The sequence below is a fragment of the Schistocerca piceifrons genome, chromosome 5, assembly GCF_021461385.2.
Source record: "Schistocerca piceifrons isolate TAMUIC-IGC-003096 chromosome 5, iqSchPice1.1, whole genome shotgun sequence".
In the NCBI taxonomy this organism is placed as follows: Eukaryota; Metazoa; Arthropoda; class Insecta; order Orthoptera; family Acrididae; genus Schistocerca; species Schistocerca piceifrons.
In genome coordinates this window covers 446,831,663-446,975,841 of record NC_060142.1, presented here as the reverse complement: position 1 = coordinate 446,975,841, position 144,179 = coordinate 446,831,663, and positions in this window count along the sequence as shown.

Sequence of the window (144,179 nt, the reverse complement as noted above, 5' to 3'; positions counted from 1 at the left end):
GACTTCCTGGACAGCGGTGGGGTACCGGTACCAAACTGAATGTTGTCCGAAAGAAGGCCCGACAGTTAAGAGTGAAGGTATAGGTTGGCATTTCATTAGATGGGTAGACCCGTTTGGTTGTCATCCGCGGCGTCCTTATAGCACAGCTGTAAGATATTCTGCCTCCCGTTTTGTTGCCCTGCATGGTAAGCGATCCTGGGCTTGCATTTCAGCAAGATAATGCCCGCCCGCATACGGCGAGGGTTCCTACTTTGCTTTCCAAATCCTGCTTTGAATCATTGGGGCAGGATCTTCCAACCAGCCCGGGATTCTGACGATCTAAGGCGTCAGTTAGACAGAATTTGACACGATATCGCTATATCAATCCCGTCGAATAACTGCTTGCATATGGGCCAGAGGTGGACCAAAGCGATATTGACTTCCTCATTTTGTGAAGCTCTTTCTGTTGAATAAATGAACCAATTTTTCTGAAATTTTAATAATTCAGATAATTCCTTCGTGATGCGCTGTTTCTTTGTTTCTTTCTTTTCTTTACAGTGCATTTGCTGATAAAATAATTTTGTGTTTAAAACAACCGTAGTTTGATATTACCTATAAAGCACTGAACTTGAACTTAACACTTGGATTTAGTCCTATAACTGTTACGGTTCAAAATCTTTAAGAAAGTGAATCCCATTTAATCTAGGTTTTCGCTCATCTTTACATATGATCGTTCATTGCTCAGTGAGTGTAATTATTTAACTTACGAAATCTTGTAATATTCTACAACCATGGAGCAGTCATCCAGTATGGTCGCCGTATGAGCAGACATTCTGCAGTACTGCTCCTGCACAGCTCTGGCCGGGGACATTATAGCACACGTCCTCACGGGCAGACTGTGGAGCACACTCCCCAACAGAGCTCCTGGAGTAGATGCTCTGGAAATGGAGCGATGTCGTGGTAACTTATGCCGTTATTTAGATACAAAATACTCATATACAGGGTGTAACAGAATGACGTTTCAAAAATTTAGGTGTCTGTAGACGATGAAAATTCGAATGTTTTGACATAAGGAACCCACAGCCGGAAATGTGAAAGAAGACTCTGCAGCACTATGCACTTTCTGCGCATCCGATAGACTAAATTAATCACCAGAACACTGTCCGCCCCTGGTAGCTGAGTGGTCAGCGCTACGGATTGTCATACATAACGACCTGGGTTCGATTCCCGGCTGGGTCGGAGGTTTTCTTGGCTCAGGGACTGGGTATTGTGTTATCCTTATCATCATCATTTCATCCCCATCGACACGCAAGTCGCGGAAGTGGCGTCAACTCGAAAGACTTGCACCAGGCGAATGGTCTACCCGACGGGAGGCCCAACCCACACGGCATTTCCACTACCAGAACACTGAATTTGGGAAACGTTTATTACAGTAAACTGCAATCAAATGCTGTTACATGAATCTGTAGCTTCACTACTGTAGAGTAAAATGTTCAGTCTGACAGCTATCAACTTCGTTTAACGTGCAACGACGAAAATAATTTTGCCTAATTCTCTGTAAGATGCCGCACCCTCGTCGCATACTGTCACACGCTGTAAAAATGGGCTCAGTACGCTGAAGTAGTGTTTCTACTGGTATTGAGTACACGAGGGACTTCACATAAACCCAGACGAAAAAAACCAAGAGGAGTGTGGTCGGTAGAGTGCACAGGACAAGAGTCTGGGCACCCCCTTCCAATCACTTTCTGCCTGGTCTATGAGATATGCCCTGGCTCGACGGTCAAAGTACACTGGAGCACAATTGTTTTGAAACCACAAACTAGAGTGCCGTTGTTCGAGAACGTCCTCCAGAAGTTCAGGTCAGGCATTATCCAGGAAGTTCAAATACAGATTCAAACGATCTGCTAGGATATGTGGTCTCCAAAAATTTCAGACCGAATGTTCACTGAGAAGACAATCTTATAACTTCTTGTACAGATAGTGCGTGAATTTTCAAAGCCAGTTGGTGGCTGTAGAAACTTTATTTCACATGTCCGGCTATGAGTTCTTCATATCAAAACGTTCAAAATTTAATCCTCTACAATTTCCCAAATTCTGAAAAAGGCAATCTGTCGCACCCTGTAGATATATGGTTGTGGAATGTAGTGTCAAAGCTACTTTTGCGTAGAATTTATGATTTTTACGTTTCTTAAATTTATTATTTGTATTTTTTGTAAAATTTGTGATCTGTTATTTTTGTATGTACGTGAACTGTAAATTATAGATCTTGGTATGCCATACGACAGATAAATAATGATTCAAAAGCCAATAATTTGGCAAACTTGCCACACATGATGAATTCACATATGAACACTGGAATACTGTCAATAAGTTTGATACATAACGGGCGAAATATACTTGTCTCTCCCGTGCCATATAGTGGTGTCACTAGGGAAGTTAGTTCCCTGTCTGTCTCCTTCATGGCGATGTCTGCTGTAGGTAAGCCTTCGCCTAGGTTACAACGCTTTCTGTCTCTCTGATCTCAATCAGTTCTCGCTACAGTACCGAAAAGGGCAAAGCCTTTCCGTCGAATGGAGGACAGTTTCTCACGTCTTTGAGAACAGATAAATTTTTTCGTAATCTCAAAGATGACTATCACATTGATCACATAATTATAGTTATTGACAAACCAATCATTTATTTTACAAATCTTTTGCAATATTACTTATCTTTTGTTACAACAATTAAAGTGTCCTCTAACTTTTAAAATAACACACTTTTTCCGCTTATACCTTCACCATTTAGAAGCTGTTTATACTTCTGGACTTAGGCCTCGTTTTGCTTGTGTATCTGGCTGTGTCTTGACAACGCTATTTTTCCATCCTTCGAATGAGAGAGATAGAAAATCAACTACCACGCCATCGAACTTTCTCAATGTCTGGGTATCAACATCCTGAAAACATTACAAACTTCTTCCATCTTTTTTTTTCTTTTATCACTGTTCATCTCATAATTATTTTTTAATATACCATCTTTTCTGTTGAGTTGTTCTCACAACTCCTTTGCTATCTCTGACGGAACTGCTATGCCATCGGCAAACTTTATATCCTTCCTGATTTTTTCTTTACTTTTCCAAATTTTTCATTAGTTTCCTTTACTCGTTGCAGTACACATAGACTGAATGACGTCGGTGATAGGCTATAACCATGTCTCGCCCCTCTCTTAACTACTTCCTCCCTCTCATGTCATTTGACTCTTGGAGCTGCAGCCTGGTGCCTGTATAAATTACAGGCAACTCAGATAGCAAGACAATACATTTAAGGCCTATACGTCACTGGTTCGAACTACTGTTTTCCCTCGAACCTGGGTCATCTTTTTCTAGCTACCAGTGGGAGTATAAGTGAAATGTATCAAGTTACAACAACGACGAGGAGAGATGTTTGCTGAGAATTTACATTTACTTCACACAATGGATTTAAACAGGCCTGTTTTCGTCTTATGTACGAGTAATATTTTGGGAGCGTCTGTGTTTGTCTTCCATATTGCTTCCTGATAAATTTAAAAAAAAATATTTGTGTTGATATACTGGCCTGGCAGTGTTATACACTTTCTAACATTGCATGTTGACCTATTGTTTCCTGTATTGCTGACAGGGAGAGCTGGTACAAATACAGGCGGAGGAAAGATTGTCATATAGCCGCCAATAGAAACAAAGCAATGTGGTGATCAAATATCAGCTGCCTGTGTGCCGTGGTAATTACCTTACGTCATCAAACAATTTCGTCTTCCCATCGTGCGCCAAGACCTTCGTCCATTGGCTTCTATAGCAGCTGATTTTGCTCTTGCCACCATGTTTATTCAGTGTCCATAATGTTGACAAATGAACTAATCTCAGATGCGATACGTGTTTTTCAACCTTTTGTAAGAATCACCATTTTCTTCTGCTGACATACTTTGCCTCTTGCATTATTCATTCCGACAAAAACCATTTCCTTTCGTACCTCATTACCCTAGTTAGTAACTAAGACTATATCACTTGATTAAGATCTTATGTGTTCCGAAGTTTCACTTCAATAGAGAACTGCGTTCAGACTGTGACATGCTGGCAATTTTCTCTCGTGCTGAATGAACCTAAATGACTGTCACTTCAAAAAGTAAATCTAAAAGAATAGAACTAATTTGCATCATTCATTACACGTTTCTCATGTTTAGTTTTAAATTACAAATTATTTTCTTGTCCTGCTGTTAAAAATTACGCTTCCAATTTCGGACACAAATTTTCTTAGTTAAAGGACACACAAAATGTAACTTGAAAGGCTGACAGTTCTATGACAGATTTTATAGTGTCCAATTAGCAATAACTCGCTTTTTACACGAACTCTCTAACCAACTTCAGAAACAGTTATAAGTGCATGAATAAGCCCGAGAAAGTCTTTTGAAAAAAAAAAAAAAAAAAAAAAAATAGTACTTGTCCCATGGACGCTGCATAGTGTGTCAACGGGATGAAGAAGAAACAGAAGACCTCAAACTGACACGCATGTCATTTCTCTGTCACTCGACATCTGTACAACCGAATTTTATCCATTTCACTCTCAGTTCCTATTCTTTTCTTTCCCACCGTTGTGAAGGTACCAGAAACCATCAGAACATCAGAGGCTATTTCTCTGAAACATACGTATAAAATATAAGCGGTTTGCGAACTTTTATTACTGCAAATCTTTTCGCAGAAATTACAAATTATCTCTAGAATATGAATTCACTGTGTCTTGAGGTAATAAGTACTTGCCGTTTCAGTTCAAGGAAGACACAAACTTCCACGTGAAATCTTTAACATATGATGACATAACGAGCATGTATAGTCATCAGCATACGTTATCAGTTCCGGGAAACACGGCAGCAACTTGAGCTCTGAAGCATAAACGTCCCAAGTAACCTTTGCAAGAAATAAATGTAAATAAAAACAAGGAAAATAAAAGAAAACCACGTGTGCTCGCCTCAATCTTTCTGCGAGGAATTCGAGGTATCTTTTTTTTTTTTTTTTTTTTTTTTTTTTTTTTTTTTTTTTTTTTTTTTTTTTTTTTTTTTGGAAGGGATTACGGTCATTATTCTAAGAGTCGAAGTTACGGCCGCTAGCGTGGATGACAAAGATGAAACTGTATCGTGGTGTTTGTAACACTCTCTTCTCTTATTGAAATACACCTTCTGGAATCTAACATCGGAGGTAGGATTGTAAACAGCGAGTATACACATCTGTCTGTGTTGCCGCACACCGTGTGCATCGATAAACGTTATAAATACAGTCATCATCAGGAAATGACCTGTAATAAGAATTTCCGCATTTCTGTGGACATTGCGTATTATTTTACAGTTAAAAAGTATTCAAAATTGTCTGTGAGAATACAAGAAAGAACGAATTTAAATCACCAAACGCGTTTCGTTTTAAGTATATAAAACATCTCAGCGGTTTATAATGAAACATGTTTATTATATCTTTTGTTTCGTAAATCTAAAAACGGTACGTTACAAAAGACAATGATATATGGTCTTAAGTACAGTGTTTTATATCGCTTACATTAGGAAATAGCGTCTGCTGACAGATTTTTTAGATATTCCTTCGTTTAGCATTGCTATTTTTGATCTATCTGATGTTGGTTTCCGGCACTACACTCACTCTCCATTTAGATATTCAACTCGTGTATTACTTCTTCATTTCACTTATACACCTTAAATAAGTACATCTTAACATAATTAAAACTGCGTAATATACATATGACAAAGTGAAGACAAAGTTTTAGACACGTGAAAACTAAAACCAGCAGTTACTTTCGCAAAGAATAATCACACAAAAACACACAACCGGTTTTACCCCGATGCACGCATACCAACACAAGTGGCGCTAAACCGTGCAGTATTTCAGATCAAGAAATGTGTAGCGCTGCAAAACAACATGAGAGTGTGTAAAAACAGCAGTGCAGAACGAAGGAATACTGCAAAACTGTGCAAGCTGATGTAAACGAAAAGTAAGCAAAATCACACCTCAATATCTTTTGTAAGGAACCGTTTCTAGATCTAGAAAGCGAACCATATGTTAAATGATTCATTTCAAGCCATTGACGGTACTAGATAACAATAAAACGAACGAGTATGATAATACAAATACTTACTTCCTTGGAGTGCATAGGCGTGTTTTAAATAACTTTAATAAAATTAACAACAAGAGTTGGACATCGTGAGTCTTAGTGAAATGCGGAGTATGAAGAACGGGGCCTCTGGTCATGTGAGTACAGGCTATAAATACAAAATCTAATGAAAGTAATGTAGGAGTACGTCTAATAATTAATCAATAATAGGAATGCGCCTAAGCTACTAAGAACAGCATAGTGAACGCATTATAGTAGCCAAGACAGATGCTAAGACAACACACAACATTGTAATACAACATGATTTTCCTATTAGCTCCGCCTATAATGGAGAGACTGAAACAACGAGTTAAAAAGTTATTCAGGGTGTTAAGGGAGATGAAAATTGTGATGAGAGCCTGGAATTCGATGTACGAAAAGGAAGAGACAGAGAAATAGTAGGAAAACGTGGACTGGGGCAAAGGAATGAAAGGGGAAGCCGCTTTATACATAATTTAGTCTTTGCTAAAATTTGGCTCAAAACTCGTGAAATACGGTTGTGCACGTGGAAGATACCTACACACACAGAAGGTTTCATATACACTATACAACGACAATACATACATTTCAAAACTATATTTTAGACTTTAAGACAGTTCTAGAAGCAGATGTGGACTGCGGCCTTAATTTATTAGGTTATGAACTGCAGATTAAAACTGAAGAAACTGCAGAAAGGTAGGAAATTAAGGAGACTGGATCAGGATAAAGTGAAAAAATAGCCAACGTTGAATGAAAAGGGAGAAATGAAGAAGATAACACGGAATATATAAGTAAAAAATTGAAGTTCACAAAAAACACAAAACTGCAAAGGAGGAATGGATGAAGGACAAATACAGGGCTGTGGAACCATGTACAGGAGAAAAATAGATGCTGCCTGCAGGAAAAATAAAGGTAACTTTGGAATAAAGAGAAGTTGCTTTATGACTCATAGACGGCAAGGTGGTACTAAGTGAAGAAGGTAAAACTAAAAAGGAAGCACACTGGCTAATCAAAAGTGCCCTGACACCCACCAGTGGAAACCCTATGGATTTTTGTTACGCAGGTGATATTAAACAACTAATATGTTACGGGAATGCAGCCGGGTGACTTCGTCGACAACCCACGATATTTCGACAGGAGCACACCCTGGCATTTTCAGTGCATAACAGCAGCAAGTAAGAACTGTAAAAAGGAATTTAGAATCCCAGTTTTCAGAGAAACTCATGAAGAATAGCACTCACACACACTGCTGACACTAGCACCATCAGAAATCAAAGACGACTGTCGTCAGGAGTTATCGATAGCGAAATTAATAACCAACGGATGAGGTAGCATTAACTCTGACCCTCTGTTTTCTGGAACAGAGAGAGCAGGATTCCATGTAGAATTTAAATAAAAAACACAATCTCTCTTGATAAGATTACTTGCAAATTAAATTTCAACAGCTTTCCTAATAATAGCATCCAACCGCTGTAAGTGCCAGAATCTCCGTGTTACTATGTTTTTATTTCAGTTCTGCATAAAATCCTGCCCTCTCCCCTTTGGGAATGTTACCTTGTCCTTTGATTATTAACTTCACTGTCGATCTTTAATTTGTGGTGACAATAGTGTTTACAGTGTGTGTGAGTGTTATCTTTCAAGAGTTTCTCTGAAAACCGCGGTTTTAAATTCTTTTCACTCGTATACTTGCTGCAGTTACACCTTGAAAATAGCAGGATGTGCCGCAGTCGAAATATCAGCTTTTGTCGACGAAGTTACCCGGCTGCTTTCCCGTACTTTATTTGTACACTGTACACGTCGGGAGAAACTCAGGTCTCATCCAGCAACTAGTCTACGTTCGAATTCACTGATCTTTATTGTCTAACCTATGCTGCAGTTGCTGCTTCTTTGCTGACAACACAACACTCCCCATCTCCTTTCATACTGGCTGTCTTCCTCTCAAGACACACAGTGATCAATTCTGCATTAGGTAGCGATGTTCGGATTCTTTGGATCAGATAGTGTATAGAAGCGTTGTACAAGGGACATGACAATATTATAGATAGGAAAGATGGCGTAGATGATGATGAGATGGGAGATACGATTCGGCGAGAAGAATCTGACAGAGCACTGAAGAACATTAAGGGGTTCTACTGTCGCTAGTGGTATGACGTACCGAATCGTACCCCTTCGCATCGCTGGTTCTCTGGAAATTTAGCCCCAGTTGGGGCTCTGTCTTACTGTTTGCATTCGACAAAGCTCCAAGCTCTACTGGTCACGCGACGCAAAGCGGGTGGGACATCGACGTTCGGATTTCCCGCGGAAGGGTCACGTGCAGTAGAGTCGAACCAAAGGTATTTGAACATTTTGTTGATATGATGAAATATGGGTTCAAAATTTGCGGTCGATTGGTAAAGCTACATAAAATAAGTATTCTGTTCATACGGGGAGAGTGCGAGTAATTACACACAAAATCAATGGACAAAACAGTATCGTGATTCATAATCAGTAGGCTCCGTTGACAAGACATGTTATGTACACTCCTGGAAATTGAAATAAGAACACCGTGAATTCATTGTCCCAGGAAGGGGAAACTTTATTGACACATTCCTGGGGTCAGATACATCACATGATCACACTGACAGAACCACAGACACATAGACACAGGCAACAGAGCATGCACAATGTCGGCACTAGTACAGTGTATATCCACCTTTCGCAGCAATGCAGGCTGCTATTCTCCCATGGAGACGATCGTAGAGATGCTGGATGTAGTCCTGTGGAACGGCTTGCCATGCCATTTCCACCTGGCGCCTCAGTTGGACCAGCGTTCGTGCTGGACGTGCAGAAAGCGTGAGACGACGCTTCATCCAGTCCCAAACATGCTCAATGGGGGACAGATCCGGAGATCTTGCTGGCCAGGGTAGTTGACTTACACCTTCTAGAGCACGTTGGGTGGCACGGGATACATGCGGACGTGCATTGTCCTGTTGGAACAGCAAGTTCCCTTGCCGGTCTAGGAATGGTAGAACGATGGGTTCGATGACGGTTTGGATGTACCGTGCACTATTCAGTGTCCCCTCGACGATCACCAGTGGTGTACGGCCGGTGTAGGAGATCGCTCCCCACACCATGATGCCGGGTGTTGGCCCTGTGTGCCTCGGTCGTATGCAGTCCTGATTGTGGCGCTCACCTGCACGGCGCCAAACACGCATACGACCATCATTGGCACCAAGGCAGAAGCGACTCTCATCGCTGAAGACGACACGTCTCCATTCGTCCCTCCATTCACGCCTGTCGCGACACCACTGGAGGCGGGCTGCACGATGTTGGGGCGTGAGCGGAAGACGGCCTAACGGTGTGCGGGACCGTAGCCCAGCTTCATGGAGACGGTTGCGAATGGTCCTCGCCGATACCCCAGGAGCAACAGTGTCCCTAATTTGCTGGGAAGTGGCGGTGCGGTCCCCTGCGGAACTGCGTAGGATCCTACGGTCTTGGCGTGCATCCGTGCGTCGCTGCGGTCCGGTCCCAGGTCGACGGGCACGTGCACCTTCCGCCGACCACTGGCGACAACATCGATGTACTGTGGAGACCTCACGCCCCACGTGTTGAGCAATTCGGCGGTACGTCCAGCCGGCCTCCCGCATGCCCACTATACGCCCTCGCTCAAAGTCCGTCAGCTGCACATACGGTTCACGTCCACGCTGTCGCGGCATGCTACCAGTGTTAAAGACTGCGATGGAGCTCCGTATGCCACGGCAAACTGGCTGACACTGACGGCGGCGGTGCACAAATGCTGCGCAGCTAGCGCCATTCGACGGCCAACACTGCGGTTCCTGGTGTGTCCGCTGTGCCGTGCGTGTGATCATTGCTTGTACAGCCCTCTCGCAGTGTCCGGAGCAAGTATGGTGGGTCTGACACACCGGTGTCAATGTGTTCTTTTTTCCATTTCCAGGAGTGTATTTGCCCGATAATAAGTCGGCACCGTCTGTAAGTCATCCCCTTAAATTTCTAGGAAGAAATAAAAAAAGACGCGAAAATAAGCCGCATATTGAATGAGAGGGAAAAATTATCAGAAACTTACTTTATATAGATGTAAGATGTAGGTATACACCGTAAACATTTGTTCAAACATATGATATACAACAGCACTTAGCATGCCATATTTTGTCTTATTCAGTTCCATCACTAACATTACCGTCATTCACCACTCTCACTCACTCCCCCGTCATTTTCTTCACTCTCTCCCCACAGTATGCCATCATCGCTACCATCCAGCGCATTCGGAATCGCTTGATGATGGACTCCGCTAATGTCAAGGAACATGCAGCAAGAATCATCTCGCACGAAGGGTGATTGATGGCTACTTAATCTTGCCAGTCCGCAGCTCGTGGTCTTGCGGTAGCGTTCCCAATTCCCGGCGGGGTCAGGAATTTTCACCTGCCTCGAAATGACTGAGTGTTGTGTCGTCTTCAACATCATCATTCATCCCCATTACGGTCAGAGGAAGGCAATGGTAAACCACCTCCACTAGGACCTTGCCTAGTACGGCGGTGCGGGTCTTCCGCGTCGTTCCCCTACGCTCTGTCTAGGAGTATGGGACTTCATCATCAATCTTGCGAGGCGGTGTAAGGGCACGGTCTTTTTCACGAGCCAATCTGAGTGCATCTTTGGAAGGTTGTCCCTGAACAGTTTGTTTATGGACAAATCTAGCAGCTGCATTTTTGAAGTCATTCCTGTGCGTCTTACGACAAGGTCGGTTTTTTGTACAACAAGTGCAACAAGTTTTACTACAGCAGTTAGATGTCCCTTAAAGGCATCCAAAACTAGCATGGCTCTCTTAGCAAGCAGACCTCTGGCATGCGATTCAATAGAGTAGACGGCCTGTCAAGATTTCATTGCTGCGTAATAAAATGCCTTGCTGCCAATTTCGATTACAGACGTCAGTTGCATTGTTGCATATGAGCATAAATGTTTTATGTAAGGATGTCTAAAAAAAACAACGTTGCGGACAGAAGCCGCACCTTAACATTTCGAGGGTGAAATTTGGATAAACAGTGGGGCATGTTTTTGGGCCAATACGGTATTTCAACAGCTATAAAGGACTGTCGTTCAGTAATAGGATAATCTAAAAAAGTAATACAGCAACGGCAAGCTTCAGTGTGTAAGTGTAATAAGTTCAAATGGTTCAAATGGCTCTGAGCAATATGGGACTTAACTGCTGTGGTCATCAGTCCCCTAGAACTTAGAACTACTTAAACCTAACTAACCTAAGGACATCACACACATCCATGCCCGAAGCAGGATTCGAACCTGCGACGTAGCGCCTAGAACCGATCGTCCACCCCGGCCGGCGTGAAATGAGTGAACTTTTAATACAGGAATGGTTGAGTCTGGCCATTTTCCGGAAATGTGTTACTGAATCAACGAATTAAAATGTTATATGCCGTTTCCTCTCAAAGCAACAATTTTCTACGTGAATTCGAGGACTTTTATATTTTCAATGTAAAGAGGCACATTTTCGTTTTAGGCAACACGGTCAGATTTCTCAGCTAGGCGTATTCTCTCCAGCAGCCGCAAACTAAACTATTAACATGAGGAATGCATGGGCGTCAGCATTAATTTGGGCTTGTGATTAATACTTCACCTTTTTACTATTAAATCTGACATATAAAAATGGACAATAAGTTAGAAAATAAGGCATTAAACTTCGTAGAAAAAATATTTTTATTTATGCACCCTAAGCTTAAATTGATGCTCAATGTCAAAAGTCTGAGGCAGTGAAAAGTAAGAAAGGAGAATACTGTTGCTAAAAAAAAAAAAAAAAAAATGATCAGTTGTGAATGATCTTTGAATAATCTTCCTCGAAAGTGAAACTGCGGAGAACAAATTTTAAAAGTGCTTATGCACTGTTATCGATAACTCCGCCTACAAAAAAACAGATGTATTGACATTCACAAAAATTGTGCTTTCGATCATATCAAATGAAAGCTTACGAATCACCGTTCGAAATAATAAAGTAACTGCTTTTTTAACAAGAGCCGCTGAAAAAAAGAACAGTCATGAAGAACCACATGTAATATGGAACTACGCAAAATGTAATATTGCACCTGATCCCCTCTGAAGGCGAAAAAATCGCTGCAGCTGTTCCCATATTTGTTAGTGACTATGTCAGTAAAATCAGATTTTTCAGAAACTGTTCCTCTGCGAATATTTAACATGAACATCCTTCATAAACCTGTCTTCACTCATCTTATTCGTAAAACATTTTACTCTTCGTAGAGTACTGAAGAGTCGTACAATTGTGCATGTAGCTGCACCTAAAGCAAGAGCAATTATAGTTGCTGTCACAAACGATGGTGGTCGAATTTACGCTTGTACTGCGCATCTACTTCACGTATTCTCCGTCAGAAGTGTTCTGAGCACTCTGCTGTGAATGCTGTGACTAATAAGAGCATTAAACACGATCGTAGCGAGTTGTTTAGTGAATTTGTTGCGAGTAGTCCTCGCCGATGTTGGTGGTAAGCGATAAATTCTGCATAAGCATGCAAGAGACATAATTCTTAGGATATACACTTTCTTCAAGCGGAACGGAAGCGCATGCGCGTACCGTAACTGTCGCTTCGAATCACCAACAATGCAATACCCGTTCGTGACTCAACATTCGCGAAACACCATCGCCCATGAATCGAATTATAATAGAGCTTTTGTGGGGATATCGATAGCATCATTCATCGCCGGCGAGCGAAGGGAAGTTTATTTTTGGACAGAGCGAGGACCTCAGCGCGTTATTTGTTATGATTGATTGCAGATGTGCCTTTGTATTGTACTTTAAATAAATCTTTCGTACAACTAATTGTTTCAGTTACGTTACTGGGGCATTCCCTGTACCTGATAATGAATATACCTTCAGTATCAGTGACTGATTGATTTATGGGTATTTTTGCTTTCATTGGCCAAAAATCATACTAAAGTGTTGCCTGAGACCAGACGTTATCAGTACTATAACGTTTTTGAACCGCTTTGGCGCAAGTAACACTTTTGTTAAGTTGTAAATTACAAGTACTGGGTACATAATATGTCACAACATACTACATTTCTTGTGGGTAGTGTCGATAAAAGAAGTACTAGTAACCATGCAGTGCACTTCCAGATGTGAGATTAAAGTTAATATATATAAGGAAATTGTATTTTGAAGATAATAAAAACCGTAATTATTTATGTAATAATACTACAAAGTATTTAATTGAAAGAACACTATCACATTTAAAACAAATGAACATCTCTCACAGATTTTCATGCATTGAACAAACCTCATGTAGTCATTCATGTTTGCTTATTTGCATATTTTGCACTGGAATAAATATTTCCACAAATCTTTCTGAGACTCAACAGTCTGTCATACATTTCCTAAAATTGCATTGTAACAATAAAGAATCTGCTATCGTAGATTAAAAAATATTGGTCTTTTCTCATTACTAGTACTTATTTATTTTTTAAAAAACAAGTTCTATGTGTGTATTTGAGCCCGGAAGGCAAAAAATAAATTCTATAACCTTAGGAAGAATTGTTATTGAAATGTTTTTCTCTCTGAACACTCCGAAAATTTCCACTCACCTATCCTGTACTGCTATCCTGTTAGCATTTGGTTCACATAATTTTTCTTCTGTAATTGTTTTAACCACATAAAATTCATCAAACAAGAGTGAACAGCCAAGGGTTATATTACCAACATCTTGTTGAAATACAGACCTACACGTATGAGCATTTTGGTTTTGATTTCGAAGTAGACCAACGGAAGTCGGTATCATGTGGAAATTTCTAACTCCGTGAAAGTAGATAGTCATGTGGTATACAGTGGAACATATTTACAGATGAACAAAATAAATCTTGAGCTGTCGGTCCCATTCATACAATTTCAGTAACATAGATTTAACTTGGAGATTCAAAAAATTATTATCTCTGCTATTTTTTTACCTTTGTTTTTGGTGGCTAATAACCTAATTCTTCTGCAACACAAATGTTCTACCTTTCAGTTTCTAGAATGCTTGAAAGATATTTTGATGCCTGTGCACAAACCATAACCATAATTCTGATTCATCGTTATTGAAAAATGAATGCATGATTTTCAATTTTATAGTCCCTTTCAAGAGCAGACAATAATGCTAACAATTTGTGCTACTATAACCCAGTACTCCAATATTCATAAACTCACAGAATTATTTTAGTCGTTCCACCCTAACACTGTATATATCGAAATACATACAAATTTTACACACCACGTTTTCTACATCGATTGGTAACTTGCCTGCTGCTGTTTCTACTTTGTTTTGAATTAAATGCGCCATGCAACCAATTCCTACAAGAGACTTTCTCAGACTTACTTCAGATTTACTGAAAAAGTTTTCCTTACCTCCTCTCTTAACGCCACCACACATACTATTCGTATCATCAGCTGACAGACACAAAATTTTGACTCCAAATTATGGGCCTGGAGAACATATTGTATACGCTGATTAGAACAGCTGATTTTTCGACAGTACAGAAACCTAACAATTTAACATGTACCCCACTTTCAGATTTGAGATATATGACAATGAGAGGAACTAATTTAGTATATTCCTGATTCTGGTATCGACAGAAATGCTTGTAAAATTCACTTCATTAAGGTCTTCAGTAAGAAGCTCTTTGCACCATGGAGCCGATACATTATTAAAAGTACGTTCTGTTTTTCTCCTTGCACAACTAAACGCGATATCGTTCGATGTGCAGTCCATGGAACTATAGCTGTGCTTGTGACAGTGTGGTAGGCGAATGTTCCCTCTGCCACAGCCAATTGTAATTCTTCATAGCCTGAGACAGAAGGAACTTGTAAAAGTTACTAACAAAGTACAAAAATATTGCAGTAGTTAATAACAAAAGTATAAGATTTCAATATTACAATATTCTCATTTTCTATGGCGTTGCAGCAGCTGTTGAAACCATTGTTTCTTAGTTGCTCGTGCTCTAAAGCTTCTGAACCTCCACCAGAAAATGTGCTGTGGTAAGCTATGCAATAAACCTCACATTTTATGTCAGTACTTTGGAGAAAGGATACTTTTCCTTGAATTTAGATGAAAACATGCACTTGTATTTAGGCATAATTTGAAAAAATGTTGTATAGCAGTAGAGAAGACGAAGATTCTCTGAATACTCAATGTGAATACAGCGTTGAAATGATTATTCACAAAACTGAACAAGAGCACACGCACTTCTAAAAGCATTCAACACCTGTCACCATTGAGCTGAGGTCGCTACACTAATGCACAGTAAATGGAAGGAGGGGAGGCGATTGTTGACCATTGTAGTGTTGTGTGGAAGCATACAGGTACTTCAACAGAAACATAACAAAAAAATAAAGAAAGCGATAACCTAAAAAACAAGGTAATTTTACGACTTTTTTCAAAATTACAGATCCAAGTATTTTCAAGCAATTACACTTAAATATTAATCAGCATTATTAATTTATGGGATGAAATGTATTTGCCAAATTTTAATATACGGGACATTTATGCGGCCCGGCAAAAATTACGGGGACGGCTGATAGCTGAAACAGAAAAGAGGACTGTCTGGTTTTTTTTTTTTTTTTTTTTTTTTTTTTTTTTTTTTTTTTTTTTTTTTTTACGGTACGTATGGTAGGCTTATGTCAAATACTTACAGAAAATTGCAGAGCGACCCTAATCAGTACTGTGATTTGACAATATCCGTAAAACACGACTTAGAATATTGGGAGCTATCTATACAGCCATCGTGAGCCGAAACCAAATAGAGAATATCTGAAGTTTATGTGTTTAAGAAAGAGAAAGGACCACTGGAGAACTATCCAGAGAGTGTAAGGTTGACTGACCTTCCGCCTTCTCATGATAGACGCAGGAGTAGTCAACTTTCTTTACCTACCGCCCATTTTTCTGTATGTGTTAATAGTAAAACTATCTAGGCGCCCAACGGTTCCTCAGCAACGATGATTTATGAAGTAGAGAAGTCACTTTACTGTACAAAATTTGTAAAGCAGAGTTACAGCAACAAAACATGCAATAAGAATTACTTACAAAATACTTAATGGGAAAATTTTATGAAAACCTAACGAAAATGTTTTTTAAACCCATACCGCCTGCCGCCCAACTTCAAAGGTGGAACGCCCACTGTTGTGTGGTGGGGATCAGGTTGACTACCACTGTGCAAGAGGCATACAACCTCCTTCTCCAAAATCCGAATGACTTAGAAATGTGGTCAGCTGACGATCTGCGACGGACGGTTTACTATTCAACACATCAGTCGCTGACTCCCGCCGAGCCATACAAGCCCACAAGAATATGAATGATTGTTGTTTCCATCTCTAGCTAACTGAAGTCCTCAGTATAAACTCATTTCGATGGTGAATGTCTGGGCCTGGCAGAATAGTTCCCTTGTTGTTATATAAACATAATAAGCTAAACTAGCTCTCCAAGCTCCCTCGCGAATGCTACCTCCCAGCGCTATAAAATGGCGGAATATCCTCGCCACAGTGATAGCGAGCTCCTGATGAAGACAATGAAACTGCTTTGCAAGAAGTCATTAAGCCGTATCGTAGTGCACACGGTACCACACGTGGCGTTCCTTGAAACCCAACTCTTGATTGAGTTACGAAGACAGCAACGAAGAATTTGATTCCACTGCAGTTTGGATACGCCCCGTAGCCAGTTTGACAACAGTACTTGGAAGAAGGCAATAAAGTCAGTCAGCACGCACACAAGAGCGGCTATTTTTCACCTTCGTTTGATCCACTGTAAAGTACAGCGCTCTTTATTGTGGAACTGGAAACGACTCACAAACAGTGAAGACCGCGCATCATGATCGAGTATCTGGTGTTGCACTTTCTAAAGAGAAGTTGGTAACCGCCACATTATTGTCTCACTGCGATCAGCCATACATCGCTAGTATTGGCTAACCGATATGCTTTATGGAATCACGGGAAATCATTTCCAGAAATGTAGAAGAATAAGATCTCTGTAGTCCAGATTCCAAGGAGTGGCCTTGGGGGAAACTCCCATTGCGGGCACTTATGGAAGCACAAACAAAAAATAAAAATAAAAATAAAAAAATATTAGGGGAGAGGAAATATATGATGGGAATGGAGGTCACAAACTAAAAAGAAACAAGGCCCCTGGATAGACCATATTCTCTCACAATTATTTAGATCCTTGACAGAACCAACCATAAAAACACTGTTCCACCTGGTGTATAAGGCATATGAGACGGACTAAGTACTCCGAGACTTCAAGAAAAATGAGATGGATTCCAGAGTAAGCGCGAGGCGAGTTATCCTAGACGATAGACTAAAGAAAGTTAAAACTGCATTCCTAGTAACTCATAAGAAGGAGCGCCGGCCGAAGTGGCCGTGCGGTTAAAGGCGCTGCAGTCTGGAACCGCAAGACCGCTACGGTCGCAGGTTCGAATCCTGCCTCGGGCATGGATGTTTGTGATGGCCTTAGGTTAGTTAGGTTTAACTAGTTCTAAGTTCTAGGGGACTAATGACCTCAGCAGTTGAGTCCCATAGTGCTCAGACCCATTTGAACCATAAGAAGGAGCAAGAAAACACGTTTAAAAATCTTATCTGCGCCAATTAATGGGTGCCAAACTTTAATCACATCCATGTAGATCTCGAAAGGTTGCAAAAAGGGGTAAATGCTACTTAACATTTTGAGGGCTGTGAATATCTAGAAAATTTCCTAATGATTACAGAAACATTCTTAATCATCTTCGTAACATGAGCAAATATTTTGCACCAGCCACTGATTCACTACGTAAAACTTTTACCACAGAAAGCGATAGTGGTTATAGCCATTTATAAATTATCCTAATGTCGCGAGTCGCGCGCGATGCGCGAATCGGCAGTAATACTTACTTTGAGAATAAATACTTGCTTGTATTCGGACATCCGCGAATATATCAGCAGATGTCCGCAGATACGATTACTTTTTAGTTAAAACACAAAGGGCAGTTCTGATATTTCTATATGATTTTCATCAAATTGTATTAGTCGTTGTCAGTGAACACGATTGCAGGAAACGGCATCTTATATGTACTAAAATGTGATCGTGATCAACTTTTACGTTTTTATTTTACCTTGATTAAATTACTAAAGTTCGTCTGCAAAAATATTAAAACGGATACGGCAATACGCAAAAGGCATTAAATATGAATAACAAATAAAAATGCTTTACGGCACTCTTCGATGTAGATGGAAATGAGCTCAAATTGATATGACTGACACTGAAATATGCCAAGCGGTTACTTCACAGCAAAGCTTTCATAGCCGTTTGGAGACGTCAAATTCTGGCCAGGTGCAAGCTATCTCCATAGCTGTGGTGTACCGAACTGGTAAACGCGATTCAATAAAAAAGTTCTGGGTTTGTGTCCGCAATGTCAAATATATAAAACTACCGACGTTACGGTTACTGTTGCTAGGGACCTTCTTCAGGGTGTTTTTGTTTATTGAAGAAGGTCGCTTGCAACAAGGACCGAAACGTCCTTAGCTTTACATACATTGACAATTCGGTCACAAACCCAGAAAAATTTTATTGAATGTGGCAATGGCCGCGGAAGCCTACGTTTATACGGGAAACGCGGGTTACAACAGCTTTATACCCGTCTGTGCAGATGCAGATCCAGTGACTTGCGGCTGCAGATGGCGATAACGCACATGTACGTGCGGCGAGGATGAGGACTGGGTTTATTGTATATGCGCAGGGCTCCAGAAGTAGGGCTTTTGCGAAGCAGTCCGATTTTGCTAATGTAGTGACTGTATCAGCAGAATTGATGTACCTATTTCCATCATGTAAAGGAAAAAGATAGGCTCCACGCCATTTGAATAACGGAGCTTAATAACTTTCTGGTCAGTCCATTAATTTTCCTTCACTCTATACAAAATCACTTCGTCCACATTGCTGCTGTTGTGCTGCTCAGTCCGAAGACTGCTTTCATGCAACTCTCTATGCTCCTCTACCCTGTGCACACTTCTCCTTCGAGTAACTACTGCAACCTGCAACCTACATCCTTCTGAATCTGCTTACTGTATTAATCTTTTGGTCTTCCTGTACGATTAACCCCCCCCCCCCTGCTGCCCACCCCTCCGCTCGCCACCCACCCACACATTTCCCTCCATACCAAATTGGTGATCCCTAGATGTGTCAAAATGTGTCCTGTCAACCGATCCCTTCTTCTAGTCAGATTGTGCCACAAATTTTTCTCCCCAGTTCTATTCAGTACATCCTCATTAATTATGTCGTCGGTCCATCTAATCTTCAGCATTACTTTGCAGCATCACATTAATCGACAATTTGAAAAGAAAAGAGCAGCCTGACAACCTAGTCCCAGCTCAAATGTAGTCCTGTAACCCCACTCTTTTTTGCTCAAGATGTATATTTATATTGCGTATGTCTTTTCTTTCTTTTCAGGTGGCGGGCGTAAGTACCCTATGGCGTAGAAAAACGTGTTCTGGCAAGTGTATGTGCTCGTGGTCGTGCACACACCAAGAAAACCGTAAGAGATGTGCAACGGGATTTTGCGGTGCGGTTCCATAAAGAAGCTCCACCAAAGAGGACAATACTGCGGTGGCAACAGAAACTCTTCAGATCAGGTCCATTTTGCATGGAAAGAAGCCAAGTTGGCCATCAATACGACAACAAACATGTGCAACAGTGGCGGACTCTGTGACCAGATCTGCTGTAATATTATTTCGGAAAAGATCTGCTGAACTTGAAATTCCAAAAACGATTATGCTGATACACATGAAAAAAGATTAATTAAAGATTATCTAAAATCTTTTCGCTGAACATTCGTAAATGAGTTGAGTAATGAGGACATGCGACAAAGACTTGAAGCTTGCTCAAGTACATTCGATGTGTTTGTGATGCTCTCACTGCGGGGGAAAGTTTTCTTCTCAGATCATTGTGCAGTTTATCGATCTTTCCGGTATAGGAAAACCCATACTATTACGAAGAGTCAGAGAATATTCTCTCACATGTTCAGTGTCCAGTAGGCACCTCAGAGGGCTCCTTTGACAGTGCAGTGAATCAACATTCTCAGTTGCAAACGTTGACCGGCCGCTGTGGTCGAGTGGTTCTAGGCGTTTCAGTCCAGAACCGCGCTGCTGCTGTGGTCGCAGGTTCGAACCCTGCCTCCGACATGGATATGTGTGAAGTCCTTAGGTTAGTCAGGTTTAAGTAGTTCCAAGTCTAGGGGACTGATGACCTCAGATGTTAAGTCCCATAGTGCTCAGAGCCATTTTGCAAACGATGAGCTCCAGACACTGAACATTCTTTGTGACAATTGACTTCAACAAGACTGAACTCCTGCCCACCTCGTTCTCTGTCCTCGAGGATTCTTGGGTGAACTGTTGCTCCAGAGGTGCATAGGCAGAGGATCAGTGCATATGCCAGGGCCGATCGAGACGCCTCCGAGGAGTTCAGATCTGATATCATGCGACACTTGCCTGTGGGGAATAATTAAGCAGCATGTTGTGAAACAACGATACCAGATGACCGACAAATTGTAGCAATAAGGGAGGCTTTCAAGGAATCATGTTGCCTATGCTTCGGAAAATTTCACTTGGGATCTGGCACCGCATATTTTTTTCCTCGACAGTGATGCTGTCCTTACTGATATTGTGGATCACTAAACAAGCTAGAATGTAAAACAATAAACTGTTAGCCAAGATCGCAGGAATTCTTTTTTTCCATGATTACCGGTTTCGGCGAAACTAAAGCCGCCATCATCGGATCTAGGGAGGACAGAAAACACTATAAAAGTGAGCTTAGATTCCTCTTATGTAACATGTATACAAATAAATTTGGTTTCATACCTTAGAACACATACAAGATACAACATCAAGGCAAACAACGGTGATATTAATAGTTGCCTATAACACGTAGAGGCAACGGCCTTGCCGCAGTGGATACTCCGATTCACGTGAGATCACCGAAGTTAAGCGCTGTCGGGCGTGGTAGCACTTGGATGGGTGACCATCCAGGCCGCCATACACTTCCGCCATTTTTCGGGGTGCACTCAGCCTCATGATGCCAATTGAGGAGCTACTCGACCGAATAGTAGCGGCTTCGGTCAAGAATACCATCATAATGACCGGGAGAGCGGTGTGCTGACCCCACGCCCCTTCTATCCGCATCCTCCACTGAGGATGACATGGCAGTCAGATGGTCCCGGTAGGCCACTCGTGGCCTGACGACGGAGTGCTATAACACGCAGGACTTACAAAATTGTCGTAAGTAGCACATATGCGTCCAAGACAGATGACATTATGAATGTAGAGTGTCTCCATCACATTGGACGCATATGTGCTACTCACGACAATTTTGTAAGCCTGCGTGTTATAGGCAACTATTAATATCACCGTTGTTTGCCTTGATGTTGTAACCTGTACGTGTCCTAAGGTATATAACTAAATTTATATGTATACATGGTATATAAGTGGAATCTAAGCCCACTTTTATAGTGTTTTCTGTCCTCCCCAGTACTGATGATCGCGGCTTTAGTTTCGTCGAAACCGGTAATCATGGAATAAAAAGAATTCCTCCGATCTTGGCTACCAGTTTATTGTTTTACAAGCTTCTAAAGCGCTCCCGCATGAGCACAATGTGCTCCCTTCAAAGCTAGAATGTCAAGTATCAACGTTTGTCACACATTTGCAAAAAATAAATAAATGCACATCACGACCAGAAAAGGGGGAGGGAGGAGGGGGAGGGATGACAGACCAGACTGTATAATCTTTCCACGAAGGCGAAATCCGACTGAGGAAGCTGAACTCCGGTAGCCAGGGCCGCAGACGACCAGTCAGAGGTCGATTTACGGAAGACTGGGTTTGGAAGGCCCTGGTTGCTCATCCCACACACGAATTTTCTTACCTCACCTGGCATTTCGAAAACTGTATGGAGTATGTATTACCGGAGAGAGACGAGCTCTTACTTTTCTCCTCGCGTTCGTCCACTGTGCACGTAGCGCCACCCGAATCAGACGACTTCCTCGTCGGCAGCCAGGTGCGGGTGGTTTACAGCGGACACGCGCTGGCGTCCTTCCGCGCTGTGGACTGGACGGGCCCTCTTTGGCGCCGTTGCCTTGCATGCCACGTCGCAGGGCCGGGTAATGGCATGCGGGCCACGCGCCCACGAATCAGCTCGGGGCGCGTGCGACGGGCGGCCGGCGCCGCGCAGCGGCAGCCAGCCACGTGTGTGCAGCCTGCAGGCGCCTCCGCACACGCGGGCCGCACGTGGCCACAGCCTGCACTCCACCGTGCCCTGCAGCTCAGCGGGGCGGCTCCGCGATTGTTGTCAGCACGTCCGTCTGTTGCAGAGCCTGCAGCAGTGGTCTCAGCCTTCGTGAGGCCATTACTCCCGAGCGCTATCAGGTTTAGCTCGGCCCGCCCCATCTCTCCCACTCACACTGTCAACATTAGCAGCTAACTATACATTAGAATGAAAACATTTTCGTTGATCACTTTTAATTTTAAAAACACTTGAGATAAATTTGTATGGAGTGTAGCCATGTATGGAAGTGAAGCGTGGACGATAAATAGTTTAAACAAGAAAAGAATAGAAGCTTTCGAAATGTGGTGCTACAGAATAATGCTGAAGATTAGATGGGTAGATCACATAACTAATGAGGAGGTATTGAATAGAATTGGGGAGAAGAGGAGCTTGTAAGAGGTATGTGCTGCCTGCGATATGTAAGCTATAAGGGAATCTGAGACCAAAGAGCAGTGTTGACTGCAGTACGAACTGTGTAGTAGTAGCAGTAAGTTGTTGCTAGCGAGCAGTCGCCTGTCTGCGCCTATCTGCTCTAGTCTGGTGTATCATGTTGGCTGGGCCGGTAGCGGTGCAGCGATGCCGGAGCCTGAGTATTATTGTATAAGGTAAAAAGCAGCCTCGCGCATATCTAGTAATGTTATGTAAAGTGCCATGTAAATCTTTTAAAAATGTCCTAAGAATAATCTTCGTGATATAAAGTAATTTAAAAAAAACATTCATTTCAATTTAAAGAATTTCTTCAATCCATGATCATTCCTATTGTTGCAAAAGAAAAATCAGTTGCTTCCTTTCATAAAATGACAAATCTTTCGGCCAGCATTGCACAGAGCTGTCCCGGAAAAATTTTATATAAGAGCAGATATATTTGCCGTTTTTATTGAGGTAAGAATTTTTCCATTTTTTATTCAGAATGATCTTACAGGGCCATGACGCAGCAGTGCTGTCGTCCAAATTCTACCAGGTTACTGAATTTATTTTTTATTACGAGGTTTAGGAATTTTTCTGTTTTGAGCTTACATTAAATGGGAAACAAATTTTGTGTGGAGGTTAAATGTGAATGAATTTCTGTAGGGAGGTTACAAATGTGAAAGGAATGAATTTTGTGGGGACGTTACACTTAAATTAGAATCATTAACCCAATAATATTTATTTATTTATTTGTGGGGAGGTTACAAGCTTGTGGCACAACTTGACTAGAAGAAGGGATCGGTTCGTAGGACATGTTCTGAGACATCGAGGGATCACCAATTTGGTATTGGAGGGCAGCGTGGAGGGTAAAAATCGTAGAGGGAGTCCAAGAGATGAATACTCTAAGCAGATTCAGAAGGATGTCGGCTGCAGTAGGTACTGGGAGATGAAGAAGCTTGCACAGGATAGAGTAGCATGGAGAGCTGCACCAAACCAGTCTCAGGACTGAAGACCACAACAACAACATAAGATAAATGATAATCAGTATTCGTTGGTATTATCAGGAACTAATGAGTCAGTGAGACAATTTGTACCAAACGTGTCCGCAGAAATTTATCCGAGTGGGGGCAAGAGTCTAAAGTTCCCATTTTTAGTGTTCCATACTTCAGTCGACGAAGACAGAACCCTAGAAGAATCACTTCGACGTCCGTCTCCCTATCAGTCTCTTAAGACCCCTTTTCTCAGGAAGCTGTACTCGTATCAAGTTGAAATTTAAATCACATACAAACGTCTAAGGTCCCTTGGCAGGCGATTCAATCAAAAGATATGGCCTTTTACTTCACACTTTGATACTCGAAAACTCGCTCATCAAAACCTATAGGCCTCTTCCCAATGGCCTAGAATCATGAAGTTTGGCAATAAGCAAGGTTTCATAGTACACCTAAAGAAAAAAATCCGAAATTAATTAATTTGTTAATATCACACGAAAAAAGTATTTTTGTCGTCTTTTATCCGTTTGTCTGCCTGTCTGTTTCTTAAGACCCCTTTTTCTCAGGAACGGGTAGAACTAGTTAGTCGAAATTTGTGTCACATACTGAGGTCTATGGTCATTTGGTGGTATAAAGAAGTTAAGCTTCTAAGATAATACAATCAAAAGCTACGGCCATTTTTGTCATATATTTTGAAATACGCAAGCTCACTCGTCGAAACCTACGGCGCACTTCCCTTTAGCCTGGAATCATGAAATTTCACAGGAAGCGAGGTTTCACGGGCAAGTAAAGGAAAAAAATCTGGAAACTGTTTATTTATTTAATCGTATGGCGATTTTATTCAATATACAATGGATATAAGGCAAATGACTTTACACAATATACATATGGTATTAGACAAGATTGAACCTTAAAGTCCGTGTTTTCCAATCAGTTAATTAAGCTGGGTGTGAGAGTGAATAAGTCATCGGGAATTCCAGGGAATGAGTGAAGTGGACAGCGTTGGACTAAACGTTCAATTGTCTGCTCTTCTTGATTACATTCAAACACTGGTGAACTGATCCAGTCCCATTTGTACCTGAAGTACCGACAACAACCATGTCCAGTCCTTAACCTGTTGAGGCGGTTAATTTGTAATAATATCACACAAAACTATTTCTTCCATCATTTGCTATCCCACTTCAAAAATAAAATTAAATATTCTCGAAGTCTTGGAATTCCCGGGACCTTTCTCTTGCCAGTATCAAATAGGCCAATTTTTTATACTACTGCTTCGGTGAGATTGAGACTGCATAGTCACCTAAAAGCTAAATTTATACGAAAGTTATTGTATCTCAATCAATAGACAGGTATGCATTCAACGTTGTTTTCTCTCTCCTTTCTCTATTTCTCATCTCTCTCTCTCTCTCTCTCTCTCTCTCTCTCTCTCCCTGTCTAAATCACTTTGATACCTAAATAGTAAGAATATTTCGTTAATGTATGTATGTGAAGACCATATTTTTATGTTATTAGCATACACTGATCAACCAGAACATTATGACCGCCGACTTACTATCGGTATACCCCGTCCAGGCGATAGCAGCATCACCTAGCGAGGAATGACTGCTAATGAGACGTAAGCACGGTTCTTGTCGGATCAGTGGGGGTACTGTCCGTGTGTAGAACTGGGAAGGCGAGCGATCTACCTGAGTTTGACCGAGGGCAGTTGTGATGGCCCAGAGGTTCGGGCTCAGTATTGCCGAAACTGCACAACTTGTCGGCTGTTCGAGGAGTACTGTGGTTGAGTGTCTTCAGCACGTGACGAAACCAGGGTGAAACCACATCCAGACGTCGCGGAGTTGGGTTGCCACTCCTCATTACATATGCCGGAGCTCGTAGGCTGGGCAGACTGATAAAACAGGATAGACGGCGAATTGTGGCCGAACTGACATCACACTTTAATACGAGGCGGAGTACAAATGTACTTGAACACATAGTGCGCCGAACACTCCTAATGATGGGCCTCCGCAAGAGACACCCTACGCATGTGCCAATGTTAGCCCACGACATAGGCAACTATGACTGGAATGGACACGTGACCATCGACACTGGACGTTGGCGCAGTGGCAGAGCATTGTATGTGCTGACGAATCCCGATGCCTTCTTCTTCATACTGATGGAAGAGGCAAATACATCGTCTTCCAGTGGAGCAGCTCCTTGAAACCTGTACTGCGAGACGGAGACAAGATGGCGGCGGATCCATTATGCTCTGGGGAACATTCATATGGGCATCCATTGATTTAGTGAAGCTCGTACAAGGCAACATCATGGCCCAAGAGTATCGTATTCTGGTTGCAGACCACGTACACCTCTTCATGACGATCATGTTTAACGATAGCAGTGGAATTTTTCAACAGGATAATGCACCATATCACAAGGCCAGGAGCGTGATGGAGCAGTTCGAGGAACACAGTGGCGAGTTCCAGTTGATATGTTGGCCATCCAATTCGCCAAATCTGAACCCGATCGAACACATCTGGGATGTGACTAAACGTCTCGTCAGAGCCCATCACCCCCCTCCCAGGAATTTATGGGATTTAGGTGACTGGTGTGTGCAGATGTAGTGCAAACTCCCTCCAGCGACCTACTAAGACCTCACTGCTTCCATGCTTAGCCGCTGTTATCCGTGCCAAAGGTGGACACACGGCTATTAGGTAGGTGATCTTAATGGTTTTGCTGATCAGCCTAAATATGATTGCCACCGTGGTCGTAATGTCGTTGCTCATCATTGTAAATATGAATAACACCATTTTGATTCAACGATGTAAAATTAAATGCTTATGATTAAATCCGTAGTGTTCGAACGAATTAATGACAAAAAAGTTTTCGCTCATATACCAAAATGGTAGATTTTCAGTGAAAATAAAAATGTGGAAAAGAAAAAAATTATTACCACTGAGAAAATGCTCCCGGATAGCAACAAAAATAACCAGGAAAAATGTGGAATTATTATCCGTCAAAGTAAAGAATTGAATTATAAAACTAGTTTCACAAGCTGCGAAATTATCGCGAATATAGATTAAATTTCCTTTACTTTACGTCTATGGTCACAAACGTTTTGTCAACAGATTACCGGTTTCGGTCTATAATGACCATCTTCAGATCTGTTTTATAAAAACAATGTCCTAATGTACTGCAACCGTAGTGCATCGTCAAATGTTAAACGCAAAATCAGGACATTAGGACATTGTTCAGACTTCCATTCATACAAGTCACTCTTACTTTCTAAAAAGATCTTCAGATACTTACAATCCTGAAAACAATTGTCGCCTGAAATCTTCAGGTCATTTTTTAGTTAGGTATATAAGAGTGTTTTCAATCATAACCTAATCTGGGGTTTCACATAGCATCAGCCAACCGGATACTTGACATTTATTAAAATAAATATCCCAGTTCTCTTGGTAATGAAATACTATGGTGGAGAAAGCCATTATGTCGTCCTCAAAATATCGAAATCAAATTAATTATTTCTTGGTTAGGGTTCTCATTTTTTAATTTGTTCAAATCCACCTTGGTTTGCATGACAATAAAACTGGCAGTCTTCCTTCCATTCAGACATCTTTGAGAGTCAATCAATATACTTCTTATTTCAGTTATTGAGACTATTCATTCAATTTTTTTTTCAAACAGATCCAAGTTTGACTCGAGAACTGTGAAAAAAATTTCACTGATCGGATACTGGAAAAAACTGAAATTATTGCAGGTGGTTTGACTTCGGCGTCAAAAAATTGTTTTAATGGAATCCAAAACGTAAGATTTCTCTCAACTGCGGACGTTAACGACAGCCATCTTGTTTTTGAGTGAGATAGAAGAGCCTGATGATTGACATCAACGTATAAGCAGAATCCTTTCAGCTTCTGCGCCATTGCCGTTAGATTGAAAAGAAAGTACGGTTATTTCAACGTCGACAGTTAAAACTCTAGAAGCGCTTGACATGGTATTATGAAGAATATGAGCAGAACAACTCATACCTTCTACTTTTTCTTGGTTCTTCTTTAATTTGGTGAAACACATGCCGCTGGCCGCATCGAAGAAGCGTTCTGAAGCTGGTATTGGTATTGTTTCCACAAGAAGCGATTAATTTGTCTAATGGAATTTGCAGTTGTCTTAAAGTGTCTCGACAAACTTTTAGGAATAGACTTTGAGAAAAAAGTTTGTTTGACGATTGCTTTCCGATGTAAGCTCAATTGTATAATCCTCAGAGGATGGCAAATTAATTTGCCGAGACTCCTCAAGAAGTGAATTTAATAAAAATCTGTGCAGCTGACGACTGATCATTTCTATTCTTAAAACGTGCTTTACGCTGCTGGTAGACAACCATGAATAAAATGTCTAGACAAAACTTCGCAATTGTTGCCAATGTTTGATTATTCAGCGAATCAAACTTCAGCAGCTTCTGTTGAATTCCATCTTTTTCAATTAGTATGGAACAACTAAACGAAACATCTCTTCAGCCTTGCGATTCGATGTTTCGGTACCTACGCCGTAAAATGAAACTTCTTGCACCTGTTTTATGCTTTCGGACACGGAGTGTGGTGCGAAATATTTTTAACAATCGCTGTAGCTTTGATCCTGGCTGTACGCTGCCTTGCGGCGACTTTGGCACCAGGATAATTGCGGCATTCAGTTTTACGGTACAGTCAAGAGAATTGAATGATTGATGACGCTTGACAACTTTATAAGCTGTTTTCAGTTCTGAATTAGCAACGGGTAATTCTTCCTGGGTATCGTGTTTAATAATGAATGTAGAAATAGGCTTTGACGTCGTGCTACCGTGAATCCGCTTGTATGATTCTACGTAGAAATGTGATGCCTCACATGTGCCTTACCTCCGTGAATTACTGAGATGAAACAGCTACAACTCTCACACAACGCTCCCTGATCCGTACGTCCTTCCTTGACAAACGACCACTCTTTTGTGTAGCAATTCGAAAAGTGACACTTTCTCTTTCCATCATTGAGCATGTTCGTAAACTATGATGAGATAAGTTTATTAGACGGTAAACAGTCGATAATAACATTTTAGTCTTGGAAGTACACATCACTATACTCTTCACGTCCTATAGACCCGCAGTAAACACTTCAGACATTACTGTCATGCATTCGTTGTTCGTAATACGTTTAGAAAAAGTCGTATTGTCAGATTCAAATGGGAGCTGCCCGATTCTTACGCGTGGCGCTGGTTAAATAGTTCCAGGCCCGCACTACTGGAGAAGTGGCTCTGAGCACTATGGGACTCAACTGCTGTGGTCATCAGTCCCCTAGAACTTAGAACTAATTAAACCTAACTAACCTAAGTGCATCACACACATCCATGCCCGAGGCAGGATTCGAACCTGCGACCGTAGCAGCAGCGCGGCTCCGGACTGGAGCGCCTAGAACCGCACGACCACTGCGGCCGGCTACTTGAGAAGTCAGGCGTTTTCTCGAACAATGGCGGTAGTTCCAGAAGATGCTTGCATCGTCGATACAGGATACGCAACATGCAACGCCATCTGTGAGACGATCTTTTAAAGATAATTTTGTTGACACAAATAAAACTGAGGCTCTATTTACTGTTGCGCTTACATATGGTGTTACTTCAAGTAAAAAAGGTTCAAATGGCTCTGAGCACTATGGGACTTAACACCTGAGGTCATCAGTCCCCTAGAACTTAGAACTACTTAAACCTAACTAACCTAAGGACATCACACACATCGATGCCCGAAGCAGGATTCGAACCTGCGACAGTAGCGGTCGCGCGGTTCCAGACTGAAGCGCCTAGAAACGCTCGGTCACAGCGGCCGGCTTGTTACTTCAGTACTTGAGCCAAGCTTGTAACATTATTTTGCAAAATTGGATCTAGTCTGGATATCGGGCCAAAAGGTCCATAACGGGACCAACCCGATATATCGGGATGGATGACAACCCTAATTTCACATGCTGTAATGTCCACAATATTGTCACGTAATGAACAAAATTAAGTGTTACTTACGTAATCAGTATTACAGTCTTACGAAATGGTGATAATAGCAATGATCTTTTAAAAATAATTTAGTTTCGTGATCGAAACACCATTGAACCCTTTTATTTTTACCCCTCAGAAAATTTCTTCTTAGACCTCAGGGTGTTATTAACTCCAAGGTCGGGAACCACTGATCTAAAACGTATTCGAAGCCCTGATCTTGTGCCGTAGCTGGAGGAAAACATGCTTCTCTCAAACCATCAGCCTGGATTCCCGAAAAACCGCTCGCGTGACGCACAGCTTTCTTTACTCACACACGACATCTTGCAAATGGATGAGACAAGTGAACTGGTTGATTCTGTCTACCTAGATTTCCGATGGACTTTCGACGTTGTACCATATGTGGAAAACACTGACAAGGAGAAGGTACAGGATGACATGACATCTGTTAAGACATGATGGAATGACTTCAGTGGTACTAGAGGGAGCTGTAGATTGCGAAAACTGTAGAGGAAGGCAGAGATTGGAATACATCCAGCAAATAATCGAGGACGTGGATTGCAAGTGCTACTCTGAGATTAAGAGGTTGGCACAGGAAAGGAATTCGTGGTGGGCCGCATCAAGTCAGACAGAAGACTGGCGAAAAAAAAATACGTCGAATAACAACCGAAGCATTGCCACACGAAGTACAGGGCGTCCGTAAAGAAGTTAATGTGCATTTATGAACGTCTGTTGCGGCTAACAGAAACGAAGCGAAAGACTGAAACTAGCTCTACATTGGAGAGTACCGAAAAAAGTTTCTGTAGTGTGATGTTCAATGGCGTGCGGTCGCAGAAGATACAAGCTGATAAAATCACGTCAGTCGAGACGTGGGCGGTACAGGGGAAAGTTCAGTGTGTTCTGTGACTTGCTAAATTCGAATCCGTGACCAGTGTTCAACGCGAATACCGTCGCGTGTACAATGGTGAGGCACCATATACTCATAGAAATAACGTTAATAGGTAGGATGAGCAGTTAAAGGATAGCGGCAGTTTGTTGGACAATCACCTTCTTCTGGTAGGCATTCGGTGAGAGACGAGTCTATAGATGTTGTACGGGATAGCTACCTAAGGGGCCCCAAAAACCCGGCGCGTGCATGTACTCGAGAATTAGGCCTAAAAAAATACCACAGTTCAAGAGGTTTTAAAGAAAAGTCTCCTTTTTTGGGTTCACAAATTGCAGTTGTTGCACTCTATCAAACCGGCCGATGTGGCAAAGAGGTTCTAGGCGGTTCAGTCTGGAACCGCGCGACCGCTACGGTCACAGGTTCGAATGCTGCCTCGGGCATGGATGTGTGTGATGTCCTTAGGTTAGTTAGGTTTAAGTAGTTTTAAGTTCTAGTGGACTGCTGACCTCAGATGTTAAGTCCCATAGTGCTCAGAGCCATTTGAACCATTAATTAACGTAAGACCTTTATGGCTGAAGATTCAAAACACGTATTATGTCGGTTGTATTAGTTTAGGATTATTCACCCATAGACCACTGAAAAGGCTTAGAAAATGTTTGAAGTTATTTACAAAGATCATTGACAAACACTAGATGAGTGTAATATGGGCAATTTGCGCTCTGTTTTAAGAGACGCTAGTTTCTCAGGCTTCTCAATGCTCATTACTGTGTGTCCAATAATGACATAATGTTTCAAGTACATTCAGTCGTCTGTGTGGATACCGCGTGCAAGATATATTGCGCATAGAAAACCTTTCTTCCTTGCTCTATTTTGTGGAGAACATCTGCGAAAAAAAGTTTCGAAAATATTTCAAATTATGCTTAAAGCTTGTTGGAAGTCGCTACGTGCTCTCTTCCTCAAATCACCATGTTTTCATTTGTTAAGCGCTGGATAAATATCGAATGGGTAATTTGCACACAATCTGTAACTTTTATATTTGTCATATCGTGTTAAACCTTTAAAGTAAATTTATACCTATTAATGAGTAGATTGTGGCAGCATGTTAAATGTTTAAAATCGGTCAGTGATCAAATGAAATGTTGAAAATCAGCTTTTTTTATTGCCATTGGAACCCGTTGGACAGACAAACTCGAATGGAAATCGTGCACTTTTTAAAGCGTTTAGTGACATTCGTAGATTTTTAGAGAGTATGCTATTTCGTTTCGTTGGGTTTCTTCATTTGTTGTCGTAAAACATTAGATCAGTAAACGAATCAAAGATACCACTCTTTTTTCTCCAAAACTGTTCCCCCTCGCTGGAGGTTCAAATGGTTCAAATAGCTCTGAGCACTATGGGACTTAACATCTATGGTCATCAGTCCCCTAGAACTTAGAACTACTTAAACCTAATTAACCTAAGAATATCACACAACACCCAGTCATCACGAGGCAGAGAATATCCCTGACCCCGCCGGGAATCTCGCTGGAGGAGCGAGGCGTTCTCATCGACTGGAAAAAGCGCGGATCGCTCTCGTTTTCAAAACGTAGGCGTATATCGTCGACGTCTGTCCGTTGTATAATTTGTAACACGTTTTACACTCTCGTCTGTGACATTTCTAAGAACGTAAAATCTCCTCTGTAGGAATGAAAATGGATTCAGCAAAAAACGATCGTGTGAAAACCAGATCGCCCTGTTCGTTAGCGAGACCCTTAAAGCAGCAAATATCGGCACCCAGATAGATGCCGAGCCCATTGGCTTCCAGGAAGCGTTCGACACAGTTTCGCACTGCTGCCTGACGAACAAAATAAGAAAGTGAGGAATATCAGAGCTGCTGTGTGACTGGATGGAAACGTTCTAGAAAACGTAATTCTTAACGGTGAGAAAGCTTCAGAAAGAAAACTAGCCCTAATGGTACCTCGAGGGTGTTACAGGATTATTAATTATCACAGTATATAAATAAACTAGTGGCTAACTCCGGAAGTTTCAAGAGGGTTTTCATGAATGATGGTTTTGTATATAGAGAAGTGGAAGTGCTAGAAATTGTAGCGTAATACAAGAAGAGGATCGACTCTTAGAGAGAGAATTTGAAGTTGACTCTCAACATATATAAACAAATGCTTCAAGTATGATTATACTGATACAGGATAATCACTGAAAGCAACCATATCATTAAATATCTAGAAGTATGTGCACGGAACGATTTGGAGTGGAATGACCACATAAAACTAACTGCAGGAGGGGTAGATACCACACTGACATTCACTAGAAGAGTGATGAGAAAGTGTAGCCCACACACACAAGAGGTAGCATACAAAACCCTCTTCAGATCAGTACTTGAATATTGCTCCTCAGGGTGAGATGTATACCATATACACTTGCTAAAGGAAACGGAGAAACTACAAAGAAGGGCAGCACGTCTTGTTACAGGTTCTTTTAATAAGCACGAAAGTGTGACGGAAACACTCAGCCAACTCGTGACAGATGCTACAATAGAAGAGTTCTGTATCACGGTGTGATTTACAATTAAAATTCCTAGAGCATACATTCCTCGCAGGTTCACCCAACATATCGCTCCCTCCTGCTTGCATTTCGCGAAAACCCCTTGAAGATAAAATTACAGAGATTCGAGGGTACACGGAGACAAGCTTTCTTAGCGCAGACCATTCGCGACTGGAACAGGAACCGGAAAGTTGGGACATGACTATGGTACACAACGTACTCCCCGTCACACAGCATAAAGTGTCTTTCGGAGTGTAGTTGTACATGGTCCAGTCACATTAAGGAGACCACCGCCTATGTTCGACTTCAGCATGCAATACCCACTAACAGCCGGTAGGTGGCAGCCCGAGCAGTGGAGGGTATAAAAAGCGTGTCATGGGGAGGGGGGGGGGGGGAGAAGGAGGGGAAGGGGGTAAACTGTTCGCGTGCCACAGAGGTTGAGGTAAACCGTGCATGGCAAAACGGCCATACCCAAATCGGTTCCGAGGTAACTGTGCTGCACCACGAGCCATAGACGACAGGGCTGATCTGCGGCAGCGTAGATGTGTTAGGGAGAATAGAAGAGCAACTCTTAAGCAACTCACCGCCGAGATGGACGAAGGGATACCAACAGCGTCTCCTCAACGAGCATTCAGCGAACGCCTCCACAGCAGTCGCCTGATTTAACCACCCATATTGACCTCTGTTCATCGGCGATGAAGGCTGAAATTTGCACGCCAATACCACAATTGGACATCCACTGAGTAGCTACAGGTCACCTTTTCATATAAGTCACGTTTTATGCTCCATCGTACAGATGGCCGTTATCGTGTAAGACGTGAAACGTCTGAAAGCAAACAAGGAGGGAGCGATATAGTCTGGGAAATGGGATCCCCTGCATGATCTCGTCATTCTGGAAGGCACAGTGTATCAACACAGATACGCATCTATCCTTGGGGACCGTGTACACCCCTACATGCAGTTTATTTTTCCTTCACACGATAGCATTTACCAGCAGGACAATGCAACTTGTCACAAAGTTCTCAGTGCGTGATTCGAGAGCATATCAGTGTACCGTACACCTCTGGCCACCAAACACCCCGGATTTAAACCCAGCCGAAAATCTACAAGACCACCTCGATTGGGCTGTACCTGCCACGGATCCTCAACCGACAAACCTAGAGCAGTTGGACACGACTCTGGAGATGGTTGGCTCCACATCCACCTCGTCGATTCTCTTCAAGCACGTCTTGCAGTGGTTCACGCTGCAGATGGTGATTATTCAGGATTCTGAACGGTTGTCACGTTAACGTGGCTGGACAGTGTAGATGTAGATAAATGCCGTGAATCGATGTAGAAATTGTGCATGATTCGTGTCTCTGAACTGCATTCCTTCATTTACTAGTTCGAGGCGTCCTCCACCGGTAATGCTGGAATTCAATATGGTGTTGGCCCACCCTTAGCCTTTATGACAGCTTCCACGCTCGCAGGCATACGTTCAGTCAGGTGCTGGAAGGTTTCTTGGGGAATGGCAGCCCATTCTTCACGGAGTGCTGCACTGATGAGAGGTATCGATGTCGGTCGGTGAGGCCTGGCACGAAGTTGGCGTTCCAAAACATCCCAAAGGTGGGGAATGGCAGCCCATTCTTCACGGAGTGCTGCACTGATGAGAGGTATCGATGACGGTCGGTGAGGCCTGGCACGAAGTTGGCGTCCAAAACATCCCAAAGGTGGGGAATGGCAGCCAATTCTTCACGGAATGCTGCACTGATGAGAGGTATCGATCTCGGTCGGTGAGGCCTGGTACGAACTTGGCGTTCTAAAAGATCCCAGAGGTCTTCTATAGGATTCAAGTCAGGACTCTGTGCAGGCCAGTCCATCACAGGCATGTCATCGCCGTGTAAACAGTTCGCCACAGGCCGTGCATTGTGAACAGGTGCTCGATCTTGTTGAAAGATGCAGTCGCCATCCCCGAATTGCTCTTCAACAGTGGGAAGCAACAAGGTGCTTAAAACATCAATATAGGACAGTGATGTAATAGTTCCACGCAAAACAATAAGGAATGCAAACCCCCTCTATGAAAAACACAACCACACTAGAACACCACCGCCTCCGAATTTTACTGTTGGCACGCTAGCAGATGACGTTCACCGGGCATTCGCATACCCACACCCTGCTATCGGATCACCAAGTTGTGTACCGTGATTCTTCACTCCACACAACGGTTTTCCAGTGTTCAATCGTCCTTACACCAAGCAAGGCGTCGTTTGGCATTTACCGGCGTGATGTGTGGCTTAGGGGCAGCCGCTCGACCATGAAATCCAAGATTTCTCACCTCCCGCCTAACTGTTATAGTACTGATGCATTTTGGAATTCCTGAGTGATGGTCTGGATAGATGTCTGCCTATTACACATTACGACCCTCTTTAACTGTCTCCGGTCTCTGTCAGTCAAAGGACGAGGTCGGCCTGTACACTTTTATGCTGTACGTATCCCTTCACGTTTCCACTTCACTACCACATCGAAAACTGTGGACCTAGGATGTTTAGAAGGGTGTAAATCTCGCGTACAGATGTACGACACAAGTGACACCCAATCACCTGACCACGTCTGTCAGTTCCGCGGAGCGCCCCATTCTGCTCTTTCACGATGTCTAAATGACTACTGAGGTCGCTGATATGGAGTACCTGGCAGTAGGTGGCAGCACAATGCACCTAATATGAAAAACATATGTTCTTGGAGGTGTCCGGATACTTTTGATCACATTGTGTATAAGCAGGGCCTGTGACAATTAAATACACTGCTACGGACGTCACACCAAGAAAAGCAAGCGCCATGATGCATTATTTGCTGCGTGGATGCAGCTGCGAGGTTCGACATGTTGTCAAATATGGAAACGCACATAAGAGCCACGTATTTCAGGGATAATATCTTTGAACTTGACCGTTAAATAATAAATAACACTGGGAACTTAACTCCTTCCACACAAAGGCTCAAGCACAACACGATAAAGATCTCACACTTACCAACAGATGTCCAGCCATAAAAATCAAAACATGGTTAGGGGGAGATGATATCGCCGCGATCGATCACTATCTTAATTTCTTAGGTGCCGCAGAAGAAGTAATTGGAAGAGAAAGCAAACCAAGAAAAAATACAAATACAACATAAATACTTATAGGCAGGAGGCCCAGGCACAGGGCCGAGATTATAGTAATTAGGAGCGCGATATAAGGTGAATTCGAAAGCTTACCAACTAGTTGTAGCAACGTAACTTTCTCGACAGCAAAATAACCGCTGAACTACAATCAATCGGTACGACAGTAGCGTGTCATAACCGACGAAATACACACAAATAAAAAGGAAAAGACAGAAGGGATCAGAATATTCCCGAACAACGACCTGGCAAAAGAACGAGATAGACGTATTAACAGTTGTATAAGTATCAGAAAAATTCGCAGCGAAAACAATGAAAAAATATTGAAACAGTGGAAGTAATTTTCAAAACGAAAGTAGGAGCAATGGTAGAATGAAATTAACTAAATCAACTGCAGTATGCCTAAAACGAAAGAAGAAGCCAATGGAAGATGACGATGATGAACATGATGACGACGATGAGGAAGATGAAGATTCACTGTGTCAGGTGTCTCAAGCCTTTTTCAAACAGTCAACATGGAGCACAATGGATTCAGTGCACAAACTACAAGCATTGGGCTCATCAGACATGCGTGAAAAATGAAATTCGTGGACTATTTTATGAGTGTTATAACTGTGCTGATCCTTTGGATGTGGACTGTGATTAAAGTAGATTGGTTTGTATTAAGACACTATAATTTCTAATAATTTTAAGCTTTCCTGTTGTCATAATAAAATGTTAAGCATTTAACTCAATATTCCACTTGATTTGATGTACATTAAAGTATGTTTCTTGATAACTATTCGTTTTATTTTGATATCCTAAAGTTATACCAGTTTAACTCATCAAAATATTACGTGGGTCAACGTGCCCCAGCCTCTGGGCCAACTTACCCCGAGGCAGGGGCAGATTGGCCCACTTGACATATGTCCAGTAATTAATTTCTTAAACTTTTTAACTCATATTTTCAAGGTTAATAATCGTGATCCAGATTCAGTAAGACTGCTCTAAACATTTAGCAATAATTTCATAAATTTAAATATGTAAAAAAAATTAATATAATTTTTTTTAAATATGGCCAATGTGCCCCCGTCCCCCCTACACTTTCCAGCGAGACAGGTGCATAGTACTCGGCAGCAGAGTACACAAGACTGATGCCAGTTAAACGCAGACAGTCAGCAGAGGTTCCCCACGTGGTATCACTCAGCTTATGTTGTATGTTGTTCCTTGCAGCACCAAGAAAATCTCTGCATCACCCTCTCGACCACTGCACCAGGAATTCTGCCATCTGCCACAGCAACGATTGCTATCAAGAAGAACAGCAAGTGTTACTGCAGGACAACTCATCGCGGATGGTTTTGATCTAAATGAAAGCTGGAAGCATGAATGGTCAACAAAAGCATTGGGAACAATAGCCCATCACCTTGATCCCACAAAGAAGCCAAAAGGTTTTGACCTACCGAGGAACCCCTGGTGCCGCCTCAACAGCTTAAGGACTGGACATGGTTGTTGTAGCTACTTCAGGTACAAATGGGGCTGGATCAGTTCACCAATGTGCGAATGTAATCAAAAAGAGCGGACAACTGAACATCTAGTCCAACGCTGTCCACTTCATTCATACCCTGGAATTCCCGACGACTTGTTAACTCTGACGCCCAGCTTAATTAATTGGTTGAAAAACACAGATTTTAAGGTTTAATTTTGTCTTATACCATATGTATATTGTATAAAATCAACATACGATTACATAAAATACCTGCAGTTGCCACAGGTAATGGACTCACTGCAACATACTGTCATCTCCCACCACTGCTAGGAGATTAGCAACAACCGGACTAGGGATTTACCGTCTCACGTGTAGGCTACCGATCACATGACGAACGGCTGCATTTGAAATGGTGGGAAGCAAGGACTGCTGATGAATTCCCTCGCATTATATTCTATACCTCATAGTTATGACAGTATCGTGGTTCCATTTTTCCGTACGACAATGCTAGTCCACACAAAGTGCATTTCTCTATGATGTTGAGGTACTTTCGTGGCCAGCAAGATCTCCAGACTTGTACCGAGTAGAATGTGTCTGGAACCGATTCGGATGTCAACTCTCTCCCAGTGCCGAGCCACTAGAGTCGCATTCGGGAGGACGATGGTTCAAATCCGCGTCCGGTCATCAAGATTCAGGTTTTTTTCTGTTTTCCCCAAATCGCTCATCCGAGCTTGCGCTCCGTCGCTAATGACCTCGACGTCGACGGGACGTTAAACTCCAATCTCCGTTCTTCCCTCCCACTGCCACTATACAGAATATGAAGATCCAGCTACAACAGTTGTGCTGCAGCTTGCGTCTGGAGAGAATACAGCGACTTTAAGACACCCTTTCCAAACAAAACAGCGCGTGCATCCGGGCCAAAGGGGATGCACAGTCATAAACAGTGATAAGCGGACTCATACTGTCAGGTTCTTAAATTATGCTGTATACCCCCTCAACCAGTATAGTTTCTTTTCATTGCCCCCTCCCCCTCGCCCTTTCTCAGAACTTCAATTTTTTTTGTCAGGCAATCTATATGAAACGAGTTACCACACATGACTCTCACTTCAGAAATCTACCCAGAAACTGGCCACGATTTCAATGTAAATGAGTGTTGCTTGTTCGTAGATTAAAAACACGTTAATATGAAAGTAGTACTTCTCCACAATGAAAAACATCTTCCTCTTGTTCTCATTGTCTGATCTAAAGGAGACATGCGAGAACTAATCCAATATAAGAATAATGACACACACACACACACACACACACACACACACACACACACATATATATATATATATATATATATATATATATATATATATATATAGGTAATTGCATTCTTCTCGGTTTGCTGCTCACGTACACAAAGCACTCTGTTTTCTATGTGAATGGGACGGCAGAGACTGAAAGATCCACTATTAACGGAAAAAATGGCCTGCTCACAATCAACTACCGACAGAAGAATGTGGTGAAGACTCCTGTTGTTGACCTCAAAAATATGTGTTTACCTCGACTGCTCATTAAATTGGGTCTCGTCATAAGCTTTGAGAAAGACGAAGACAAAACTTCTCTTGGCTTCATGTACTTGCTACCGTTTCGAAGGATCAGTGAAGCAAAAATAAAGGAAAGAGTGTTAGTAGGATTGCTAATTAGGGAATTAATCCCTAGAGAACATTTCCTTTCTTTGTCTGATGGTCTCTGCAAAACTCGTTTAGGGAACCATTGACAGGATAGAGCATTATTGTACAGAAACTAGACCGGCCGGAGTAGCCGAGCGGTTCTAGACGTTACAGTCTGGAACCGCGCGACCGCTACGGTCGCAGGTTCGAATTCTGCCTGGGGCATGGATGTGTGTGATGTTCTTAGGTTAGTTAGGTTTAAGTAGTTCTAAGTTCTAGGGCACTGATGACCTCAGAAGTTAAGTCCCATAGTGTTTAGAGCCATTTTTTTACATAAACTACTGACGTCATACCTCCAAGTGAGATGTAAAATATAACTTAAACCACATTTCTTGGACGATCATTTGGACTTCGTTTCGCATAAGCTTGGCACTGATAATTACGAACATGGAGAACGGTTCCTTCAGAACATTTCTCAAATAAAAAATGGAGAAATGTAGTGTTGTCCGACGACTGTGTAGGTCAAATATCACGGGAAATCGAGAAGAGATTGTTTTTAGGTAGAATTCTTTATTTTTCTTTATTATTATGTTACTCACTTCTTTGGTACTTCTATGTGCTGCTAATTTTTTTTTTTTTTCGTTTAGAAGTTTTATGCATTTGGCACATACACACGATTGGGTTGGCTGCCAGGTGTTGTAAACCCCAAAAACTGAAAAATAGGCTGAATGGGCTGACATCACTTATCATTACTAGACGTGCAGATCTTTGTATCCAACAAGTAGTGTGGGTCCTAATTCAATAGTTCACTCAAACTGAACAACACTGCCGAGCGCCTTAGCAATCGAACGGTGTACGTCCATGCGCTCATGGCCGTCGGGTCTGCTACACCGCCTGATAACGAATAAGTTTGTGCTTTACGAAATCCAATGTTCAGCTTTTCTGACGAAGACCTTCAAGAGTATGTCAGAAAGAGGAAAAACGAAAATATTTCAGGGAATGGAAGCAACTAGCTGAAAATGAATCGTGTCAAGTACGACAAAACGCATGGAACATCTGCTTTTTAGTATAAATAAACCGTGAATGACAAGACTGAATTCCAGCAGCTTGATTTGAGGAAGGAGGGCTAGAAGCCTGTTAATCAACTTTGCTCGGCTTCAATTCCATACAGATTACTTTCAAAGAAGATTCGTCACAGAAGTAAAGGAAAAATGTGGCCGACTTACTTAACTTCATACCCCGCTTTCCAGCATAATTTTTCGAAGGTGTGCAATGTGGTCATGACAACTTTTCAAACAGTGAGGAACAACTTGTTGAAGTCGTAACACCATAAATACTGTCATTATCTGAATTTCCATTTTGTGCTTTTCAGTTTTCCTTTTGTTAGTATCTCTTGAAAACGCGTAACACTGTGCTTTTTGAATGGATTTTCAACTTTCATTTAAATTCATTTCCCCTCCAAAATCTTTTTTGAGATAGTGATTTCGAAAGTTTTTATTTTGATATAGGTACTACCTTCCAACAAGAGATTCATTTTATAATGTAGTACTGTGATGAAGGTGAATAAGTCACATCAAAAAGTCATACAGCCAGTAGAAAATGACATTATTACTCAAAGTGGTCACTCGATGCATTTCAGTTTTATTTCCATCAACAGATGTCCAAGTGCACGAAGGGTCACAGGGTACGAGCGTTACCAGACATGTGTGTGTAAAGCTGGGAGAATAGTCAAGTGAGCAATTTGTGCAGTTAAGTCATTTTTCGCCGGATGTATGATTTTTTTGAAGCGACCCATTCAACTTCAATATGGTATTACATTATATCATAACCAGGTTCGCCTGAATCCCAAGAGATTTGAGGTCTCAGCTATATAAGAGAGTTATACACTATGATGGAAAGTTTACATTTACAAGTTATTGCAGTGCCCTAATTCATTTAATAAATATATAATTATGAGCTGAAATCCTTAAAACTTCTCTCCTGAGAAAGCTGAATTTTTGACATAAATCATTTGACAGCCAAGACGTCCAAATAATGCACAGGCTGGAGTAAACACTTACAGAATCCACTGTTGTATGAAAACCGAGGCCGGTACAGGACTTGTTGAAATTATGTCTAGATTCAAGGACTAATTGTCTTAGCGGTAAAAGTCTATACTGATTTTTCATCTTAAAAATATTGGTTTGTTGGCCAGTGTTAATAATCATGATGACACTTATTTCCATCGTAAAATACAACAGTCAGATGACGTACGTTTGGTTATGAACAAAAGTAAAATTTAGCTGAAAAAGAAGAGCAGTTGAAAGCTTACAAGCCGTCTGGCTTGCCTCCATCCATTTATATGCAAAATTCATCTGCCAGACCGGACACTTTAGTTTCATCATGCTAAAAGTCTCGTGACGTTATTTAATGCTGGGGAATTCATTTTATAAAATTGCAGTGGTTGTCGGTCGAGACTTGTAGTGCCATTCTAAGAATGGGTGAGAATCGCTCAGTTCACATAGAACTTTGAAAACGACAGGGGAGACTACACGACATTCAGAGGATTTGTTCCGGCTTCATGCTCTGAGTCACCTCAGAGGACTCACCGAACCCCGCTGTCAGCCAAGCTAAGACAGGGTTCACGGTATTTGGCACAATTCGGCTCTGTAGAAGGTTGAGGGTGTAGTCCCCAAGCGCTGGTTGCCATCTAACAATTTATCTTGGCGTAAAAAAAATTTTAAAAATTTGTAAGTTGATGTAAATGAGTAGGAGAAACAAGTCTTGGAATGTCTGGGTCTGCGCAGTGGGAGGAGGAGCCTCGCGGAGTTTCCCTCGTATTGGTCAGGCTTCTGGAAATCCACAAGTGTAGAAACAACGCTCTGATTCGCGCATTACCAGCTGTAATTTCTAGAGAAAACTGGCGAAGAAGATGTATTCTGATTGGCCCATTTATTAAATGTGGCAGCTATCACGTTATTGACGGAAAACAGTAACATTTTTCCTGATTGGCGGGTTTGGCCGGAACGGCGAAAATAGTACGGTGGGGAGCAGGGACACATGAAGAAGTACGCTCTTGTGCAAGTTGCAAGGTCGCTGGACGTCGAGGATTCTGAGTTCATACGGTGAATGGGCTGTAACCTCCCAACAGTAAAAAATGATTATATATATTCATATTCAGTGTAACCTTCCAACAGAAAAAATATCTATAATATTCCGTAACCTCACAATAATAACGTGACTAACCTCTCAATAAAATTGTGGCTCACTTATAACCTTTCAATAATTAACTGACTGTGAATCTAAACTGGTCAATTTGGACGTCAGCAGTGCTGCGTCGTGGCCCTGAAAGATCATTCTGAATGAACTGAAAATTCAGACCTCGATGAAGTCGCCGAATAACGCGTATATATCGGCTCCTATAATAAATTTTTCTGGCACAGCCCAATGCACTGCTGGTCGCTAGATTTGTCATGTATAAAAGGTTCAAATGGCTCTGAGCATTATGGGACTTAACTTCTGGGGTCATCAGTCCCCTAGAACTTAGAACTACTTAAACCTAATTAACCTAAGGACATCGCACACATACATGCCCGAGGCAGGATTCGAACCTGTAACCGTAGCGGTAGCGCGGTTCCAGACTGTAGCGCCTAGAACCGCTCGGCCACCCCGGCCGCCTGCCATGTATAAAAGGAAACGACTGATTTTTCTTTACGATAATCGGGATGACCATGGATTGGAGAAATTAATAAATTCTTTAAATTGAATGATCGTCAAAAGTTAATTTTTATAAGAAAGATTATTATTAAGAGATTTTTTAAAAAATTTACGTGGGACTCGATATAACAATAGTACATATGCGCGAGGCTGCTTTTACCTCACTCAGGCACCGCCATCGCTCCCCAGGACTGGCCCAGCCAACTCGATACACCAGACTGCTCGCTGCTACTTACTCCTACTGACACAGCTCTTAATGCAGCCAACACTGCTCTCTGGTCTGAGATTCTCTTATAGCTTACATATCGCAGGCAGCGCGTGGGCAATCCATCGAAATTACATCTGCGAGAGTGCGCTAGCAATAAATTCCTTAGTCATGGACCTCTTACAGGGCCTTCACGGTGTCCGAGCTCTGACGAGCGAGATTGTGGTTCTTCGCATGGTACCAGGCCTGGCCGACTTACCGCTACAGCAGATTGGTGAGAATAAGCATCAGCTCCAGCGATAGGTGGACGCTAATCTTTGCAAAGGGAATGTACCGTTGCCACAGTACCGTTAATCCCAGTCCCAGTGAAATTATCTTTTCTCATCTATTATTCAGTCAACCACTCTGCAGTAATGAAAACATTTGGTGTATTACATTCGTATTAGTGATTGAATGTGCAGCTAATATACGGTAGTGCTTCCAGTTATTTCATACCTATTTTGCAATTACTTTTTATAATGATCATTTTATTGAGTCTTATGCTATGTCATTGCTTTTAATAAAATAAAATATCAATTTAATTTTATTTGTTTTTCATTTGAAGCAACTTGTAGTTTCCTTCAATTCATTATTACTATTATTATTATTTGTCGACTGAGTAAAAATAGTCATTCAGCAGGATTTTATTGCAATTACCCATTTTAGGGCCGGCCGCTGTGGCCGAGCGGTTCTAGACGCTTCAATCTGGAACCGCGCGACCGCTACGGTCGCAGATTCGAATCCTGCCTCAGGCATGAATTTGTGTGATGTCCTTAGGTTAGTTAGGTTTAATTAGTTCTAGGTTCTAGGGGACTGTTGACCTCCGTTGTTAAGTCCCATAGTGCTCAGAGCCATTTAAATCATTTGAACCCATCTTAGGGTTCTGATTTGCAATTGAAATTTAACATCGGATCTTAAGATGTTTTCGACGGAGTCCAGGCGGTTCCATTATTGTGATTTCACATCCACACACCTCGGGGTTTTACACAGTAGCTATTCGTATTTATTAGCTACAGTCAATTCTCTTTCATAACTCGAACTTACAGTAGCAGATCGACGCGTCGTTTGCTCCTTGCGAGTATGAAAGTGTAAGGACATACTATTAGGAGATATTACAGTTTTTGGATGTATTGCAATATGGATATGAGACATCCCGTCATATCGACTGTAGACCGCATATCAGACCGAATCAGGACCAAGGGGAGCACCGCGTACTTCTGGACAGGCGTTGCGATCGCGTCGGCTTCGTCAGGTTCTGCGAAGCTCCGACCAGCTCTGGGATCGATAGTATAATATCGCCTCCGTGAAAATAAGATTCCTCCCCAGTCGGCTGCGGCGGCCGGCGGTCCCTATGAACGGGCACAAGTTTCCGCATGTAGATGCGCGGCGCTGCGCTGCACTGCGCACAGTATTGGGTCGGTCTCCCCAGCCCTGGATGAATCTCAAGCCGAGTTCGCCAGTTCCCGGTCGTCGCGTGGCCCGCTTTTAATATCGCCTCCCTTCTTTTTTTCTTTTTTTGCCCTTCGTTTTCTTCTGGCTCCTCCTCTGTACTGGCAATCGTCTTTAATGGCTCAGCTCGTAATTTGCTCCAGTCGTGAAAACTGCGTTGCACGTCCTCCGCCGCTAATAAATACGCGAAAACAGGAAAAGGCTATGAATGTTAATAAAAAGCGCCACATCTGGCAGCGGAAGAGACGAGTACTAAAAACAGAAGCGCCGGGACTTCTCTTTCCTTTTTTTAAAGTCTGTTCCCTTCGTTAGCAGCTATTTTCTCCCTGCATCTTGCGATCTTGCGCTGTTTTAAATGCGTCTTTCCAGCATTAACACAGACGTTTTATGCTACGGGGAACAACTGCGCACTGTGTAACGCACGAACTTGCAGCGGGGAAATTTTTTCACAACCGACGTAGTGCTTCAAGAGCATACCGCTAAACTTTCTTTAAAGTCAGTACCGCCATTAGACTGCTGTTTATTTAAAGTGTTACATTTACACTTACACAATCATGACTTCGGCCTTAAAGTGCCATCAATTGCCTGAGACGGCATACTGTCATATTAAAATACGACATTAGGTCATCTTAGGCAATTTATAACACTTAAAATACGACAGTATGCCTTCTTAGGCAATTTATAACATTTAGAACACTTGATAATGGCACTTTGAAGCCGAAATCATGATTGTGTAAGTGTAAATGTAATACTGTAAATAAACAACAGTCTAATGGCGGTACTGACTTAAAGAAATATGTTATGACTGTGGCCCCGCATTATGAAAAAATTATTTCTCAGAGTCATTTCATGGGAGCTGTTATGTGTCGTACTGCTACAGTCTCTTTGATAACAAGGTAGATGTTAAACATGCGTAGTAGGGTCATGGCTGCCCTGAATGATTCCTTCCTTTATGACGTTTGCCCTATCCGAGAGTGTGCTCAACCTCTGTAGATGGCTGAGGATCGCTAAACTCTACGCTCATTTATCCGTTTCATAATCTTGGAATGACGGATTAAAAATTCAAACTCTTCCTCTGTGTATGATCTATTATCCTTCAAGATGTTCGGCCATTTGCTGACGTATTTCTGTTACAGAAGAAAAAATAAAAAAAGAGATAATTAATAGTAAATGCCTATAATCTTCTTAGATTATATATGAAGGAAAGAAAGTTGTAACATCACGAATGGGGGAAGCGTACTGAAACAGTCAAGGAGAACGTGGAAAGTTAAGATGCAGGGCGAAGACATTATTTAATAGGTGTAGGAAACCAGTGAGCATTCAAAACAGTTTCCAGTCCTCTCTAAATGTATAAATAAAGATCCTGTTTGGTTTTCAAGGGATCTTATACCATTCTTCCCGCAAAATAATTGTAAGTTCAGGTAACGATAACAGAGTTGGGCAGCGATAACGCAAAATTCCCTTCAAAGTAGACTACAAAAGCTCAGCAATGATGAGATATGGTGACAGTAGCGACCATGGCAGCTGTCGATTAGTCATCCTCGGGCTTACACAATCAGTCCAGGACGACGCGAGCTGTGTGAACAGGGGCCAAACACTGCAGCATAGGTCGAAATTAATACGCTTAATGCAAGTTCCTTGACACTAGCTGTATTGGATGTAGGTCTTCTACCCACTAGCGATGTACGAAAATCTGTGCTGGACCAGGAGGAGTCGCCTTAATAACTTCGGCTGTTGGCGGAGTCACACAAACTTCCATATGTCATACTGTCTAATCCACGTATCGTAGTTCACTGAATTCATCACCTAATGGATTCCCGCATTAGGGAGACTGAGACAACAAGAAATCGAAGACAATATTGTTATACGCTGCCACATAATGCATTGTGTTGGCTTCCACTGACCAGAAAGTAAAACGCCACAGATTGCAATGCGCACTTGAACACCCTCACTGGGTCTTCAATGGCAAAGTGTACTTTTCTCGGACGAGTCCCGCTTCAATTTGTTCTACAGTGATAGCTGCACCCGTGTTAGAAGCTGGCCTTGTGAACGCCATCGATGAGACTGTGTTATTGAGTGGCATAGCGGACGACCGCCAAGTGTGATGGTTTGGGGCTACATTGGTTATCACATGCGATTTCGTCTTCTACATGTTCAGTGCAATATGTGCACCAGCCTCGACATCAGGGAGATTTTAGACCCTTCTACAGGTTGCTCCGTATACCATATTTCAGCAGGACAATGCATGTCACGTGTGCGAAGGAATGTGCAAACCTTTTCGAAGAACGACGGGTACCCCTGCCTTCCTAGGTCCGCATGGTCGCACGACACGTCGTCCATCGAATGGCTGGTCGCCCGACTGTTCGTTCTGGTCCTCCTGCAATCACTGTAGCTGCTTCGTGCACGCACCTACAATCCGGCTGGCAGTGTGTCCCCAAGACTGTCTTTAATTTCAAGCCATGAAGTCAAGAGGCTCTGACTGCGCCACATGGCGGCTTCACATCGTACTGAATTCTCACGGTCAAAGCGTATGTATTGTCCTGTAATTCTAATCATTTGTGTATTCTGATGTCCTAATCGATGGAATAAATTTCATCATAATCATATGTCTCCTTCATGTTGCACTTTTCTCTAACAGTAGTGTATGTCTCTACTGTGAACTGGTACATATGATGATGTTGACGAGAGACACCTCAAAATCGATTTAAAATTGAGAATGGCAATGTCAAATCAACACCAGCGAGAACTACTATTATGCGGAATTTCGATGGAAACCCTACATTGGATAAACGATTCGTACGGTCCAGGTTCGATGCATGGAACAGCGGCTCCACACGGGTTTATTTCAGCCAAAAAAATATGCGGCTGCGAAACACTGTATTACTGAAGGCCATAAAATTTTGTACGATGAGACGCAACTGGTTGTCCCTGCGTCGTGTTATTGGGACTAAGTAGTGAAAGAAGCCATTGAAATCCGTATATCTGACAGTATTATAAACAGCGATAAATGGTATCGTATAAGTAAGAGTTGGAACCCTGTTTTGTTTGAGATTAAAAAACAGCGGTCTTCGTTCCGGCCATCAAAAAATTCCAACGGTGTTTGATATCGATTTATCGTTTCCGCGAGTTCTCACAAGCGGTGCGCTGTCGTGCTTTGCGCTGGAGAGCAGTTATGTTCGCGCACGCCCGGTTCACCTACAAAAGGTGTAAAAGGAGCCACCAGTGCGTGTTCGATTTTAATTCCTGTTAGTTAGTGCGACGGCTTACGGCGGTCACCTGAAGATGGAGACCAGGTGGGCCGCCGAAATATTGTGCCAAGATGACTCGTTCCGGCTGGAGACCCAATATGAATGTTAAGAGCTGTGTTTTTTAAGTAAGATCCGTTTTGTTGTAGACACTAGTAGTTCGCGCGCATACCGCAACGAACGTGTGCATCGTGTACCGGCCTGCCTCGGGAACAACTGTGCTCAGTTTCAGCTCAATAGCTAACCTGTGCGGTTCAAAATGTTTAAGACAATCAACTGGGCCGCCGCGTGTGAGGTTCGTTCAGTGAAACGGTTTTTGTCAGCAAAGTACCTGTCTGCTGCAGAAATTCATCGACAGATGTGCCAAGTGTACGGTGATACTGTTATGGGTGAAAGCCAAGTGCGTAAGTGGGTACGAGAATTCAAAGATGGCGGTGACAACTTCCATGACGAGGACCGCTCCGTTCGCCCTTCTTTGATTACAGACGATTTGGTGGCTTCAGTTCAAGCGAGGATTCGTGAGAACGAGCGCTTCACAATAACGAGTCTCTGAAACTAATTTCCTGTCGTGTCGAGATCAGTGCTTTTTAACATTTTTTCTGAACACCTAAAACTTAGGAAACTGTACTCCCGTTGTGTCCCGAAACTCCTAACAGAGGACCACAAAAAACAAAGATTTGAGCGGGCGATCATGAAGAAGGCGATGGCTTCTTGAGTCAGATCGTAACTGGAGACGAAACATGGGTTTCGCATATCACGCCCTAATCGAAGAAACAGAGCATGGAATGGAGACACACACACATTCACCTGTAAAGGTGAAAGCCAAATAGACTCTGTCCCAGTGCAAAATCATGGCGTCGGTGTTTTGGGATAGGCATGATGTTTTCTTGGTCGACGTCATCCAACGAGGAACCACTACCAATACAGAAGCATACTGCCAAACCCCGAGAAAGCTATGCAGAGGCGTTGGCATGCTGACAAAGGGAATTGTTCTCCTCCGTGACAATGCAAGACCTCACACTGCAGGTCTGACCCGCGATTTATTGGACAGTTTTGGATGGGAAGTTTTAGACCACCCACCCTACAGTCCTGATCTTCAAATATGGTTCAAATGGCTCTAAGCGCCGGCCGCGGTGGTCTAGCGGTTCTAGGCGCTCAGTCCAGAACCGCGCGATTGCTACGGTCGCCGGTTCGAATCCTGCCTCGGGCATGGATGTGTGTGATGTCCTTAGGTTAGTTAGGTTTAAGTAGTTCTAAGTTATAGGGGACTGATGACCACAGATGTTAAGTCCCATAGTGCTCAGAGCCATTTTGGCTCTAAGCACTAAGAGACTTAACATCTGAGGTCATCAGTCCCCTAGACTTAGAACTACTTAAACCTAACCTAACAACATCACACACATCCTTGCCCGAGGCAGATTTCGAAATTGCAACCGTAGCAGCAGCGCGATTCTGGATTGAAGCGCCTAGAACCGCTCGGCCACAGCGGCTGGCAGTCCTGAACTTGCGCCGAGCGATTACCATCTGTTTCTCCACCTCAAATAACACCTCAGCGACAACCGTTACAATGATGACGACGACGTGAAAACGCCAGTGAACTCTTGGTTATCGGAGCAGTGGCAAGTTTTTATGAAGAGGGTATTTTAAAATTTGTTGAGAAGTATGATATGTGTTTCAACAAACTTGGCAACTATATCGAGAAACAGAGTGAAGTATGTACTTTCTGTAAATAAATTTACTTTTTTGAAATAACTTTCGTCGTGTACTTACGTTCCAACGGACCTTACTTAAAAAACATACCTCGTATTAATATCATTGTTTAATAACTTGTTTGTCCATTTTTGTAATGAAATACATCACTGGCTCTGCGTATCAGGGATCTAACAGTTAGTTGGTAGATTTGTGGAGGTATGTGGAAATAGACGTCTACGGACAGGTCACGTAATGTGCATAAATAATGGGCCGCATATTTGCGTACGCGGTGATGGCGCTCAGTAGCGACCTAGGTGGGTTCCGTAGGACTTACATCAGCCGTATTCGGTCGACGAGACATCAGTGTGAGTTCACTGTAATGGTCCTCAAACCCCTGTAGCACGGTTCTGGCTAACAGACATGGACAGTTATACTGGTGAAAGATGACACCGCTGTCGGGGAAGACATCAAGGGATGTAGGTCATTCGCAGCTGTCAGCGTTTCATCGGGTACTACCACATGTCACATGCAAGAGTGGGAGAATGTATCCCATAGCATAATACTGCTCTCACCAGTCTCTGTCTGTGGCGCGCTGCCCGTTTCCAGCCGCCGTTCACCTTGGTGACGGTGTTTGTGGAGACGACCATCGACCTAGTGAAGCAAAAATGTGATTCACCAGAAGAGCCGACGCGTTTCCATTGATCGATGGTCGAATCCCGATGGTTTCGTGTCAAAAATGGTTCAAATGGCTCTGAGCACTATGGGACTAAGGTCATCAGTCCCCTAGAACTTAGAACCACGTAAACCTAAGTAACCTAAGGACATCACACACATCCATGCCCGAGGCAGGTTTCGTGTCCACAGCAACCGTAACTGACGATGCCTTTGGGTCAAGATTTGAACATGTAGGGGTGGTCTGCTACGGGGTTTCTTGTTCAACGATGAACAGTGTACGCCGAACATTTGTGCGTGCACCAGCGTTGAGTTATTTTGGCAGAGATGCCCCAGATCACCTTCTATCCTACTTTACACAGCAGTCAAGCCTGCTAACCCTACGGTTGTCCGCCCCAGTAGCTGAGTGGTCAGCGTGACGGATTGCCGTCCTCTGGGCCCGGGTTCGATTCCCGGCTGGGTCGGAGATTTTCTCCGCTCAGGGACTGGGTGTTGTGTTGTGTTCATCATCATTTCATCCCCATCCGGCGTGCAGGTCGCCCAATGTGGCGCCGAATGTAATAAGACCTGCGATATGGCGGCCGGACCTGCCCCGCGAGGGGCCTCCCGGCCAATGACGCCAAACGCTCATTTCCATTTCCCTACGGTTTATGAAGAGTCGTGGACGTCCAACCATTTAGCACCTAGTGGCAGCTTCATTGTCCACCTGATTCGTTCTGTAGAAGCTCAGGACCAAGTTCGCTGTTTTCGAGATACTCGTTCACAGGCCCTGCGAAATAATAATCTGCCCTTTGTCACAGTCGCTTATCGTAAACGATTTCCCCATTTGCAGCCCATATATTCGCCAGGATGATCTCCCGTTCGTGTCTGCTTCGCTTACCTATTTTTGCCACCGCGTCACGTGCCCGCAACGTCACCAGGCGCTATCCAGCGACGCGGAGGGCAATGGTCATAATATTTTGGCTTATCAGTGCACGTACCAGATTGAATCGACAGAGGAAATAGACAAGATCCAGAGAAGAGCAGTGTGTTTCGTTACAGGTTCGTTTAGCCATCAAGGAGGCCTTACAGAGACACTCAACTCCAGTGGCAGACGTTGGAAGAGAGGCGTTCTGTTCGTTGTGGTTTACAGTAAATGTGCCGAGAGCGTAGTTTCCTGGAAGAGTCAACCAACATATTGCTTACCACGTATATCTCGCGAACAGACCATGAAGACAAAAACTGGAGAGGCTTACGAGCAATCGCTCTTTCCACAAACCCTTCGCTACTGGAGCAGGAAAGGGGGAGAGCGATTGTGGTGCACAAGTACCATCCGCCACACACCGTAAGGCGGCTTGTATAATCGTGGATGTAGATGTTGACCAGTCTGGTGAGGCAACAGTAAAAGGAAAGCTGATCGTAAATCTTGCGTTTGAAAAATTAGTCACGCAGGAGGTTCGTGTGCACATCATGGTTCGACCGTTGCGCAGGAACCCGTATGTAGGAGATACACTACTGTCTGTGGAAAGTGCAGCAGCGAGAATTAACTGTGTGAATCACATTCCAGAACAGTGGAATCATAGGCTCTGAGCACTATGGGACTCAACTGCTGAGGTCATTAGTCCCCTAGAACTTAGAACTAGTTATACCTAACTACCCTAAGGACATCCATGCCCGAGGCAGGATTCGAACCTGCGACCGTAGCGGTCTTGCGGTTCCACACTGCAGCGCCTTTAACCGCACGGCCACTTCGGCCGGCAGTGGAATCATAATAAGCGATTAAGATTTCAGAGAGATGGCATGACGTAGGCCCAACAGGGCCCCTTTTGTACGTCCAGACATATAAGTGTTTTGCCAGGCCCGGTTGGTACAATGCTGTTAAACAAAGCAGAAACGTGTAAGCAAGTTCCAATTAGCCTCATCAATGTCAGATGGTGCCGTATATGGAGGTTAGAGAGTTCAAAGAGGCCAGAATGAGTAGTCTCTGGGAATCGAGTTTGTAGTACCGTGACATTGCAGCTCATACAGTGCACGCTCCTATGACAGTAACGTGTGTGTGGAACTAGTTGACAGAGAAGGGTCTTACATTGCGACGAGCGTGTACTGGACGACATATTGTGACCACAGGGTGGGGTGGATGAGATATCGAAGTGGCCATAACTGACAAAACAGCTTACAATATTAACTCGACGTTGGAGTACTGCAAGGGGTATAGACACACCTGCATTGTCAGTTCGATGCCTTCTACTGATGACCGGACTAGTGGCATCCCACTGCAATGGCTTTCATCGCCCGGGAACCAACAAAGACGCAGACTGCTATGGGCACGTAAATGCCATCACTAGCGAGCTGAGTAGCAAACTTTAGTGTTCTACTTCAACCTGTCCTAAAGTGAGGGCAGCATATGTGTTAGACGCTACTTTGGTGACAGCTATCTGGCAGAGTCCATTGGTAACCGGCATAACGGAAAAAAGCCGAGGTCGGTGGTTTGGGGCGCCTTCGGCTATAATGTGCGATCTCGGCTCCTACTTACTGAGGACATTCTGAATAGGAACTGCAGCAGCAGAGACGTCTTACAACCCGAGGCACTGCCCCTGCCACAGGTAGCTCCACATGTGATATTTCAACAGGACAAAGCCTGGTCACATGTGGTGAGGAGTGTCCAAGCCTGCTTCAAAGACTGATCTGTGTGACTGATTTCCTGTTCTGCGCGTACACTAGAACTGTTGATAGTTTTTTTTTTAAATATCGGGAATCTGATCCATCGATATTAAATGGAAAATAAAATGGGTTGTCGAGACATCGAAAAAAGATATCAACATATCGACGAAAAAATATCGACGTACTTGCTTATAAAAGTATCGGCTGCACATTGTAAATGTACTGCCGGTTTCAGAGTTGTATACTTAAGTATTGATTTATTATTTGACGTTCAGTCCCCCTTAGAGCAAGAACTGAAAGGAAAACGTTGCACGTTCACGCTTCGCGATAATCATATTGCTAAGAATGGTAATTGCTTGTAAGTGGCACAGTAAAAGGCGTCCAATGGGCCGATCGTTCGGTGTCATCACATATCTGATTTGTCCGGAACACTTTATGTAGTCTTCTCTGTTATCGTTTCTGGAAACGCCAGCGGCCTAGCAGTTTTAGTGTCAAAATTGCGTGGTGAAGCTAAACGTTTTAGTTTCTGTTGCTAGCGCCGAGCGCCGATTACGTCAGCATTTTCCCTCACACTCTACGCCCACCGCAAAGACCACTCTTGTCATTTATATTTTTGTTCATCATTTTCAGCAATTGTTTTTTAAGACTGTCAATGTGAAGAAATAACACAATGAATGTGTTAAAATTTTTTTTTTACGCAACTGGTGTGCTGTTTCTTCACATCGGAAATCTTGTTATTCCATTCACGCCGCCATCTCCCCAGTGCAATCTGAGTTCTTCTTTTGTGCCACATATGCTTGCTTCACACTGTCAAAGGGAAAGATTGGACGTGACGAAAGCTCAAGAAGTAGTAAGTCTCCTTCACACAGTGAAAATAAAATAACGCTCTACTTCAGTTTCAAAAGAACAAATATTTACCGAAAACTATGGAAAAAATATAATGTAAAATAAAAGTATCGTCACTCCATATTTCCGTCTTGATATCAACTACGATACAACATTGGAAAATATACCGCCGTTATATATTGATATATTTTGGAATAACTAAATATTATTGGAATATCGATAATTTTTTGACAGTCCTGATGTCCACATGACAAGCCATCCATCTAACATGTCTGTGAAATTGTCATTTAGCAACTTGTTCCTTCTGGTCCTCATGCAAACACTATTGATGCTAGGAGCCATGTAGCAATGTGTCCCCAAACAGCGTATTCAAGGCTCTCTTTCATTCTATGCCATGGTGTCTAGAGCCACTAATTGCAGCATGTGGTAGCTTTACACCATACTAAATTCTGACAGTCAAAGTGCTTGTAAAATTCTGTAATTCTAATCACTTGTGTGCTGTCAAGTCCCTAATATGTTGAATAAATTTCATTGTAATCACGTGTTTCTTTCTTGGTGGCGCAATTTAGAAATAGACATTCCGGCGGAGAGAGGCAACTGACAGTGTTGAAACCAAATAAGTCACCTCATCTGGATAGAATCCCAGTTGGGTTTTGCAGAGAGTACTCTTCGAGACTGTGTCCTTATTTCGCTTGCATTTCTCGCCAATCTCTCGCCCAGTGCGAAGCCCTTTCGAAAAGGTGCAGGTAACTGCCATGTGTAAGAAGGATGAAAGAACGGAATCACCTCCATGCAGACCATTAACAGAAGTCCGATCATAAGGAATGCGTAGTCTGTTATGTAAGTGACTCCAAGACTACTTAAGTAATAGAATACAGCTCGTTGTCCCGGTCGAACAGTGTTCACTCAAAGGCAAGGGTATTGTCATACCCCAGCGAAGGACCACTCTTAGTTTAATGGATAGAGAATAGGAGACCGCAATCTGTGGCTCGTTGCTGATGACACTGTAGCCTACCGGAAATTTTTAACCTTGTGTGACCATAGGAGGATACAGGATGACTTAGAATTTCCATTTGGTGTGATGAATGGCTGTTGGGAAGAGAAGATTAGTGTTTCACGTCTCATCGACGATGAAGTCATTAGAGACAGAACACGAGCTCGGATTAGGGAAGGATGGAGAAGGAAAGCGGGCGTGCCCTTTCGAAGCAACAATCTAAACATTTGCCTGAGGCGTTTAAGGGAAATCATGGGAATTTAAATCAGTATGGGCGGTCGCCGGTTTGAACTATCGTCCTCCCGAATGCGACTCAAGTGTGCTAACATTGCGCTACCGCTCTCGGTATTGGCAGCTAGAGCTAAATATTGAAAAATGTACGCCCATTCACACGAGTAATACTGCGTTAGTAGAGTGCTGGTTAACACAATCATGATTATTAAATATATAGACGTAATGTTTCAAAGCGATTTGAAATGGAAGGATGTCGTGAGGTCAGTAGTAGAGTAGGCAAATGATTGACTTTGGTTTATTGAGAGAATTTGAGGAAAGTGTAGCCCATGTATGAAGGAGATCGCGTAAGAACACTAACGTGACCCATTCTTGAGTATTGCTCGAGTATTTGGGATCCCCACCAGTCCGTAATAGAGGAACACATCGTAGCATTTCGAAGGCGTCCTGCTAGATTTGTTACTGGTAGTTTCGATCAATACCGAGTATTACGGGGATGCTTCGTGAACTCAAATGGGTGTCCATGGATGGGAGACGACTGTGAAAACGAAACATTTCGCTTAGGGACTGCGAAGACAATATAAGAGAAATTGAGGCTCATACGGATACCTATACATAGTCTTTTCCTCACGCTCCATTTGCGAGTAGAACAATTGGCGCGTTATGTGGTCAAAATCCCGAAACGGTAGGGAGGGCCCTGTCCGTAACTCTCCGAACGTTCTTATTGGGGAGCGATGCGACAACCATTTTGACGGAGGAGTGGTTTGGCAAGCATGAAGACAAGCGTCAGGAACTCTCACCGTGTGCGGGCGGGCATTATCTTGCTGAAATGTAAGATCACGATGGCTTGCCATGAAGGACAACAAAACGAGGCGTAGAATATCGTCGACGCACCTAAGACCATCGCTCCTGGTTGTTGGGCCGTATGGTGGGTGACAGCCCGGCTGGTAATCTCACCGCTGTCGCGGGCGTCTCCAGAAACGTCTTCGGCCCGGAATCTCATTGGAATAGAATGAGACCCACTTCAAACTGAGCCCCGATGACAAATCCTGATGACCAGGTGGTCTTCATGCTTGTGAAACTCTGCCTTGGCCACAACATTGCAGAATCTCTTCCCAATTGAAGATGTTCGGAGCATTATGGACATGGCCCTCCAACTAACTCGAGATTTTGACGATCTAACGTGCCTATTGGACAGAATTTTCCACGATGTCCGTCAGGATGATATCCAGCAACCCCGCTAACCAATTTCAAGCCGAATGACTGCTTGCACAAGGGCCAAAGGTGGACCAAAGCGTTATTGAAAAAATGATTCCAATGGCTCTGAGCACTATGGGACTTAACATCTGAGGTCATCAGTCCACTAGAACTTAACTACTTAAACCTAACTAACCTAAGGACATCACACACATCCATGCCCGAAGCAGGTTTCGAACCTGCGACTGTAGCGGTCGCGCGGTTCCAGACTGAAGCGCCTAGAACAGCTCGGCCACACCGGCCGGCCGCGTTATTGATATGCCCAGTTTGCGAAGATCTTTCTCTTGAATAAACCATCCATTTTTTCCTGGAATTGTAATCAATTACTTGCCTGTACATGTACATCACATCTACCGATTTCCGTCTCGTTCGTATATTTGCTTCGTGATGCGTTGTTCTCTTTGAGGGTATATAGTACACAGGCCAACGAATGCTTGATCAAATACACACAAACACACACACACACACACACACACACACACACACACATACTCACGTACACATCTTAGCTTAAACACATTGTGGCGTCGATGGTTCCGATGCCACAGCGTTAGTGCACGCCTTCGACCATAGGTACTAGTAGACTGGCCTTGCTGTGCAGAAGCTATAGGGCTGGTGTGGCTCCAACATAAACTACGTGACTGTTGGCAAAACGTGGCGGGATTTCAAATCAGCGGTCTGCCGTACTATGTTTGTATCGTATTTTACCCACATTTCTCAATTGACTGCCAAACGCTTCCAACAAAAATTACTTTTTTATTTGCGAAAAGTTATGTCAGAACTACATTTGACCTGGATTTGTTCACAATACCATTTATAAAATCTAACAAATACATCTAACGCCCCTCTGGTGTACAGCGGGACGAAATTACTATAAACTATCAATTAAAGTAAAATGTCGTTAAAATTATTTTAAACAGTAAGAGTGGGCTCGTGTCTAAACTTTAAATATTGGATTCGCCGCGTTTTGAGCTCTAGTCACTTATTAAAGAAAATGGGATATGGGAATTATGTCAACTATAGGTGCCAAAATTGTCGACTTTAGGAGTAGATCCATTTTAGAGTATCAATTTTAGGTGCACTTCAAAGGTTCAGTTCCTACTATTTTTACAAAAGTTTAAACTATAAGTTTTAAAAAAATGATATTTTAGATGAAAGGTGAGACTTTGAAGTTTCAGAAAATAATTTTGGAGCCTACATTTATTTAATAGTATTAGAAGGTAGAAAAAAATTCTTTTCATGTGTCGACTATAGGTACTCTTACCTTATTATAATCTCACTTGCATATACAAAAAGGCGCGTATGTGCAGATGGCTTAAAGTTTTCCCGTTTCAGGGCCTGTATCCAAACCTGCCTTCGGTTTTCATCCTTAGTGAACCTATGAGCAGGTACAAGAAACAGTTCAACTTACTTCTGTAACCGAATTATCACACATACTTTCCAAAATGTAATATGAGTCTGATTTTACAGGCATCACTTTCAGCACTTTAATTTACGTGATACTCTATTTCAAGTGTAAAAAACATATAAAAGTCACTTCAGCAGATTTCAATAAACGCATCTGTACTATCATAGAAACACACGTGAAATGCAATGCCATTTCCCCCGACAAAACGCTGAGTACATACATAAGCGCAACACAAAACAACCATGTTTTGCCAACATTAACGTGACTTTAGCCCAGAGATGTTGGAGCCACGAAAATGACGTCAGGGCCAGTCTACTATATTTATGGTCGAAGGTGCACGCTCATAGGTTGTCACTACGAGAGCGGACGAACTACGCCGACCACAGCGCCCTCTAGCCGACGCTGTGGAGCTCAACGAGTGCCGCTCTGCTTTCTGCCCAGTTGATCAAGCAGACGACCAACCAACTTAGCTTCTACTTCATAGGAGGCTACCCATTACAGACTTTGCCTTTGTTACTTCAATGATAGTTTCTCCAACTACTCGTAACTGTTAGCCATGGTACATGAACAGCTTCGCACCTCCGTGCTCATCTTCACCAAGAGTTACGTATATGTCATTGACTAATATTCTCAAAAAATTCAAATGGCTCTGAGCACTATGGGACTCTGAGGTCATCAGTCCCCTAGAACTTAGAACTACTTAAACCTAACTAAGGGCATCAAACACATCCGTGCCCGAGGCAGGATTCGAACCTGCGGCCGTGGCGGTCGCGCGGTTCCAGACTGAAGCGCCTAGAACTGTTCGGCCACAACGGCCGGCGATATTCCATATTAAATGTGCTTTTACTTTACATGCATTACCGAAGTGCTTCACCTCTCCTGCTCCTACTCGGTCCCTTCATTCGGCCTATTTTGCAGATCACAGGAGCAGATCAACGCGCCACCTTCCAGGCGGGATACAAAACACTTATAAGCTTGTGTGAGTGTTTAAGCACTTGATGTTGTGTATAAACAACATCCAACATATCAGTAGTTAATTCTATTGAGAAAGAAAGCAGTCGTGAACATGGAGATGGGTTTGAAGAGCAGTGTGCTTCAATATAATTACGTGTGCTTCCACGGACAATGTCAACTTGAGTAAAACAGTTTTGATTTTTAGGCCACGTTCTTATGACACATTAATACAACTAAAATGTCGACGTTTCGACACACTTTTGCAGGGTCAAAGTTTCTACCGTCTTTGCAGCGTTTAGTCGCCTTGAAGTGAACCGCTCGCAGTCGGTCGAAACGTATGTGTTTTAGTTGTCTTAACTTCTGATCATGACGCGGCCTAGTACCCAAAATAATGTTATTGGAAAAGCAGTATGCTTAGCATAAGTGTCGTCCCGTTGGCGTCGGTGTTCCATCTCCTTCCTTTCTTTTCGAAACCAATCACTCAGCCAGTTGTCGGGGGCTCAACAGTATGACGTCGGTGGAACGTGGTATCCCACACCCAAAGACAAAGTTTCGCCACACGAGAAAGCCACATTAATTGCAGGAAATCTTGTATCTGTGTTATACAGTTTTCCATTTGAACTGCCAAGCCACACTGACTCCAAATGCCGGACAAAATTTGAAGATTCCCATTAAAATATGTTTTCTGGCGCTCTTGAAAAGAATATTTGTCGTGAAGCTTAGTTGCGCCTGTTCTCTACGTAATATCGAATCTGGTGACAATTTTTTTTAGGCTGAAGTTACCGGTTTGTCGGCGCAGAAAGCGCCCGACGCTCTGATGCGAGATTACTTTTTCCTTTTTCCTCTGGGAGTTATAGTCACAAATTAGACTGGAAGTCTGATATCGATGAAGCTCTGTATAGCCCACTTAATGAAGTAATTGGGAACTTTTACCGTTTCCATTAATCAGCTGCTGAAGTTTGAAAGGAATGCTTTCAGTCAGTACCAACAAAACGAGTTTACAGAATTAACAGACTACTGAGCAGAAATGCGTGTTCCGAGTCCATTAAAACCAGCTATACAGTTGGCATGAATATTTTATTTCGGCTCAGGTTTCTCTCGTGCTGTTAACAGCGACGCAGTAAACGGCCAAGTATCCGTGACTATAAAATTGATTTTTTTCTCCTCGGTAACTTCTGAAAATTCCCTTCAGTGAGGCTCCAGTGGAATACGGGACTCGCAGCAGAAATATTTTCATCGAAAGCCTTTGCAAAGAAATTGGAACGGAGCTGATACTGGGATTGGTTCTATTTTGCTCGATTAATTATATGCTTCATAGATCAATCAGATAAACATCATGGCACTGAAACTTTTTACACACTTTCTACTGTATCTATATCTACCAGACTGCAGGTTGCACGTTTTCGCTTTTGTCTTCAAGAAAGCTACTGTCTGTCAGATATTTTATCTGCAACATTTTATTTTCGATGGCAGATTATCGAAGAGCTGAATTATTTATTGTGTATTTCACTCCATTTTGTGAAAAAGTTTTACCTAGTAATATAAGTCATTTTCCTTTCCGTTAGTGCACTCGTGATTATCGGTGTTACTGTCGAACTAAAATCGATATTCGACAACAAAGTTTATATGTGAGTAGATGTAAAATGAGAATGTAGATAATTTTGTCCGATGCTTAAACTGATTACTACAAGTAACCATCAGGCGTACATAAAATTACCTTCTATGCGCGAAGATTACGTTGTGCCACAGTACTGTGCTTCCTGACATGTGCAAATTATTCTTACTGACTGCTGTCTCCGCAAAATTGTAAATTATTCTGACGATAAAAATACTGATCGTATTAGCAGGTGCAATGTATGATTTTTCCACATAACTTTTCATCTATAGGCACGACAATGATCTTACAACTTGTTCTGCTTGAGGTTTTCCCGACGTGATGATTGGTTAAATGGATCGCCCGTATAATGTTGGATGTTGTTTAGAACCTGTACATTATTTCTGCGACGCCGTTAGCTGCATTCTTCAATTGCTGAGACGACTGCAAGCGATCATTCTTCTTTAGTATATCTTGTTGGGACACAGTGGTGGAGTATTTTTGATAGTGGATGAATTACGGTTTTTTTTTACAACGGTAAAAAGCAAATTCAGTTAGACAAAACAAATCAGTTAGTTTGACGAAAAAATAAAATATTCTTTTTCAGTTGACATTTCTTCTCTCTAGATTGTAATTTATTTGCCCGTCACTTAGATTCAAGCGGTGCCTTGAAGTGACAACCAAATTGAAAACGATTTGTAATGCTTTGCGTCTGACCAGTAGACCCAGAAGAAGGCCGCTGCAACCGTGGCCGAAATGTTGGTTTTTCTCCAGCAGCAGTAGTTACGACGCGGTACCATACCCAGAAAACTTCTATGTAGACTGACTCTGGCCGCGGAAGCCTACGCAGTAGGAAGGAAAGAGGATCAGGCTTCAATGTCCCGTCAACGATGACGTCGTCAGAGACGGAGCACACACCCACATGTGGGAAGGCAGAGGAAGAAAATCGGCCGTGTCCGTTTTAAAGGAACTATTCCAACATATGATTCAAGCCATTTACAGAGACCATGGAAAAGCAAAATCTGGATGATTATGCTGTGATTAATGAAAATATATGCCAGACCGTGTGTTCAGATCCTGATTTCCTGCGTTCTGCAAGCATCCGAGCACATTTACGAGCCAGACTCAAATTTTCGGTACCACTGGCGTTTACTCTTGTTACCACAAATACAGACCACAATCAGTTCTTAACATCATCATCAATGTACAAATGCTCTTTTTAATAATTTCAGAGAACATGTAATTAATACTTTACTTGATTTAAAATACAATAAGCAAATTAAAATTGCAAGTTGTATACACGTGGGCTAAGAAAGAAAGCCACCATTATGGTACATGACGTAATTTTCTTGTCTCCTTGAAAATGACTTATACCCAAAATCGATAGATATTAGTTAAATTTACGTTCGTCTATAAAAACTGCCGACGTACGATGATTATGACCCATAAAAATTGTTAGCAATGAACTATAAAACTTAAAAAATATATCACCAGTAGCATTTATTTCCAAACTTTATAAGAAACTGCGAAGATGTTCCGAATTTAATCGATGATATTAGTGTACAATTCCGTTCTCAATCATTTTCCATAGACCAAATTCTGGCGACGATTCATTTTTTCTCGCAAGGTTCTAATCTCTACCTCCGTCATTTAGCAATATCATGTTACGTAGTTTAGAATGTCAACCAGAGAGGGAGATTTGCAGAGCATTGTCAGTAGCTGTCCCACAATGTCAGTTTTTGCGTGTGATCTATTTTTGTTGTCTATATGAGTTTGTGAGTGATTACCTGCTAAAAAGAGAATGCAGTTTTAATAATAGAAGAATATAGATATTATGGGTGCTTGTGGGGATTCCAAAACATCTGCAGAACGAATTCCGATAAAATAAAAAGAAATATGCTCAGAAGACAATGGCCGAAGCACTCAAAGGTCCAACTGGAGACATGAGAAAGACGATAAATTCATTGGATCATTCAATCAAGGGAGAAAAAGAGCATAAGCACAAGCTTTGTATTTCTTTGTATTAAAAAGTTAAAATTAAAATCATTCTCGTTGTTAACATTCGTGTTAGCTGCAATTACGTGGCTTTTAAATCATCTTTATTTTAGAGGTTTTTGTTGTAATAACGGAATAAATAAAAATTGTTATCCCGATCTCGCTATCACCCCTCTAATAAACCACTGCATATAAAAAATCTGATCAAGCAGCCCTATTTGATATGTGGTGTGGTATCACCGCCAGACACCACACTTGCTAGGTGGTAGCCTTTAAATCGGCCGCGATCCATTAGTATACGCCGGACCCGCGTGTCGCCACTGTCAGTAATTGCAGACCGAGCGCCACCACACGGCAGGTCTAGAGAGACGTCGTGGCACTCGCCCCAGTTGTACAGCCGACTTTGCGAGGAAAGGTTCACTGACAAATACGCTCTCATTTGCCGAGACGATAGTTAGCATAGCCTTTAGCTACATTTGCTACGACCTAGCAAGGCGCCGTATTCAATTGATATTTATTATATGAAGCATGTATCATCAAGAGCGATGTTCTACAATTGTGGATTAAAGTTAAGTATTATATCAACTACGTACTTTATTTGCAATTCTCAAGATATTGTCCTGTTCCAGACCTAACGCCAGTCAGCGTGTAATTAAACGCGTGCATTTCGGCCTCCTCTAGAAAAACAGTGTTGGCTCTTCTGCCAACACTACATGTGGTATGTGCAGTTCGCATCTCATTAATCCTTTTCTTTCTTGTAAGTATGTCAATAAAATCCTTGAAGTTGAAACGTCCCCTTAGAACTATTTATACTCGAGACTTCCCCTTTAGAACAATTATACACGACTGTGCTTAACCTGACACACAATATTTTGTTACCGCAACGCAATCTGACTTTTAAAATTCCCTACAAAAGAATGGCCCTGACTAACATTAAACTATACCTTTCACAAATCACTTACCTCACAAAAATCTTCGCTGCTCAAGCTACTGCAATACAGCGAGCGCCACTACTGCCAGCTAAATAAAAAATTCAAACTATGGAAGGCACTAACTACTGATAGGGATAGTTAGCAAATGAAAGATATTAATAGAGAACAAACAATGTATTTACCTTGATATCATCATATATAAATATAGCAGTTCATGACAAATTACAAATCTCCGCCATCTCTCTCCCCACATCCACCACTGCTGGCGGCTCACGTCCAACTGCGCAACGCTACGCGCTGTTCACAGCCAGCTGCCTAACACTACAATGGCGAGTATTACAACAATGCAAAGCAGCCACAGACTGCACACAGCACAGCCAGTGATTTTCATATTGAGCGTTACGTAACGTTGCCAATAAGAAAACATAAACAGCCTACTTACATAGAGAAAACATAAACAGCCTACTTACATAGCCCCCATGCTCCCCACAAAAAATTTTACAAATTGGGTTGGGCAGTGGCCAATACAGATTTGAAAAAATTTTTCATAATTACAATAACAAAGAAATCAAATGCACACACTTATTGATACAATGTTGGTCAAAAGCTAAAATTTTTTCACAGTCTATAAAGACAGTCCTGATTCATCACAGTAAAATGACAGTGTTTTTCCTTTTTTTTCAAAGTCTGAACAGTAAAAGAAAATGCACACAGAAGTAGTGGATTTCCATGCTGTCTTGAAGAAGGAGTGTTGTCCATCCAATGGAAAGACAGTGCTGACTCTTGACATGCTGACAGGTAATGGGCCACAATGGAGCAAACCCACAGCAGAGTCATTCGAAGTTTTGAAGAATATTGGTAGGTAAGTCATCACAGAGCAGACCCACTGTAGTCCTGGTAGAGAGTATGGTATTGGTGGGCCACCAGAGGTGCAGACCCACTGCAGACCTTGTAGAAATAATGGCGTTGGTGGGTCATCAAAGATGCAGACCCACTGTAGTCCTTGTAGAGAGTATGGTATTGGTGGGCCACCAGAGGTGCAGACCCACTGCAGACCTTGTAGAAATAATGGCGTTGGTGGGTCATCAAAGATGCAGACCCACTGTAGTCCTTGTAGAGATGGCCAGCAGCCATCTGTTGCGACTGTGCAGGTGCACAATCACCATTGAAGAGTCTTGCAGAGAAGATAGCAAGTCCATAAACCACCACTTGTGCACTCACGAAATGTCCGTAGAACCAGCAATGCTGTTATCCAGTCCCTTGCTGAATTATTAACACACGTGCAAACACTAACAGTCCCAACTTCTCACATATTGTGCATATACTATGACCAACAGAAAAGTGTGCAGTGAAATGAATGCTTACAAGTTACTTAATTTGATTAACTGGGTCAATTACAATTACAATTACAATTATATAACATAAGAATACAATTACAAAGATACAAAATACATCATTAAAAACATAACAATACAGATAACATTTGTAGTACAGGCTTTACAAAAGAATAGAAATAAACATAGACATCAGTGTTACAGGAATGATGACATGAGTACAAAAATAAAAGATCAGAATCACTTTTGAAACGTCAACTTCACACATGAGCATTAAAACAAAACAGAATAAATAAAGTCTAAGCATCTTTACAAAGAAAATAACAGAGTATTAGAAAAATTCTACAACATAGCTCTCATCAGCTAAACACATAAAGACAGGAAAAACACAAATACACAAGGGTACACAAACATGTAGTGGGATAACACAAAAGGAAAGGACAGGGTTTGTTTTACTGCAGTATTTTGCAAACAAAACTTTCTTTACTTCTCGGAGATCTCCCTTCTTTCATCATTATTCCCAAAAAGTCCTATCTATACCTCCTTCCTGTATTCTATTCATATTTCTTTCAAAATAATTATGTCTGATTGTACAATACTCATTGGGGCCCAAATCTTTTTCATATAACGTTGCAATGCATTCTTTACCCATTCTCCATAGTCAGTTTCTTATATAGTCTACCCCCTCTTAAACTAACTTAAATCTACTGAGCTCAGACATATGTATACCAAGGGTCGAGGCAATGCAGCATCACATAACAAATTAACACAAACAGCAATGCAAAAAATGCTAATTGGCAAAGCTAGCAGCATAAATTAGCAAAAGTCAAATTCAATAACACTATGCCTGGCAAACAGCAGCAACTTATACCTAAATATGACATAGCTCAAGCAGAAAAAATATTACAGTAAAAACAACAATGCAGACAAGAGAAATGTCTATTCACATATTAATGTCTATGTAATTAAAATGGTGCACCATAACAACTGATTGTAAAAAAATATTACCATGTACTTGAAAAGAAAATTATGTGTTACTGTTACTAGTTCCTTCTTATTGTTCTTTCCTTTCCAAGTGCTCCTTTTTTTTTAAAGAATGTGGATCATAAAATAATTATTTAATAGATCTGTTGACAGAAAGTGTTCACATTAGCAAATGCATTTCATTTTATAAAAGCAATGCTGCAACACAGCTGGAAACCAGATATCAAGTGAAATAAGCAACTACGAAAAGCAAAGCATAAAAATATCATTCAATAGTCATGTGGCATTTCATAAGTTAGTAGAAATTCTCTCAACTCTCATAGAAAGACGCTTGTCATAATCAGGTGTGCAGATGTAAAAATATTTCTTGTCATTTTATTAGGCATTTCAGTAAATATCATAAATTACGAGCTCCACAGTATGCTTTCAAGGAAATGTCAGTAGCGCGGACAATGGCCTTCCCTTTCTTTTTTTTTCTACCTGTGCTTCTGATGAGGCACTCACTAATGACTTGTTCTCCCGGCGTCTGACACAGCTGCGTGCCCACGACGCATTACGTGCAGGTGGTCACTTAACTTTCTTACGGAAATATTTACGACGACAGCAGTTTTCGCTACAGTGAGTCTCATATAAAAATATTTCACAGGTCAAGAATTAGCGTTGCAAATCTGTAGAAACAAAATCCTATGAATATAACAGTGTCCAAAAAAATTTTCCGTGGCATTGTGATACATTCACACATGATTCACACATGTACACACATTTCATAATTCTAAAGTATGATTCTTGGTTTCCAACATCCTTTCCCATAAGTCAGAGTCCCTAATCACTATTCATTACTCCTTACCTTATTACACATATATATATTCGTCGACACGTCAATCTTGCGACGGCACTTCAATATTTCATCATAATAAATACATAGCATAACCAAATTCCTCATATAGCATCAGCTTATTGATCATAAACATACCTCAACAGCATAATACACATCGTCGTCGTAAAAATAACATCATAACACCTCAGTCAAATCTCAAAATCGTCGTAGCTTCCTCCAATAATTAAAAAAATTCTCTGCTCATGTCAAAAGTGTCATCTGCCTCAAACGTACTTTAAAAATCATGAATCCATACCAAATACATCATTCAAAGCTCTCATAGTATCACAATGGTTCCAAAAAAATATGAGCATTTCACAAAGTACAGACAAAATACAATTTCATAAGTGTGAAGTTATCCAACTGTGTAATTGCGTAAACATCTGTCACTGATGTAATAAAAAAAGTTTATCTCTCAGTTACATGATCAGATAGCTGTGTAATTTGTGTGCTAGAGAAATATGGTACCGATGTGTAAAGTTGTATAAGCAAATACCATATTAGCTAGGGTTCCTTGTGGTTGCCAAACACATGGTACACAAAGTAAGCGTGTACCCCCCTGAGGATTAATGTAATTATACCCTCAGGTGTTACAGATTACAGCAATGGAATGAAATGTATCACGGAAAACTTTCTTTGTAATTCAAAAATCTTTAAAAATAAATGTTTTAAGTACAAAATTAATCACTCAAATACATGTCCTGTAGCGCTAAATGTGCGTCTTGCTGTAAGATAATCTCTGGGAAGTGTCGTAGTTATTTTCCTCCGAAAGCTAAGTTCTGCAGAAGCCAATGTACTTACCTCATGATAAACAAAAGTGAAATGCTTTGCGTATAGATATCGTAGTTATTATGCTTATTGGCGTGATGAAGAAAGTACTGTACAGTAACGTATTGTTGTGCCACGGAAAAGGCAGTCTCATTGTAGCTATACTACAAAAGTTACTACTAAAACCTGTTTTACTTTCCAGAATAAAACAGAAAACTGTGCAGATATAAAACAGAAACACTGCAGAAGCAACATTGTAAATTTTCACTCATTAGTAGCGTCGTGATAAAATCGTGTAGCTGTCACATAAACTAACCACTGTGCCATCTGGTATCTCACTGAAAGTACTTTAAATCCAGAATATATTTTCAAGTAAACCAAAATGTTGCATTAAAATCTCATTAGCAGTACTGGTAAATGTTCTAAGTATGTAAGCCTGATAGTCGTTACGTAATCGTGCAACTAACAAGCAAGAATGTACAAATACAACACTGTGTCGTCTGTTCACTATAACAATGCATTCGTAATTTCTGTTTAAATAAGTTCTCTTGGTTCTTGACTGGATATTTCACTTCAAACATTGTTACATGTTAACAGATTCTAAGTCTGACAAGCATACTAGTAATGTAAAGTGAAAAGTTTTATGGCAATGAAAAAGTTAAAAAGCAGATTATCTTTCAATAAACGGTTTTACATGAGAAACGTGGTGCAATTCTTTACTCTTCCTAGTGCACAGAGTTTCAACTTCAAAGCAATTATCATGTTGTATACATCGGTAAAGAATGCTAAAATTTTTCTCAAGGCTAGCGTCTTATGTTATTTTTCTCGGAGCCAGCGGGCGCACGCGGCTGCCTGCTGTGCGAGTCATTGTCTGTCTCTTTGTTGCCGCGCGTCGTTACTGGGTTTAGGAGGCCTAACTTCCACAAATTCGCCTTGCCGAGAGGGCCCAGCTCTGTTTAAAGCTCGCCAGTTCTGATAGAATTCAGGTCTGTCGTTTTGTCGGTAGTTTACACAGTTTCTTTCGTGTCGGTCACGTGGTGGAGAATTTCTCCCTGAATCGTAACTGCGCGCTGAACTGTTGCGTCTGAAATTATTCTGTCTCCCTTGATAATAATTGTTTTGGTTCCCATATTGTCTGTTTCTCTGATTGTCTCTGTGATATTCATTACTACGGAAATGTGATCTTTCTTTGTAACTATTATTACTCTGCCAGTGGTTGTCATATGGGTGGTGTCTGTTTTGGTCACGATTTGCATTGTAAGAATAGCCTTTTCGTGTCCAGTTATTGTTTCTGTCGTCACGGAATTGTGACGTATGTGACCTGTAATTGTTGTGTTCCTGGTTTCGCGTTCCGCGATTGTCAGTGTCAATTTCTAATTCTTGTAAGAGTCCCTGAAATGCTTCAATGTCGTCTTTGCAACGTCCTGCCAAAATAATATGCCGTAAATGTTCAGGCAGTTTGATTAAGCAAATGCGGATGAGTTCTGAGGGGCTGTATGGGTTTGAAAGATACTGATTCTTATGCAGCATGTCTTCAAAATATTTCATAAGACTGGAAAATTCAGATTGTTCGAAACGTTTCATCATTATGATGCTATGTTTTACACGGTCTTGTGTGGCTTGAGACCAATATGCTGAGAGGAAGGCATGGTAAAACTCTCCTTCACTGTGGCAATCGTGAATTACCGATCGCATTCTTACAGCTGGTTCATTCTCCAAGTAGCCACACATAAATTCTAATCTGTGTTCCAACGACCAGTTGGGAGGAAAACAATGAGAGAATTGATGGAGCCATGCTTGTGGATGAATGTCGTTGCCAGAATTCTTAAATGTTTTGAATTTACATGTAGTAATGAACAGCTTATAGTCAAAATCATCATGTCGGCGAGTCGCATATCGGTCATTGTTAGGTCGTGTCGGCCGTTCCATCTCAAAATTCGGTGCACATTGCCAATTTCTTTCATAACTTCCGAAATGCCCTGTGTTATTATTTTGCGGCTTTTCCGTATTTCTAAGTCCCTCTTCCCGTGTTGGAGCGCGAGTGTCCTCTGAAATACGTAATTCTTGTATTACCTGTGTCAGCTGTTCTTGTACTTCCCGGATTTCTCTTTGGTGTTGCGTATTAATTTGATTCAGATTTTGTTTCAGTTTCTTAATTTGTTCGCACTCTTCTGTGTCATTAAAGACTACCGGTTTTGTGTCATTCAGATTATCATCTACCTTCGTAGATAAGTTAGTGACCTGATCCGAAAGTTCGGCTACTTTCTCTGATAATGAACTAATTTCCTCCATGTGTCTTTCTGAACCAATTTTCAAAGTATCTACTGTGTCCCTTAAGTTTTCCTGAGTTTTTGCAAGTTGCGTAACCGAATCGGTAGATGCAACTGAGTCCATTTTAGTTTGCAAGGTCTCATGATTTTCATGAACAATAGTTTGCAGTTCTTTTATGGCTGCTTCGTGATTCTGTAATGCATTTTCATGCCGCGAAAAAATAGGCTGAAAATGCTCACAAATTTGTGTTTTTACGTCATTACACACTTTTTGACATTTCGATTCAATGTTATGTAACTCAGTAGTTAAATCTTCACGTGTTTGTTCAAGTGTGGTGTCTAACTTCCGAAGATTTTGTTCCATTGTGTCTAACTGTTGCAGCTTTTGCTGTGTTTGTCTCTGATTTTGTTCCACTGTGTCTAACTGTTGCTGTGTTTGTCTCTGATTTTGTTCCATTTGTTGCATTAGTTGTAATAACAATGCATTAGTGTCTGGAATCTGTTCCTCTACTCTTTTCGGCAGTGCATTTGCACCGGAAACATTCACATTTTGACAAGCTGAAAATGTGTCTTGACTTATTTGAGAAAACGGTGAGGACGCAAAACCTGAATCTACAGTATTTGCAAAATTGTGTCTTGTCATTTCGGATTCCTGAGGCGAGCTGTTGCCGACCGATCGATCGATAATGCTTCCCTGTTCACTACCTGTTTCACTGTCTACACCATTATTTGACGCCCGCTCCATTTCCCTGTGCACAGTTACCAAATTACTACTTTGAACATTAGTAAATTCATTACTCGGCGGCGCTGATAAGCTACGCTCGTCGCCACTATTATTTCTCAATTTAGTTTGGAGCCTAGTGTTACGTTTTTCACACGCCATTATTGTCACAATATTTCACACGATAACACAGAAAATCACAATTTGAATAGCAAAAATAAGAGAACACATTAATATAGCACTGAAAATAATATCTAGTTAATTGCAGCTGCGAAATACTTGGTGCAAATCTACATGCATGCCACAACTGTTTTACAGTACAACAATGAAAGACTGCAACTACAAAGGAGATTCTCTCTACAATTACGCACTAGCAATAAACAAAAGCTACACTAAATACACAAACTACAAGAAAAAATCAGAAGATTCCAGTGAGGTATCCTAGGCTAAGGGTCGACATATGAAACGTCCCCTTAGAACTATTTTATACTCGAGACTTCCCCTTTAGAACAATTATACACGACTGTGCTTAACCTGACACACAATATTTTGTTAGCGCAACGCAATCTGACTTTTAAAATTCCCTACAAAAGAATGGCCCTGACTAACATTAAACTATACCTTTCACAAATCACTTACCTCACAAAAATCTTCGCTGCTCAAGCTACTGCAATACAGCGAGCGCCACTACTGCCAGCTAAATAAAAAATTCAAACTATGGAAGGCACTAACTACTGATAGGGATAGTTAGCAAATGAAAGATATTAATAGAGAACAAACAATGTATTTACCTTGATATCATCATATATAAATATAGCAGTTCATGACAAATTACAAATCTCCGCCATCTCTCTCCCCACATCCACCACTGCTGGCGGCTCACGTCCAACTGCGCAACGCTACGCGCTGTTCACAGCCAGCTGCCTAACACTACAATGGCGAGTATTACAACAATGCAAAGCAGCCACAGACTGCACACAGCACAGCCAGTGATTTTCATATTGAGCGTTACGTAACGTTGCCAATAAGAAAACATAAACAGCCTACTTACATAGAGAAAACATAAACAGCCTACTTACAAAGTGCATAGCATACGTCACTGCAAACATCAGAAACTATCCGAAATATTGTAGTTATTAAAATGCGAAACAATTTCTAACGCAAATGTCTCCACTTTCTAATGAACAGAATGAAAATGATAGCCTTTCTTCAGATTATGTTGCACGTTGACAATTAATGTTCTTCTCTTAAATTTTCCCCTTAAATGTAATGAAAAGGCAACGAAAAGCCTCAAACGACATACGCACCAAGTTTTGGAATAATGCTAAAGAAGTATGGACCTGCAGTTCAACGTTTAAGTGCATCCTATGCTTTTCACAATTTCAGATACCTACATTCTTCTTAAACTACCTCATTTTGCGTGCAAAATAACTCCATCTGAATATCGAGGCTTTTGTGTCTTGGCTTTTCGTTCCCTCCATTATAAGCGCTTGTTCATAGGTATAAGTGAGTGGTGAACATTGGTGAAATGTATGCGAATGCTCGTCGCTTGTGTTCGATTCCATTCGCTCGCAAGGCTATAGTGACCTTTCTGTTTAATTCTCTTGGCAATTGCCAAACTGTTCTGCCCCGTTAATCGGATATCATTAGCGGCTCACTCCCTGGAAGAGACCTTCCTCATGTTTCCCCCGTGCTTAACAGCTCTGAAATTCTAAGGTATACTCGGATATATGTCGTGGGCTTCCCGACTATGGGATATGCGACCCGTGACGTCAGCGTGGTATTCCATTCCACATTTTGGCCATGGGTGGGGGAGGCACTGGCGACCGTTCACATTCTGTACCAGATTAGGACTGACTATGCTCACAGGGCGCAGGCATGTTTAATTTTTTCAGCTACTTTATTTTTGCCTTTTCTCTACAATATTTCTACGCCAAATGATTAAACTTGTCTTGTTATATGAATTTTAACATCTCACTCACTTTTTTTGTAAGAAAACCATTAATGTAAACATTTTCGCAAATCACCTAAGTCGTTATATATTCTTATAAGGGTTTTGAACCTTTTGTCGAGATCTGTGTACAATGGTCTTTTTTTTTTTTTTTTTTTTTTTTTTTTTGAAGAGACATCATAAGCGCTCTGCCTTAGGACAGATCTTCACATGTAGCTCCCCATGCACTCCTGTCATTTGTTACCCTGTTCGTTTTCTCATAATTGTTTCCTATCCTTGTACTATCCACCACGTGGTATGTTCTGTGTCCTCTTCTTCTTCTGCCACTCACTATTCGCTCCACTGCGTCCATCAGTAAACAATCTCTTCTCATTCAATGTCCAAGACGATTGTGTTTCCTCTTCCTGATAACCTCTCTCTTCCCCCACTCTTCTCAGAATGTCAGTACCTCCTCACTTTGTCTGTCCACTTTATCCTTTCCGTCCCCCCCACCCCCCCCACATCCACATCTCAGATACTTCTATTCTTCTTTCTTCTTCTTTCCTCAGAGTCCATGTCTCAGCTCCACGTAATCCCACGCTCCACATAAAGCACTACCTAGTCTCTTCTTCAGTTCCCTATCCATGCACCCACACAGAAGCCACCTTATTAAATGCCTTCTTGGCAGCTCCTATATGTGTTTTCATCTCCTTACTACATCTCATGTGGTCTATAATTATGCTTCCTAGGTATTTGGAAGCACTAACTTGTCCTGTATCTTCATGTCCTTACTTTACACTTGTTTTTTTTTTCTTTTCTTGCACTTATCACCATACATTATGTGCTTTTCTTATTAATTCTTATTCAGAATTCCTCACAGGTCTTATTTAATTCTTTGAACGTTCTAGTCACAGTCTTTCGCTCCCTACCAGTAACTCCATAACATCCGCGAAGCGAATACTTTCTACCGACTTACCACCAACCCGCACTCCCCTTTTTCGTTTCAAACATTTCTGTCCAAATATATATTAAATGGTACTGGGAAAAGACAGAAGCCTTATCTCACTCCCGTTCCAATTGTGCTTTCCTCTGTCATATTCCTAATCTGTACTCGTATTTTCTGCTGTAAGTACAGGTTCTTAATCAGTGTTCTATCCCTCCAGTCGACACCATTCTTCCTTAGAATGTCCATTAATTTATTCCAATGCACTCTGTCAAAAGCTTTCTCCAAGTGAATGAAAACAGTCTAAACTTCTCTTCCTCTTTCAGTCTATCTCATATAAGATAACTCTCAGAAGTCCAGTTGTATCTGTGATACCTTCCCCTCTTCTAAATCCATACTGTTCCTCTGCAATATTTTTCCGCTCTTCCGTGAAGTCTTCTATTTCTCACCCATAGCAGAATTTTTCATGCATGAGAAATCAAACTTACGATTCTAAAATCCTCACATTTTTCGGCATTGCTTTTGTTCTCTATCGGTATCGTTACTAGCGGCCATTCAACTTTTTCACATGTCTTATTACACAGGTAAGTTAGCTCTTTCACACAAGTACTCCCAAGTCTCAAACAACTTTGCTGATAATCCATCAGTTCCACTTGCTTTGTGATTCTCTATCTCACTTAAAGGCCTTTTTACTTGTCCTTCGAAGACGCAACATCCGTTGTCCTTTTGTATAACTCTTGTCCTCTCTTCTAATTCAATATCGGTTGGTTTTTGAGCAGCTTCGTATAGTCACTCTGTCCATTATTGCCACTTTCCCAACACATTCTCCTGTTAATGAACCATAGTACGTCACTTCTTTCTATTCCCGTACTTGTCTCGCTTTTCTTTGCTTCAAAGGCTAGGCCAGCACCTAATCTATACATCCTTGTTCCATCTTATCCAGTATTGTCTTTGTTACCCATTCTCTCCTCATTGTTTCGAACTCCTTCACCGCTACAACTGCTTTTGCAGATTCCTTAACGTTTTGGTTCGCCCTCTCCCAGTTCTCGTTTGCACTCTCTTCATTGGGCCCTCTACCTCATTTTGACATAGATGTGTTTTCCAACTCAACATAATTACGTTCTTCCTTTAGTCTTTCTAGGTCAAATTCCTCTCTTGAAGAGGCAGGACAGGAATTTTTTTAATTTCAGTTATAGCATTTACTGATTCCCCCTTCAGTTTATTTATCTAAAGTGCGCGATTGGCTGTTTTTGATTTACTGACAAGTTTAGTTTCCTAATCCAGCCTTCGACAGCACTCCTACTCCTGTGCTGCTGGTCAAAAGCATTCCACATTTTAATTGGTGTACTAGGATTTTCTATCCATTTATTGATCATGTGGTCTACGAATTCCATAACCTTTTTTTCCACTGGTCATTTGCTCCATTATTACCTTCCACGATTCAGCAACTCTTTGGAGGAAGCTGTAACACTGCAGCACATATACAACAAAACAGTCGGACTACTTCTCGTCCGTTAATCCCAGTTCTGGTATTTTGTCCACAGACATTGTTTGAAATGAAAATCGAAACCAGAAAGGGATATCCTGGGGAACACTGTTTCCATAGCTTTAATTGTAGCCATTTCAAAGTCTATCGCATCAGTTTTCGCTGACCACCCACGCGTCTTTTTCTTTTTCAGTCCAGAAAAAAAAGTCTGGGAGCATAGCAAAAAACCCGAAGTGGCCGTGCGGTTCTAGGCGCTATAGTCCGGAGCCGAGCGACCGCTACGGTCGCAGGTTCGAATTCTGCCTCTGGCATGGATGTGTGTGATGTCCTTAGGTTAGTTAGGTTTAATTAGTTCTAAGATCTAGGCGACTGATGACCTCAGAAGTTAAGTCGCATAGTGCTCAGTGCCATTTGAACCAACCTTCCTCTGTGCTTCCGATGTCAACACGTCAGGTGAACAGTTGTTTGAACTGTTTCTATCAACTGTCAAATGTTCCGTACATTAAAACAGTTCCACTTTCACATTGATTTTCTCCTGTTCTTCAGTCTGTACACCAGGATTATTTTGTCAGGAAAAAACCTAGTGTTTATTTTCAAAACACTATTGTTTAGTTAATTTCAAAAAGTCCTTGCCCTGTTTAATCTCCGAACTAGTCCCATAATTCTGAATCGTCCCAGTAGCTTCCCTTCTTGTTTTACACAGTGCGGTTTTGGAATTCTCATAATCTGACGTACACTCCTGGAAATTGAAATAAGAACACCGTGAATTCATTGTCCCAGGAAGGGGAAACTTTATTGACACATTCCTGGGGTCAGATACATCACATGATCACACTGACAGAACCACAGGCACATAGACACAGGCAACAGAGCATGCACAATGTCGGCACTAGTACAGTGTATATCCACCTTTCGCAGCAATGCCGGCTGCTATTCTCCCATGGAGACGATCGTAGAGATGCTGGATGTAGTCCTGTGGAACGGCTTGCCATGCCATTTCCACCTGGCGCCTCAGTTGGACCAGCGTTCGTGCTGGACGCGCAGACCGCGTGAGACGACGCTTCATCCAGTCCCAAACATCCAAACATGCTCAATGGGGGACAGATCCGGAGATCTTGCTGGCCAGGGTAATTGACTTACACCTTCTAGAGCACGTTGGGTGGCACGGGATACATGCGGACGTGCATTGTCCTGTTGGAACAGCAAGTTCCCTTGCCGGTCTAGGAATGGTAGAACGATGGGTTCGATGACGGTTTGGATGTACCGTGCACTATTCAGTGTCCCCTCGACGATCACCAGTGGTGTACGGCCAGTGTAGGAGATCGCTCCCCACACCATGATGCCGGGTGTTGGCCCTGTGTGCCTCGGTCGTATGCAGTCCTGATTGTGGCGCTCACCTGCACGGCGCCAAACACGCATACGACCATCATTGGCACCAAGGCAGAAGCGACTCTCATCGCTGAAGACGACACGTCTCCATTCGTCCCTCCATTCACGCCTGTCGCGACACCACTGGAGGCGGGCTGCACGATGTTGGGGCGTGAGCGGAAGACGGCCTAACGGTGTGCGGGACCGTAGCCCAGCTTCATGGAGACGGTTGCGAATGGTCCTCGCCGATACCCCAGGAGCAACAGTGTCCCTAATTTGCTGGGAAGTGGCGGTGCGGTCCCCTACGGCACTGCGTAGGATCCTACGGTCTTGGCGTGCATCCGTGCGTCGCTGCGGTCCGGTCCCAGGTCGACGGGCACGTGCACCTTCCGCCGACCACTGGCGACAACATCGATGTACTGTGGAGACCTCACGCCCCACGTGTTGAGCAATTCGGCGGTACGTCCACCCGGCCTCCCGCATGCCCACTGTACGCCCTCGATCAAAGTCCGTCAACTGCATATACGGTTCACGTCCACGCTGTCGCGGCATGCTACCAGTGTTAAAGACTGCGATGGAGCTCCGTATGCCACGGCAAACTGGCTGACACTGACGGCGGCGGTGCACAAATGCTGCGCAGCTAGCGCCATTCGACGGCCAACACCGCGGTTCCTGGTGTGTCCGCTGTGCCGTGCGTGTGATCATTGCTTGTACAGCCCTCTCGCAGTGTCCGGAGCAAGTATGGTGGGTCTGACACACCGGTGTCAATGTGTTATTTTTTCCATTTCCAGGAGTGAATTTAGGACGAAATCTAAGCCTTTACGTCTGAAATATTAAAATTACTATATAAATTTAGGAAAACAGGAACTTATTTTGTTCATGGACTCTTTTTCGTCAGTTACGTGTTTATTTCTTAATCCGTATACCTGCTTCGTCAGGCGGTCGAGACTGTTGCTGTTCAGCCCGATGCTGCCAACGGCAATGTTTACACGGCCTGGGCACTTACTCTTTTCGCAGTTCACTTACAACCAGTTCGTGTATTCACCGCGTTTTGTGCACCCGTTAGCGATGACCGTCCTTGAGCAGACACGACTTCCCTTTCGTTCTGATTATTTCTTTTATTCACAGTGTATAGAGTTCAAGTAGCTTTAACTTATGAAATTATACGGAAACGAATTTTGTCTTCTCGACTGGCGGTTACAACACATCCGCTCCTTTGAACAACTGGCGTAAATCAACAGTGAGAGAGGCTCCGGTCGGAAAACCCACGATGCAGAACTCCTCGATTGGAAGTCCCACGGGAGCTACTGCACCTATAAAGGGGCCGGAACTCCCATGCAGGCCTTGGATAAGCTCGAAGCATTAACGACCTAAACTATTACCTTCCAAATATGACAATATTCATCATAAACTATTTGACATTCACTGCTTGGTAAAGACTCAATCTAAACTTTTCCATGCATTATGGTCTTCAACTACAACTTCCGTGTTGATCTTGCGTGTTTCCTTCCATTAGATCATCGTTCCGGTTATCTTTCATACAATTCGCCGTTGTTTCCACAGTCACTTTAGTAGCTGAACGCTATGAATTCTTAAACAGAAGCACAGCGATTCCCTTCCACTCGCCACCTTCAATTTTGCCGTCTTCCTGACGCTGCTCCTGCGTACATATTAATGTCAGTTACCCATCATGCATTACGTCGTATTTACTTATCTCTTTGAATCTAGAAAAGACCTAGCTTTGGTTTACAACAAATTAGCCCACCTTTGAATCCAGGAAAGGCCTATACAGTCTACAGAAAATTAGGCCACCGTAGTTTCATTGGATAGATGTGAACTCCGCAATTCAAACAGATCGAGAAAGGGGCCATTAATTCTGCAAGTTGCCCTGTAGATAGAATAGTGCATTCATACGTTTGGACACACGAATAATCTTCTCTCTGTAGTATGATAAACGCTTATGAGAGTTTTCATTCTCGTTTTAACGCTTTACTTGAATCGCTTCGTCGTAATATTTACATTTATTTCTTCAGTGAAAATTGCAGCGCTGAGAGGCCGTGATCGACATATAAAACGGTCCCTGACGTTTCTTCCCCGACTACTTGTGACGGATGCGAAGATGCCTCCTGCAGTCGGAGAAGAAACTTCTTACACAGGATGAATCACCTAAAACTTGCAACGCAGATATTACGGAAATGTAAAGCACTACTGGTGTGGGGTTTTCTCATAATGAATTGGTAGTCAGGGGTTCGATCTGTTAGCCAACAAAAGATTGTAATAGTATTTAGAAAGTGTATTTTCTGTACAAACATACACTTTTTTAAATGGAACGATGCCTGTTGATATTAACAAACTAAAATTATAATATCAATGGTGTTTGTTGCACGATTCTGGTCCTAATGTTTCAGGAGATACCGTGTTTTGAAAATTTTCCACACCGACACTTGTACGATACCTGTGGTAGCACACACTATAGAACAACACAAGTGCATAGAGAATAGTTATATGGATTCTGACCAGTAACGAGACAGTTGACCATCGCAGGTTGTGTTCAAAATAATCACCAATAGCGGCAATACACGTTCCAGTCTGGTATGGAAAGACTGCTGCACACCTGCTAACGTTTCAGAGGAAATGTCCAAGCAGGATGCGGTAATACGTCACTGGATATCATCTGGTCTAGTTGGTGGGTCCTTGTCGACAGCGTCTTTCAGCTTTCACACATAAAAAAGTCTACAGGCATCAAATCCGAGGAACGGGCCGACCAACGATTTGAAAACGGTTCGTGAGAACATGGTTTAGTACTTCGTGCGCTTTGGGCTGGACAGCCATCATATTGGTACCAGAAGTTCCTCTTAGTCTGCGAAGGAAAGTCTTCGAACATCCGTGGAAGACGATCTGGTAGCAGGCTGCGATACTTGTGCGCGTTTAGTGTACCATGTATGAAAAACAGGCCTATGAGCTGATTGTTCACTGTCCCAGACCGTAAAGTGACACACCTTGGACGCTGACCTTCCACCCGCAGAAGCCACGGGGATTGCTAGTACACCGATGGTGCATGTTTCTGCGGTTTTCCTGGTCATGACTGGTAAATGTGGCTTCATCACTAAACAAGAAACGTGATACAACTGGAGTATCCTGTCTTAACGCCCATGCACAGAAGTTGACACCAGTCTCATTATCGTTTCTACGCAGCTGTTAATGAAGAGAGATGTGATAGGGAGTGAACTTTTGTCGACAGAGAACGCGTAGGACAGTTGCTGACACATGCCACTTCATCGTACTATTGCGCGGGAACTAAATTATGGATCAACTGCAAAAGCAGCAAGAACATTAATTTCACCCTCTACCGTCGTCACTTATTTCCTGCTGTTACCTTGTGTAGGTTTTACGCTGCCACTTTCACATAACTGGTTGCAGAGATGGATGAATAATGGCCGAATGGCTGACGTCTGTTGGGATATCTTGCGGCATCCACCGTACAAGAATGGACTGCATTCTTCCTACACTCTCTATACGCCATGAGCGTGTCGGCTTTCTCCGCATTGCTAAATCCCATCGTCCACTCACGACCTACTACTTGGACTGTCATGCACTAACTGACTAGCAAGTCACAATACACTGAAGGAACACGAAAGCACAATGTAAGCAAAGATAAAAACATCCTACCTAGCATCTGCGCAGGTTGAATGGCACAAGCAAGTGTCGTGTGGAAAATTTTCAAAATATGGCATCTCGTAAACGACTGGTACTAGAATCATGCAACATTCTAATTTACGCTAGACAATATACATTGTACCATTTAAAAAAGAATAAGTTTGAAGAAAAAATACACTTACTAAGCATTATTGCAATCTGTTGATTGGCTAACAATACGATCCACTGACTACTAATCCCTTCTGTGAAAACAGCACATTAACAGCACTTTCCATTTCCGAATATAAACAGAAAACGAGTTGTACCAGATACTCAAACGTCACGTAGAGTCTACTTGTCCCATTTACCAATCTTACCCGCTAGTACATTAAGCTACATCGTAAGAGAGCTACTTATACTGGATAGCATGCCTTAAGAACTTAGTACCAGGCAGTTCAAAGTTCTTGGAACTAGCCTTGGTATTAATAGTAAGTGACGCGGGTATTAATCTACCTAGCCTAATGCCGAAAAGCCACAATATGTAATCCCATAATTAGCAATCAAGAGCTGCCCCTATTCACCATTCAGAGTTGACAATGATAATTAAACTTAGGTTAGAACAAGATAGCTCACACAACCTATCTGATTGTTGCCGCACTAGTTGTAGCTTACACTAGGGAACCAGAAAGCTGGCTCTTTAATACGTGAAACCAAATAAACAGCCGTAAACATAATGAGATTTTCACTCTGCAGCGGAGTGTGCGCTGATATGAAACTTCCTGGCAGATTAAAACTGTGCGCCCGACCGAGACTCGAACTCGGGACCTTTGCCTTTGGCGGGCAAGTGCTCTACCATCTGAGCTACCGAAGCACTTCTCACGGCAGGCACGGTGTTCTGAAACGACGCCTTCATATGAATCCTTACAAATTGCAATTACTGCAACAGTTGCGTCCCGGCGACCACAATAGAATGACACTTTTACCGAAAGAGTCAACTTTCCGGACGAATCGACGTTTTATCTATCGGGCAAAGGAGGTCGCGATAATGTAAGAATTTGGGGGTCACAAAACCTAGCGTCGTTGTCGAAAATGAAAGAGACTCACCGAAACTGAATGGCTTTGTGCCGTTTCTGTTTGAAAAGTTTTGGACTTTTTTCTGAGGACGGGACTGTCATATTCGGATATGCTGCAAAACTGGTTGTTTCTTCAACTTCACTACGATTCAAAAGATTTCATTTTTATGCATGACGGCGCCCCGCTTCACCTTCACCCTGAGGCGTGGCTTTATCTTCAGCGCTATCTCATAACTTTGGATTGGAAGAAGTGGACAACAAGATTTTGTTCATTGCTTTTGGCCTTCCGGGTCACCAGATCTCGTACCTTACGAATCTTTTCTGTGATGGTACATAAGATACAGAGTGTTTGTCCCACCTATGGCAGCTACTCTTCAGAAGCTGAGAAATCGAATTGTTGGAGCTTTTGATTCAATAAGCAGGGACCTGTTGATTCGTGTGTGGGATTAAATGGACTACCGTTTCGATGTTTCTCGAGTAGAGCATGGTGCTCAAGTTGAGAGTATGATACCGTGTCAGTGTGAACACAAAACTTTGGTCCTTCCTCTATCCAGTGAGATGCGTAGTGTAGTCCTATCTTTCATAGTTTCTCTGTAATAAACAAATGAAATCTGTCATTTCCTTTTGAATCACCTTGTATATTACAGCTCTTGGTATTTACCTAGTAAAAATGTTCAAGTACAATTAGGAAAGAAACAGGAATACAAATAAATGAATCAGGGAACGAACTCGATTGGAGAATGTAATTGTAACTATTCCTCACGCAGTTTACTACGACCCTAGACTCAGCAAGATGAACAGCTGCTACCAGTAATGTTGACAGCATGACTGTGTGGCACATGTTACATGATAACGTGCAGTATGCATACCATTTATAGGTTTTGCATGCAGCTGATTTTCCTGCTCGGGTATACTTCTGCGAGGTCCAGATGTGCTGATCGCGGATGATCAAATGTCTCAACAAGATCGCATTGTAAATTCTCACAGTGATCAAGTACTGGCTGACCTGGATCCTTACGCAGCTTAGGAAGCACATGATCAACAAACATTTACTGTCAGTGTTCGAGCTACTATTGTTGGTGACTGCTACCATCTCCTGTTCTTACTCTCAAGTTCAACAGACGAACTTAACAAAGCTTTGTTTGAGAACACTTTAAGATGCTAGAAGATGAGACTCTAAATTAGTGCGATGGGATATGTGCTTCATGTCCGATGGATGTCATTCTCATTTCAATTTTAATGACTCCCAGCTTCTAAACAACTGATTCTGTGACAGATAGATAGGAAGAGGTGGACCATTTACTTGGCCTGCAATTTCCCGGATAAACCCGTCATACTTTTCTTTGGAAGGATATTTGAAAGTTCTTGTGTTTCAAACTCCGGAACAAGAACTAGACCGCCTTTGTGCCAGTACCGTGGATGTGTTCGAAACCATCACACTACTCCAAAGATACATCAGCATATCCGGGAATCAACGCAACGGTGAGATGATATTCTTATGAAAGCTAAGGGAAGGCTTTTTGTTTATGAATACTAGAACCCATTGATAAAACCAGCATACTTTGATCCATGTCTTTATGAAAATAGCGGATATAAACCACTCACAGAAATCCAATGTACGCAAACTAGGCACGTAACAACGATTGTTATCACATCACATTTTTTGGCTTTGACGATTCACACCAATCACCTTTGAACCTAAATTAGATCTAAGGCTACGCTATAAATCAGCGTATCATCAGATCTAAGATTTTGATATTCATATTCGTTGGTGTCACCAACTCACAACTGAACTCTTGAGCTCAGAACTAACCTAGACATCGGACTACGCTACAGATAAGTGTCAACACAACCTTCGTACAAAAAAAAGTAAATTTAATATTCAAAGAGCACCACAGTTCCCGCAAAATGGTTAGTTTAAACCAGTAGTTTATTAAGCACTACTAGGTAATGATGGTGAGCTTTTGGGTATACAGTCGAGTTGCTGATTACATTTTTCTGCACAATATTTCGACGATCGACCCTTTCGTGTTTTCATATGCAGAGAGCTACGTTATCATGTGTAGTCACAGCCTAGTTTCCAACAACTCGGCTGCATACACGGAAGCACACCATGAATCTACAATGGAGAGAGAACCTGGAAGATCAGATTACTAGCTAGTTTCGAGGATATACTCATTCTCAAGTGTATCTCAGAATCGGTAACCACAACCACGTATATGCAACTGTTTGCAGTTCAATCCAATTTGAATACAAAGGATAGTTAGATTAACAAAGTACGCACATAAACCAACAGCCTGATGGGAACGATGTCATTATTTACAATTATTGAGGCTATGTGCCCACCCACAAGAAGTCAGTGTTCTGTTCTACCTGTGTTTGCGCACATATGACGTCACATATTAGAAAGTCATTACGTCATGGGCCATAGCAGACAAGCAATATCGGTGTAATCAACCGACCATTCCGAACCTTTGATATAAGACATAAGTTTCTTATAATGTAGCTATATGTTCTGCCCCTGTGTGATTCTTATTACTTATGTACCATGAAGAAGTGTAGAAAGCCGGCCGCTGTGGCCGAGCGGTTCTAGGCGCTTCAAACCGGTACCGCGCGACCGCTACGGTCGCAGGTTCGAATCCTGCCTCGGGCATGGTTGTGTGTGACGTCCTTAGGTTAGTTAGGTTTAAGTAGTTCTAAGTTCTAGGGGACTGATGACCTCAGAAGTTAAGTCCCATAGTGCTCAGAGCCATTTGGACCATTTGAATCCTGCCTCGTGCATGGATGTGTGTGATGTCCTTAGTTAGGTTTAAGTAGTTCGAAGTTCTAGGGGACTGATGACCTCAGAAGTTAAGTTCCACAGTGCTCAGAGCCATGTGAACTTTTTTTTTTTTTCTTAGCGTCGTGATGTTAACTAAGGAGTTACTTGGGTGAAAAATATCGACTCCAAGGTCTGGAAGGGTGACCGGTTGGAATAGCCCCCCCACTCCACCCTAATGACAATGTTGAAGAGGGTAAGACAGCAGCAGCCTGTGCGACTGATCCAACAGAGACAATAGGCAGAGTCTTAGCTCTTTTTTTTTCCAAGGTGTCTTTGGATGTTTTCCAACCAGTGCTATTGAATGTCTTTGGCTTGTTGCACGCAGTTCTTGGTCCCACTCTTCTGGTTGTGTTGCTTCAGATGTCGAGTTTTTCTTTGCATCTTCTTCCGTCTCACAATCGCTCTTCCGCAAAGGCTAGGCAGTCGGCTTGGACGCTGTTTCCTTTTGCGTCACCAGAGCGTCTTTACTATTCCCATTTCGGCGTTTATTGCTGTCCAGCGTTTGACCACGTGTTCCATCTCTGTCTTGAAACTGGTGAGGATCCAGCTTCCTCTTTGACACCGGTCTTGGCTTCAAACGCATTCTTGCAAGCAAATGAAGCGTGTCCGGTCCCGTGTCCACGTACGGTATCTTCTTCTTCTTCTACATGTGTGAAATGTGTCTTGAAAGTGTGGCCGTGCCTCTCCACTACGCCACGGCCGGCTGCGCCCCTGGGTGGCGCCTTCCAGGGCCCCGCCCGCGCGCCTGGCCGGCGCCGTCTCGGCGTGTCAGCGCGTGGGCGCTGCGTGCGTCTGCGCCTGCGTGCTGGTAGCAGAGGTCGCGCGGCCCCACATGTGTTTATTGTGGCCGCGCCGGCCCCCGGCCTCCGGAGGGGCACAGTTTTTATTAGGACCTATAATGGAAGTAAATGTTTCTTGTTGACTCGCGGCCACTCATGACTCACGCTCGCCTCGTTCACTTGGCCGGCTCGTCTCGTCTGGTCTCGTTTCTCTACTCGGCTCCACCGCCTGCTGAGGACCCGACTTCTTTTTTTTAGACATCCTCCAAACTTTCTAGCATACTCGTTGCCAGGAAACGATCGACGATAACACCAGTACGGGCTCAGCTCAGGCAGGTTACACCTCACGACTGAATGCTTCACAGTTATGATGCCATCTGAGGGTTTTCAAACAAACTCAAAACTTGTTGTGGAAGTATGCGTATGTAATAAATGAAATGATTACATTTAGGTATCGATGGCTCAAGCGGTTTTGAGGTAATAGTATTTAGGAATTCTGTGATTATGTTGCGAGAATTAACATTTCACTCTGCTGTTCCTAACAGACTGAAACTCTGTGAAGCACCTGGAGGTGGTTTGGAAGGCAGAAGAGAGGTACTGAACACACGAAGCAGTTAAAGACATGGGGTGCCAGTAAGCACTGATTTTTATCAGTGGGGAAAGCAGGGTTTCGGACATCTCCGAAAGAACAGACACAACATTTATAAGAAAGATACTGGCTGCAGTGCAGCTGTGAGGGTGAGTCGTGTGACTTGCCTCTACAACTCATTCATTAGGAGAAAAGTTTTGGATTCTATCCCGGTCAGGACACACTACCAATCTTTCAGGATATTTCAATCTTCGTGTGGTGGCAAATATAGTAGTGGAGTGATTTGATTTGCTCTTGATTCTGTTTGATATGATTCCATATACAGCACTAATGTAACCTCTGCTTACAACTCAATCTGCAGCGGTTGTTTGTGAATAATGAAGGCAAAAGGCATATTGCCGTCAGCAGAAGAGGTCTTCCTGGGAATACGCCGTTTGTTGTTTACAGGTCGGCAGATCGTTTCTCGGCCGACAGATGGCCTGGCATACAACAGCTCTAGCCCTTCCACTTGGACACCGAAACGACAGGTCTGAAGAAAGGCTGGAGCAATGCGGAATAAGCACCCCAAAGATGCGAGTCCATGGGAACTTCCCATGGCGTGGCAGCCATATATGGAAACTGCGATCGTAAACGTGTTTCTGTGGGAATTTGTTTAGCGGATTGTCAGACTGGTACCTAGGAGAGTTAGTGCAAGTCACGAATTTGGAACGTTACATTCCGTCAGTGGGAAAACGTACGTCAGACAAACTAATGGGAGTAATTCTGCTAAATGAAGAACAACGGGAGGAGAATACCTTGCGGTAGAAGCTTCACCTCCTTTCGAGTGTTATACAGCAGTGGAAATCAGTGTAAAGGCATGGATATTTACAGGAAAATTAACATTTTAAATAGGAATAATGTGCACATTGTATATGCAGTAGAATGAGATCTAGTATAGCGACAGGCGCAGTCAATTTTTATCGCATTTGATGTCAGAAGCAGCATATAATAACACATCAACGTTTCAAGTGGTAGTGTGGAATTCGGAATAAAGGCAACTCTGTACGAAGTTAGTGTCAACGTACGTGCTTTTACTGCGAATAGGAAACAGTTGTTGTGCACATGAACTACGAGTGTGACAGTTCCACGTGAAAACAGTTATCATCAGATGAAAAAGCAAAACTCGGTACATCCAAGGAAATAGAACTCTCTAATCGTCAAAAATTTGAACCGTTCAAGTACAGCAATTGATAATTTCGTTGGACTGGGCTCACGATATAGGTAGAATAGAAAATATGGGCAAAGTAGAAAATTATCTGAGCCGTCATAAGGGTTACTTTTACACAAAGAAATGGCCATAACCGTTATTCTTCTCAAATTATTGTTGATTTATAGGTGCCAGAAACTGCCAGACGTCGACACTAAGTTTTGTCACATGACAAACATCTTGGAATCAAGACACAGCAGCGGAGATCTGCTGTAACACTCAAACATAAACAGGCTATATTGGAGTTTGCTGAAAAACGTATGTCATGGACTTCAGAATGGTATAAAGTGATCGTTGGTGATGAGAAGAAGTTTAATTTAGGGGAGCCGGATGGATTTCAACATTATTGACATGAACTGAGACCAGAGCAGCAGGTAAGAATGAGCAGAACTTTTGGTGGTGGAAGTGTTAGGAATTGGCAGCACTGAAGGTAAATTACGCATTGCTTGGCTGAACACTAAATTGAAATCTAGCATGTACTCTGAGATGCTAGAGAAAGGGTTGATTAGAACTATGAGGACCTAGGGCAGAGAGTCTAAGGTTTCAAAAAGATAATGCATCTATGCATGTTTCTGATACAACCAAAACTGGTTTAAGGCCAAAGATATCGATATGTTGCCGTGGCCTGCATTTAGCCAGGATTTGAACCCCAAGAAAAATCCTTGGGGAGTACTCGTGTTTGTCGCAATGGAAGGCAATTTTATGCCGTATGTGAGCTCAAAAGAGCGATGCGAGAAGAGTGAAGGACAATTTCACTGCAAGGACTACAAACCCTAACAAAATCAATGCCGAAGAGAGTTTCTGAGGTAATTAGGAAGAACGGAGGTTGGACAAAGTACTAAAAATTCAATAAAACAAGGGAGTGAGTGCTTTTATGCCAGTTTCCACCCAGGAAATGCGAAAGCCGTATTTTGTTGCTCGTGTTGTAAAAAAACACTATTTAATTCCATCATGAGTGTTTATGTGTTGTAGGTATCTAGTACATTCATAATAAACTCGATACATGTATGCTTCAGACATAGCACTGTTACTGTCGTAAGAGCCATGCTTTTATTTCGATTTCCGTTACTGTAGATGAAGACCTGACCAAGCGTACTCTCCATTGGCGTCTTGAAGGAGTGACGAAGCCAGAGCGGCTACTGCTGCTTCGAAATGGAAACAATGGCAGTGTCAGCCATTGCCGCTTCGTCTCCTCTCTGTTCGAGGCGGGTTTTCTCATCCTGATGATGATGTGAGACGCGATACACAAACTATCCCGGTCGCCGCTGCTGAGTCTGTCTCCATCCCTTATCTCTCCATCCGTCAGCCGACTGCACACGGTCCCTTGCTTCTGCTCGGTATGGACTCGCATATAACAAACACCATTAATGGCGCAACTAAAGCGCTGTGGAAGACGTTGAGAATTTCGTCGTAAATAAAGCCGTCTAGATCTATTCTTCTTTTATAACGCCATTTCGACACTCAGAAGATGCAATAAATCTACTAAAGAGGCTGTCTACACTACGCTTGTCCGTCCTTTTTTGGTATAGTGTGCGGCGTGGGATCCTTACTAGATGGGACTAACGGAGTATACTGAGAAAGTTCAAAGAAGGGCAGCACGTTTTGTATTATCGAGAAATAGGGGAGTGAGTGTCACGTACATGATACAGGATTTGGGGTGGACATCATTACAATAAAGGCGTTTATCGTTGAGGTGGGATCATCTCATGAAATTTCAGTCACTTTCTTCTCCGAAAGAAAAAATATTCTGTTGACGCCGATCTACATAGGGAGAAACGATCATCATAATAAATTAAAGGAAATCAGTGTTCACACGGAAAGGTATAGGTGTCCGTTTTTGCAGTCTGCTTTTAGAGAGTGCAATAATAGAGAATTATTGTCAAGGTGGACCGAAGACCCCTCTGCCAGGCACTAAAGGGGGGGGTAGGACGTCAAACGGGCCTACTTGGAGCAGGAGAGGCACCACAGGCCATTTTAATTTACACTGTCTATACTTTTACAAATTCATAAAACTTTGTCAGCATGACCAGGAAGGAATCAGAATTCACACTCATAGCAGTGGAAGTTCGAAAACATAATGAAGTAATTTTTTTTACATGTAAAATTTCATCTTTTTTTCGCTTACTATTGTCAGCATTTGTTGCTATAGGTACACTTTTCTTCGTAAGTAAGAGAGATGGTTCGATGAATTTTGCACAGCATACAAACCATACTTAAAAACTGTGGTAAAAATTGAGGTAATTAACTACAAAATTTGTGTTTTTTCTAAACATGAAGTTTAAAATACAACAGATCATTCGTTTTTTCATAAATTAAATAAATTCTAGAGTTTCATACACCTGTACGTATGGTATGTATGCTGTGCAAAATTCATCGATGAATCTCTCTAACTTATGAAGGAAAGTGTACCTGTAGCAACATATGCAGCCATTAGTAAGTGAAAAAATGAAGAAATTTCACACGTTAAAAAAATATTTTATGTTTTCGAACTTCCACTGCAATGAGTGTGAATCCTGAATCCTTCCTGGTGATGCTGACAAAGTTTTATGAATTTATTTGTAAAAGTATAGAAACTGGAAATTAAAATGTCCTGTGATGCCTCTCCTGCTCTAAGTCGGCCCGTTTGAGTCCTTCCCCCCCTTAAATGTGTTTGCTGAGTATCGATGTAGACGTAGATATAGATTACTGCCATCACCAGATCAAAACTTAGAACTTGTGAAACAGCGTTCGGTGTCAGTATAAATAAAACGTGTACCTAAGTGGGCGTTAACTCAAGTAGCAACTTTCATCTTAGCCAGTCAAACGATTGTAAGGATTATTTTCAAAGGTTCAATACAAGCAACGTTAATGTCTCGGTGCATGGTGTCCCGTATTTAGGTATCAGAGTCCTTTCATATCCCCTACATATTTGTATGGGCACTGTAGCACGTTTTAACTGGCTTGCAGTAAAGCGCCTAACGCCCAGCTGAATAGATAAATTGAATCACTGAATCTTTCTGCATAAATTAACAACTCTAACAATTAAAATCTCAATGTGCCCTTAATTAAATTAGAACTGCAGACATAACCTTTCGGTGCCCAAGACATGGATGGATTCGTATTCATAGCTGAAGTAACCACCTTGAGCCGCAAGGCAAGTACTGACTCTGACATGCGGTCCAGCATGGGACTCGTTAAGCCACACCTGCTCGACCTGTTCGCGTTGTTCTGTAAGAGGTGCAGGTGGACGACCCACACGGGGAACTTGTCCCAACACGTTCTGCCTGTGCTCAATTGGAGACAAGTCCGGCAATCTCGCTGGCCAAGTAAGTGCCGCATCTTTCACAGAGGCAACGTATGTGGAGATCATTGTCCTATCGGGACAACGCATCACCTTCCTGATGCATGAACGGAACAAGAGTTGGTCTAACAACGTTCGGCAAGTACAATTACTGGCCAGTGCGACCTCCAAGGACGTCATGGCTAAAAGACAGTTGCCGCCGGTGGGTCTTCTGCACGAATAAACAGTCGAGACAGGGCTCACCAGTTATATTGTACCTGCGGACGACCATCACTTGCATGCCTACGGATTCTGTTCTCATTTCTGAAGACACCAGTACGCTATTCCATCCTCCCGGCACCCGTAAAGCAGTGCACATTGATGCTGTGATATGAGAATCTTGCATATTTCCTTTCCGCGGATGAAATATTGAGGTAAAGGCCATGGATATCGTAGATTTAGCGGCTATGCCATTGGCGGCAGTGACTAACCACCGAAGATAATCCATTAGTGGCAAATTTTCTCAGTAAGAAGAAAATAAATCTGTATTTTAGCACGAGGTAGACTTCCAAAAATATTTATACAGTGAAGCGCCAAAGAAACTGGTATAGGTACACGTATTTAGAGGTATGTAAAGAGGCAGAATGCGGCGCAGTTGTCGGCAACGCCTATATAAGACAACCACTGTCTGGCGCAGTTATTAGGTCGGTTATCAAGATTTATCTGAGCTTGAACGTGGTGTTGGTGCACGAGCGAGCATCTCGGAGATGAAGTGGCGAGGACTTATTTCATACTTGGTACATTTAATAATGGTGACAGCTTCACCAAAACTAGTCATGTAAACTTTCTGTAAATTACTGCGACTATGGCTTGACCACCTCACTGAAGTCAAATAAATTTGAAAAAAAAAAAACTTCTTCTAGTACTGCAATCATTCGAATCGTTTTTCGAAATTTATATAATTTTCTTTTGCTCTCAGTCGAATGAATTTTTGCTACTCAATAAGATTTTCATAATGAAATAGTAGCTAGAAAGCTGAAATCTCTTTTGCAGGAGTAAAACATTCATCACGTGCAATACACCAGTATGGAGAATAGAGATGGTAGCGTGTCATTCTCGATAACCAGATCGACTGTTAACGCCCTTCGTTGACTCCAAAGCTTCTCATGAAAGCTGAATGACCATTCCATCTGCTGTAGACTTTAAGCTCCGCTATATCCTTGGTCCTGTTCGAGTGTAGTAGTTTACGAGCTGAAATCTTGCTTCACCCTCTCTCTTGCGCCATCAACACAAAAACATCGATACACTTTATGTACACGATTTTTACGCCAAATGTGCCCCCCTTAGGACCTACGAATCAATAGTTGTTGTTGTTACCATTTTCTTCTTTTTTTTATTTGTCTACACTGTGAATTTATACAGTGATGTTCTACTCTCTGTAATGTTGTCCTTTGTAGCACGCTATCTTGGGCTTACATTTCAGCAGGATAATGCCCGCCTGCACACGGCGAGAGTTTCTGCTGCTTGTCTTCGTGTTTGCCGAGCTCTGCGTTGCCCAGCAGATTCAACGGATCTCTCCCCAACTGAGAACGTTTGGAGCATTATGGCTAGGGACCAACCAGCTCAGGATTTTGTCGATCTAACGCAACAGTGGGACAGAATTTACCTCGATCTCTCTCAGGTGGACAGGCAGCAACTCTTTCAATCAGTGCCAAGCCGAATAACTGGCAACATGTTGACCACTCGCACACCCGATTTTGAAGAGGAGGAGCTGGAACATGTTGCAGCGGAACCCACCACTACCAATAAACGTCGTACTGCACGTGAAGTGGGCGCTGCACGTATCAGCGTGTGGCGAGTATTACACCAACAACAATTACACCCATATCATCCACAAGGAATCCATGCAATGCTTGTGACTTTGAACCAAGAGTCGCATTGTGTCAGTGGTTGCTCCAACAATGGATTGATCGATCAGATTTCCTACAGATCGTGCTATTTACTCCTGAGGGCTTATTTGATCTTGGTTGTATTTCGAACAGCAGAAATAGAGTAATTCACAGCATTTTATGTCACGGGATAATGTAAATACGACAGAGCCACCTTATGGACAAGAAAAGTAAACAAACCTTCCTAGTAATCGGGCTCGTCCTCCTTGTTCCCTTTCAGGAAATAAAGAATGTATAGCATAGTAAGTGTAAACTTATACGCATGTTAGTTGTAAATAAGCTGGTAAATAGTAATGCTAGATAAAGCGGTAGACAAATTTATTCCCATATCTTGTTAAGCTGGCTTCTCCTGGTAGACAAATTTATTTCCATATCTCGTTAAGCCGGCCTATCAGACCAAGGTTCCTACCTAAGATTGTTCAGAGGAGCATTCCCTGTGCCCTGTTACATTTTTGCACGCTCTTACGGAAAAACCCTGTATAAGGACGCTCTGCAAAGCGATCCCACCTACTGCTCGAGGCACCTCTCTGCCCCCAGGTGAGCACTAGGACGATGGTCTGCTTCCCCGTGGAACACCTTGGCAGCCCCAGTTCCGCCAAGGTCCACCGGAGTCTGGTGGTCTGTGCTCCAAGCAAAGTTCCGTTTTCTGTGGCATTCCCTGTTCACCCCTTCTCAACTCCAGTGCGTTGTGTCTTCTCACCCACGCAAAATGTATTCAGATATCAGCGAGTCCATCACCATGTTGAAAAAGGAAAATAAAGCTACCTTACTACCAGTCACTGTCGTCCAAGATCATTCTCAACGCAACCCCATCGTTACCATCCTCTACATTATAAAATCAGTCTCAAGGGTTTCAAAAAGGTATGCAGAATTTCCGTGTCGCATTTCAACTTACGCTGGAAAATAAGATTTCACGGCAGTTTTCAAATCTGAATAAAAATTTGTAACTGTGAAATCGACTTCCACTTGTGAACCCTAGGTCCTACACTTTCACAATGATTACGCAGTAAGAGATATAACCGGGTTTACTTTAAGCTGGCGTTTCATTGTGTGTAGTGGCCAAACAATGAAAATGTGTTAAAATGTAGTGACACTTGCAAATTTAATAACAGATTACTAAATCAGGTGGTAAAACAAATTAGTTTCAGGGTGCTTGATTTCTACTCTACAGTGTGCAGAAGTACTTGTTAAAGATATTGTAGTACGAACAGCTAGCAGACTGTTCTTCTGTTTACTTTGCTCTTATTGTTGACTGGAAATTCCTGACGAAGTGTTGCCCTTCAGTAACAGATACTCGTCGATAGGACTGTGCCGACCCGAGCCGAGGGCAGAAACGGCCCGTTTCTCGTACAAAAGAAAACAAAACCGTACTTCAGCGCCGCTGACAGCCATTCCGTTAGCTTTATAATAACAAGGCACCCCTTAATTTCTTGTGACTACAACGGCGGGGTGAAATAAGACAAGTGAGCGGCGCGCTGTGAACCGTGGCGGGGGTGGCGGCGGCATCGCCACGCCGGACCTCTCGCTGCCAATTAGTGGACGAGTATTTTTATCTGACGGGCCGCTGACGGTCTTGACCTGCCGTGGGCTCGACACGACGCCTGCTGCGAGCTGAGCTCACGCTGCGATACTAAGGCTGAGAGGTGCGAGAAGGAGGGCGGAGAACCGGTCGAGGACTCAACTGGATATCCAGCTAAAGGCCTGTGTCGGTGATAAAACTTGTAGTGCAATTGGTGAACGCAGGAATGGCTTCGCCATGTACTTCGGTTGAGTGCTCTTCGCTTTTTAATGTTTAGTGCTATGTAGAAACACCCTCAATTTCACGCGAGTTAAGTTATTTTCTGTGTTCAGTACTGACTCACGGTCATAAAAATTGCGTGTTTCATCTTTTTTCCCACATTTCACTCGTTGACGAAGTCAACAAGGGGAGAAGTACACACCGTTCTTGAACTTTAACTTCTTATTTGTTTGGAGCTTCTGCATCTACATCAGTACCTCGAATATCGCCGTACGGTAAATGCAGGGATAGTTAGACAACGTGTTCCCATACAAGCGACAGATCATTTGGCGTCCCCCCTCCCCACTCTTCGAAAAGAAAACATTCCCCCCCCCCACACACACACATACATACAAACACACACACAAATCCCACTGCTGAAGTAACTTTAACCAGTGATACAAACGAACAACAGAAAAACAGATTTTTGTGCGGCCATATCTAGGTATTTTACCAGATAAAATCGCTCGGTGCTTCAAGAATACAAAATTATTCACTAGCTACAGAAATCAGAGGTTTTTTCTAAATCAGGAATCTACAAAATTAACTGTGAAGAATGCTCTAAATTTTATACTGGACAAACGGCACACGATTTAAAGAACACACACCATTAAGCAACAACAGCCCATCAACCTCTGCTGCAGAGTTAGAAGACGTCAGCTAATACCTAATATAAATGAATCTTTACAAATATTACGTAAGTTGCAGAATGGTAAAATCATGAATATGATGGAAGAAATTGAAATTGACAGACATCTAAAAGATCAATCAGACAGAGTTTTAGATCAACGAAAACAGCTGCAAAATGGAAAATTTCTAGACAGCTTTCTACCAGTTCTACAACGAAGCATTATAGAACCATACAATGTATAATTACAGCTATGCTTGTTGATAAAAATGACTATAATGTGAAAGATCACGCAACCATAAAATAGCTCATGAAAGGTTTCACTCGATTCTCATATAATTCAATACTGTTTCATTAAAATACTGTGATCGAAATTATATATAAGATCTTTGTAGTAACGATTCAAAAATGACTTGCTCCCACAGTAACAAAACAGATATTTACAAGTTATGTTAAAGAAATTACGTTAGTCATAACTACACCAGTGATGAGCGGCAGTTAAATGTAATTGAAAACGAAGACTTCTATAGTTTAATTAACAAATTTCTGTAAAACAATCTCGCTCATCGACCTTATAGCAACAAATTCTAACAAGCAACGTGCTCCTAAAATAACGAAAAACTATTTCTAGTTTATTTTGTGACAATCGCATACAGTCATAGGAGAAAGGACGTACGTGGCATAATATACTATTAAAGAATTGTTCAGAAAGTAAGTTATAATACGCCTAGTATATCTTGCGATACGACTTACTGCTATGTCAAATTAACATGTGATACTAATGCATGCGTTGTATAGTGTTTCCGTTTTAGATACTTCAAAATGGCGTACAGCCAAAATTGTACAATCGTACATCAAACAGAGAGACTGGCAGCTGAAGGCATCACGAAATCATTAAAAAATTCATTGCAGCTGCTGATCCTACCGCAATGAAGATCATAAAATCCCTGGGGCTCCTTGGGCTCTTGATAAATCTAGTGATGGTAGAAAGAAGTTATTTTATCTTTTAAAAAGGTACTATATAGAGATTCCTCTGAAACATAAATTTCAGACTATTATTCTAGTGCTATGTAAAAAGAAGAAACAATTCACTTCCGTTTAGAGGAGTTCCTGAGGTATTTTAAATCTTTTAGTGAAAGTAGAAGAACTAGACCTGTTACTGTTGTAGCATCATTAATCTGTTAAACTGAGTAGACTTGATGAAAATATATAAAATTTCTGTTAATTTTTTAGTTTAATAATAGATCTTTTTAATGCCATAATTAAAAAATTATTTCGGTTCCGTCAGAATAAGTGGGACAGAAATTTTGTATCGCTGTGTTAAACGTAAGATACCGTTTAACTACTTAATTTGCATGCTACGCGTGAAGAAGCCCATCAATAAATAGTTACATTTTAGAAAATGTGCGATTGAAACAGATAAACAGTAATAAACAAGGTCAGTATTTATATGTAAACAGCTGAAATGCAAAAATTTCGAGCGTGATACCAAGGAGAAATATGCTGTTAATAATATCACGTAGCCCTATGATAAATACAATTGTTTAGTGTGTGTGCTGCCGAGTTTTCAATTGGATAAAATCATTATACTGTGTGTGAAATCTTATGGGACTTAACTGCTAAGGTCATCAGTCCCTAAGCTTACACTCTACTTAACCTAAATTATCCTAAGGACAAACACACACACCCATGCCCGAGGGAGGACTCGAACCTCTGCCGGGACCAGCCGCACAGTCCATGAGAGCTGCGCCATAGACCGCTCGGGTAATCCCGCGTGGCAATCATTATACTGAAGAATTTTTACCCTTCAACTAGCAGATGGTAGCCAACATATCGATATTAAGAGGTTGAAAATGACAAATGTAAAGATAATTACGACCTTTCGCGCAGAAACAGTATAGAACGGCTGAATTAAGTACTTCGCTGTAGACAAAGGCGCCCAGGTTGATGCCGTGTTCCTTGACATTCACGAGGCATACAGTACAGTTCTGTGTTGGCGATAGAGACTAGATTTCGGACTCCAAGAAATTTATATCTTCGTGAAAACATTCCTACAGTTCACATAATTTGTACACTACTGACCATTAAAATTGCTACACCACGAAGATCACGTGCTACACACGCGAAATTTAACCGACACGAAGAAGATGCTGTGATATGCAAATGATTAGCTTTTCAGAGCATTAACAGAAGGTTGGCGCCGGTGGCGACACCTACAACGTGGTGACATGGGGAAAGTTTCCAAACGATTTCTCATACACAAACAGCAGTTGACCGCCGTTGCCTGGTGAAACATTGTTGTGATGACTCGTGTAAGGTGGAGAAATGCGTACCATCACGTTTCCGAATGCGATAAAGATCGGATTGTAGCCTATCGCGATTGCAGTTTATCACATCGCGGCATTGCTGCTGGTGTTGGTCGAGTTCCAATGACTATTAGCAGAATATGGAATCGGTGGGTTCAAGAGGGTAATACGGAACGCCGTGTTGGATCCCAACGGCCTCGTATCACTAGCAGTCGAGATGACAGGCATCTTATCCGCATGGCTGTAATGGATAGCGCAGCCACTTCTCGATCCCTGAGTCAACTTATGGGGACGTTTGCAGGACAACAACCATCTGCACGAACAGTTCGACGACGTTTCAAAATAGTTCAAATGGGTCTGAGCACTATGGGACTTAACTTCTGAGGTCATCAGTCCCATAGAACTTAGAACTACTTAAACCTAACTAACCTAAGTACATCACACACATCCATTCCCGCGGCAGGATTCGAACCTGCGACGGTAGCGGTCGCGCGATTCAAGACTGTGGCGCCTAGAACTGCTCGGCCACTCCGGCCGGCCCGACGACATTTGCAGCAGCATGGACTATCAGCTCGGAGACCATGGCTTCGGTTACCCTTTACGCTGCATCACAGACAGGAGCGCCAGCGATGGTGTACTCAGCGACGAACCTGGGTGCACGAATGGCAAAACGTCATTTTTTCGGATGGATCCAGGTTCGGTTTACAGCATCATGATGGTCGCATCCGTGTTTGGCGACATCGCGGTGAACGCACATTAGAAGCGTGTATTCGTCATCGCCATACTGGCGTATCACTCTGCGTGATGGTATGGGGTGCCATTGGTTACACTTCTCGGTCACCTCTTGTTTGCATTGACGGCACTTTGAACAGTGAACGTTACATTTCAGATGTGTTACGACCCGTGGCTCTACCTTTCATTCGACGCCCGCTTGAGTGGCCGAGCGGTTCTAGGCACTACAGTCTGGAACCGCGCGACCGCTACGGTCGCAGGTTCGAATCCTGCCTCTGGCATGGATGTGTGTGATGTCTTTAGGTTAGTTAGGTTTAAGTAGTTCTAAGTTCTACGGGACTGATGACCTCAGAAGTTAAGTCCCATAGTGCTCAGAGCCATTTGAACCCTTCATTCGATCCCCGCAAAACCCTACATTTCAGCAGGAAATGCAAGACCGCATGTTGCATGTCCTGTACGGGTCTTTCTGGATACAGAAAATGTTAGACTGCTGCTCTGGCCAGCACATTCTCCAGATCTCTTACCAACTGAAAATGTCTGGTCAATGGTGGCCGAGCAACTGGCTCGTCACAATACGCCAGTCACTACTCTTGATGAACTGTGGTATCGTGTTGAAGCTGCATGGGTAGCTGTACCTGTACACGCCATCCAAGCTCTGTTTGCTTCAATGCCCAGGCGTATCAAGGCCATTATTACGGCCAGAGGTGGTTGTTCTGGGTCCTGATTTCTCAGGATCTATGCACCCAAATTGCGTGAAAATGTAATCACATGTCAGTTCTAGTATAATATATTTGTCCAATGAATACCCGTTTATCATGTGCATTTCTTCTTGGTGTAGCAATTTTAATGGCCAGTAGTGTAGTAGGCCCGAAAGCGGCACAGACATTTCCAGTCAACTGCAATGGCAGGCACTACAAGAGATTGGTTGTGAATTTGGATTGTCGTACTGTTAATACTCCGAAAGCGCATATTGCTAGATGAGTCAACTATTAATCACCTTCTCCTGCAGACATCTTCCGAAAAACTTATGAATATAAAACTGGAGGGATTCGAGCTCACCAAGAGTTCTTATTCCCACGAATAGCTCGTGACTGGAACAGCAAAACGGGGGAAGTGACAGCGATGCACAAACTACTTCTTTCCACGCACCATAAGATAGCTTGAGGTGTACTGATGTCGCAGTACCTAATTTTGGTCTCGAATGCACGGGTTCTTAAAGAGCACGACAGGACTCTATTGCCCAAGGTGAACCTACATCATTACAGTTGTGTTAATGGAGTGTTGTCGTGCCCTATGTGTACCTGTGCATTCAAGACCGAAATGGGTATTGCGAGGGCACACGAGCGGGCAAACCAGCCAAGTCCCCTAAAGTAACTACGATTGCAGTCGCTGTAGCCGAAATAGGCTGGAACTGGAAGATGACGATGCTGATCACGATTAATAGCGAACTGGAACAGTCTTCTTCAAGTACTGTGCTACCTCGCCCGACAGCGTAACTGCCAGTTTGCCGATTAACGTCTGCTGGCGTACCACGACGATCGGAAGCGGAGTTCACGAAACCGGAATCGCAGCTAGCGGTAGCGACAAGTCCTCTGGAGGCCGGCCCCGGCCCTCTTCCGGCGCGGGGTTTCGGCCGCACATCACTTTGTCAGCGTCTGCCACGGCCGCGGCTCGCCCGCCGGTCCCAACTTATCTCTTCCGTGTGAACAGTCTGACGATAAACGAGCTCGCCGCACATTCTTCATTCACACCCCCGCCGCTCTGTAAAGAATGTAAATCCCACACTCGCGACAATAAATCACGCTACCTCTGTGAAAGCTTCATTCCTATTTTGTTACAATCCGAGAGGCGGCAGAGTAAAGTGAAAGTTTGCACAAGGGGGAGGGGTGAAGAGCCTCCACCATCCAGTGCCGAGCAGTTGCGGAGTATACAGGGTGATTCGCGTTAAGACTAACGGCCAGGTTCTCAGTCAGATGAGCAAAATATAGGCAAAGTTTGGAATTTTATTTTTTTATTTATTTATTATTTTTATTGAGCCAATGAAAACACTTATAAAGTATCTGTGTGGGGATTATGACTGATCATACTTTGAACTTCATTTTTGGTTTTCAGAAAAAAAAATAGAGCAGGTTCAAATGGTTCAAATGGCTCTGAGCACTATCGGACTTAACATCTGAGGTCATCAGTCCCCTAGAACTCAGCACTACTTAAACCTGACTAACCTAAGGACGTCACACACTCTAACATTCTGCGTGGTGTCGGTTGTTCTATGTCGTGTCTCCTTACCACTTTCGCGCAACGACGCTCTGAGCAAGTTTTTTGGGGAATTGGCTAGTTTGAACCTGGGACCTGTTGCTGGTAAGGAGACGCCAGACCACACATGACATGTAGAGTTCAGAAGAGTTCAGTGAGACTAGCGATGATATAACCAAATATTTAATGATTTCAGCGTCAGCTCCACTGCACTCCCTGTAAAAGAGTCTTAATACTAACTAAATTTAGTGGAAGGGGTTCAAGGCTGTCCTATTTTTAGTTAGCTGGTAAAATAACGTCGAAAAAGCAGTTACGTTTACCATTGGAAATTTTATTCTACTCACAAAATATTGTTTATAAATTGCACTATTGATAGAAGGAAATGTTTTAATACAGGATGATAAAAACCAACTGCGTTCAACAAAAATGTGAACAAATATTCCCTGAATGGGTTTCCAAGTTCTACAATGGATCGAAGGATGACCTATGCCATATCACACCTATAATCTAGGTTTAAATTAAGTTTCACAAAAGAGAAAACTATCAAAATGGTCTACAGTGACCCTCAATTATCTTTAATTACTTATCTAACTTGTCGTAAATTACAGTGGCTAATGTGGCTTCTCAATAGTTATATAACAGAGAAATCATCGCGTTTCAGATTTTAACTTACATAGCAAATGTGAATACCATGAGATGTAATTGACGATCGACACTAGTATTACGTAAAAAGGGGATGTAACAGATGAGACTTCTGCAGTTCTGAGTGAAGCCTTATGTGCTCAAAAATGCGGCTTCGTGTGCGTTCATTACCTTGTCGGTGTTCGTCAGGGGGCGGCGGCCGGCGCAGCTCCATCCAGCTCGCCGACTCGCAAGCAACTCTTTCCTAACTTCTCCTTACTACAATTTACCGAAGTTGGTTTAAAAAAAACTATCTAGCTGTGTTTTCCTCTGACCAATCAGGGTCTCAATGTTAACCTTAAGCTCTGCCTACAAAAATTCTGTCTATCCAATGAGAAATGTTGTACTTTTCGTGGTGGGGCAATGTTTTTAACGTTTGCAACGTAACAGAGACGCGAAAAAGTCTCACGCTAAAACTTGCGGCTGGTGTGGCCCTTTTAGTGTTATCGTAAGATCAATACTGTTCTTCTGGAGGGCTCTAGCCTTTAACATGGGCTGGGGGGTGGTCCTAGCGGTTACTTTTCGTGATGGGGCAATGTTTTTAACGTTTGCAACGTAACAGAGACACGAAAAAGTCTCACGCTAAAACTTGCGGCTGGTGTGGCCCTTTTAGTGTTATCGTAAGATCTATACTGTTCTGGAGGGCTCTAGTTTTTAACATGGGCTGGGGGGTGGTCCTGGTGGTTAGTTGGCTACGTGGGTGTCCGTCCCTTATCATAGGGCCTTCTAGCTTAAGACGGTTCTGCTCTCGACTTCTGTTCTCGTTTCTCCCCTCGGAACTGCGTTTGTCTCACAGTGGGAAGGTATGACATGCATTTAGGCATTCTTGTGTTAGTCTGCACTTCGTGTTCCATTTACGCCTATGCCTTCGCTTTCGGCTTTCTACGTGACAACGTGAAAAGAAAAACGTCCCCCGTCCTTCCTCTTAATTTTAGATAAGCCTATGTTTCATATATTTTTGTGAAACGTTTCAGTGCCAGCATTAGTAATAAGCTTTACATCGCTGTACATGTGAGTTCAAGAGTTTTCTAATGCTGTTAAAAGAACTATAACGTCCCATTCAGTATCAGTGCAGAACTGAACACGTCACAAAATAAGTACCCCTCTTTCCGGAAACATCACTTGCCTCTTATCCTAAGCCGGCCAGTGTGGCCGAGCCGTTCTAGGCGCTTCAGTACGGAATCGCGTGGCTGCTACGGTCGCAGGTTCGAGTCCTGCCTCGGGCATGGATGTGTGTGCGATGTCCTTAGGTTAGTTATGTTTAAGTAGTTCTACGTTCTAGGGGACTGCTGACCTCCGATGTTAAGTCCCATAGTGCTCAGAGCCATTTGAACCTCTTATCCTAAGTTTAAAATGTTACTCACGCTAAGTATAAAATAGTGGGAATCCAGTTTAAAATGGTGAGAGATCCCACTTGTGGAAGCCTCCTCCACATAAACTCCGCAACACCTTTCTGCCACCCCTGCAGACTATGGGCATTGACAGTCCCAAGTTTAGAAAGTCAGAACCGATTCACTCTAAGTAGCCCAGGCACACATTGTGCAAGGAATTAAAAAAAAAATTAAAAAAAGCAGAGAGATGCTCATCCATCCTCTGATGAGAACATCTGCAAAGGCTCAGGAGCCAAAACATGTGTGTGTACTAATTTTCACGTGATATCAGAAATGGTTAATGGTTTTGCCTGCCAACTCCACCAACACCTGCTCTGGGACCTTCATCACACCACTGCAATCGTCGTCACCCGTGCCTGGGTCATCGCTACCAGTAGCACCAGCACCGGTATCGTAGCCCACATCTTGATCATTGCAGACAGCTACACCTCCTCCGATGTCTTCACTCACAGTTGGACCATTGCATCACTAACACTTGGACCCTCAGATTCGAGACATGCACCGCCACCATCAGCATCGACATCTAGATCCGATCTTTGTAGTATTAATAATGATTATCTATTGGCTAGAGCAGCCTCTCTGGCTATTCTGATAGTGAGGATGACGATGATCAGGAATGTCAGACTTACCTCCCTCGCTGTTTTGACGTGCACTTGCAGATATGATATCCTTTGCATGTATCAGTAATACAGTAAGGTACCGTGACATTACCCTTTTCATAAATGTGTGCTTACCTGTTTTGGTAGGGGAACTTTTCAAAACCTTAAACCATCACTCGTATTCCACTATTAAGTGCGGCGCTATGCTGTACTGCGACTTCAGTCTGCCACCCAAGGAATGTGCCACCGAAGGATTCTCTAAAGACAATGTCATTTGCAAACTAAGGGGTACAGACGTGATATCACAGACTCTTCAATTAGCAACCCTCTGTTTTGCATAAGCGACACATTTTGCACTCTTTTATCGATGGTATGTTCTGTGTATGTCTCTGCCCCCTTGCTGGAAAGCTGGAGGAGACTAGCCCACAAGAGCGCACACAAGCAACAGCAGGTGAGAAATAGGAGCATAAACGGCGAGCAGAATGGAAGGGACTAGCTGGCAACAGCGTGGAGAATTGGAGGCCTGGTTCACCTAGGTTATGTGAGAGCTCCTTTGGGCCGAACATATCTGGAAGGCTGTGTAGTGTTACTGGCGCCATCACCCCATAACTGTCAGATACTCGACCATTGGAAAAAGTGTCTGCTCACAGAACAGTTGCGGGCCTGTATGTCAACTTTATGAAGAGCCGTTCTGCTGTAACAGCCAGTGATTTTGTTCTTAACTAACTTCTGACCTAGTACACCCTGGTCCCTTTCGGATCTAGGTGGTATTTGTGGTCATTCCCTCATTTGCTCTTTTTTAATAGACTGTGCTTACACAAGTTTCTGGACACGTAGGCCTATTCACCGTTTTTGGTGAAGGTGAACTGTATTTTGCATTTTGATTCCTACTTACCCTGTTACTGGGTAGCGTGGCTTGGTTGATTATGTATGAGAGCCCATACTTACTCTTAAAATTTTCTGTAAGCTATTTGCCTGCCATATTAGCTATTCAGTGCTTGCCAACCTTCCTTCGTTTATTAGTGATTTGTATTTTATTAGGAACGGTGTTCAATTCTGCTTATTTGTATGTACGAGGGTTGTCCAGAAAGTAAGTTCCGATCGGTGGCTAAATGGAAACCACAGTGAAAATCAGAAACATTTTATCAGCAAGGGTTAGCTACACTTTCCAGATACTTCTCTACATAGTCGCCGCTCCGACTTAGCCGTTTGTCGGAGCGTTATACCAAATTTCCAACACCATCGTCAAAGAAGGCAGCCACCTGGCCGGCCGGAGTGGCCGAGCGGTTCTAGGCGCTTCAGTCTGGGACCGCGCGACCGCTACGGTCGCAGGTTCGAATCCTGCCTCGGGCGTGGATGTGTGTGATGTCTTTAGGTTAGTTAGGTTTAAGTAGTTCTAAGTTCTAGGGGACTGATGACCTCAGAAGTTAAGTTCCATAGTGCTCAGAGCCATTTTGAGCAGCCACCTGTGTTTTCCGATAATCCTATACGCTGGTCTATAGCGCGTAGTCTGCGCCCAAGTGTTGTCTTCGTATCCAGCGTTTCATGTGAACAGAGATGATGCTCAGGACGAGCCAATTAGGGCTGTTTTGTGGGTGATAGAACACTTCCCATCGAAAAGGCTGCACGAGCGTCTTCACTGCCCCTGCAGAGTGCGGCTGAGAATTGCCGTGAAGAAGGAAGTACCTGGCAGTTGTGTTAGGTGAACTGCATTCATTAAGGTGAAGCCTCTCAGCGGACCCTCCTACTTGGCGGGAGACATCGTTGTTCTAGGCAACTTTACTCGCTCACAGTGCGCTCAAACTGAAAAGAACGTCTTGATGCGATAGGCGGTCATACTAGAGTCACTACCCAACACATCTGTGCAAAGCTTCATCGGGTTTTCACTGTGGTGTTCATTTCGCGACTGATAGGAACATACTTTCTGAACAACCCTCGTATTATGTTTTATCCTGCCCACTCGTCAAATATGGGGAGTCTAGGAAACCTGCTTTCTCGGATCGCTAGACAACAATTCCAGCAAATCGTGTTAATGAGTTTTTATTACAATAAGATAAATGACGATACTTAACTTCGAGAAATTTCAATGATGTGTCGCAATCAAAGGGTGACATGCAAATAAGAAATCTCTTTCATATAGACAGTGCTACATAGGACAAGTGAAATGACTAGTCTTGATGCTATTCTTGAACTCACTGCTGTAGAAGTCATAGACCTGGGGTCTTCAGCTGGGCCGCAGCCAGGCGGCGCGGCGCTTATGTGCTCTTTGTGTAGAGGACGCTGCCGTCCTGTTGTCGTCCTAGAGATGAGTCGGTCTGCGTGCAATTGGCTGACATCTTCTGTACAGCCCTCTCTGCTCTAATGTTCCCAACCGGCGTCCCGGCGCTTGACTTTACGCCGGAACATATTATAGAACAGATCAGTCATTGTTTACAACTTCGTGTACTGAATTCAAGAGCAAACCCGGAAAGGGGCGTCACTGTACGAGTTAGTTGGTTTTGTAGTTTTCATCGGATCATTTTTAATGATGTATATTCCTTGTACAGCTGTGGAGAAGGTATGTATTTCGATAAGACAACTGGCCAGCTGATTCTAGTAAATCCGTATTACTTGTTATTAGCTCTTTGTCGAACTATCCACCTGTGTAGCAATTATATTTTGATTTGTTTGTTTCCTGTTTCCACCCACTGGGCTTAGGTAACTCTTTCTGTATATCTGATCGGCTAGTGCTGTTGCTTGCTTGCCTGTAATGCCCTGAGATAAGTGTTTGCCTTATTTTGGGGTTCTATATTTCAATCGTATATGATACCGCCCAGGGGGCCTTTATATTTATAATTAGTTTCCTTCAGGTGTTACTACAGCTGATTCCTGCTAAATCCCACTTCAGTATAGCTAAGCAGCACTGTCTAGGGGTGGCGTTTAGTATAAGTTTGCTTCAGCTGTTTGTGGCACCCTTAATTTGCTACCAATTTCCAGTGATAGTCTCATAAATTTCACGCCTTGTACCAAGTGTTTCTGATCAGCCATTTTGCCCTAAGGCTCTCTGTATTTACAAGCCTGATAACATGCCTGTCCATGCAGGTTTGTTCCAACGTAAGCTTAAGACTCCTTAAAACAATTACTAATGGGAATCTTGTATTCTTAACCAATTTAGCGTAGTTGCTAAGTGAACTTATTATTGATCTATTGGAGACCTTGATCTATAATTGTCTGTTGACAAACAACACTATATGACAATTAATCATTCTTCCTATAATTACTTATTACTCTTAATTATATTGATAAGGAAAGGCAGATTTTTCTTGTGGTCGACCAATGTTTGGCGATCTTTCTTTTTCTTTTTTTTTTTAAATTCACCTTCTGCACCAATGCATTTTAAGAATAGTATTTATTGATGTGGTGAGACTTGTGCTTAACTGCCTTAGTTACTAGTCATCACTGCTCCCACTTGATGTAAATACCGATAAGAGGGTATTCGCGACATGTGATTCTGAGAAAAACTTCTACAAACTTATGAATAATGCAGTTTTCGGAAAATTGTGGAAATATTAGTAACCCTTGTGATATTCACTTAACAATGAAATGAGATTGGTGTTATGCCACGATATATTATTCTGTTGTTTCAAATTGCGAATAGGCTTCAATAAAGAATTGTTAGTCTGGGGATAGCGAGAGTTTCAGTAGAGTTCATGAAACTTGTTTATGTAGGAATATGTATTGTGACCTATCTCAACTCCACATGTATCCGTTCCATTATGAATTCTCAAGAACTAATTATGCAGACCCAATGTTATTTCATACGGACATGGACAGCTTCATCTATTGAACGAACAGTTGTGATTCAATTAAAGTAATAATGTGCCACCCCAATTCATTCATCACATCTAGATACGCAGCCAATAACACCTATGGCATAAAGCTGGCTAGGTATATACAGAGGAGAACAGTGGCAGCAGTGGTGATGGTAGTGGGAGGGCAGTCGAGGACTGGAATGGTGGTGGTATGCTGTGGGTGTGGCAGTGAAAGTTGGACCAAGGGCAGAGATGAGGACACTCTTGTAGTTTAGTTTGTGTAAAGACATAAACATGCTTATCCTATTCCTACTGTACATGTTTAAACCTGGGGCGAGTCAATTCTAAAGTTCCAGGATATGGTGGAAAAATTGTGGTGTTAAAGGGATGGAGAAACTGCTTACAACAATAACAATTTTGCTACCATCAGTTTAAACTTAAGACACGCAGCAATTAATGTCTGGGAGAATCCCAGTGGCTATCTTGGATTCTAAACTTGGAACACATGAAATTTCAATCTTTGCTCGTATCTCCTGATCCAATGTCTTTGATTTATGTGAGACTGACATAACACTGTCTCAGCATCCTTGTATCCATCATCTTGGATTCTGATATCACAGAGCTGTCCTAGTATGCCAATGTTGTCATCTAGGATTCACAGACCTATATGACACTTTGGATTGTCCTAGTATGTCCAGGTAGCAATTTTGTTTCGCCATTTTTGATCTGATGTCAAAGAAGCTGTCCTAGTATACCCAGGTCGCCAACTTGAATTCTGACTCACACCAACAGGGCAGCTGCCCCTCCTGCATTCCTGAATTTCCCGCTATTTTACACTTAGGACAAGTGGCCTAAGGACTTAAGTGGACTACTTCCACAGTGACATTAGGGTGGTGGTGGAAAAACCTGTAATAAAAGTGGGCTATTTTGAATTTCTCACTATGTTGTACATAGGGAAATTAGGCTATGTCTGATAGGTAGGGTAGGGGGAAACCTGACAACATTCCACGATTCTGTCAGTGACATTTTAGGTGAAAGGGGCTAGGGGGATAATGTGACAACAATAGAGACTGCCTTATACTGCAGCTACCCTACTGTTTGAATTTCCTGCCTTTCTGTATTTAGGAAGATTGGTTTATGTCTGCTGTGACTTAAGAGGCGAGAGTTGGGAAGTGCTGATCATTGAAACTGGAGCCTCTAGGAGATTGCATGTTGCCCTTTGTACATTTGGCCCGTAGCTTGTACTGCGGGTTAGCTATCTAAGTCGTCCTGCACCAATACCCACTTAGCCAACTACTTTGGTGCACATGTATAAGGTACATGATGATTACGTCTTAAGCCTCGCATTCGAACATGGTGTAGTAAAATTCTGTACATGGCTGCGCGTTCCAGTACCGTGAATAGTTACAATTGAAAGAAAAACAGCCCTCGGTCACTATTTTTAACAAATTAACCTGGTTTCAACACTTCTAGGAGTGTCTTCTTCAGAACTTGAAACAAAGAATGGTCTATATTCTATAACATGCTCACAGAATAATGACTAAAAACGTATGATAGGGTATAAGTACGGTATCATCGTAAAAGACTGACAGTACTTATATGTCATTCATAAAGTAATAAATATGTCAAAAGGGCATTCGTCACAAAGATATTTAAGATTAAAAAAACAGTGATGGCCAGCCACTAAGGGCTGCTCGTTACTTGCATGATGCAGGTTGCAAAACGGACTGAGGTGCCCGCGTTAACAAATGCGGCCAGGTGAACATGGCACTGCAACGAGCGCGCCATCTAGTAGTCGTAGATACAATTAGGCTACTTCACATTGAAATATAGGCTGAAATGATTATAAATAAACATTAATTGGTACATAATGGAAAGCAATGTTTGTTTGATAGTAGCATACAACATAACATTTTGTCTACATCAAAGCTTATAACAGTAAGATAAAACATGAAAACATCATTATGAAAATGTAGATAGGACTGAATGACAACTTGCATATAGCAATACTGACGTGAAATGCAGATATCTGACTTTGGGTCTCCTTGTGCAGGTTGCCGAAATGTTCTTTTCCCTCTAAGGTAGTCCTATGTTTTTCAATTATCAAATGTTTCTTGGCTGCATTTCACGTCATTATTACTTTCTGCAAGTTGTCATTCAAATATCTTTGTGATTAATGCCCTTTTGGCATATTTCTTACTTTATAAATGACATATAAGTACTGTCAGTCCTTTACGATGATTCCGTACTTATACCCTATCATACATTTTTAGTCATTATTCTGTGACCATGCTATAGAATACAGACCATTCTTTGTTTTAAATTCTGAAGAATACACTCCTATCAGCGTTGAAACCAGGTTAATTTGTTAAAAATGGTGACCAAGGACTCTTCTTCTTTCAATTGTGTAGTAAAATAACGACCATTTAATTGCACTTTCTTTTTTTCCTAGTCAACCAGACCGTTCCCGTTAGCTGCATCAACGATAGAAAACTTAAATATATTCACTTCGTTTCAATGGAATGGGCAGCATCTTGAAAATATGTTATAAGATGAACATCAAAGGTAAAAACAAGGATAATGAAATGCAGTTGAATTAATTCAGGTGATGCTGAAGAATTAGAAGGTGAGACACTAAAAGTGGTAGAAGATTTTTTTTTATTTTTCAGCAAAATCACAGAATTACAGTGGACGTAAAACACATACTGCCAATAATCAGCGAAGCGTTTCTGATTAGAAATTTGTTAATGCCGAATTTAAGTGCTAGAAAGATTTTTTTTCTGATTGTATTTGTCTGAAGTGCAAAAAATGTTTAAATGTATGAGAAATCTTATGGACTTAACTGCTAAGGTCATCAGTCCCTAAACTTACACACTACTTAACCTAAATTATCCTAAGGACAAACACACACACCCATGCCCAAAGGAGGACTCGAACCTCCGCCGGGACCAGTCGCACAGTCCATAGCTCCAGTGCCTAGACCGCTCTGCCAATCCCGCGCGGCTTCTGAAGTGCAGCCTTGTACGAAAGAGAAATGTGATCGATAAGCAGTTCGTACAAGAACAAACCAGAGGCTTTTGAAACTGCGTTACGCAGGAGAATGCTTGATTTTAAATGATTAGGTTGGATAACTAATGAGGAGGACTGAATTGAAATGGGGAGGAAAGAATTTATGCCACAACTTGAGAAAAAGAAGGCATCGGTTGAGAGGACATATCCTGCTCCAGTTTCCTAACAGCCGACAGCAACAGAAGCAACAAGAACAAGGAAACGCTGTTTATTTTTCGCGTTACGATGTAGTCCCCAGAAGTAACTTTATTTTTCAATATTTCAGAGCGGTGTAGAAATTTAATAGCAGCTCGCGTTGTAAAGTTACAGCGCTTACCTGAGTACGTGCGGCCAGATGCCGAGAGTGTTTGAAGAGTTCTCCGTCGTTACCTCTCATGTGCGTGTCTTTTGGTTCACACTGCATATAAAACTGAAATAAGGAACCATTAGAGGTGAAATGCTGACTTTACTGTGGAAAACCGGAATTAAAAGTGTGGGAGTAAATGTATGGACTGTTAATTTTAACGAATAGCAACTGTTAACTGTATCACGCTATTACTCGCCATAAACGAGAAGCGGCGACGCCACTTCGATTCTGAAAGCATGCTGTTTGTAAAATATAGTGATAGTTGATAATTACCTTACGTTAACGTAACTTCTTCGAGCGAAATAAATTTCCTTTCTTGACTGTTCCGTTATGTTTCTCAGTAGCAGAGAAATATTTTGACAGACCACATTTCGCTGCTTCATGGTTTTTTTTTTTTTTCAAGAGTAGATAAATTCAGTATCGTCATACATCCAAGGATTACATCACTCTGCGGCAGTTACTGCTGCAGTATCTCGTTTTACTATTACTACTCCTGTAAAAAGAATGCATTGAGATGCATAGGACCTGCCGACCATCCGCGGTGTTTCCCTCTGCGCCATGGCGTCATTTGTATGTGGTATGGAGCGGCATGTAAGTTTTCCAGCTCTCAGAGCCGCTACTTCTCATTATTGTGGTAACCCCAATTAGCCTTATGAGGTTTTGTGCACCCCCTTGCAGTCCTCTCGTGTAGAAAAAAGCCCCCGACGTTAACCGGAACTGAACCCATGTCGATATTGCAGCGCCTGTGTTGTTAAGAAGAGCGATGCAATGTTCTTTCGGATGTGCGTTTATGAGGAAATGACAGTGAAAATTTGTACCGGACTTACACTCGAACCCGGATTTCCCGCTTTAAGCCAGCGGTCGCCTTAAATACTTTCCCTATCCCTGTGCGACTCACTAGCCAAGCCAAACTTCCGACATCGTCGTTCCTGCGTCACAACCTGCACGCGTGCACATCGCGTAATTCCAGTACGGCATGTAGCGTCCCTGCTCCTTCCTAATTCCAGTTGTTGTCCACAATAAGCAAAGTCTTTTATGAAAAATTTGAGAGGAGCGAAGATTACAATAAATTTTATAGTTCACTTAGCTTATCGTGTAGAGTTGGCTCCTTCATGTCTAGGGGTCTGATTCTTGAAGTTGAAATTCTCGCATTTTAGGTCCTAATCGTTTAATTGATCTAAATAAATTTGAATTGCAGAATTTTTGTTGTTGCGTTAACACATTTTGTCCCATTTTATTATATCAAACAGTCTTTCGAATTTTCATATTAACGAAGCCGAAATGACATTGTTCGCCCAAAATACAAAAATACGTCCGATCACATCTGAGGCATGCTTATTTGCTACTTCACTTTGCGTTAATAGCAATATTCCGAAAGATTTACAATTTTTCTGTTAATTTCCTTTATGCTTTCGTAAATGAATCCAGAAATAAATATAGTTAAAAGTACTAGATTGTGTAATTAATAATAGAAATTTTAAGTGTCCCAAATAATTCGTAATTTCAAATGATTCTAAAAAATAATTTCAACTGTACATTGAGAGCTAGTACTTATCGATTGTAACATCGAAAATAAAGTAATTCCTCTTCATAAATTTTAACTTGAAATATAACATATTTTGTATTTAACCATACGAAAGCTTTCAGAAAAACAGCTGAGATAATACTGACCTGTCCACAATTCGAAAAATGACAACTGCTGTTGAGGAAAAGTAATGTTAGAGGAGGATGTCCCTTTACAAGGGGACGACCCTTTTTATTGAAAGCCGCTGTCTAGTATCGGCAACCAAATATTGCAGAGCCAAGAAATCCAAGAGAACCACGGAATGGAAACACCTCAGCTCATCACAACGAGACTGCCACGCCAGAAGAACAAAGCGAGTGACTGTTACAAAACATTTTCAAGCAAACATCAGTCCAGCTTCCAAAGTGACATCACCTCTTACTAAGTTTCCTCTTTTTCCACAGGATGACCACAGAATTTATGAAAAGATTATGTAACATCAGTATGATCTTATTGTGAAACTGTTTTTGTAATGCCATTTAGCCTGAAGATTAGGTATTCCCTCGAAACATGTCACAAAATAAATAAATCATACAATAGCTAACAAAGTTTGTGACTGGTAGCGGTAATTTAAATACAACATTTACAAAGTTACTTCTGTTTCTATTTAATGAGTTTTTAACTCACTACTTAGAAAAATATTGTTCACGGTGTCTCTTAGCCAAAGTTCCTTCAAAACAGTTTCCACTGAACTGATGCTGTCGGAGAGTCGTTGATGTCACCATCGTTAATCCATGATCCTTGAGCATGTAATTCAGTAATTACGTTCTTTTGCTAAGCTCCTTGATCGTGGGCGCCTATTGTGAATCTGACACGAATGCTCGATGTTTACAAAATTAATTCCAATGTGCATATCTGCATGGAACAAAAAGCATTTTAAATGCTTCCTTCCATTAACATCTGATGTTAACTTGATGTCACAATGTTTTTTACACAGCTTACCACATATTTCAGGGTTATGCTTGTCCGCCCCAGATAGATGAGTGGTCAGCGCAACAGAATGTTAATCTTAATGGCCTGGGTTCGATTCCCGGATGAGTCTGAGATTTTTCTCCACTCAGGGACTGGGTGTTGTGTTGTCCTAATCGTCCTTACTTCATCCCCATCGACGCGCAAGTCGCCGAAGTGTCGTAAAATAGAAAGACTTGCACCTGGTGAACGGTCTACCCGACGGGAGACCCTAGTCACTCGACTTTTTTTCAGGGTTATGCTTTATTATTCGACCGCAGTTTGACACTTATCACAGTCCATCCGTCTGCACTACGAAAGTAAATTAGCTTAAATGTCCGTAAAACGTTAGTCCGCGGTTTACAACGAACAATTTATGGTGTAACCAGTTGTCTCCATAATCACTTCAGCTACTCGGTGATCGGCACATCGTACACACCAAGTTCTTTGTGTCATAAACGGTGTCTTCTAGGCTTGCACACAGCTTACCTATCTGCACATCAAAGTTTTATGCTTAATGAGCCAAACTGCAATTACGGCTAAAGAGCGATACATCCATAAAGTTACTACTTCTTTAATGGCTGCACATACCAGAATCATAACTGTAGCACCGTCCAGACACTGCTACTTTCCCACCAGCCTTGACTACAATTCCTAGCAGTACATGCGCGGTACGACAATCACCCCCACTCTCGCTCTTGTCTCTTTGTTGATGCTTTCTCTGCTGACCTATCGATATTGTTCTACATTGCTCATACATCTCACTTCACATAATATTTTCAAAGACTGATTACATCGATTTGCATTTTATAAAATATTACAGCTTCATATTATTCTGTTCATAGAGAATGAATTCAAATGATGTGTAATCAATCAGAAAAAATCCAGCATCAGAGTAGATGAAATTAGTAGTAATGTTCATAACAACTCAATTATGTAAACAGAAACATAATTGTACAAAGAAATAATGAATGAACGAAAATAAGGCAGAAATAAGTAACAAGAGTTTAACAAAAAAGGAAAAATAGTTCTGTGGTGTCATCTTCACATGTGCCCCCCCCCCATTATATCATTTCATGTTCTTTCAGACCTCTCCTGATTAAGTATCTCAAACACAAATGAAGTATTTTGTTTGTGTACTAGTTGTATTCAGGTAAGCTAACATAACATAAAATACTATAGTCATCTTTTGAGTATACACAGAATTACATACAAATTGTCATTACAGCATGTAAACATAAGGCTAACCTTTTCATTTCTCCTAAATTTCTAAATTATCCTAGCAGTAAATCGAAATAATATGACATGGTCTACAAAACAATGTTTTGTCTGTCTTCATTGAGACACAAGAGAATGTAATACAACTGATTTTGACATAGAACCTCAGATATTCTATTTTTGTCTCTTACTATGTTTAGTCGTTTTCTGTATAGGGTTTCAACCCTACAACACAGTTCCTATTTCTGTACACTCATACCTTCAGTTATATGTGTCATTAAATTTATGATTGTTACTTTGTTTTATGATAGAAATAGTCTTTCAACTTATTTTTTAATACTAACCTATCAATGAAAATTACAGACTTTTACAAATTCCAGACCTATTCACAACATAACATAACTTGTTGCTACCTTTCCTAGTGTTATTTCTTCATTTGTCAATTTAAAGAGGAAACATTGAACTATGAGTAAATTAACATTCAGCATGCTATGAAACAATTTCTGCCTTAAACGGCTTTGCAAACTCAGATGATTAAAACTCTCATATTTATCTTTCAAAAACAAAGTTATAACTTCTACACCTCTTGTCATCTCTCCTCCTCGATCCCAAGCTTCACAAAGACGATTCATTGTGCTCATTACATTCACAGTTTTGGTTGGTAAAGTTCTTGCATAGTATGACTTCAGACCTGCTACATTCTTAAGGGCAAACTACTTCTTCGATTTTGGATAAATCAAACAGAATGTGTTCAGGTGAGGTATACTTCCTGCTTAAAATGGGCCTTTGTATACATCAAATAACTTCGGTATTTGTTTATTTCTTTTAATTTCTCATAAGTCTCCGGTAATACTAGATCCCCCAACCTTAATATCAACACCTATTTCATCATCATGTCATTTCTTCCTCTCTAACAGTTTCTTCTCCACCAATTCTCTCACCATCTTCTTTATCTCTTCTCAATTTAACACATTCCTGGGTGGGAAAGATATTTTCTCCTCCACCAAATTTAAAGACCTATCACTTTCATAATCTCATGTGGAGTCATCTCTGTTACATTATGATCACCATTGTCTACCACATCTTCAGTGTTCTCTACAAAATCTCCCCATGAGCTATGGTTATTTGCTACAGTATGTAAGGCATAGCCTGCTACTTTCCTTCATGTAACATGCATCAGGGTTTCCTGCTGGACGATAAGTTGAAGTGTATATCACTGTTACCCTATGGTTAGGGTTATTAAAGGTAAATTTTGATCTGTTATCAGAAAGCATGATTTTAGGTTTTCCCAAATTCTATGAAACAGTCACTTTTTAGCTTAGTCGAGATTGTTTTAACATTTGCTTTCTGTAAACGATACAGCTTTATAAATTTAGAGAACACCTCCAATACTACAAAAATAAAGGCAAAAATCGCATTTTGTGTTTCGTAAAAGGGCCATAGAAATCCACAGCTAACAATTCCATCGTATCATTCAGATATGCCAGTTCTGCATATTTGGCTGGTAACTTTGGCTCCCTGGCATTTGTCTCATTTTTTAATACAGTTATGCTGTCATGCTGCCAATCATTACAAATCATTAAATTTTGTACACACTTTTTGCACCTAAATGTCCAAAACTCAAATGCATGTAATTAATCACCACATCTCTGTACTTATTGAGCCAACACAATTTCCAGTGTTCTGAATTTTCATTAGTTCACCTGAACAGTATCCCACCATACACTTTCAATAGTTTTAGCAGCTTATTTCCACCATCTTCTTGCCCATGTCCCTTTTCATCATCTCCCCTATCTCATTCTGATTCTGATACCATCTCAGATTTTCACACATGCTTCCAGTTTTCTTATCCCTTTGAACTCCCTTTATATAATACAGTTTTACATGCTCCTCATCCATATCATATCCTACCTCATCACTCTCTCATATTGGCAGTCTCGTTAAAGAATCTACCATCTTTCTCTGAATATCCTTGACATATCTGATTTCAATCTGGAACTGTTGCAATAACAGTATCCACCTTGTTAATAGTTTATGATCAGACCAATTTTTTTGAAAAAATTAAGAGCTCTGAGGTCATTATAAATGAAGGCTTTATTTCTCCATAGGTAATCTCTGAACTTTTGAAACACCCAAACTATCACCAACAATGCTCACTCACTCATACTGTAATTTTTCTACTACCTAGTTAATGATCTGCTCAGAAAAGCTATTATCCAGTGATCTTCCTTTCTCTCATCTCCAAACTTCTGGAACAAGTACACTCCAGTGACACACCCAAATTAGCCAGTTCCTAAATAAAATGTCCCAACTGGTGTCAGGATGATGTAAGATTCTCTTCTCCATCAAAGCCTCCTCAAGTTCATTAAAAGACACTTGACACTTATTTGTCCATACAATAGCTACCTCAGGAGTCAACAACTTATTCAAACACAGGCTGTTCAAGATTTATCCAGACACAAAACTTCTACAAAAGTTACATGAGCCTAGAGGTGATTTCAGCTGCTTCTGCTTTAATATCTTCATCTTTTCAGGATAAACTCTCATACCATTAGTGGACAGGATTCTACCAAAAAATTTTATATTTATCCAGACAATTCACATTTCTTTAAGCTGAGGGACAAAGCCCCCCTTTCCTTAAATCTTGAAACACCTAATTCTACATGTTACAACATTCTTCCTGTGATTCAGTTTTAATTAATAGGGTGTCCACCTATATTGTTATTTTGAACTCAGCTTTGACTTGGTCGACTGTTTGTATGAACACTGAAACACTAATATTCAATGCAAAAAGTCCAACAGTATATTTGTAACACCTGCCATTCATCAAAAATTCAACACTCCTTAGCATGTGGTACTTGCCAATAACCACTAGTCAAGAAAAGGCCGGCCATGTAAGACATTTTGTAATAGTTTAGCAATAGCCCATCCATGGTTTTTGGCTGTAAGTTTTCCCTTCACTATCATGTTCACATTTTCTTAGGCAGCTGTTAACAACTCTCACACTGCCACCTTTTTTATGCACAATGAATATATGCCCATTGTACTTGCTCATACCCCTTTCTACAAACCCATATTCTACCATTCCTTCAGTTTATTTGTACAACGTGTTTCATATTGCAAGAGGTATAAGAATAGGTATTCTTACAAAAGGCTCATGCAGTTTACATCCAGCTTACACTCAAAGTTAAGAACTTTGCCAGGTTTGTTAGAGAAAACTTCCTTACTTACATACAAAACTTTCTTTAATTCCTCTTTCTGTTGCTCATTTAATACTTCAGTTTAAGCCATTTGGTTCTTTAATTAGAGTTCCATACCTTAATCAGTAAAAATGGAACCCTTATAGGATCAATTTGTTGCCTGTCTCTCTGTCCAACTGTTAAAAACCCTTTTTCTCAGGAACAGGTCGACATATCAAGTTGAAATTTATGTCACATACAAGGTCTACAATACGTCTGTGGCGTAAAAAATTGAAGCTTCTAGGTCAATGCAGTCAAAAGTTATGCCCATTTATGTCACATATTTTGATACTCACAAACTAACTCATCAAAACCTATAGGGTACATCTCATTGTTTTAGAATCATCAGATCTGTCACAAAGCAATATTTAATATTACTAACAAAAGAAAAAATCCCAACATCGTTAATTTCCAAATATATGACACGAAAATTTTTTGCTCTTTTAGTTTGTTGTCCATTGTCAAACTTGAAATTAAAACATTCTCAAAAGTCTTGGAATCACTGAGACTGATATCTTGCCACTATTAACTTCAATAACAAGCAAAAATCGTTGAGATGTTCGATTTGTGGAATGGATGAACTGTCTATATACATAAATAAGTTTGTACAGAACCCACAGTGCACGACTCCTACTTGCACTTGTCCAATTTTTCTTCTATAATCCCACTCTCATCTTTAGGACAACCATAATCGAGGCTCAACTGTTACTCTTCAAAATCAGTTCCAATCAGCACCACCTTTATTTCCAGATGTCCCAGTAAATTTTACTATCTACTACTAAATCCTCAAAATCTACACTCTGTTTTCAAACTTTGCTCTCAAAACTAACAAAACTATTACCACAATTAATTTCAGCTTTACACTCCATTTACGCTCATATCAGGTGCAACAAAAATTGTGCACCAAAGATATACCCCAAACTTCAAATTCTAAAATTATTTCTCACTTAACAACTTAAGTTTCTTTGCCCACAGCACACAGTATTCTTAGTACCATCTCTGGCACATACATTACATCATTATGTTCCTTTAGACTATTAAAATCTCTCTCAGCAACCACAGTAATTTCACCACCAATGTCCAAAAGGGGTTTCTCTCTTCTCCCATAGAGACCAGTTCTCACATAAGCTTATCAAACCCAAATATCATCGTCACCTTTCTCATATAGTAACTCCAGTCCAATATTAACTATATGTCCAATCATCAAAACTTAATTTTGAATTGACAAATTCCTCTGACGCTTTTTCAATTGCACTTAAACTTAAGTCTTTCTCATTACAAGTTGACACTCTTGTCTTCACTAATTATAAGAACATTAACTTTCTCCATGTCATGGTTCAAAGAGTCTGTGCTAGTCTTCAATAATTTGAGAAAATGGTTTTTCTTCTTCCTTCTCTCCTTCTTGCAAATTGTTATGTGAAATAATTGTTTCTCTGCACTACTACTACTACTACTACTACTACTACTACTACTACTATCACTAATATGTCCTTCATCACTATCATCATTTTCATTATACAACATCTTCATTTCCTTCCATCTCTTTGCTGCTCCTCAAATTTTTAACTCCATCATTCACCTGGGAAACTGCCATGTATTCTATCACCGTAATCAATATTATTGTCATCATAAATTACTAAGCATCCTGTTTCACATTGGCAAATTGTAACATTCATAGGCCCCTCCCCCTCTGTAATGACCTCTTTTATTACTCTAAAACTCATTTCACCCCTTCCTCCTTTGCCTCTTACATTTATTTGATTCATTGTGTTAGTCTGATCCCTGTTCTCATAGCAGCACCCAGAATCTTCGTCTTCATTAAGTGAGCAATTTGTTTGTTGCCCATCTACATCTGTCACTCTAATCAGACAAATCTTGAACTTTGTTATTATCGCCTGTCAGTCTACATCTCTTGCTAGAAGGCAATTTCCCCACTTGTACCTCTACAGTATCCCTTTCACTCCACGGTCTATCCAGATGTTTCAACTAATTGATCTTTCTTTCACAGTACTCTTTCACAGTCTCCCTGTTTATTCTGTCATACCATGGCGCTTTCTTAAAAACTTCTATAACATCACTTTGTTTTTCTTTGAATCAGCATTGTTCCAGAAATGCTGCTACAAATTTCTTGAAACTTTCTAATTGATTTGGTTCGTCTACTCCCCAGTCCAAACTTTGTCTCTTTAAGCAAACACTTGTCCTCCTTAGCTTATCGTTTTCTATCCGATCTGCAGTAAAATGACTTCTCAAATTAGCAGTATCAGACACTTTATTATTAAAAGTACTACCATCTCTTATCTGCACTGATACAGGTGATGCTGTAACACATTTACTATGTACAGCTTTTTCTAAAAAAGTCGGCTCCTGGAAAATTTGATCACAATAGCCTTTCATTTCAGTCTTCCCTTGTTTACACTGTCTAGCTTGGGCTTCATGTCGTTATCCAAGCATTCTACTCTTTCCTTTAAACTGCTCTCAAATTTATTTTGTTTTTCATTTAACTCAAGCTCCTTTTCCTTTATGTCTCTTTAATACCTTCTTTGAATTTATCAGAATCTTTATTTACCATTAACTTGAACTCTGAAATTTTATTTTCGAAACTTGCTTCCAATACCTTTTTAAAGTCCTCTAAGTTTTGCCGAGCTCAGATTTTTTTTATCTATCTTTTTTCACCTCTTCTTTCATTTTCTTTTGTTCTTCTTTCTTTTCCTGCTGGGATTTTCTTACAGCTTCTATCTTTCCACTTGGTTCTTCCTTCATTTCTGTTGGTTTATTCTGCCCTTTCTTCTGTTCTCTGCTAACAGCTTGTACGCCTCCCAATACCAATTGTGACTTGCTCTCTATCCTATCCTTCTCTATTACTTGTCTTCTGACATATTGTTGCTGTTTAGCGGCTAAAGCTTTCTGTACATTAAACATAACAGGTTGTATATCTTTGTCTCCCGCCTTTTCACTTCTCCATGTCTGAAGGCTAGCTAACCGATCATCCTCTTTAATCATCACTTTGTTGACCTAGTGAAAACTAAAAAACCGAAACAAATTAAACCAGCCACTAAATTTCAAAACTCGATCTAAAAATTAATAGATTCCTTCATGGCGGCATTAGAACATCACTGTCATGTCACCCTGTCACAACACGTTCGATATTCGTGAAAATAACGGATCAGTGGTATCACAAAAGGTAGCTGTATCATCTGAAACATCATCTCGAACGTCGACTGAGCTACAACCAACTGCGTTTAGTTACTTGGTCTAACAATACCGGCCGGCCGGAATGGCCGAGCGGTTTTAGGCGCTTCAGTCTGGAACGGCGCGACCGCTATGGTCGCAGGTTCGAATCCTGCCTCGGGCATGGATGTGTGTGATGTCTTTAGGTTAGTTAGGTTTAAGTAGTTCTAAGTTCTAGGGGACTGATGCTCAGAGCCATTTCAACCATTTTTTCTAACAATACCCCAATATTTCTTCTCTAATTTCTCGCGCCGGAAATTTTAGGGGAAGTGTAACCAGCGTATTCTACTTTTTTCGCAGTTTAACTGAACATTACACTCACCCAAGTAAGTAATTAGCCAAAAATTATGACATTAGGACTGACCATCGATTAACCAAAATCAGATTACCACTGGTAAGATACTCTTCTGAACAAAGTGAACAACTCGTGGGCTGTTACTGCCTGCTAATGTAATGGCGGATAATGCATAGCGCTCATACTTCAACGGCACCACACAACAATCCAAAAGGGATTAAACGCGAAACAGTAAAAAATGGAAACACTTAGAAACTCTACAAATAATAATAAATGGCAATTAAAGACGAATGAAAAGAAATAAAACCTGTTTACTGTTATGTCATTGGTACTGAGAGCCATTGTTTGTACTAATAATTGTGTCGTAAGTTAATGAGTTTGCAAAATTATTGTAATCATTGAAAGAAATAATTCAATGAGCGAAATTAAGTTTTAACTATTGCTCTGAATGTTATTGAAAAGTAATTAGAACAGCATTACAGTATGATAAATTACAATTAAGTACTTGTAAAATGAGTGAGCAAGAGAAGTTACTGTTGTATCTATACAATTAAGTTTTACATCACTACTCAGAAAAATATTGTTCGCCGTGTCTCTTAGCCAACGTTTCTTCAAAACAGTTTCCACTTATCTGATGCTCTGGGCGAGTAGTCGACGTGCTCCCCATTACTTCATAATCATTGAGCATGTTATCCAATAATTAGCATTTTTCTGAGCTTCTTGATCGTGGATACCTGTTGCAAATCTGACAGTAATGCTCGATGTTATCAGAATTAATTCAAATCTTCATGTCTGCAAGCAACAACAAACATAGCACACTCTTCTTTCCATTAAGGTGTGACATAACTTGATATCATAATCATACAGCTTTCTGTTGCTGATTAGCAATATAATTTTACGATTTAGCAACATTTCTTTCCGATGATGACACCCCAAGTAGGTGTCGACACTTAGGTCGATATACCTACCGCTTATGTGCAACCGGTTGTCTCTTTAATCCTATTTGAAAAAAGATGATGTCATAATGTTTGTTACACAGCTTAGCCACAATTTTCAGATTTTTGCTTTATTATCCGATCGCCACCCGGAATTTTTCACAGTACATCCGTACGCACTACGAAGTAAATAAGTTTAATCGTACTGTAAAACATTATTCCGCGGTTTACAACAAACACTCTATGCTGTGTCCAGTTGCCTCCGTAATCACTTCAGCTACTTGGTGATCGGTACACCGTACACTCAAAGTTCTTTATGTCAACATACGGCACGAAAATGCGTTACAGATATTTCGGTTTCATTTCGCAGTCCTTCGTACGCTCTGAACAGTGTGTGCTCTCTACAGTCATAAACGGTATCTTTTAGGCGTGCACACAGCTTACCAATCTGCACATCGATGTTTCAAGCTTAATTACTCAAACTGCAGTTCCGGCTAATGGGCGATGCATCCATAAAGTTACCAATTCTTTAATCGCGGTACATATCAGAAACCAAAATGTGGCACTGTCCAAACATTGATTTTTTTTTCTTTCTTTTACTTGTTTTCTGCCTTATTTTCTTCATATCATTGCAGGGGAAATTTTATAAAGTTATTTCTTCGTAAAATTATGTTTCTGCTGAGAGGCACCCACATGCCTTGCTCATACAGTGGCATCAAGCAGTCAGGCCTGCAAGATGAGTGGTCTGCCAAGCGAGTGGATTCATTCTTATTTATCGAGTAACATGAACTCTCGTACTCACAATTTAGTTACAAATTATCCTCCTGTATGAATAATACGCAACGGAAACACGCATCTGACTATCAGTAATTTACAGAACTCTGACTGTACACTACGCACTGGCAATACCACATTTTCCTTTTGTCTTTTATTTAACGGCTTTTGTCAACATGTGGCCACCGCACTGAATATGAATGGCGCACACATTATAAATTCAGGACATTATAACAACATACAATTCGAAGGAAAAGTCCCCCAATCTTTTTCTTTTCACTATCTTATTTATTCCGATAAATTCTCTAACCTAAACACACAAATTCTATAACCTACAACAATAACACATGAGAAATTCCGCCCAGTGGGCATGGCTTTACATTGGTGAATCTCTATATTATGGTCTCGTAATTATTTAACGCTGCAGTGCACTTTCTCGATAGGATGGTGGATCTTTTATTATACCTCACACTTCGACTCTCACAATCATCATCACTAAACTTTCCTCCAGACAGAGCGGTACTGAAGGAACAAGCATAACCCACTAATCTTTTGAAACTACTTCGCTACTCTCCCATGCAAACCACACATACCCAAATTACATGACATACACCACACTACAACATGAAATACTACACAGAGAATAGTCACAACATTATCACTTTCAGCTTTCCCACTTCAATTAATATTTATCCCAGTTTCACACGACACTGCCCCACTTCATAATTCTACTTTCCTACTATGAACTCTGGAGATATTTGCACGTCTTCCTGTGCAATGCAAGCCAAGTGGCGTTGCTGGATAGACGGCCGACTCACCTTGCTTCTCTCCCAGAGTTTGAATCTAGCGTCACACGGAATCATATCACGCAAAGTAATATTAAGAACGTATTCATCACACACGCGAGTCCTCAACTGATACCACGGACGAGTACATCTCTTTATCTTTTGTCTCATACACAGATTGAGACTCACACAGTACTCACCACGTGGAAGTACTCGTCTCTAATTTCAAGTCCTGCACACGCCATTTCTTAAATATTTCAACTTATGGTACACACGCTATTTCTTAAATATTTCAACTTATTTTACACACGCTAATAATTCAGCTTAACTTAAGCACACGGAAGTATTTCAACTTATTGCTACACGTGGTTTCATTGTGACCGTTGGTCACTTCCGAAGATTCCTACAATCCCATTAATATTACCTGCCTGACATTTAATTCTCCCCACAAAAGTTCCTGAAATAGAGAAATTAATATTTCAAACTACTCTTAAATATTCCACATGCATACCATGTCTCCACTCTTTCGTCATTACGGAGCACAACTAAAACAGGTCTTAACAGCACAAGATCCAGCGGCAGAGTGCTGAAACATGGCCGTTCTTGAGGTTCTCTCCCACCTCTGTCGAAGTGGGGGAGCACCTTTCTACCGCATTGGTCAGCCACATTTCAGGCGCTCAAAGCTCAGGCAAATTTCATCTCTTTGGTCCCACCAAAGGTGGCCAAAGGATCGACTCAAAGATGATCATATATTCAAATTCACTATCTGCGGTTAGCAGACGACCATACATTCATTCATTTCACAGATCTCACCAAACTGGATGTAGGGATTTACTTTCTGGGAGTGCACATGTGATCAATTAAATAAATAAATTGTCATTCTTTCTCACACTGGTATCCGGCTTCGCTGTATTAATTGAAATTGAATTATTTTACAAAAAAAATGTGTTCTTCTGACAAAAATAATGAAGGACACTACAACTGTTGATCGGAATGATCAACAATCAATTTTCCCCCGAACAGTTTAGAACAGTGTGCGGAGATTTACGTAGAATCTAACCATATCTGTTTTTTACTTTAGAATTATTAGTAAGTCAATGCAAGGTGTGGAAAATAAACACCCCCTCCTCCAGGCGTGTTTGCACACTGCGTCGCTACTAATTCGTCAGACGAGCTGAAAAAATGTGGGTATAACATTGTATAGGAACTTGTAGTTTCTTCTTGTATTGGTTCTACGCACTTAGATGTGGCACTCACATTAAATAGTTGCTATCAAACCACTTAAATTAAAAATAACATTAATATTACACCATTACAACACTATTTCTTAAATCTGCGACTTTCCAACCTCTCTAATGCGGAAACCCTCTGTCCTAGATAAAAATATGACCAGGACCTTCTTTGTAGAAAATTTAAGTACTTTAATTTTGTACTGGGAAACGTTTTCACTAGGAGCCGCGGTTTTCGAGGCGTTAAAAAAATACTAACCAGAAAGGGATCTTTAAAGTTTCTTCCCACCAACCTCTTCGCCTCACCCGTACTCTCATACCCCATCGGTCAGTATTTTTAGTATGTTGTTCACGAGTTTTTCCCTCTAATTTTCCTTCTTTGATCTTTACATGTAGCCAGCTGGTCGACTTCATATGAGTTAGGTCAGCTCGGACAGACTAAATCGTACAGGTCCTCCTTCCGCATGTTATCATTGCAATGGATCCGTCTTTTCTTCAACTGTATTACCGTCTGCTTATGGTCGTATTTATTGGGTGGTTTGTCGGCCTGCCTTCAGTGATATCAAACACAATTACGGGTCGCACCAGAACGTTAGAAGGCACGTTTACCTCAAACCGTCAGCCGAGTTCACCGGCCTGTGATAATGGCTCTGCGTTTATCTAGCCGAAACCTGGAGCTGTGTTTCCTCTTCTATTTTTCTAGCCAGTACTTGCTATTATGAATCTTCCAGATGTCCTTGCTTGCTTTAACGCCAGCCAACCTTCTTATATCTGCCAGCATTTACCACAGATAAGATTATCGATCTAGGTATCGTAAAGACAAAGAAATGTGGAGCCAGATTCCCTGGTATTGCAGACTTCCAACAAAAGAAAAAATGAGACACCTGGTACACTATGTTAGCACATTTTATAAGCAAATGGCGTTTGTTTTGGATTATTCTCCATTTGATTCCCGTTGTCTAAAATACAATTCTCAAGGACCTAGCATTCCATCTCCAGTTTATCTGCATCTTCAGAGTTGGCAGGCATCTGGGCAGAATTTTTAAAAATGTATAAAAGTCTTCAATAATGCTTGTATTCCCCACTGATTAACCTTCGCAGTACCAGGAGAGAGGAGAGGGATGGGGGGCGGGGGCGAGGAACTTTATGCCTACCCTTTCAAAATACTGTAACGTAGTCATTTATTTTATATTTTAAAATTTAAAAAAATATAAATTGGTTTTAATGATTTCTTATTCCAGATCGCCCAGTTATTTTAAATTTTTATGTAAAACCTAATCCAAACACCTATCTCTTAGTAGTGAATGTGACTTTTGACAACAAATTTGTTCATGAAACTTCCTGGCAGATTAAAACTATGTGCCCGACCGAGACTCGAACTCGGGACCTTTGCTTTCGAGCGCAAGTGCTCTACCATCTCAGCTACCGAAGCACGACTCACGTCTGGTACTCACAGCTGTACTTCTGCCAGTATCTCGTCTCCTACCTTCCAAACTTTACAGAAGCTCTCCTGCGAACTTTGCAAGACTAACACTCCTGAAAGAAAGGATACTGCGGAGACATGGCTTAGCCACAGCCTGGAGGATGTTTCCAGAATTAGATTTTCATTCTGCAGCGGAGTGTGCGCTGATATGAAACTTCCTGGCAGATTAAAACTGTGTGCCCGACCGAGACTCGAACTCGGGACGTTTGCCTTTCGCGGGCAAGTGCAAGAGCAGGAGAGCTTCTGTAAAGTTTGGAAGGTAGGAGACGAGATACTGGCAGAAGTAAAGCTGTGAGGACCGGTCGTGAGTCGTGCTTCGGTAGCTCACGCAGTCCGCCTTCGGCGGCGCAGCGGTTCGGACGGTGTTTACGTCCCTGCCGCACGTCTGCGCGAGAGGTGTTTACGTTACGTGTGTAGCGGTGTGTCGCGGTATGCATAGAACGAATCATGGCCTTGTCGTTCCGCAAATCGACACTGAAATTTAGTTTTGTTAACGAATATGCTCGACCGAAGGCTTACGAGATCGAACGTTATTTACGGGACGAGATGAAAATCGAACCTGACGTTCTAGTTGGAATACACTTACCTATAGTCAACAACGTGGTCTATGTCATGCTCATCAATGAAGCGGCATGTGACGAACTACTACTTCGACACCGACAAGGACTTCGTTTCTGTCATTCGGACGGGAATGTTGGAGCGGTAACAGTTGAACACGCCGGCATGGGCCTCCGAACGATCCGCGTCTTTGAGCTTCCATTCGAAGTGCCAGAAGAATTGGTGACAGACGCCCTGCGTCCTTATGGAACTGTCCTATCCCACGTGGCTGAAAAATGGGCGAGTTTCATGACGTATCCTGTCCTCAATGGCGTCAGACAAATACGGATCGAACTCCGAAAACACGTCCCGTCATACTTGTACATCGCCGGTTGTAGGGCGATTGTCATTTACGACGGACAACCAAGGACGTGCTCTGGATGTGGGAAGGAGGGACACGTACGTTCTGAGTGTGCTCAAGAAGGTTATTACAGCTGCCACGGGATGATCCACCCCTCACGCCGCATCCGAGTGTGCTCCCCATGACTTACGTCGCCACATTACGCGATGACGTCGGCCGCGAGACCGACGCGTACCAGAAACACAGAGTCAGCGGCGGATCGTGGCGAGCCACAGAAAGACGACGTTGCGTTGGACCTCCTGCAGCAGTCACAGGACGCCCTCTCTTCGGTTCCGCTTGCGGCCCCTTCAGATAAGGCACTTGGAGACGTCGATAATACGACGGCGCACGATTCCGACGCCCCCCACGAACAACTGGAGACCATGCTGACCTCTGATTCCGAGGCCTGGCAACGTAAACAGCGATCACCAAAACGCCGGAAGAAGCGCGGCCTCACGGTGGAGAACGACCACTCTGATTAGCAGACAATTCGTAGAAGTTTACGGGTACAGACCAGACGACCATGGATACAGAAGAACTGCCTAGCGTGGATGCAACGGTGGCCAGCGGGACGGCGGTACGACCTACCGCTGACGATGCTCCAGACACAGCGAAGGAGCTCGATAGACGGCAACAGGCTACTGAGGAGGCTACGGCGCCTGCATCGCACGACAACGATGGGACATTAGGGGACTGGTCAGAAGAGCCACCCCCGTGGGGAACAGATGATGCCAGAGGAACTGCTCCCACGCACTCTACCTGTGTAAGACCGGCAGAGTGCACGGAATAATGACAGACCATATGAGGGGACGGCGGGGGACGTTAGTCCGACAGCAGCCTATGTACGGCAAAATTAGCGACCGTACGGTACCCTATCCACGTTGAGCGCCATGCAACAAGCTTATCGGATAGGGTCTGTTAACATCAATAGCATTGAGACGCCGGTAAAAATCAAGATGCTCAGTGACATGATAAAGGCTGCGGATTTAGACATAGCACTATTACAAGAAGTTCGGGTACTTCCCCCTTCGGACTTTTACGGTTACGACATTTACTGTTCCCCGTGTGACGAGAGAGGCGTTGGCACAGCTATACTATTAAAGGAAGGGATACGTGCAGACGAAGTAGAGTATTTGCCTTCTGCTCGTGGTACGGCCGTGACCATAGGTGGAATACATTTGATCAACATATACGCACCGTCAGGCTCGGATAAGAGAAGGGACAGAGCAGATTTTTACGCCCATGAAGTTACACCGTTGTTCCAGGGACGATACGATGGTTGCATACTCGGCGGAGATTTTAATTGTGTATTCGACAGAAAGGACCAACAACCTAACTATACAACTAGCCAAGAACTTAGGGAGCTGATCAACGGGATGGAATTAGTCGATACATGGGACCTGAAGTATCGCAACCAACCAGGATATACATTTTTTACTAGCCACTCCACGAGCCGTTTGGATCGGATCTACGTTTCAAGGGCGTCGTCAATGTCGATGTTGAACGCAGAAATATGGCCGACAGCGTTTACAGACCACGAGGCATATATTTGTACAGTTAACCTTGTTAGACAGCAGGTATGGAGACGGATAGGTAATTGGAAGGTGAACGTCTCTCACCTGCGTGTTGCAGAATGCCGACGCATGGTGGAGGACTCGTGGCATGGCTGCCTTATAGGTTACAGGGAGGAGGTTTCTCAATGGCAGCGCACGACTACTGAGTTTTACCTTACGGCTCTTCGGGAACTGTTAGCTCAACCACCTACACCAGAACGCCAGACGGCCGTCCACAGAGTTAAGGCGAAGCTGGTACAACTTGCGACGCAGAGGATGGCAGGTACGATGATACGCGCGAAGTCGCAGGATTTCCTGCCCAACGAGGTTCCCTCGATGCATTATGTGATAAAGGAAAGACGAAGAAGACGCAGGAATTTAGTACATGAGATCGATCTCGGCGATGGCCGTCGTTTTACAACACAAAGGGGCATAGCACAGGCGTTCACGGATCATTTTAGCAGATTCTATGTGAGCAACGGAAAGGGTCAGAAGGAGCTGGGGAACGTCCTGGAAGAGATCCCAGACGCGACGAGTGTGAACGGGGAAGCGGACGGGTTATCTGAAATTACGTGTGAAGAGCTGGAGGAAGCCATTACACGAGGTGCTTGCAACAAGTCCCCAGGTCCAGAAGGATTCCCGTTGGAATTTTACCGTGCCTTTGTGACCATTATGACACCGATGTAGCTATGTATGTTTAATGAGCTTCTGCGGCAAGAAGTTCCGGTTCACATTCAATTCACGGAAGGGCTCGTGATACCGATACCGAAGCCCCGTGGTGGCAAACGGCCTTGTGATTATCGCCCCTTGACTACAAGATCTTCATGCGCATCATAGGAAGTCGTATCAAAAAGTCGCTGGAGAATCGAATACATGCCGATCAGACTTGTCTTGGCGGCATCAGTAATATCCACACAGCCTTGGGAGACTTTCGTGACGTCGTCGTCCTCGCAGCTGCATGCCGCCTCCGGAGGGTGATGATTGCAGTAGATTTCGATCATGCTTTTGATCGCGTGGATCATGTGTACCTTGCGGCGGTGATGAACAGGATGGGTGTCTCGCCATTATTGACCACTGCTGTGATGCGGCTGTTGCATGGCGCCAGATCAGCGATGGTGGTCAACGGAGGGAGAACTGAGTATTTTGAGATCTTAAGATCGGTGAGACAGGGTTGCCCCTCGTCGATCCTCCTTTATGCGATCGCCTTAGAACCGTGCCTCGCAGGCCTTCGCCGCCGTCTTACCGGGATCTCCCTACGGCATTTGTCATTCAAATGCAGAGCATACGCGGATGATATTGTGTTCCTCGTACGGAATGAGAGGGAGACTCAAGCAGCACTGGATTGGCTACAGACGTATGGGATGGCATCTGGAAGTGTGGTCAACTACCGAAAATCATAATTCATGCATGTGGGGCGTGGACTAGAACCAGGAACGGAGGGACCCTTACCTGCGGTGGAAACCCTCCGCTGTTTGGGTATCACCTTTCATAAAGAGACAGCGAGAACGGCTGCGGACAACTACCGAAGACTGTTACTCAGAGTCCGCACGGCAGTACGGCTAAACGCCCTACGGTCGATGGATATGCTGCAGCGAGTGTTACTCGTCAACCTTTATCTCGCGCCCATGATGTGCCACCTGACACACCTTCTCCCCTTGACGCGCACGATGGCTATGAGGATTCAGGCGGCGTTTGGGTACTATGTGTGCCTGGGACAACTCTTTAAGGTACAGTACAACACGCTTACCCTCCCAGCGCGAGAGGGGGGCGTTGGTTTAGTGAACGTGCACGAGAAGGCGCGTGCCATTTATATTAATACTATGCTCAAACGGTGGCGCAACAGAAATCACTCGCTTACGGGGACGATCATCGAAGAACTCGTACCAACATCGCATCTTCCTCCAGTCAGTGTCGGCCATATATCGCCCCCTTTAACGTATGTGCGCACGTTCATCGTGGAACACAGTTACGTTCGAGAGCGTTTACCGACGACCCGACAGTCGACATCGAAGGACGTGTACCGTCTGCTTCTTCGACAGATCGCCCGGAATAGGGTGGAACGCAAACATCCAGCTGTTAATTGGCACGTGGTGTGGCGCACGGTCCACCACCCCCACCTACCTACATCAGTCAGATCAACATGGTACATTGTCGTGAACCGAAAATACCCTACAAATGATAAAAAGTACGCAATACATTTGGCGGATTCGCCCTTGTGTCACCAATGCGGCGGCGTGCTGGTTACGGACGACCATCGGCTGGTCTGCGGCGAGGCATTGGCTGTCTGGACTCTCGCAAGAAAGATAATAGCGTTCATGCGGCGCTCTATCTATACAGCAGTCTGTTCTGACATAGTCTTTTTTCCAGAGGAAACGTATTTTCCGCGTCATAAGACGAACGCAGTGGCGTGGATCACAGGTATGACGGTCCATTACATCTATAGAGACACACGTACGAACTTACTGAACGTCCTGGATTACTGGCAATACTTGCAAGATGGACACACAAAACTATTACGGCTACAAAAGTACAAGGATTGGTATGCCAATTTCCTAGTAACGGTTTTTGCGGACCCGCCATATACTTGGGGTGTGCCGGGTGCGCAAAGATGAGCGGCGGTGCTTTCGTTGTGAAACCCACCAAGTAATGTGATCGACTAAGAACACTATACGAGTATGCGACCTACGAAAAACACGGGCTTGAACAGTTAGCAAATGGATGTACTTCAAATTTTTGTTTTCATATCTATAAATACTTTTCTGTAGGGTGCCGGAGGTGGCCCCACTTTGATTTTGTTGTTATTTCATGCTGCATGGTAGGACGGCAGCGAGGTTCCTTCCCGGACAGTTATCATGTGTCAGGACGTACTATGTTTATTTTGTGAATAATAAAGGTTTCTGTTTCCCCTTAAAAAAAAAATAAAAAAAAAATGGTAGAGCACTTGCCCGCGAAAGGCAAAGGTCCCGAGTTCGAGTCTCGGTCGGGCACACAGTTTTAATCTGCCAGGAAGTTTCATATCAGCGCACACTCCGCTGCAGAGTGAAAATCTCATTCTGGAAATTTGTTCATATTTCCAAGTTTCAGATCCTTCGTAGACATCTGTGTCTCTTTAACAGTAGCGGTATTATTGAATAAGGACAATGACAACAGACAAAATTTGTACTTTTTTTAAACTTTTTGTTATGGCTATAAAGTAACCTTCCTGTTAGTGTGCACATTATGGAAAATTCATTGGTATTTCCAATATTGTTCTAAAAGATATTTTCAAATTCTGCACCCTTGTTATACATCAGTACCTATTTTAAAATGTTTTGTCAATAACATTTCACAATAATTAACAAAATTTGTTTTTTTTTCTTTTTTTTTGGCGTAAAATCCCCCCCTTGGTATTACACGTTATGGAAGATGCGTTGGGACTGTTAGGGTTAAAACCATCAATTGCATATTCAGGTTCGCCGTTTCTTCGCCTACGTAAAAGAAAAATGATTAATACAACGTTGGACTGCATTCTACAACGAATACCAATACATTTATAGTCCTTGGAGTATTCACTGAAGAGCCACAGAAGCCGATACACCTGCCTAATACCGTGTAGGGCCCTGCGAGCACGGGGAAGTGTTGGAACGCGACGTGGCATAGACTCGACTAAAGTCTGAAGTAGTGCTGTAGGGAATTGACACCACGAATCGTGCAGGGCTGTTCATAAATCCGTAAGAGTAAGAGAGGGTAGAGATCTCTTCCGAACACCACGTTGCAAAACATCCCAGATATGCTCAATAATGTTCATGTCTGCGGAGTTCGGTGGCCAGCGGAAGTGTTTAAATTCAGAAGAGATTTCCTGGAGCCACTCTGTAGCAATTCTGGACGTTTGGGATGTTGCATTATCCTGCTGGAACTGCCAAAGTCCGTCGGCCAGCACAATGGACATGAATGCATGCAGGTGATCAGACAGGATGCTTACTTACGTGTCCCCTGTCTGAGTCGTATCAGGAGTCCCATATCATTCCAACTGCACACGCCTGACACCGTTACAGAGACTCCACCAGCTTCAACAGTTCCTTGCTGACTTGCAGGGTCCATGGATTCATGAGGTTGTCTCCATACCCTAACAAGTCTATCCGCTCGATACACTTTGAAAGGCAGCTCGGTTCACCAGGCTACATGTTTCCACTCATCAACAGTCCAATGTCGGTGTTGACGGGCCCAGGCGAAGCGTAAAGCTTTGAACAGTGCCGTCATCGAGGGCACAAGGGTGGGCCTTCGGTTCCGAAAGCTCAAATCGATGATGTTTCATTGAATGGTTCGCACGCTGACACTTGCTGACGGCCCAGCATTGAAACCTGCAGCAATCTGCATAAGGGTTGCACTTCTGTCTCTTCAGTCGTCGTTGGTCCCGTTCTTGCAGGATCTTTTTCCGGCCGCAGCGAAGTCGGAAATTTGATGTTTTACCGGATTCCTGATAGTCACACAGTACACTCGTGAAATGATCGTACGGGAAAATCCCCATTTCAACGCTACCTCAGAGGTGCACTGTCCCATTGTTTGTGTACCGACTATAAAACCACATTCAAACTCATTTAAATCTTGATAACCTGCCACTGTAGCAGCAGTAACCGATCTAACAACTGTGACAGAGACCTGTTGTCTTATATAGGCATTGCCAACAGCAGCGCCGTGTTGTGCCTGTTTACACATCTTTGTACTGAAATACGCTTGCTTATACCAGTTTCTTTGGCGCTTCAGTGTATAAAGTAACAGCGTGCATATTTTAGAGCTGTTAACAAGCACACTACTGGCCAGTAAAATTTCTACTCGAAGAAGGAATGGAGATGATAAACGGGTATTCATTGGACAAATATATTATACTAGAACTGACATGTGATTACATTTTCAAGCAATTTGAGTGCATAGATCCCGAGAAATCAGTACCCAGAACCACCACCTCTGGCCGTAATAAGGGCCTTGATACGCCTGGGCATTGAGTCAAACGGACCTTGGATGGCGTGTACAGGTACAGCTGCCCATGCAGCTTCAACCCGATACCATGGTTCATCAAGAGTAGTGACGCGTATTGTGTCGAGCCAGTTGCTCGCCACCATTGACCAGACGTTTTCTGTTGGTGAAAGACCTGGAGAATGTGCTGGCCAGGGCAGCAGTCGAACATATTCTGTATCGAGAAAGGCCCGTACAGGACCTGCAACATGCGGTTGTGCATTATCCTGCTGAAATGTAGGGTTTCGCAGGGATCGAATGAAGGGTAGAGCCACGGGTCGTAACACATCTGAAATGTAACGTCCACTGTTCAAAGTGCCGCCAATGCGAACAAGAGGTGACCGAGACGTGTAATCAATGGCACGGGCACCCCATACCATCACGCCGGATGATACGCCAGTGTGTCGATGACGAATACACGCTTCCAATGTGCGTTCAGCGTGATGTCGCCAAACACGGATGCGACCATCATGATGCTGTAAACAGAACCTGGATTCAACCGAAAAAATGACGTTTTGCCATTCGTGAACCCAGGTTCGTCGTTGAGTACACCATCGCAGGCGCTCCTGTCTGTGATGCGTCGTCAAGGGTAACCGCAGCCATGGTCTCCGAGCTGATAGTCCATGCTGCTGCAAACGTCATCGAACTGTTCGTGCAGATGGTTGTTGTCTTGCAAACGTCCCCATGTGTTGACTCAGGGATCGAGACGTGGCTGCACGATCCGTTACAGCCATGCGGATAAGATGCGTGTCATCTCGACTGCTAGTGATACGAGGCCGTTGGGATCAAGCACGGCGTTCCGTATTACCCTCCTGAACCCACCGATTCAATGTTCTGCAAACACTCATTGGATCTCGACCAACGCGAGCAGCAGTGTCGCGATACGATAAACCGCAATCGCGATAGGTTACAATCCGACCTTTATCAAAGTCGGAAACGTGATGGAACGCATTTCTCCTGATTACACGAGCCATCACAACAACGTTTCACCAGGCATCGCCCGTCAGCTGCTGTTTGTGTATGAGAAATCGGTTGGAAACTTTCCTCATGTCAGCACGTTGTAGGTGTCGCCACCGGCGCCAACCTTGTGTGAATGCACTAAAAAGCTAATCATTTACATATCACATCATTTTCTTCCTTTCGGTTAAATTTCGCGTCTTTAGCACGACATCTTCGTGGTGTAGCAATTTTAATGGCATTTTCGAGGAGGATGCTGAGACAGAGGGTAGGCAGATAGAAAGATTTTGGCACGATCACAAACGACAGTAACGTTAAACACCATGTCTCGGAGAGAATGAGAACAGCCTTTCTGGTTTAAGTGGAACGAGTCCTCCCAGGTACTGTCGGTCTAGTAAGCTCGTCCGAGCCTCGTGGCCAGTGGTTTAGGAACAAGTAGGCGGGTCCCAGCTGGAGAGAGCCGCCCAGTGGACACGCGCAGCCAGCAGCCAGCGCGGCGCAGCACGTGCCGGCCGCATCGGCCCTGCCCTCCTGGTGCTCTTGTTGTGTCGCCGCCGGCTGGCCCACTTACTTCTGGAGATGAGAGACACTCCACGCGCCCGGCCGCCCATCTGCCACGCGGCAGTCCGACTCCCGTTCTACACCGAACCTCGCATCAGGCACGTGCGTCCCCGCAGTGCGCGTGTCACGAGCGGCAACCAGCAGCTGCGCTGGTAACACACTATATTAGTGTGCAAAAGAGGGCATCAGTGTGATTCGTCCTCCACAATGGGCGGAGAATATTTTGAATATGGGCTGCGCTACTGCAACTGTTACAGCAGGTGTAATACACAGCCATAAATGGTGGTTTTCAAATGATGACGATGATGTCCCATACTCCGTGATGGAGCGTAGGGGAACGATGCACCGCCGTACTAGGCAAGGTCCTAGTGGAGGTGGTTTGCCATCCGACCGTAATGGGTATGAATTATGATGATGAAAACGACACAACAACACCCAGTCATCTCGAGGCAGGAAAAATCCCTGACCCCGCCGCGAGTCGAACCCGGGACCCCGTGCTCCGGAAGCGAGAGCGCTACCGCGAGACCATGAGCAGCGGACGGTTTTCAAATAACCTTTACGATTGTTTAGACAGGTTTAAATCCGTCTTCCTTACAGGGGAACCTCCCCATCGCACCCCCCCCCCCCCCCTCAGATTTAGTTATAAGTTGGCTCAGTGGATAGGCCTTGAAAAACCGAACACTGATCAATCGAGAAAACAGGAAGAAGTTGTGTGGAACTATGAAAAAAATAGCAAAATATACAAACTGAGTAGTCCATGCGCAAGATAAGCAACATCAAGGATAGTGTGAGCTCAGGAGAGCCGTGGTGCCGTGGTTATGCCGGCAAGGTAGCTCAGCGCGTTCGGTCAGAGGGTTAGCTGCCCTCTGTAATAAAAAAACTGCGTGAATGGATCAATAACGAACTTCAACGGGCGTCATGGGGCGTCCGCCACGAACAATTGCACCGAACTCTAAAGAACAAAATGAGATCACAAAAAAAAAAAAAAAAAAAAAAATGTGACTAGCGTGAGCAGCTGCGGAACGAGAGGTCCTTGGTTCAAGTCTTCCCTTCATTATTTCCGCACAGTTATGATCTGTCCGTTCGTTCATTGACGTCTCTGTTCACTGTAATAAGTTTAGTATCTGTGTTTTGCGACCGCATCGCAAAACCGTGCTATTAGTAGACGAAGGGGCGTGCCTCTCCAATGGGAACCGAAAACATTTGATCGCAAAGTCATAGGTCAACCGATTCCTCCACAGGAAAACACGTCTGATATATTCTATACGACACTGGTGACGTCATGTGCGTCACGTGACAGGAATATGTTGTCGACCCACCTAACTTCTACACTTGGCGAATGGGTGAAAAGATTCTTCTACCTTTCCCGATTTAGGTTTTCTTGTTGATGTGATAATCACCCCCAAAAAAGTGATGAAAACATAAGAGTTTGTCACATAAACTGCAACAAATTAATGCAACTGCCAGCCAGGGAGCCTCGTTAGCAGCAATACTCTCTGTTCCGTGCGCTGTAGTCGACTGACGTCGTGTGTTTCGATGTTTGTTTAGGTGTAGCGTCCCCATACTACGGCGCAGTTACCTCGCATCGGACGGACGGACGGACAGATAATAATTGTCTGAAAATAAAAAATTAAACTTTTCACTCGAGGGAAGACTTGAACCAAGGACTTCTCGTTCCGCAGCTGTTCACGCTAATCATGGAACTACGGCGCTCCTGCGCTCACACTCTCCTTGATGTTGCCTATCTTGCACATGGACTACTCCGTTTGTATATTTTGCTTCCTTTTTTCATAGTTCCACACAACTTCTTCCCGTTTTCTCGATTGATCTGTGTTCAGTTTTACAAGGCCTATCCACTGTACCAACTTATAATTAAATCTGAGGGGGGTGCGATAGGGAGGCTTCTAGAATCAAGGGCTTGACGCTTCAGTAAAATCGATATCTTAAAATAACAGACAAACCGACATTCGTTTTTCTGATGTGGTAAGCCCATAATTCTAGGGACCTTAACTTTTACATATGGAAACAAAGCGTATGCCAACTGACTGCCAATATGAAGTTTGTTTGTCCTTCTGAGGAAGACAGGTTTAAATCCGTCGAAACCATGGTGAAGATTACTCGAAAACCACAATTTATTCCAACTGGTTGGCTGTCTATTACACCTTCTGGGCGAGGAACACTTTACATCGGTATCTGTACCACTCAGCGTAGATGGTAGCTATGCAGAACCCGAGTTCGATTCCCGGTACTGCAAAGAACTTTTCCTTCTTGGGTGGACTGTAACGGGTGTACTCAGCCTCGTAATGCCAAGTGAAGAGCTAGGTAATGAGAAGTAGTGACTCCACGGTCTGGAAAGTCGCAAAAATGTCGCAAGAACGTTGTACTGGCCACATGCCCCTTCATACCGCACCTGCGTGATGCCACAAGGCAGAGGATGACGCGGTGGCCGGTTGACATCTCTTGGGCCTTCAATTTCTGGACAAGGAGCTCGGTAATCTGATGCACGAGTCACTGCCCAGACGTTGCCTACTCTGTTAACTGACATTGCTGAGGTAGCCACATTGTGTCACTGTTTCTGCTGCTGGCTCTCCCTAGACATATTTGCATGCTCGCCTGGCGTTTTGTGTATGTGGACTTGGTAATGTATGACTCTCTTTGTATCAGCTCCTTTATTAGGTTCGTACCTCCATTTTTATTCCACACAGTCCCACATTACGGTTCGAAGGCTATTTACATTCCGGTTGTAAGGCCCTCAAGTCAACTGATAACTCTGGAATATGAAATAAATAAATTAAATTTTGTAAGGGTCGCCTCTAGGCTTAACTGCTTATAAAATAAGGAATTTAAGTACTGCTCCTCTTTATGCCTAAGTCAGGACAACAAATCAACTTTCGTATCAACTGTAGGAGGTTTAGAACACTTACCGACACGTTACGATTCTCTCCTATCATGACGGACAGTACACTCATTGACATTTAATTTAGTTTATTACCATATACTGATAAAAATACCTTACAAATAGTAAAAGATAAATTAATTTTTTTTTCTAAGCAAATCCTTATTACTTCAGATCGTTCACTGCGCTAATAATCCGTAATTTAGGACTCGCTACTTCGCTCCGTAGCCTCTTCCCAATTTTTCTTTGTTCGTTCAAGAACACCTCGTCTTGAAAAATATGGAGAAGGGCGATCCTTGTTGCGTAGCGGTTCCTTTGAGGAATAAAACACCTCTGTACGCTGTAAGTCAGACAGAAAATGAGGCATTGACATTGGAAAGGTAGTAACTGCCAAAAAGAACATTTTTCAGGGGAACGAAACAAAAATTATGAATTGGTCTTCACTAACATTATTACATAAAATGCGTGTAGTGTAAGGCATACACCCACGCTTTATGTTACATAAGACATTTGAAAAATGTGACACATTTTTGTCTATGATATCTCACTTGCTATTTATATAACGTTCACAATCACTCCTTATCCAAAATCAGTATTACAGTTTTTTTGGATTTAATGCACCGATTTTGCTGTAAAATGCAAAATACTTCTCATCAAGACTTTTTTTTTTGCATTGGAATGACTGGTCGCCTTTCAACGTTGCAGGCACCGCAAACTAGTGATTGACCTGAATGCCAGTCCTTTCTTAAAAATTCTGTGCTCCGTTCAGATTTCAGTGTCATTCACTGACTGTCTTGTTTTTATGACGCGAAAATCATTTATTTACAGTATAAACCAGCTGAGGGAGCTGATTTTTAATGTTTTCAAAAACTTGTCACATTCTGCAGAAAATTCAAAGAAGTCCTCGTCCTTCATCATTATTACATTATTAGGCCTTACATCTTTAACACTTCGTTTTGTCCCTGCTACCTCTTCGGAAATCACTGTCTTGCATCTCTCTTTTCTTTACTCATTAATGCCAAATTCCCTATCACAAATCGTGTAGCAATGCCCTGAACCTACAAATTTCAGCCGGCCGGAGTGGCCGATTGGTTCTAGGCGCTACAGTCTGGAACCGTACGACCGCTACGGTCGCAGGTTCGAATCCTGCCTCGGGCATGGATGTGTGTGATGTCTTTAGGTTAGTTAGGTTTGAGTAATTCTAAGTTCTACGCGACCGATGACCTCAGAAGTTAAGTACCATAGTGCTCAGAGCCTACAAATTTCAACTTGCCATTCTAAATGTGGAAGAGGTTTTAGCGGCATACTGATTTATAAACAAAGATCTGTATCACTATAAACACTACTACTTGTTACCGGTATGTCTAGATACGCTCTGTTGTCAAGACACTGCAAAAGGAGACATTACCTTGTCCGTGCCAACATCTCTCCACATGTATCTTACGCAATTTAGGGACTAACTTTTCAGCTAAGTTTGATTTTACCTATATTTCCTTCTCTGTGCCGCTGGTATGGCCACATACTACCTCCTCAGTACAAAACCTCAAAACTGGAATTTTTGGCAGTTACGATCTCTCCCAGGTCAGTGTCTAAATTACCCCGCGAAAGTCTACTTATAAAATTTTAAGAGCCAGTATTAATTGAAGAATCTAGGCATACACTTCGATCTCCTACCTATCTACCCCGTAGGGATCGCGAACTAATTACAGAGATATCCAGACGGTCATTACTCCCGCTCTCCAAACGTGAACAGAAACCCTAGAATCCCTAATATGTAGTACAGTGCGAAGAACCCTCTGCCACGCACTTCACAGCGTAGAGTACGCATAGTGAGCAGTATGCTACTGAGAGAGTATGATCGTAAAACTGTACGCACTTGGAGGTGGTCGGTAGGTCAAGGAAAGACGAAGACGAGAGAGAGGGAACGACAGTGCCTTTCCTTGTGCTTCACCATCTTCACACCTCTCCGACCTCTCATTCTAAGCATCCGATTCCCACTCCTTTAAAGTCTCTCAGGCTCCGTCACAGCGCAGCATTCCGATAGACATTCCAAGCAGTGTATCTCTTCGTCCGAGCCGCAGTGACGTTAATGAAGAATACAGTCCTAAAGTGGACGAGGCGAAGTTTACAGGCTGCTAAATGCTACGCGTTACGTGTTAATGCCTGCATCGCACAGGAAATTGCATACAGGAACTTCTCGAATGACAGAAAGACTTATACGTCCCCACCAAGTAAGGAGTCCCAGAGAATGTCTTTTACCAAGGTTGTCTCTCTTCTTTTGTAATTTCACACACGCTGATTATCAAGAATGCCGTTGGTACGTAACGCTGTTGCACCACGTCATGACATTCTACAAGTCTTTACTACGTAATTATAAGAATCTGCAGGCCATTTTCTTTTTAACTGACGTATTGCCAGTTGAAATTATGCGACATTTGTAAACGTTTCTATAATGATTTATTACGTCACGATTGCTTCGATATATGAATAGACAGGATGTATCAGAGTTCCACCGACAAAATTTCAGTGCTGCTAGTACGTATAAAATGAGAAAAAAATGTATGGTAAACATGGGCTCTAAACTGCATGCCTATGGCCGTTTCTACCTTAGGCTAGGGCGGCAAAATTTTACAGGGCGCAAAGGGCGGAAAAAAATTAATTTCAAATCACATACCGAAGAAATTGAGGTAATGGGGAGAAAAAAATGAAAAGAGGAAAACTTAAAACATCGAAAGCCTTTAGATGATTGACGAAAGTAAATACATTGCCTCTACCTACTTCGAACGAGAGCAATCGTTACGGATTATGAAACGGAAACAAATATGACTGACTTCAATAAAATTCTTCAGGGTATCAGACCGCATCGTCATAATTTAAAATGCGCCAACGTTTCGGCCAGCGTTGCAGCTAGCCTTCATCAGGGCCTTACGTTAACTGCTAAATGAACACACTTGATTCCTTAAATAGCTGCACGAGAAAACCGTGTCGTTACTTGATTGGCTGTAAAGGGAGGAGGAGGAGGGGTGAAAGGTATGCTTTATTGGTGTTTCCTTTATTATCTGTCATTGGCTGAAATAGCTGTTTTCTATTGGTCTTTATATTAATCCACCCCATTGGAGGAGACGGACGAATAGCGAACAGGTGATGGCTGTGACGTCACACTGTTTCCATGCTGTCCAGAAGCCGGCTGCGGCGTCCCATTGCTCTGTGCGCTCGCGACCACTGCGGCTCTCCGCGTGTCTGCATGGGCCGCCACGGCTCTGCCGCCGCTCCGTAGCCCTGCTATTGCAGGCAGCCAAGACCTCGGAAGCTTGTACCCGTCCTCTCTATTCATGTTGGCGGGTCTTTTGGCTATTTCTATCGCCTCTCTAATCTTTCTTTTGAAAGTGAGAGGCTATTTCGCCAGGACGCGGGCTTCTTGAAAAAATATTGGTTTCCCGCACTTGTCTCGGTGTTCCGCCACTGCTGACTTAGTGTGTTGTTTCAGGCGGATATATCTTTCATGTTCCGAGAGCCTTGTGCTAATCGGACGTCCCGTCTCACCTATGTAGACTAATCCACACGCACAACCAATTTCATACACGCCAGCTGTGTGTAGTTTGTCAACTGCGTCCTTGGTAGAACCGAGCATGTCTGATATTTTGTTTCTGCTTCGGAAAATTGGTTTGATGTCGGCTTTTCGTAGAATTTTGCCAATACGTTCGGTGACCCCTTGTACATATGGTAACACAGCAATGCTCTGTGCCTCCTTCTCCTCTTCCCTATTAATCTTCTCCCTTGTCGACATGGTGCTGTCTATCATCTGCTTCCCATAGCCATTAGTTCCGAAGATGGACCTGAGGCGTTCAAGTTCTGTCTTCAGATGTTCTTCGTCGCTTATTCTGTACGCTCTCTTCGTTAGCGTGTGCAGGGCGGACTTCTTCTGCGTGGGGTGATGGTGGGAGGAGGCGTGAAGGTACCTGTCCGTATTGGTTGGTTTCCTGTACACTTTGTGGCCAAGTTTACCATCAGGTTTTCGATAAACTTCCACGTCGAGAAAAGGCAGCACCCCATTCTTCTCTGTTTCCATTGTAAACTGAATTTTCCTATGTTGTTGGTTAAGGTGCTTGTGGAAGTTCTGTAACTCCTCTTCTCCGTGGGGCCAGATGACGAAAGTATCATCGACATAGCGATGATACTTTCGTCATCTGGCCCCACGGAGAAGAGGAGTTACAGAACTTCCACAAGCACCTTAACCAACAACATAGGAAAATTCAGTTTACAATGGAAACAGAGAAGAAGGGGTGCTGCCTTTTCTCGACGTGGAAGTTTATCGAAAACCTGATGGTAAACTTGGCCACAAAGTGTACAGGAAACCAACCAATACGGACAGGTACCTTCACGCCTCCTCCCACCATCACCCCACGCAGAAGAAGTCCGCCCTGCACACGCTAACGAAGAGAGCGTACAGGATAAGCGACGAAGAACATCTGAAGACAGAACTTGAACGCCTCAGGTCCATCTTCGGAACTAATGGCTATGGGAAGCAGATGATAGACAGCACCATGTCGACAAGGGAGAAGATTAATAGGGAAGAGGAGAAGGAGGCACAGAGCACTGCTGTGTTACCATATGTACAAGGGGTCACCGAACGTATTGGCAAAATTCTACGAAAAGCCGACATCAAACCAATTTTCCGAAGCAGAAACAAAATATCAGACATGCTCGGTTCTACCAAGGACGCAGTTGACAAACTACACACAGCTGGCGTGTATGAAATTGGTTGTGCGTGTGGATTAGTCTACATAGGTGAGACGGGACGTCCGATTAGCACAAGGCTCTCGGAACATGAAAGATATATCCGCCTGAAACAACACACTAAGTCAGCAGTGGCGGAACACCGAGACAAGTGCGGGAAACCAATATTTTTTCAAGAAGCCCGCGTCCTGGCGAAACAGCCTCTCACTTTCAAAAGAAAGATTAGAGAGGCGATAGAAATAGCCAAAAGACCCGCCAACATGAATAGAGAGGACGGGTACAAGCTTCCGAGGTCTTGGCTGCCTGCAATAGCAGGGCTACGGAGCGGCGGCAGAGCCGTGGCGGCCCATGCAGACACGCGGAGAGCCGCAGTGGTCGCGAGCGCACAGAGCAATGGGACGCCGCAGCCGGCTTCTGGACAGCATGGAAACAGTGTGACGTCACAGCCATCACCTGTTCGCTATTCGTCCGTCTCCTCCAATGGGGTGGATTAATATAAAGACCAATAGAAAACAGCTATTTCAGCCAATGACAGATAATAAAGGAAACACCAATAAAGCATACCTTTCACCCCTCCTCCTCCTCCCTTTACAGCCAATCAAGTAACGACACGGTTTTCTCGTGCAGCTATTTAAGGAATCAAGTGTGTTCATTTAGCAGTTAACGTAAGGCCCTGATGAAGGCTAGCTGCAACGCTGGCCGAAACGTTGGCGCATTTTAAATTATGACGATGCGGTCTGATACCCTGAAGAATTTTATTGAAGAAGACAACGGCCGCGGAAGCCTACGCTTACAAATATGACTGATTCATCTCTGTCGAGCGCTGGAGCAGGGTAGGTGCCCTGCCTTGCCGAAGGTTGGTAAGGAATTTATGATTATTTGCTTGCTTTGTTTGTGGACCGTGACTGTGTGGGATAAATATTTATTTCAAGTTTCTGCTACCAGTCACTTTTTATTTTATGTTATGCTTAATCTTACATAATGCAACGCGTTTCGAATATGTTCTGTTCATTTTCAAGCGTTAATACATACATACATACATAGAGAATGGTTACTTAAAAATAAACAGTCTTAAACGAGATTAGTCTAGAACACTTTGTCCATTGTTTTTTAATTTTTTAATGTGGCTGCTGGTGTGGCATTTGGGGGGAATTTCCATTTCTTCCATGATATCCATTCTTTTACTTTTTACTATTTTGTGTAAAATTTCGAGGTTGTCTTCGGTTTTCAGAGGGTGGTCTGTGTCTGTAATGTGAGTTGCTACTGCTGATTTGTTACATTTATCAAGCCTGTAGCAGTCTAAATGTTCTTTGAATCGGGTTCTGAAATTTGTGCCTGTTTGGCCGATATAGCAAGACTACTCAAAAACACAGGAGTAAAAAATTAGCTTCAGCACCGACAACAACCTAAGTAGGAAGCTTATTCACAATATAAAACCACAAGATACAAGTCTTGATGCATCTGGCATTTACAAAATTACCTGCAGCCAATGTAATAAATATTATATCGGCCAAACAGGCAGAAATTTCAGAACCCGAGTCAAAGAAGATTTAGACTGCTACAGGCTTGATAAATGTAACAAATCAGCAGTAGCAACTCACATTAAAGACACAGACCACCCTCTGAAAACCGAAGACAACCTCGAAATTTTACACAAAATAGGAAAAAGTAAAAGAATGGATATCATGGAAGAAATGGAAATTTTCATACATAACGCAAAGCATGGAGATAACTTTCTTAATGAAATAACTGTATTCAAAAACTCAAAATTCTTCAGCACTCTTAAGCCAGTTCTAACTCAATAGATTAAAGAAATGTCAACGTAAATAATTGACTAGAACCAAGAATATCGATACAAAACCTCGATAATCGATACAGACTCACATGCTACAGTCCGCCAGCTTGTGTTGTGTGTATAACATCGAAGCAATTTGTGCAGTGGCAATCAGGGACAAAATATAATGTGCAGTACTGTAATGTCAATCAACAGCTCCGCCATTACACCAGTGATGCAAGTGAAGCAGCAAGATGATGAAATCGTAAGTGATGAACTGTCATATAAAAACCTTTCACACTATTTTCGTAACACATAACTGAAGCACATCTATCTACATCCGATACAAGCTGTAATATACACAGTCAACAACAAATAAGTAAACCAGCAGAAGACACAACTGATTTCTATTTCTAGATATACACTGCCCCCCTCCTTTCCCCCAAATGCCACACCAGCAGTTACATTAAAAAATTAAAAAACAATGGACAAAGTGTTCTAGACTAATCTAGTTTAAGACTATCTATTTTTAAGTAACATTTGTCTATGTGTGTATGTATTAACGCTTTAAAATGAACAGAACATGTTCGAAACGCGCTGTATTGAGTTAGATTAAGCATAAAATAAAATAAAAAGTGACTGGTAGCAGAAACTTGAAATAAATAAGAATTTATGAACTGTATCATGAATGTCGAGTCAACGTATGAATATGAGTGATACTTTTCATGCGAAGTAACTATAAAATAAGAATAAAGTACTATCATTCAGGGTATTTCTTCCGCTGAATTTTAAATATTACTCACAGGAGGCAGCACATGAAAACAAAGCTACATTTGGCTTTTGTACTATATATATACTCGTTTTTTGCTGATAGTTTAACGACCAGCGTGAACAAATCAGTGCCGCGCGGCCACAGGCTCCATGATGTCACGGACTGCGCGTTCTCCCGCCGGAGGCTCGAGTGCTCCCTCAGGCTTGGGTGTGTCTATTGCTCCTAACATACGTTAGTTTAAGTAGTGTATACGTCTAGGGACCGATGCACTCAGCAGTTTGGTACTATAGGAATTTGAACACACATTGTTGAACAAATCAGTGGGCTATAAGCAGTCGTCCTTTCCTAA